Source organism: Mustela erminea, chromosome 5 (genome assembly GCF_009829155.1).
Source record: "Mustela erminea isolate mMusErm1 chromosome 5, mMusErm1.Pri, whole genome shotgun sequence".
NCBI lineage: Eukaryota > Metazoa > Chordata > Mammalia > Carnivora > Mustelidae > Mustela > Mustela erminea.
This window is the reverse complement of record NC_045618.1, coordinates 138,686,402-138,830,580: the sequence shown is the minus strand read 5'-3', so window position 1 is coordinate 138,830,580 and position 144,179 is coordinate 138,686,402. Positions and strand designations below refer to the sequence as shown.

General features: G+C 48.8%; 1 protein-coding gene across 1 annotated transcript; it reads right to left on the bottom strand.

Annotated features, from left to right (window-relative positions):
• Positions 1–36,108: 36,108 nt before the first annotated feature.
• Positions 36,109–82,197, bottom strand: C5H14orf132 (chromosome 5 C14orf132 homolog). Its single transcript, XM_032345185.1, has 2 exons — positions 81,933–82,197; positions 36,109–38,427 (listed from the first exon to the last, which is right to left on the bottom strand). The coding sequence occupies exons 1-2, from the start codon at positions 81,957–81,959 to the stop codon at positions 38,203–38,205; spliced, it is 252 nt and encodes an 83-aa protein (XP_032201076.1). The 5' UTR covers positions 81,960–82,197; the 3' UTR covers positions 36,109–38,202.
• Positions 82,198–144,179: the final 61,982 nt, after the last annotated feature.

The window sequence follows — 144,179 nt, the reverse complement described above, 5'->3', positions numbered from 1 at the left end:
GACACTAAGCCTTGATAAGCAACCATGAGCTGTCTTCATCTAGATCTTGTCTTTCTTTCAGCAAACACGAAGTAAACACCTATTATTGGTAGGCTGAGCAAGAGCAAGTCCAAAAAGAGATGTTCTTTTGGCATTCTGCACCCAGTTCCAACACGTGGGGCTCTTTTCCGCACCACCAACCCATTATCCAACACCAGTTGGGTGTCGTACAATTTGATTCCATTGGGACACTGTTTACCTGGAGGTAGCACCAGATCCCACAGGTTAAGGGCTCAGTCCTACAGAACTGTCCGCTCTTCCCCACCTCAGACACTGACCAGAAGTCCAGACGGTCGCCTGTGCTTGTGGCCCACCAGTTATAGATGAGAGATGCCAACGACCCCCTCCTTGGGTTGGATTCATCTTCTGGAGAAGCTTACAGAACTCAGAGAAACATTTTACTAACTAGATCACCAGTTTGCTATAACAGGATATAATTCAGGAACAGCCACATGGAAGAGATGTATAGGGTCAGGCATGGGGGAAAGGCATGGAGTTTCATGCCCCATCTAGGCACACCACTCTCCCATGCCTCTACTTGCCCACCAACCCAGAAGTTCTCCCTACCTGTCCTTTTTGGGTTTTATGGAGGCTTCATTACATAGTCGTGATTAATGAGTCATTGGCCATTGGTGACTGATCCGACCTCCAACCCTTCTCCCCTCCCCAGAGGCCTTGGGGGCGGGACTGAAACTTCCAGCTCCCATCCCTAAAGTCACCTCATTCACACCATGAAAGATACCTTTAGCTTCTCTTCACTTAGGACATTCCAGGGGTTTTAGGAGCTCGGTGGCAGAAATGGGGATGAAGACTAAATATATATTTATTTCTTATTATAAATCACAATATCAGCTATTTTTACAAAGAAATGTTTTCTTTCCTAATTCTTTGAAATAAGCTTCCCTTATTTCTCCGAACTTCTGGGGCTCCTGGCCTACGCACTGAACCCTCCCATTTAGAGACTGAACCATCTGGAGCCGACTCATCTTGTTCTTGTCATTGCTGTGTTGCTCTGTAGCATCACTGTTTATGGAGAGCTTATTGTGCATTTTATTTGACACGGATTTTTTTTTTTTTGCACAAATTTGGCTTTTTTAAAATACTGCCTTGAATAATATCTATCTTGACTGCTGCAGCTATTTCTTTTGGCACCCCTGAAGTTTTGTACCAAGATTAGTGCATTACTTGCCTTACCAGATCCTGGCCCCACAGGTAGGTCTCTCAAGTGCTTGAAACTGTGTGAACATCTGTTATTCTCTTTATGAATGTTCTGAAACCTTCTATGGCATTTTTCAAACATCTGGACAGAAGCAGGACAAAGAGGATTGGTCCTCCTAGTGGAACCTTGGGTGGCACTGGAGACCTACAGTTCTCCCCAGATCCTCTCCTCATTGTCTTACTTACATTGCAGTTTGATGGCTGAGAAGATGAGAAAGGAGGAGGGCAGGAGGTTCTCTTTCTAGAAGTCAAGGCCTTTCTATGGCTCCAGTGGGGCTCTTTGTTGCTGATCCTTCAGCAGGCCACTGTTTCTTTCCATAGACTCCAGGACTCCTCCTCTGCTTCAGGACGCCATCTTCTCTCTCCTCATGTATCAAGACATTGGGACCTCAAATTTGGCTGGCAATGTCCCTGGGTGCAGCAGGAGGCATCACACACCACCCTCCCCAGAATCACTATGGTCATTCCCAATTGTGTCCTCAGCTCCTGTCAGCAACTTGTCCTTCTGGGGCTTCATGGTAGATTCTTAGCAGTCACGAATCCTACAGGCTGCCTACAGACTCTGTGTGGACTGGCATTTCTCCCTGCTTATTTTCCTTTTTTAAAAAAATTGAACAAAGAATCACTCTTGGGTGTTTCAGAGTTGATATTGCCAACTCTCTATCTCTCACACATCGACCATTTCACTTAGGGCAGAGGGAAACCCACATCCATATGGCTTAAGCTAGAAACAATCTCAATTGTTTGAAATGGAGGCCATGTTGGTTTGGGGCTTATTTTTCCAAAAGATGTAAAGACAAACAGAAGGTGACCATGCAGCACACTCTGGCTTTTAATAAGACAGAATTGAAGGAGAACGGTATATGCCACACCATACTATGCCATTTTGGCATATTGATTATTTTGAATTAAAGGAACTTGAGGGGATGCCTGGGTGGCTCAGTCGGTTAAGTGCCTGCCTTTGGCTTGGGTTGTGGTCCCGGGCTCCTGGGATTTAGGCCCATGTCAGGCTCCCTGTTCCACAGAGGCATGCATCTCCTTCTTCCTCTGCTCCTCCCCACTGCTGATGTGCTCACTCTCTTTCTCTCTGTTAAATAAGTAAACAAAATCTTTAAAACAACAAAACAAAAAAAACCTTGAGAAACAACCAGCACAAGAAGGACACCTTGACACTTTCCTTTGTCCCCTGAAAACAGGAGATGAATCCCTCTGTGAGAAGATTCTCCACATCTTCTCTTCTCCACATACCAGGACGGTAGAAGGCACCCTTATCACCAGGGGTAGGGAATTTAAGAGCTGAAAAATAAAGCTTATCACTTCACCAATTTACTACCTCTAGGCGCAAACCTTTTTCTTGTCAATATTCCACAGATTCATGGTTTTTTTTTTTTTTTTTTGGTCTAAAAGGCATAAAAGCTTACTGCTTTGGTCACTTCTTTGAGCCTCAGAGTAACTGTGTGTATGAAATTAGATTTGTTTTCTCCTATGTCTTATGTCCATTCAATTATTAGACCAGCCAAAGAACTTAAAAGGGAGAAGGGAAAAAAATTTCCACCCCTATACTGACATCCCTACTAGGGAGTTATTTCTCTAAGATGTTCTTGAATTAATAATGTCCATGATTCTCCTGAGAGAAAACCTCTCACAGGGGCCTATGATTTGATTCTTGGGCCCCTGTGAAAGGAGCCCATATCAGTAATGCTGGGGATGTGCCTATAGATTTCTGGTACCATAGCCTCTGCTGGGTCTGAAATGAGGAAAGGGAAGAAAGAAGGCTTGAGCATTAGTTAAACTATTGATACCATGCTTAACACATAGTAGGCACTCAATAAATATCAACTGGGTGGATGAACCAGCATTAAGACATCACCCAAGAATATGTGACCCAATTTCTTTCTTTTTTAAATATTTTATTTATTTATTTATTACCAGTGGGAAGCTGAGCAGAGGGAGGGCGAGAGAGAGACTCCCAAGCAGAGTCCACACTGAACATGGGGAGCTGAACTTGGGGCTCTATCCGACAACCCTGAGATCACGTCCTGAGCCAAACCCAAGAGTAAGACACTCAGCCAACTGAGTTACTCGGGTGCTCCCTGTGTGATCCAATTTCTAGAGATTTTGTGAAAGGTCCACTCCCCACTCACAAACTTCCTATTATTGTCAGTGGTAAGCCTAGAATTCCTCCATAATTGCTTGTGGCTTAAAACCTTGCTCCTTATTGTATGTTACCAACACTCAAAATGAAGGACGTCTCCAGAGGACAGGTGGGAGGTAGGAGTAATTTTTCTGGGCTTATTGTGTTTCTTGAAGTCTGCGTTTGGACCAGCGAAGTCCTTTGGGAATAAGAACCAGGTATTTCATCTTTGTGTCCTCTGGGTCTTGCACAGAATATGCTACCCCAAAATATGCCTCGTTGACACATGGATTATTTTGAGAGACAGCAGTTAAAGGCTGTTGAGAGACAGCAGTTAGAGGCTCTGAAAATAGTTAGTTGTAAGGGAACTTACAACTAAGAAAAGAAATCCTCATTTGCAAGCCTGTCTCCCTCTCTGTACCAAGAAGAGAAAGGTCATTCTAAATCACAGGAGACTCGTTACTAGAGAAGGCTTGGCTTCAATGTGCGTAACACCCTCACCCTTGTTCACCATGCTTTTTCTGGTAACTTTCCATACCTGGCCTCTCCAAAGCCCCTCACCACAAACATGCTTTCCTCTGTCTTTAGTGCCCATGTAATATTTAAGCTGGTGGAGTAGGCCACCTCAAAGGAATGGCTCATTCTTCTGTGAGTTCTCCTATGTCTTTATGAGGTATATGTTAATTATCTTATATTTATTTTCCTCTTGTTAGTTTGTCTTATTGCAGGGGGGTGGTCTCAGTTGAGGGCTCAGAAGGATAGAAAGAAAATTATTTTAATAGGCAGTCAAGAAATGTCCTTTGGTCCATTGAATAAGTGACAGGGAGAAGGCACTCTTGTCTTGTTAGTGGTTAGCATAAGGATTCATGCACGGTGGGTGGTCACTGAAGGCTTACTCAGTGCAAGGCCAAACAAATGATTTTTCAGAACCCTGGGAAGTGAGAAATATTTTGGCCTGGAAAAGTACAGATTCAGGCTGGCTTTTAAACATATTCCAATCACACTCAACTGTTGACGAACTTGCTTCAAAAATGTTAATTTCCTCCCTTTAACTCCGTGCCTCTCTGAGCAGATTAAGATGTTTATCAGTGAATCCTTAGAGGGACCCTGAAGCCAGCACTCAGGGCCTTGGGAGAGAACCAAGGAGTTGTGAAATGTTTGGAACAGGGCAGCTGGAGGCCCTGTGACTCTTGGCCCCTTCTCCCACCTTCTTCATCCCATCAGGGAAAAGGACATTAGACTTTGTTGAGCATTTACTCCACAAGGAATATTCCCCCGTAGTATCAAACTTAAACCACACAACCACCCTAGACAGTAGGTATGATTTTCACTTTACAGATGGAAACTAACCATTATGAAGGTTAAATAACTGGTCCCAACTCGTGTGTGTGTGGGAGAGTAGACGGCAAAGCTGGAGTGCAAACAGGGTCCCAAAGCTTGTGCCTTGCTGCCATGCTGCTTCCTTCAAAGCTGCGGGATGTCAGCCCCACCTACCCCTGTTGCTTAAGCTGCTTTTCTGAGTCCCAGATCTGACCATGCCAGTGCCCATACCAAGCCCTATGGCAGCAGCAGCCACTTCTGGAATATATGCTCTTTCCCAAGAGCAAACACAACCAGGAAAGCCATTTACCTTCAAAAGACTTCCCATAGAGGTGAATCATGAGACACTATGGACTCTGAAAAACAACTGAGGGGTTTGAAGTGGCGGGGCGGTGGGAGGTTGGGGAAATAGGTGGTGGGTATTAGAGAGGGCATGGATTGCATGGAGCACTGGGTGTGGTGAAAAAATAATGAATACTGTTTTTCTGAAAATAAATAAATTAATTTAATTTAAAAAAAAAAGACTTCCCATAAATACCTACTTTAAAATTTTTTTTTCCTTTTTAAAAAAATTATTATCTTTTTAATTTCTTTTTTTTTTTTAAATTCTGCTGTTCCAGAATTCATTGTTTATGCACCACACCCAGTGCTCCACGCAATATGTGCCCTCCATAATACCCACCACCAGCTCACCCAACCTCCTACCACACATCCCCTCCAAAACCCTCAGTTTGTTTCTCAGAGCCCACAGTCTCTCATGGTTCATCTCCCCCTCCTATTTCCCCCAACCCTCAAATACCTACTTTTAAGTAAAATGGACTCTTTTAAAAAATGTAATAAGCACTATTAAAAAATGAAATTCAACCGAGTAAATTTTAAAGATCTTCGTGACTTTGTTCGACCATTCATGAATCAGACAGCATCCCATCAAGAGGATGGTTGTTAGCTCCAAGGACTGTACAATCAGAAGACTCTCAGAGGCAGAAGAGGGCAGGACAAGGAAGTAGCCAGCAAGGACTGGATTATTTCAACAAGATCACCTTCCTCAGACAGATGACCTCTGGGTGCTGACCAGGTAATTCCAGGTTGATGGGTTAAGATTACATTCCTGGGGGTGGGGGTGGGGCTGAAACTCCAGTTTGGTGACATGGGCTTAGCACAAGTGACTCCATTTTAGGCCTATTATCTCTTTGTAACAAGTCCCCCTTTGGATTAGACTCACAGTTTAACTAGAGGTGTGGTCAAAGTGTAAGGCATTAGCACCATGCATAGCTACAGTTCTGAAGTTCTTGTTGTTTTTGCTGATCCTTGGTGGTATCCATAGGTCATAAGATCTTTTTGCAGAATCTCTATGAACCTCACAGGTCATGACCTCGGGCTCACTTTTTTTTTTTTTAAAGATGGTCTTTCTCTGTTCCTTTTTTGACATTCCAGTCCTGGGGAGATCATTATCTTGGTTGTTAGCAGCTGCAAACATGCATCAAAAACTTCTGGGAGAACACAGTTCAACAGGGAGACGATTGTGATTATTATAAGGAGTATCATTCCCAATCTCTGGAGTACACTTTGGAAACACAGTCTCCAACACCCAAACCAATCAAAATCAAATAGTCATAAAAATATTCCATTGAAAGAGTCACTTTTTCTTTTAAAGATTTTATTTATTTATTTGTCAGAGAGAGAGAGAGAGAGCAAGTACTGGCGGAAGGAGGCAGAGGGAGAAGCAGGCTCCCTGCTGAGCAAGGAGCACGATGTGGGACTTGATCCCAGGACGCTGGGATCATGACCTGAGCCGAAGGCAGCTGCCCAACCAACTGAGCCACCCAAGCATCCCAAAAGAGTCACTTTCTTAAGCCAAATGTCTTGTTCAGTAATATGGTAGAACTGAGTTTAACTCTCCCCAAAGTGTTAACCCAGGTGCAGCAAGTGGTATTGGCCACAACACAGATGTCTCCTTACTCAGCGAAAAGATAATTAAAGGCTATCATATTATTAAAATCAACCATGGCTAGGGAGTCCAAGGAATTTTGTTGGGCATCTACTGCTTTAGCAGAAGACTGTAATATCTTAGGAGTTATGGAGAAGTTCCTCACTATAGCTTCATTTGCACTCACTCCTAGATGGGGGGTGGGGAAAGCCAAAGGAAGGGAATCCTGGATCAAAGCTTATTCATAGGTCCCTTCTAACTCAATGATGTAAGTGCAGGGGAGCTGACTAATGAGGTATTTCAGTTTAATTTTGGACAGTTAGGAGCACAGATAAGTGAAGCTGCCTGGTTGTATGCTAGCTGTCAAGACATTCATGGGTTTAAGAAGAATAATAACCAGCACAGGCAGAGATTAATCCTGTTGGGGCATGAACCACTCCTGCTAAGGGGGCACTGTTTTGCATCTACCCATCCAAGCCAGGGGTCATTCAGGTTTCTAGCACTGTCAGGAGGTAAATCTCCTAGGCTGAAATAAAAAGGTGATCTAAATTCTTTGCAAAGATGGGTACTGCTGGTGAGATATTTTTGTGACTAGGGGCAGACCTGGTGTAGATAATCATAAGAATTTGGGGGTGCAAATGTACTATAGTCTACATAAGTATGTGTGTCTAGTTGGGTACAGGTGTAATTAGAGAAAGGTAAAAATGAGGCACTCGGATGTTCTAGTCATAAAAGATTCTGTAAATGGCTTCTGGCACAAGGGTCAACAGTCGTTTACAGTGACATTGGGAATAGAAGAGAAATTGATCATAAGAAGGGCCAGGAGATCTTTAGCACCATGGACAGATTTGGATGGCAAATTCAGCAACCTGAAGGTTACCCTCATTGACAATGGCCTGGGATTTAGGGATGATGGCATTATCTTTCCAGGCCAATGCCAGAGTTAAGGAAAGAAAGAGAAGAAGAGAGGGTCTTGTGTTTAGTTCAAGTGTAAAGTTTTGGTATCTTAGGAGGAAGCAGTTTACCTCCACGTCAGCTGCTTGTCTTCCTCATGGATTTGACTTGGAGGTCTCCAGTGTTTGCACAGGATCAGGTAAGAGGTGGAAACTTCTTCAACTGTGAGTTGTGAACCCAAGATTCAATGCCTTCTAATTCTGCTATAATATCAGTGGTCAGGAGCGCTTGGTAAAATCCCTTCCAACACAGCTCTAGGGCTGTCTTCCTCTGGTGATGTTTCCAGAATGCCAAGCTACTAGGATCTAGACCGTGACCAACAGGATTTCTTTTTAAAAGATTTTATTTATTTATTGACAGAGAGAGAGAGAGAGTGCATACAAGCAGGGGAACAACAGAGGGAGACGAGGAAGCAGACTCCCCTCTGAGCAAGGAGCCCAATGCAGGGCTCTATCCCAGGACCTCAGCTTCATGACCTGAGTTGAATGAAAACAGACACTTAACCGACTGAGCCACCCAAGCACCACAACAGAATTTTTTGAATAGGGTTCTGGGGAGGCTTCTTCAATCTGTTGATATAGACTTTAGCATAAGACATTAAGGACATACAGTAGCAGGTCACATTTGCAGACAACAGATGTTGGTCTACCAGTGATTATCTCATGAGGAGTGAGCTTATGTTTCCTAAAGGGGGTATCTCAAACACTCAGCAAGACCAAAGGCAACACTTTAAACCAACGGAGTCCAATAGTTTCAGCCAGTTTAGGGATTTTGAGTCTGAGGATCCCATCAGTTCTCTTGGCCTTGCCTGAATTTGGAGGGTACCAGGGAGGGTAACAGGAACAAGTTTGCAAGGCTTTCCTTTAGGCTTATAGGATTCGCAATGAGGTGAGTGCCCCCATCACTGGTCGTGGTGGTAGGTATACCCCAAGTGGGAATCACATTTTCCAAGAGCTTATTTGCCACTGTGAGGGCATCAACCTTGGGACAGGGGAGTTTCAACTCATTCAGAAAACACACGTCCAATAACTGGAACATACTGATAACCCATAGGAAGAACAGTTGAATAAAGTTTGGTTGCAGGCGCTCAAAGGGTCCAGAGGGAGGAGGTTGGAGGGCTCTGGGAATGCATAATAGTCTTTCCAAGATTATGAGCCTGATAGGTCAGACATTGGTGGCACACTGTCTTGGCGCTTTTAGAGAAGTTTCCCCACCAGAGCGTGTTCATAGTTTGAGTGATCTTAAATGCACTGTGGTGGGGGAAGGACACAAAACCCTAAAGATAGCATCTGCCAGGGAGCCAGGAAGAGGCAAGCAGCTGCCCTGGGTTTCCAATAGCCCTGACTGTTCATTGATTTTATAGCCATTGTTTGCCCATCATGGTTTCTCTGAGGCGGGAGCAGAATGCTGCCATGTGACAAGGACCAGGGGATGGCCAAAGTCTGGCAATTGGGGATCATTCTCCTGAAGAAGCAGAATGAACTTCATCCACATGCACCACAGTTTTTGGAGATCCTGTGGTTTCCACCTTTGCCCAATAGTCAGCCAGGGCATTTCCCTGACATTCAGGCTCAGTTCTTTCAGTGGGAGCCTCAATTTTGATAACAGCAGCTTCAGAAGATAAGAGAACAGCTGTGAGAAGCTGGTTTAGTGGTCCACTTACAACGGGGGTCCCGGTTGTTTCCACAACATCCCCAAATCATGGACAACCCCAAAGGCAAACGAGCCATCAAGATAAATATTAATTCATCCCTCTGATAAGTGGTTTGCTCCAGGGAGGGCACGGGGCTCTCCTGGGGGTCGACTTAACTTGTGGAAGGTGTCCGCTCTCAGGTTGTTCACACGAGGCAACAGCTAAGGCAGCTCGGTAATTTCCTTTTCTGTCTTTACCATCTGACCTACCAACAAGCAAAATTAGATCGGGATTAGTCAAAGGGATGCCTTGTAAATCAGGACTCAGTGTCACGAACGGGATGTTATTCACCATCATGGGGCTCGCCTTCATCAGGCGGGGGTAGGAGAGCCCCAGGATTAAGAATGTTGCAACGTCTAAGATAAAATTAGGTGGTGACAGCAGAAGGATCTCAGAGGAGGTCCCTCTGCTTGCCGTGAGATGTTGGGTCCTTTCAGAATTGAGGAAACTTTGGGCAGCCAAGTGTGTAAAACAATGTCACTTCCTAGGGTTAAATCAGCAGAAACTTCTGTTAACTTTGCAGCTGTGGCTCTAGCCAGTTCAGATAGGCTGGAGGGACGGAATCAAGGCCCGTGCCCTAGAAAGTGATAAGCAGATGTTCCAGCTGTTGTATGAGCATCCCCAGGGCCTGCTTGTCTCTTTCCTGCATAAACTAGGTGAAGCGTTTTGAGGAGTTCGGTAGCCCCAGGGCAAGTGGCTCTCATAGCCCTTATTCTAGTTGTGTTAAGACCGGCTCACCTTCACCTTCCTAAGGAGGGGGCCCAGGGACTGAAAATTTTAGTAAGTTCCCCTAGAGTAGGGAAGCCAGTAGAGAAGCAATGGGAACCTAGAGCTACGATGCCAGCCAGGCCTAGGAATCTGTGAAGCTGCTGTTCAGTAGGGCACCTACAGAATTCTTGCATTAGCTTCGTTCTCTTTGGAGATACCTGGATTCTTTCAGCCCCGAGATTATGACCTAGGTAATGAACGGTATCTAGAAGTCTTTGGAATTTTTATAGCTTATAGATGTTCTGCCCTTTTCAGTAACTTGCAGCAAATGAAGAGAATCTTTTATGGACGCCTCTTGGGTAACAGAACACAGAAAGAGGTCATCTATAGATTGTAAAAGGGTCGATTTCCCAGAGAACGGGATGTGCTTTGAACTTGGAGGGGCACTTGGGGGAAATAAGAAGGGGCCTCAGGGAACCCTCGAGGCATGGCTATCCTGGTAGACTGTAAATTGTTCCAAGTCAGGGTGAATTGGTACTGGCTGTTGGGTCAACAGGGATGCTGGAGAAGGCTGAACACAGGTCCACAGAGTGAACCTCTATGAGCTGGTGGAACTCATGACGAAAGGGTGTCCAGGTTTGGGACAACTGGGAAATGCGGAGCCACTCTCTTGTGAATAGCCCTTAAGTCCTGCACAAATCGTCATCATGCCCATTAGGTTTCTGGACTGGCCAGTTCGGTGTGTTGGGGGACTGGCTCAGGGGATGATTAGCCCATGGGTGGTAAGGTCTTCCACGATTGGTGTGCACCTTTTGCAGTCTTGGGCTTTAACGGATATTCAGGCAATCTGAGACAAGGTTTGGTTATGCCTCCCAGAATCTTTAGAGGCTCTGCACTTTTTCTTCTTCCGAAGTCAGTGTTAGAAGTGGCCCACAGATTTGAGGTCATCTTGATTCAATTAGAGGACTTCCGCTGGAATTTGTCCTCTTCTACATCAAGGACAGATTGTAAAGCAGATAAAAGATCAGGTTGTTGTTGGTCAGGAAATTCGGAGGTGGGGCTTCCATCAGAGGTAAAACATATTAGTGCTTTTAATTTAGAAAGAAGATCTCAACCTAATCGGGAGCCGAATCATAGCAGAAAGGAAGGTTTTTCAGTGAAAGATACCAGAGTCATTTGTCCTGGTTGAGATAGAAAGTCTCTCTGAATTTTATGAGATACCCCCACTATGGAAACATCATTTTTCACTTCAAGTGATCTGTTGTCCTATCACAGTGGGTTGGTAGTGGAGAATACAGCTGTGGTATCTACAAGAACTGGAAAGGTTTCCCATTAATTTAAATTTTAGTTTCTTCTTGACTACTTAAGGGAATTACTGGTAGGACTTTACTGGTGGATCCTTCAGGATCCCATCAACTCTGGGGGGGGCCCTGTGGGTGTTAACTTTGGGGGCAGATGGAGGGCATCTGAGTTGATGTATAAGGATTTGCCCAAACCTTTGCAGACAATCGTTTTCCAGCGTCCTAATTGACTACAAAGAGACCATTGACCCTTGGATCAGCATTTCTTAAAATTGAAGTATAATTGTCTCATGAAATCCTTTTAGGCTCAGACATACGTCACAGTGTTTGATATTTTTATACACTGCAAAATGATCCCCTTGGCAAGTCTGGTCGCTGTGTGTGGCCATGCAAATTTATTACTACTGACTATATTCCTTATGCTGTACACTTCATCCCCATGCCTTGTTTATTCTAGAACTGGGACCTTGCACCCCTAATCCCTTTTTCCTCCTCTGCCTGCCCCCAGCCCCTCCCCACTGGTAGCCAACAGTTTGTTTCCTGAATCTATACGTCTGTTTCTGCTTTTTCTTTATTCATTTGTTTTATTGTTTAGATTTCACATATTGGTGGGATCATATGGTATTTATCTTTCTCTCTCTGACTTCTTTCACTTTGGGTAATATCTGTACGTCTGTTTCTGCTTTTTCTTTATTCATTTGTTTTACTGTTTAGATTTCACATATTGGTGGGATCATATGGTATTTATCTTTCTCTCTCTGACTTCTTTCACATTGGTTAATATCCGTGAGGTCCATCCATGCTGTCACATATGGCAAGATCTCATTCTTTTTTTATGACTGAGTAATATTCCATTGTACGTATATCACATATTCTTTATCCATTTTTCCTTCAATGGACACTTAGATGGCTTCCCCAGGACAGAAGTTTGATGATGGATCCCTAGAAGGGTGCCATGAAGGGTGCTCAGGTATTATTTGAGGTTTCTTGACTTGCAGCTGTTCCAGTTGTAAGGCTAATAGGTTGGTGAACGTTTGTTTACGATCTAGTTCCCAAGTCTTTCTACATGCTTGGATATGGTCCTGGGTTCAGCCAGACTGATGCCTCCCATGCTATTTTCTTCCTTGTTATCAATCCCCTGATCTCAGGAGATATTCCATGTACAAACAGGGCAGCTAGAACATGTAGGATGACTTCATTTATTGTATGAATCCCAGAATGCCACAGGAAGAGAGATTTCCAGACAGGCTTGAAAACCTGCCTCAGATTCATCTTCCGCGCTGCAGGTTTGAATAACAGACTGATCCCTGTGGGCACAGAACTCTAGGAATGGCTTTTGAAAGCTCGATCACTATTCGCTATTTTATGAGCTTTTTCTGGTCCCTGAAGGCCATAATCTTGAATATCATCTTCAGGGTTACGCTATTCTGCTTCCCACATCCATTTTGGGGCTTCATGGGGTCCTACTACCAGGTGCACAGATGATAAAGATCTGGAAACCTGGGGTGACTGACCTCAATAAGGACTCTAAGTTCTCCAGAAAACTTCTGGGGATTCTCCCTGACTTTAGGAAATGCTTTAACTATTCCCTTAGTTTGTTCAGTCTTTGACCACCGTGTGAAAATTCCCCGAGGAGGATCTCCTGAAACCTTGGGTGGATTTATTGGAAGAGGTAACAGTTTCATAGTCTCTTCAGAGTGGAAGCAGTTCTGATAGAGAATTAGTAGATCATGAGTACTTCCACGGAGTACTCCCATGGAGGGGAGGGGAGGGGTCACACCAGCCGTACTGTCTTTTGTTTTAGGTACCTCTTGTGTCTTTTTCATTAGTCCTTTGCAATAAGTCTTTTAATGAAGCAATTTTGGAATTTTAAAATTTGGAAGCTTCCACCTGCTAATTAAAATGGGCATCCCATTCTGTCTATCTGATTTGGGAAAGCTTTATCTCAAGTGAACTTCTTAGACCGATGATTTTGTCCAGTTGAAACATTTCCTATAATGACCACTGCAATTTTAGGTTGCTTCTAGTAAGCACTTGTCCTTTTTGTAGATGGCAGTAGCTTCTGGAATTATAGTTCTTGGCCATAAAATAAGTGGGTATGCTTGGAAGGTGGCATACCCTACTTTTTGGAATTTAAAGATCTCCCTATCCCTTGCTTTTTTGTGCTCTAACAGTTTTTAAGTACTGGACCATGCCCACTAACATTTGTGGCTTTTGGCCTTTGCATTTTCCATCAACAATAACATTTACTTCCCATGCTCCGTAACACGTTGGCAGTAAAGGAAGAGATGTTAAGGCAGCTTGGCTGAAAGAAGCCCTCGTGCACCACCAGCAGCTTTCAAGGTGGAAGTGGAGACTGGGGTTCCCCAAAATGGCTGAGCCACCAACCATTCCACAGTGTGGGATCTGGGGACTAAACCAAGGGTCAGAGTTTCCAGTCAAATGGGGGGTGTGGAGAGCCAATTGGATCAGGATCTTGAAGCAGGGAGAGTGGAGCTCAGAACCAAGGGGACTCCGAAATAGCAAGAAGACAGAGAACTCCAGGGATGTGTGGGTACCATGCCTATGTTTCTTGTTGTCCCTGAAACCATCAGGGACCATCTGAAGTCTCCTTCAGATCCCACTGCTGCCACAGAATCTGTTAAAAACAAACTTCAGCTGAGTACGTTTTCCAGATCTTGCTGGCTTTATTCATGATTCATGGATTAGGCAGCTTCCGACCTTGCGTAGAAAGTAGCTCCAAGGAACGATGCAAAATGGAACACTCTGAGAGGTCTAAGAGGGCAGGACCAGGAGGTTACCAGCAGAATGGTTTGTTTCAGGCAAGGTCACCTTCCTTTAAGGGAAGGCGGGGCCTGTTAGGTGGATGATCTCTCTGGTGCTGACCTGGTAATTCCAGTTCCCTGGGAGACTGAAACTACAATTAGGTTCACTACCAGGTCTTGGTCTGGTGATGTGGGCTTAGCACAAGTGACTCCATCTGGGGCCTCTTGTCCGTTTTTAACAGCATTTACTGAAAGCCCAGCACTGTAGGGAGTGTTGGCACCTGCAATGGCCCACACTGGGAACGTCAGTGACCTCACAGACATTGCTCAGTCTGCAGAGGAGGGACTGAATGTTTTCAAAGGCGGGTCTGTCCCCTTTTTCTTGTGGTGCGCCCCAGGAAGGGGCTTGTATGAAGGAAGGAGTTGGGGTGGGCTGAACAGGGCTGAGACTAGTTCCAAATGGGAAGTATGGTCAGCTGACTCTGGGAGACACTCCAGGATCCATTTGCCTCATCCAACGTGTGATAAAGATTCCTGGAATCAGAAACAGAGTGGGGAATCCCATCAGTCAAGCTGCCTTCAAACCCTTTCTCTTCCTATCGAGACGTTGTCTGTTGACTCAAGACCTACCTGTTGGATCAAGAAGTCATCGCCAAACCTGTGTCCTCCAAGTGGAGAAATAACAATAACAATAACAATAACAACAACAACAATAACAGTAACAATAACAGTACCAATACCAATACCAATACCAATAACAGTAATAACAAAAGGCAGAGATAAGTGGGACTTGAGACCGGCTCTCCGCAGAAATGTGGTGTTGAGGGAACTTCACCTTGAAGTCTGGCTCCCCGGGAAGGAGACTCACAAAGTGAATGACAGGTGCGTGCTGAGAAGTTAGGAAAGGAGGGTCACCATCAGCTCCGGGGATATTGCATTTTATGTTTCTACTTATACATCTATTTATTTATTAAAAAATTTTTTTATTTAAATCTTGTTAGGTACATGCGTTGCAATATTGGTTTCTGGAGTAGAATTCAGTGACTCATCCTTTCCATGCAATACCCCCGGCTCATCCCAACAAGGCAGCACTGCACCTTAAAAGGGACCAGAGAGGTGTCCTAGTCTGCTTGGGCTGCCGTCACAAAATAGCACAGGCTGGGGGGCTTAGACAGCACATGTGTATTTCCCACAGTCCTGGAGTCTCGGAGGTCCTAGATCAAGGTGTGGGCCAGTTCAGTTCTGGTCGTCTTCTTGGTGGGCAGACAATCATATTGTGTCCTCACGTGGCAGGGAGACAGCGAGCTCTCTGGGGTCTCCTTTTATGAGGAGACAAAGCAGGGCTCCGTCATCAACCTCCTTTAACCTTCATTATTCCCTTGTTCCCCACGCTGCCCCTTGGGGGCTACAGCCCCACTGTATGGATCCCGGGATGGGGGTAGGGAGTGGCGTGGGGGGACATAATTCATCCCGTAGCAGGACATAATCAGCAGTAGTGACATTTCAGACATCTGTACATGGGTTAAAGTCTTGGAGTCCACAGGAGAGTTTCCCCTCTTTGACCCTGCCCCCCACCAGGGTGCCTCAGTTTCTCCTTCCCTAAAGTGAGATTATGCACCGTTTTCACAGGCTTTCTATGAGAACCTAATGAGAACACACACCTAAAATGCTTAGCACAGAACCTGGCACATAGGTGTTAGTATTGTTAGCTGGAGAGGGTCCAGTTCCCAGCACTGGCACGTGGGCTGGTCTCGGCACTTGCTTTTACCATGGAATGTGGTACAAGTGACAAAGTGTGAATTTTCGAGCCTGCACCTTGACAGGTGTTGCGTCTTTCACCATGATGCTCTTGGAACTCTGACCACCCGCCCATCCCCTGCCATGAGAAGGAGCCCCGTTGCAGGAGGAGAGCCAGACCGAGAACAAGATGTCACATTCCCGACGCGTGAGTTCCATTCTTCAGGACTTTCTGGCTGCCAGCTGACCACAGACAAATCCAGCAAAGGTCAGCCCAGCCGGCCCAGACCAGAAAAGTCACCCAGCTGACTCCCAGAGCTGTGAGCTAAATCAAATGGCTATGGTTTCAAGCCACATTTTGGAGGGTGCGTGTGTGTGCGTGTGTACCCAATAAAATAAAAGCTAAGCGATAGGGCTCTCGGGCCATCGGAGCCACACAGGGGTGGGTGTGTACCCTGTAAATGGCAGGGATCTTGGCCGATATTTGGGCTTTTGTCTTTATTGTCAAAGTAGACAATGATATCTGAGCTGGACTGTACAAATTGGGGATTGTTCTGTCACCTGGGTTTGTTTTCTGTTTTCTTTTCCTTCTAATGTTTAATTATACCGACATAATAATTATGCAGATAAGCCATGTGTAATTGTGTAGAAACTGGAACATCTGAGTCAGGCTGGGGCCTCTGATGGGGCCCTCTCTGCCGGTCTCCTTTCCAGGGGTCCATGGTTCCAGTCCTGTGTCCGTGCCTTAAGTCATGTCTACGGACTCGGGGAGACTGGGGTGTGGGGTTTCCCACCTTCTGAATAAGACCATATCACACCTACTTTTCTCCACCTTGCTCTTTTACCCAATGACCCCCTCCTGGAAAATCTTCCGGGCAACTAGACCTCCTTCTTCCTTTTATTTTATTTTTTAAAAGTTTAAAAAAAAATATTGGTGGTGGGTATTATGGAGGGCGTGTACGGCATGGAGCACTGGGTGTGGTGCATAGACAATGAATTCTGGAATGCTGAAAAGAAATTTAAAAAAATAAATAAATTTTTTTAAAAAGATTGATGTATTTACTTATTTATTAAGAGAAAGCACCAACAGGAGGGGCAGAGGGAGAGGGAGAGAATCTTCCAGGAGACTCTGAGCTGAGCAGGGAGCCGGGTGCGGGGCTCATTCTCACGACCCTGAGATCATGACATGAGCTGAAACCCAAGAGTCCGTTACTCCACTGATGGTGCCCCCAGGCGCCCTCCTTCCTCCTTGTAAACTGTTAGTCCATATTTCAGGGATCGATAGACAGTTTACTGCTCTTTCCAATGATGTGGTCATTAAAATGTTGGTCCATGTTTTCTCTGTGTAACTGTAGAGCTTTTGCCAGAGGGGTGACTTGAGTTGGAAGCTCTGGGTGATAGGGCTGGGCACATATTTAAGTTTGATAGCTCTTTCAAAGCTGCCCTCAAAGGGGACTGTCTAATTATACTTGCCTCCCATTTTCCTATCCCGTTTTTAGTATATGACACTATATCTGATCTTTGATTATGTATGCCTTGGGGCCATCTCTTCCCGGCATGGGAGGAGTCTTGGGAAATGGACTCATGGGCAAAAGTGTACCAGTCCGGATTTTCTCCTCGTCATACCTACAGCTGGTGAGCTAGTTTATGTGATTATTGTCCTTCCTGCCCAGTGAGTGGCACCCAGCACACACACTCGGGACGTCTTTGCAAAGGGGACTCGAACAGAGAATGGACATGACATTGTGATCCTAGTCTGCATAGCCCCTGTTCAGGCCCAGCTATCTCCCAGGTGCACACAGCCACAGCCACATGGGGAGCCCCAGCAGCCACCCACGCCCAGGAGCTCCTGAGAGGATCCCCCATGCACAGCCTGGCATTCCATGGGAGAATGGACAGAGGACTTGGAAGCTCACAGTCCTTCCAAGAACCCCAGCATTAATGCGCTTGCAGGTTGGGGAACTGGAAGGATAATTTTCAGGACTTGGGGCAGGGGTATCTGGAGGGTCAAAGCTGGTGTGCACTGGCCTTTACAAGTGCACCCCGGAGCCTCGTCTGGGTCTGGACTGGGGGCTTCTCAGCTGTTCCGTCCGGTTCATGTCCACGCACAGTTGTGGCCTGGTGTGAAATCTCAGTAGAGATCATTTCTGAGGACGGGTCTGTGTCTAGGTGACCTGAAAAACAGGCAGCCGATGCTCCCTTGAGCTTCTGCTGCGTCCTTCAGCAGCTAGATCAGTGCACCAAATGGGGGCCTGTCTCCGTGCACCCCTGGTAAATGTCATCTGCCCAGAGTCACATGGAGGGCTGTGATGATGATGGACCCAGACGCCGTGGCTTCTCCCTCTTTCCCTCTCTCTTCCCTCCCTCTCTCCTTCCTCCCTTCCTCCCCCCCCATCCTTCAAAAAATATTTAGGGGTGCCTGGAGGGCTCAGTGGGTGAAGCGTCTGCCTTTGACACAGGTCGTGATCCCGGGATTCCGGGATCGAGCGGGTGTCGGGCTTCGCGCTCAGCGAGGAGTCTCCTTCTCCCTCTGCCTCTGCCCCTCTCCCTCAGTCGGGCTCTCTCTCTCCCTTAAATGATAAAATACAAAAAATAAAATCTTAAAAAAAATTTACTGAGTGCCAACTATGTGTCAGGCACTTTGGTGGGTACTGAGGGTTCGCGGTGACTAAAGCAGAAATCTAGGAAGGGAGACACACGGATGGAATTGCGAGGTGGCTTAAGGCCTAGGACGGAAAGACACAGAAGCAGTGACAGTCGCCAGGTGGGCTTTGTCCCAGACAAGGTGGTCAGGGCCCCTGAACCGGCTCAGCTGTGACGAATGAGTGGAAGAGGGTTGTGGGCAGAGGGTCAGCCACTGCACTCACGGGGCCCAGAGGGACCCCCCAGTGCAGCAGGAGCCCCTGTGGGGGACACAGAGTTGGGCTGAGTCAGGACCACCTGTCCCAGTTTGCAGCGTTCTGGGGACTTCCCTGGCCATGGGACCTTCAGCACTGGAACCTGGAAAGTCCCTGGCTGACGGGGGGGGCGGGGGGGAATTGGTTGCTCTGCGGGGGTGCGGGGGAGGCAGGGACCAGGCAAAGCCAGGGCAGCAGGGAGGGCTGGTGCAGTGCCGGAAGGGGTGGGGGCCAGCCTGCTGAGGGAAAGTGTATATAGGGTGACTTTGTTCCTGTGTGGTTTGTTTTTGGAGGGAACGGTCTGGCCTGCCGGTCACCGATGACCAGTCTGAAAATAACTCTTGTTTTTCCCCCGCCTTCTCTCCTTGAAACCTCTTTCGCAAGCCAAGCCTGTAAGTGATGACTTCACGGCCGTCCTGCCTCCCGTGGTCCGGCAGCTCTGGAAGGGGCCAGGGGTGCACTTACTGTAATCCCCACCATCTGGCCGTCTTGGCCTCCTGCCCTTCCTCGTGTGGTCAGAGGCCACCCCTTATCTTCCCCCGGGGGCCTCCTGGGACAGCAGCTATCTCTGGGACCAGGAGCGGTGGCAGGGAGGGCACGGTAGAGTAAGGAGGCTTGGTGACCCTGCGGCAGCTCCCCTTAGCCCCATGAGGTACACGGGGAGGAATGTTCAGAGGCACCATCTCTGCTCTTAAAACCAGCCTCTTCTGGCTGCCAGAACAGGTGAACGCGTGTAGGGGCTGCGGCCAGCACAGGTCTGGAACGAGAAGTCCAGAAGCAGTCTCACTGGGCTGAAGTCAAGTTGTCAGCAGGGCTGGCTCCTTCTGGAAGCTCCAGGGGGAAGCACCCTTCTCCCTGCCTTCTCCAGCCCCTAGGGGTGCCCACGTGCCTTGGCTGGGGACCCCTTCCTGCATCACCCCAACCGTTTGCTTCCAGCTTTCCCTCTTACTGCTCGCCCCGACTCTCTGCTCCTCTGAGGACCCCTGTGATGACCTTGGGCTCACCTGGATGGTGCAGGTTCCTCTCCCCGGCTCAGGATCTTTAACCCAATCATGGTGCAACATCCCGTTTGCCACACAGGTGACCCAGTCGGGGTCCTCGGGCCGAGGATCACACATCTCTGAAAGGCCTCTACTCAGCTCGTCCCAGCACTTGCTCTCTCTCTCCCTCTTATTTATTTATTTTTTTTTAAAGATCTTATTTATTTATTTATTTATTGAGAGAGCGACAGAGAGAGTGAGCAGAGGAGAGAGCACCATCAGGGAGAGTGGCGGAGAGAGAGGGAGAAGCAGGCTCCCGACTGAGCAGCGAGCCTGATATGGGGCTCCATCCCAGGACCCTGGGATCCTGACCTGAGCCAAAGACAGAACGTTTCACCAACTGGGCTCCCCAGGTGCCCCTTAGCACTGCTCTTGTTGCCATTTTACAGGTGAGGGGACTGAGGCTCGGAGGATTTGTGTCTCTTGTCCAAGGTCAAAAGCCAGTCCCTCCACGCCGGCTCGTGCAGGTCGTAGGCACCTTTATGAGAATTCAGAGGTGCCCTTTCCCCTGGGAAGGTGTAGCCCACGCCAGACACAGAGCCTGCTGAGTGGCACATTTGGATATCAGACTCCGGATGCCTCGAGGCCAGACCCCTCTGTGTGGTGACAACCCACACAGCCGCAGGTGGCCGCCAAGCCTGTCTCCATGTCTGCTCCCTCTTATCCCGAGGGCGGATGGGTGGGCTCCTCGGGGGAAAGCTGGAAGCGGTGGCAGCAAGTGGATGGGAGGCTGCCCCAGGCACTCCTTCCTCCTGAGCTCCATGGAGGGGTTGCTGTTCCCAAAGACGACTAAGAGGAGTGCCAGGAGGAGGGGGCCTCCTGTTTGGCTGGCCAGGTGGACCTACCAGGTCCTTAGGAAGGGCTAACTCGGCCTTACCTTTTAAGGCGGGGTTGGCAAACTTTTTCTGAAAAAGGCCAGAGAGTCGATGTTTCCCACTCCACCAGCCACGTCGTATCCGTGGCAATGCTCACCTGTTCTGGTGGTGCTTGAACAGCTGTAGACAAGATGGACACAGATGGGCATGCTCTGTCTCAATAAAACTTTATTTATAAAAACCAGCAGGGGCTGCTGTTGGCCCCCTCTCCTAGGGCATTTTCTGCTCTCTTGCCTCCCCTGCGACACTAGCCAAAGTTCCCTGATGAACTTTAAGGCAGAACAACCCCTGCCCCAACCCTTCTTATCAAGAGAGAACAGTTTTAAAGGGAGGCTGGGCTGAGCTGTTGAGCCTGGAGTCCTCAGAACGGTAGCGGCAGCTAGTGTCCGTGAATGTGGACCTCATATGAAGCCTGCTGTTGACATCGTCTAAGGAAATCCATGGGACACTCCCGCAACCTATTCCCCAGAAATGGAGCCGTGAACAACCTCGCTGCCCCAGCCTCCACACCCGACACAATGGGAAGGGAGCAGGGCCTTGATGGCGGCTTATCCATGGTCACAGGGTGAGGGCCGGTCTGACAGCAGGATGCACGCTGCTAATTCCATCCTCCCCTACCCCTTTCCAAACTGATGTGTCTTCAATCGAGGGTTGCAAACCCAATGCCTGGAGGGGTCAGTGGGTAAAGTGAGACTGAAGTCGGCTGCTGTGAGACAATCTGGAGTGGTGGGCAGATTGCCCTTAACACAGGCACACCAGACCAAAACATTTATACCAACAAAGCCCATGTGCCGTGTCCAAGTATGTAAAAGCTATAAGCCAGCTAGTTAACTGTTGAATAAAATCTTTCTGATTCTTCTCTCTTGACAACTACACCTTCACAACAACCCAGAAGGATCTGGATACAGACTTGAATACAGACTTCTTGGACCCTATTATGGTTAATTTTACATGTCCATTTGGTTAGGTTATGGTGACCCAGTTGTGTGGATGAACAGTGGTCTTGATGTTGCTGTGAAGGTATTTTGTAGATGTGCCTAACATTCAAATCAATAGACTTTGAATAAAGCAGATTGCCCTCTGAACTATGGGTGGGTCTCGTCCAATCAGTTGAAGGCCACAAGGACAAGGACTGGGGTAGACTCTTCTCTGAAAAGGAAGGAATCCTTCAGACTACAGCCTAGAAACCCTGCCTGAGTGTCCAGCCTGCTGCCCTGCAGAATATGAAGTCAAGATGACGACATCGAGGCTTTTACCTGAATTTCCAGATCAACAGCCTACTTGGCAGAGGGTAGACCTGCCAGCCTGCATAATGGCATGAGCGAATTCCTCTAAATAAATCCTTTTTCTCTATATGTGTATATCCTATTTGCTCTGTTTCTCTGGAGAGCCCTGCCTAGTATGGACTCTGTGGGGTTCTCTGCTGAAATGTAGTTCCCTTGAGAGAACTGGTTCTGACTTAGGGCCTGTCACCATGTTCTGCCCCCACTAACTGCATATCTGAGCTCCATTCAAAGCCCTCTTTCCCATCACGGAAACAGCTGCCCCTTGGCCTGTCTGGGGCCTAAAAGTCAGTTCTCAAAACCTACAAACGGCCTAGGCCTTGGGGAGGGCAAGAATTCTGGTGTTTTGAGTAGTGCAGTCTGGCTCGAGGGAAGAGTGAAGGGTCCTTCTGGACACACGGCCTCTGGTGTCCCCCGCCCTACAGGAAAGTGCCTGCAGAGGATGGGGAGGTGCCCTTTAAAATGTGTGGCCAAGGACCCTTCTGGCCTGGGTCTGACGCGGACTAACAAGTCCACACTTCCCGTAGTGCCTGCAGCCAACCTCCCCTCCCCTCACTGCTGCAGGCAGACAGCCCCACGTTGGTCTTTCCATTTGGTCTGGACATCCAGATTTTTCTACTGCCATTCTTGGCAATGAATAGAAAGGAATCTTGCAACATTGTACAGGCTGAAGGGGTTTTCTAGATGAGCTGAGGACATGTGGTCATGGACCTGAGTCCTTGGTTCATGGGTGTCATGATCTGGGAAAAATTCATGCAACCATACACATATGGTATGTGGGTTCTCCTGTCTGTACATAGTACTTTAATAAGAAGGTTTATTGACACGAGACAGAGCCAGGCCCAGGCCCAGGCCCATGGGAAGGGATGAGGGCTGAGCTTGGGCCGTGGCCCACCAGTTCGGACCCTGACTTTCACTCTGTAAGGCGGGATCTGGGTGCATATACCACGGAGTTCTGCTCAATTTCCTCTGCAGTTTAGGGCTCCTCCCTGTTTGGGAACATAAACTCCTGATAACAATCGGCTAGTCATGGTGCCCTCTGGGGGCAGTTTTGGGGAATGAATTAATGCTCAGGAGTTTTCTGGGCAAAGCAGGAGTTTGATTGTGGGCTTTAAAGGGGTTGAAAAGTGTTAGCATAGGTGCAGACACACACAGGTCCTCCTTTCCTGCGGGAGGGGACCGCCCGTGGGGGTGGGGGTGTGGAGAGGCAGTCGTGCCTCTTGCCAAACACTCCGGGGAAGGAGACTCACATTCAGTGACAAGGCTCATCCAGGTCCGCATGCCCGGAACCGACCATCGGCAATCATCTTCATCTTCACCTTCACCAAATAATGCTCCTGCCTCCTGTCCCCTCCCTGGCTAGAAGCAGCGTAAACTGAAACAGGAGGGGCAGGAGGAGAAGACTTGAGTGGACACAAGGAAATCTCCTAAGTGGCTTTGTAACAAGAATGTTTTCACCCCCTAAGTTAATGGAAACAAGTTTTCATTACGCAGCTTTTAAATACAGAAAATTAAATCTCTTCTTATTCTCCGTACAGCAAATACATAATATTTGTGCTTTGTCCATCTTCAATGCCCTTTGTCATAGAACATATGGTTTTTTAACTCTACGCAAATGGAATTCTTAATCCCTTGGACCTTCCTGTGTCTGCATAACAGACAAGTGCAGTAAGACTGGCAAATCCTAAACTTCCCTCGGCTTCTAAATCACACGGGTTTGAACTGCGCAGTGTGCGAGACAGAGTTTTTCCAATAAATACAGCCCAGCTCTGCAAATGTCCTTTCTCTTCCTTATGGTTTTCTTAATAACATTTTCTCCTCCCTGGCTTACTTCATTGTAAGAATCCAGAACCCAATACACACGACACACAAAATACACATCAGTTGATGGTTTATGTTATCGGTTGGGCTCAGTCGATGGTAGGCTATCAGGAGTTAAATCTGGGGGGAGTCAGAAGGTGTATGCAGATTTCCAGCTGTGGGTGGGGTTGGTGCCCCTCATCACTGTGGTGTTCAAAGGGCACCTGAATATTGATGATTTAGCATTCCTTTTTTTTTCCTTTTAGTTACTTATTTTAGTTTGTGGTTTTTAGAAATAACACATTCACCTAAGACATGTGGATCGCTTGGCTTTGACTCGACATGCATGATGCCACAAAATGGACACTTCGTGAACGTTGGTTCATATCGACAAGATGGTTCAGATCCACAGGCTGAAGATTCGACTTCAACGCTGACGCCTGTGGCCAGCATCTCTCTGCCTGGGAAGCAGTCACAGCTGCGCCCGTGTCCCGGGACAGCTGCTGTGTATCGGTGCCCTTCAGGGGTCTAGAAAGGGACGGATGAGGGTGTCCATCTCAGGAGCCACACTACTGACTCATGAAACAAGGAATAGGATGCGGGGCTATGGCCGCTGATGGTAGAGATCCACAACGAATCGGGGTCGCAGAGAGCTCCCTGAGGCTCTGGCCATGAACGTGAGGCTGGGGGGGGGTCCATAGTGCCTGCAGACCACTGTGACACGCACCGTTATGTGACAGGACAGAACATGCCGAAGTCTAGCTTATGGGGACTAACCGCTGGTGGCAGCTTCGAGTGCCTCATTGATCCATGCAGGAAGAGGCTGCTTAGGTTGTGGGGTCCAGAAGAAGTGGGTTTGAGCTGGCTGTGTGACATTGGACAAGTCTCCTAACCTCTCTGAGCTGCAACTTTCCCATCTGTACGATGGAAGTGAATGGATCTAGCTCTCAGAGAAGTTAGGGTGGGGCTTAAGATGTGTTCCCCAGAAACAGACCCGAGACAAGCCTCATGTGCAAGTGATTTAGGAAGGAAGTTCTTCTGGGCACGTTGGGAGACTTGGGAGGAAGACTGGAAGTGCAGAAAGCAAAGCCAATGTAGCAGTTTCAGGCAATGCCCTGCAGAGGGCAGTCTCGGCCAGATCCTGCAGGGAGCTTGGAGATGTAATTTCTCTCTCTGGTTAGAGGGGAAGGAGCAGCACCTGCCAGTCACAGGTTAAGGGTCACCCCAGGGGTGGGCAGCGGGGACCCCTGCTGGTAATAAGGTGCTTGCAGATGCTCAAGCAGAGGCTTGATTTTGGGGGTGCTGGGGGATGGGAACTGGGGCATGTCTCTGAGTAGGACTTCAGAACCTTCAGTGAGGGCCCTGGCGGCCCCTTGGGGGACGTAAGTAGTCTGGCGTGTCTAGCTCAGCTTGGAGGCTTGCTGAACGCTTGTGGAATGAATGGAGGAAGGGTGTCATTTCCGAGGCCCTTCTGGGACCAGACCGTACTTTGTCAGAACTGAGTCCCAAACCCTTCTCCCCCAGGCCCCCAGGGTGGTGGGCACCTCGGGTCGCTGGTTGGAGCCAGCCCCACACTTCTCCCCTGCAAGCAGGAGTTTTGAGAACAGCAAACAGCTCTCTTGGCTCTGGCTGGCTCTGTTCAAAGCCCCACCCCGAGAGACTTTGCATGGTCTCCAGCAGCCAAAGGCCGGTCCCCAGGGTCCTTCAGCTCCTTTGGATTCCTATCTGGAAAAGCTCGGGGCTGCCCGAAGAACTTTCTACCCAACACCTGACACGGGCCCCTCATCTCCTTTTCTTAAAAGCATTTACTAAAAAGGTGGGGGGGACTTACACCATGAACCTCCCTGTGTCTCTGTACGACCTACAATTTCAGAGAGCCTTTCTCAAGTCTTAAAGCCATTTCCCCAGAAATGTCAACGCGGGGAAGGACGGGGCCTCTGTTGCGGGGTCTCTGCGGGAGGGGGGACTTTGGAGAGTCGCCGGCTGGCAGACACAGCTGGCCTCCCGGCATGTCCACGGACCCTGGCTTTGCACTTGGTCACTCCTGACTCTACTTGCGTCCCGGCCCCTGCGGCACCTGCCCCCTCCCCATCTCCTCCATGTTCCCTCCTGTCACGCTCGCACAAGTGGGGTGCGCCCAGGGCTGCCCTGTTGACGGTGGTGACCCGGGGCGCTAGCCTCACACTTGAACTTCTGCTGGGCCTTCCCCGGGTTCCTGACAACCCTCCCCCAAACCAGGCGCCCCCTTCCCGCCTCTTTGCTGTGGTCCAAACATTCGTCACCACTTGACGTTATAGAATGAAAACGGTTGCTCTGTGTACACTACTTCTGACGCAGAACATGTGGACGTGTGTGGGGTTCTTCGACTCTCGGATGTCTGCGGGGTGGGGGGGCCTGGGCTTTCATTCCATTCTGAGGCGAACTACCTGGAGGCTTCCGGGCTCAGACCCACCAGACTGCCCCAATGTCGGATGGTCCCCAGGATCCCCACACTTGTGTCTGACCTGCTGTTCACACACCACCTTTGTCAGTTCTGATGATTTGCTACAACAGCTCACGGAACGCAGGGAAATACTTGCCCGTGTGTACGGGTGTGTGATAAAGGATGCCGTGTCACAGGGGATACAGGACAGGGCTGGAAAGGGTCCTGGGGCAGGAGCCTCCCTCCCCAGGGAGTTTGGGGTGCACCACCCCTGGCCTGTGGAGGAGTTCCCCCACTTGGAGTTCTCCCAACCCTCTAGTTGAGGGATTCTGTGGTGTGTCTTGGAGCAGGCAGGATGGATTCCTTATCTCTAGCCCCTGAGCTTCCCTCAGAGGATGGGGGTGGGGCTGAAAGTTCCAAGGTCAAGGGCTTTCTGGTGACCAGCCCCCACCCAGGAGGTAGGGGGAGCGCCCCTGGAGTCACCTTATTAGTATAAAGGCGCTGCTATCACCCAGGAAATTGCAAGGGAGAGGGGGGTCCTGCCTTGTTCCCTGGGCCTGTCAGTGCCCCGCCCAGACCGAGGTGTGGCCGAAGCAGGTGGATGTTGGATGGGAGGGGCCCAGCACTGGAGCGGCAACCCCCCCTTTCCGCCTGAAGATCAATGCTGGGTGGGAAAGAGCTTTGCAAATCCCCAGAGCAGCTCCTGGCAAGTGCGGTTACCATGGTGGTTAATGGGATTTGTGTCCTTTGCAGAAAAGGCCCCCGCAGCCTAACTTGTATGAATATTCATCATCAGCCATTTCTGCTGCCCGGGTCAGGCTAGCGCTCCGCAGGACCCGACTTTAGAGGCCAACTCTGGCCAAACGGAAAATCACCAGGGAGGGCAGGCTTCGGAGCTAGGCGACAGGAACAGGCAGGGCTGCAGCCAGAACCCCCGGGGAGGGGCCCTACCACCATCCCGGGGATTGTCCCTCCCCAACTCCGCTTCTCCCTCCTCCCCGCTCAGCTCAGACAGCTCCAGGGTGATGCTGGCACCCAAGGGCGATGTGTTTCTTCATCCCATCTGCTCTGGTTTATTTATTCACCCGCTGGTGTGAAGTGTGACACGGTGCCATGTCAGGGCTGGGCACTGGGGGGGGGGGGGACACGAGGGTAAGCCAAAGGGGACAGGCTGGCTTACCCAGGAGAAGGGAGCACGCCTCCCCCCCCAACTCCGCGACCGACTGGCTCCTGGATGGGAGAGCCGGGCCCGCTGGAACGTTAATTTCTTCGCAGGCTGGATGTTGGCTATGTTCACATTCAGAGCCAGCAAACCCATTTCAAACCATCAAAATCCCAAGACCGATTGGGAGCCGTCAAGTAGAATGCAAACCTATGTATTTACAAACCAAATTTGTAAAACCAAAACTTTAGTATAAACGCTAAAGCGTGGCAGCGGTGGGGGCGGGGAGCAGGGCCCATTTTCCCTGGGGGCGCGTTTGGCAGTGGACTCCTGAAACAGAAATGCAGCCGTGCTGGGCTGTGGCTGCCACCTTCTTTTCATTAGAAACCTTGCTGTGGCTTTCTTAGTGGTTCCTAAGTGATGCACCTCGTCAGTTCTTGAGAACGGGGTCGCTGGGCTGCGGGAAGGCCTGCGCCATCTTTGCCATCTTTGCATGCTGTTTGATGGGGACAAAGACTCAAGGCTTTGGCCAGAGGCAAGAAGGCAGGGTTCGGGGTGTGTGGGGGGCTGATACCAGGAAGACAGCTGGAGGAGCTGGTTTGAGACAGAATCAAGAGTCACTTCTCAGCTCCTTGCTGCCTTCCTCTTCCAGACACTGTGTCCCCTCCACTCCGAGGACCAGCCCTGCATGGGACAGTTGATGGCAGCCCACTGCCTACCATGACTCCCCAACCCTGACATTCAGGGCCCCTTCAAGCTGGCTTTATCTGCCTATCAGCCTTATCCTCATTATTGCTTTGACCTCCAGGCTCCATCCTGACCTCCCAACCCCCCCCCAACACCCATGTACCCCTCTGCTGTGCACCTGCTTCTTCTTGTGATGAGGGAACAGAAGGCCAGCGGAAGACAACGCAGAAGCTGACACAACCCCTCCCCATGGCATCTAGGTGACATTCCTCATGCACCCTGAGTGCCCTGAAGCTAAGGAAAGGAAAAACAAATAGTTAAACTTACAGAGATGACAATCCTGCAAGACAGGAGTCCTTCGGTTTACAAATGTCTTAGCGATGCACAAGAACAAAGCATTGTACCAGTAACCCAGCTTCCAGAAGGAAATGTAGATACAATTAAAGCCTTTATAACCTACAGTCACTGACAGACAATTGCAGCGGGCAAAGGGCAAAGCTGGACAGAGGGCAAAGTTCCTCCAGGACGCGTCCAACTATCTCAGTGTTAATGCCTTACTTACTAGCTGGGTAAACAACCTGAACTTGGCAATGGCAAGGCCTCCAGTATCTGGCAGGTCCGCTCTAGCATATGAAAGTTTTTTTGAAAACCTCCCTTTTTCCTTACCTCCCCCAACCCCGTGGTGTATAATCAGCCACCCCTCACAACTCCTGGGCCACAGCTCTTTCTGCCCACGGGTCCTGTCCCTGTGCTTTAATAAACCACCGTTTTGCACCAAGGGTGTCTCCTGGACCCCGGCGCCTGCCCCACCGAACCTCTCCAATATTCCAAAACCACAGCACACTCGAGGTTGCATCTTATCTCCTCCTGGCATCCTTCAGTGATCTACTTGACTTACTTGCTGCCTAGGGAACCCCTGTAGCACCTTCTTTTCCTTGAACCTCTCCCCTCCACTGGCTCACTTCCCCTTTCTAGCAGGCTAGCCTTGGCTAGACCTGGCCCAGGATTTCAAAGTCATCAAGACAGGAAACAAAGGGCACCTGGGTGGCTCGGTCGGTTAGGCGTCTGCCTTTGGCTCAGGTCATGATCCTGGGGTCCTGGGATCAAGTCCTGCCTCGGGCTCCCTGCTACATGGGGAACCTGCTTCTCCCTCTGCCTCTCAGTCTCTCTCTCATGAGGAAATAAATCAAATCTTAAAAAAAAAAAAAAGACAAGAAATGGCAAGCCTTCTCTCTCTCTCTCTCTCTCTTTAAAGCAGGTTCCATGCCCAACCAGCATGGAGCCCAACATGGGGCCTGAACTCACAACCCTGGGATCGACACCTGAGCTGAGATCAAGAGCTGGAAACATCACTGAAGGAGCCCCCCGGGCGCCCCAGCAACCTGTCAGCCTTCCCGAGGCTTACACCCAGGACTGAATCAATGTCAGTCCTGCCCAAACCTCTTGGTCGACACAGGTCACAAGACCATTCCCAAGAGACAGATGTCAGGAGACAGGTTCCACCTCCACATGGGGAACCTCAAAGCCACAGTGCCAAAGGAGCCGGCATGCAGGAATGGGAACGTTTTCTGGTCCTTTCTGCTTCTTCCCCAGCAGCCGGCATGAATTCTCTGGAAAAGCGCGTTGGGAGAGAACACGGCACCACGCGGCATGGAGCGTGTCGCCCTGCCCCTCTCCTCCCCTGGCTGCATGGCTCCGAGCGGTGGCAGCTAGGGCTGCTTTGTGGGCCTGTGACCTGTCCTGTCGCAGGGGTCCCTGCATTCAGAAGAGCCCGAGGCTGGGTTTGATACCCTGCGGTCACCATCTTGAAATTCTTCAGAACGTTGAATGACAGCTCCGCGTTCTCGTTTTATCCTGGGTCCCACAGATTAGGGTGGCAGGGACTGAAGACACGCCCGGCACAGGAAGCCCCCTGCTCTGGGAGCCCTAACAATGTCCCTGACAGAAGGGACTACAAGCGCTGGAACCGGTCTGAGACCACAGTTAGGGGTGGGAGGTGTGCGTATGTCGGGGGCACAGGGTCGGCAGCCCAAGATTTCATGGTCATAAAGCCCTCGACACCTGACCCATGGATGTTTTCACCGGCACACCCCCTCCTGCACCTGCCTCCTACTTTTGAGGATGACCAGACTTTAAGTTGACCAGGGCGTGGGATATAAGCTCCCATCAGCCGTCAGCAATTGTCTGAGTCACGGATCCAATCAGTTCCTTGCAGGGCTCCTACCTCCGTGGGACCAGGGTGCACCTCCTCTGGGGCCTGAGATGGATCCTTTATTTTTTAAAGATTTTTATTTATTTATTTGTCAGAGAGAGAGCGAGAGACCACAGGCAGGGGGAGCGGTGGGCAGAGGGAGAAGCAGGTTCCCAGCCAAGCAGAGAGTCTGATGTGGGGTTTGAACCCACAACCCTGGGATCGCGACTGAGCCAAAGGCAGCCGCGTAAGCAGCTGAGCCCCCCTGGTGCCCTGCTCTGGATCCCTTGGTGGGGGCCCTGCTGCAGAGCCAGCACATGGTCCCTTATCACTGTGGCATGCGACCCTGACAGTGACCGTCTTTGAGCCTCTCGCCCCCTCAAGCATGGGTTTGAGGACGGAGGCTGCTCGCTGGCCCGGCATCCCTGCTCCTGGCACAAGGAGCCCACAGTCGGTGCTCAACAAATGGGGGGCATTTGCAGCCGTTAGAATGTGGACTCGGAGCCCAGCCTGGATTCTGGTCCCGGTCCTGCCACCTGCCAGCTATACTACATGGGGCCAGGAAATGCCTCCTGCCTCCTGTTTCCCCTTTTGTAAAAACAGAAACAGGATAACAATAGTACCTACTTCATACCGTTGCTGTGGAGGCTACGTATGGAGCCTACGTATGGAGCTACGGAACTACGTGTGGAGGCTCAGCTGATTCCGCGGCTGCCTTTGGCTCAGTCGTGATCCCAGGGTTGTGGGTTTGAACCCCACATCAGACAGAGGTAAAGAGCTCAGACCTGCGCAGAAGCCTGTTTCTGTTGGCTTTCTGTTTGCTCTTACCCGTGAATGAATGAACCTGTTAAGTGCAGGCTCACCGTCTGCTGTTGTGTGGAAATGTATTAGGCTGGTCTTCTGGATATCATTCATTCATCCCCTGAATGTCGGGTGTTTACCGCGAGCCAGACACAGGGCTAGGTGCGGGGGAATTAAAAACTTGAGTAAGATACCCCTTGCTCTGGGAGGACATACCTGGGGAGGGCTCCTGATGGGAGGTAAATGGACGCAGCTCCGGGGATCTGCTCCCCGCTGCCCCCTGTAGGGGTGAGGCTGGGGAGGAGTGTGGGGAAGAGGGGGGTCATCCTGCCTCCAGTGGGGGCAGGAGCACCAGGATGGAGGTGCCCTAGAGCTGGGCGTCGCTGCGAGGAGCAGACAGCATCCTTGCTGGGATGTAAAGCACAGGCTGGATTCAAACACTTAGACGTTCAAGTTTTGTTTTTAATGATCATCGTAGAAAAGGACAGAATCGAACAGTGCTGACAGAGGGACACGATCGCACAGCCACAGTTTTACGTCCATCAAGGTCAGAGACTTCTCGAAGAGCACACTGCAGGCCTACATGAAGAAATCGCCTTTTCACTGTAGTAAAAGTTAGTGATCTCATCGTGAAACCAGGGGGCTTGAGTAGCAAAGAATTACAAGAATAGATAAATACCTTTTATTATCATTATTATTAAGTAAACTACTTACAAGTTGATTATGAAAACGTTCGCCAGACCCAGAAACATCTCTGATTCTCTCTGCAGGAAGAACGGGTCTGTGGAAAGCAGTTTGTTATCAGAATAAGGTTCCCGTAAAACTTTAAATAGTAGAAAGTGTGAATATGCCTTCAAGCGGGTGGAAGGGGGGGCAGGGGACAGGGTGGGATAGTGGAAAAGAGTCACAAACAAGGTTAAGATGCAGGTTTGCCCAAAGAGAGTGAGGCAGACCCTCCCATCCTCATCCCGTCTAAGCTCCCCTCCGCCCCCGACCCCAGCCCACTCCCCCATCCCAACAGTGCTGCTCAGATGCCTGGTGGAGGTCAGGTCCCTCCAGGTCCCAGAGACCAAGTTACCGGGACAAGGTCAAGTTCAGCCTTGCCTTCCCATTCCCTTTGTAGGGCTTCCTCCACCCAGGCTGTGTCTCCCCTTGAAAGCCCAAGACGGTGGGGATGGAGGGTCCATGGGTGCCCAAAGGACTCGGCAGGCGGTCTACTGCCCTCCGATGGGATTACGGGGACTCGGGGCCACAGCCATGATCACTGCTGTTGCCCAGAGGAGCTCTGGTTTATTCCAGGACTCACAAACGGGGAAAAGCGGAACTCTGGAGAACTCCTATATTTTTGGATTCAGAGACAGCATTGCCTGGTGCCAGGTTTCCCCACCTCGGTGCTGTTGGTGCCTGGGGCCACATCATAAATTCTTTGTTGCTGGGGGAGCTTGGCGGCATCGTGGCTTCTATCCACCAGATGCCAGTAGAATATCAACCCCCAACAAGTCGTGAAAATCAAAATTGTCTCCACACATCGTTGAAGGTCCCCCGGACAGAATTTTCCCAGGTTGAGAACCACTGGCCTAATTGTTCAGACACGTTGCTACACAGATGCTCTGGGTTCAGGACTCCACTCTCCTGCCGACCAGCCTGAGCTGGCAAACTCTCCCGAACCCCTCGGACACTCTGTCCCCTCAAGCATGAAAGTCTGGGACACCCTTCCGACCAGTTCACAGGGCCATGGTCGGAATCCCCTGGGTTGCTTGATTCTCTCGTTCCTGAAGCCCCCTGTGGGACACACACTGGGGGCATGGGTGGCTGCTTACCCACATGGGGGGGCTCCATGAAGAATAAGGCTCTGGATTTCCCCAACTGTTGTGTGTACAAGTTCCCTGCAAATACACCTCGTGTATCTGTCAGGATTTAATCCCAAGGCAGGAAGGGCCTCAGCCCTCCTGAAGGTGAAGGCCGGAGCCTCATTAAAGCATCTTGACAGATACCGGCAGGTGCAAGCCTGGACCGTGGCCGAAGGATGGGCGCGGCGTACGTCCTAAGTACTGGGCACCCTGTCCCCCCTCTCCAAAGGCTTCCTCTGATTTTATTCTCTTTTGATTAAAAAAATATATACGACTTTCCCAGTGACTCAGAAGAACAGCACAGACGTACATTCCAAAATTGCTGCAGCCAATTTCCCAAACTTTCGATTACGTTCCTGGCAGCTGCCCTCTTTTCACTCTAGGGGAACTTCCTCCTCTCTTCAGTCCCTGTGGTTTGCACTGTTTTGTCCCCAGCAGGCTCCCCCACCCCCGAAAGGGGAAAGAAACTGTCCAATGTCTAATCTTAGAAGTGACTTTCTGGAGACATCTGACTGCTGCTCGATGCTGATGACCTGGGTTCCTCAGAGAGCCTCCTTTTCCCACTTGGAGACGATGAGCTCCGTTCCTCTGGGCTCTCAGCGCTCAGCTCAGCCAGCCTGTCCCTTGTCCCTGTCCCTGAATGATGGACGGGGTGGGAGAGGTAGGCCAGGCCACTACAGAACATTCTGGCTCCGACTGCTCCGTTTGGCTCTCTGAGCACAGCCCCTTGGTCGTCCCATCAGGGCATCCCAGCCCACCTGGGGCCCGCTCGAGGGATGCTCAAAGGGCAGGTACCAGGACATGGCAGAGGGGGCCGGGTGACAGCTGGCAGAGAGCACGGTGCCTCTCCCGGGGCTGGCGCTGGTAATCCAGGGCCATCCCTGCTCTCCGGTGAATGCGCAGCAGGCTGGGAGATGATGTCCTGGACCAGGCAGCCAGAGACTCGCCAGGTCTCCCCTCCTTTCCCGTGTGGCCCCATTGGCTCTCCCTAATATTACAGGTCCTGATTGGAAGCTCCTAACACCTCCTACTGCTGTGAGACTCTCAGACTGCTAAACACGTGGGCACCACTCCTGCCCCCCTTCCAGGACCTACCGTGATCCGAGACCCAAAAAGCCCCAGCCTCGGAGTCCCCATTCCCGGGATGGCCCATTCCATAGGGCTCACGGTGCAGAGCAGGGAGACACAGGGCAGCCGTCCAGCCTGCAGAGCCTGGAGAGCAGGTGGATCGGAATCCCAGCTCTGTAGATGTGAGTTCTCAGTTTTCTCATCAGAAAAATGGGATCAGAATAACACGCACTTCTCCGCACCTCTCTTCTGCCTCCGAGGGGTGAGTTGACAAGTAAACGGCATAGGAACAGAGCACAACACAAGGAAGATGCACGACAAGTAGATGGTCATTATCAGTGATTTCTCTGCTAATGATGAACAGGGTCATGCTCTGGGAAGGAGGAGAGGAGCATCTGTCTGGAAGGAATCGGGCGGCCCAGCAGACGACAGCCGAGTGTCCGCAGTCTCCAGGGAGGGATTCTGACATATGTTAGTGGTCTGGCTGGCATCCAGGCCTTCCCTTTAGAACAAGCTGGACAATGGCCTATCGCCTCTCCAGCCAGGGGTACTGGCCTGCTCCCCCTTTCTCCCTCGGATCCCAGGGATCTCCCGAAAGGAGATGAACCGTCTCTCTCTGAAGGGTATGGGGGAGTTAGGGGAATCTCATCTGCCCCCTTGACCCAGATCTCAGGAGGAGGGAGGGACAGCAGAGCAATGATGTCGCCCAGGCCCACGCAAGAGCCGGAATCCGCTCGGAACATGGCAGGCTACCGTGTCCTCCGGCCTCTCCCCCAGAGCTCGGGGGACATGATCCAGCCTCCTAAATCAGGTGTCGTTCTGTGCGGTGCAGTGTCCCACATGCAGACGAACGGTATGGGACCCCTACGGCTTGCGGAGGGAAGACGGGGAGGCATGTGGAGGGCCAGGCATGGAGAACTTTCCGGCAAACGCAGGACCCTTCTCTGAAGAGCAGCTATGGAAGCAGCTTCTTCCTCAGCACCGGCCCATTATGTCCGGGTGGGCTCTGGGCCAACCTCACCCAGGAGAAGCCGGATGGGAGCCTCAGGCTGGGGTCTGCGAGAGGAACACTGTCCTGCCTGCTTGGGAGAGTCCGGGCTCAACAGGACGCCTGAGCCTGGGCTGGAGCCTCACCCACCGGACGGACCGTCCCGACTGTCCTCGGCAATCCGGCTACATGAGCCTCACTCCTCGTGTGGGCCCCTTTGTTGGGCTCCGGGTTGGAGGGGGGGGTCTTCTGCACGTGTCCCAAGAAATCTGCTTTCTGGTTACGTCTCTGGCCACAAAAAAACCACTTGTGCTCAGCTTTAAAGAGAGGGGCAGGTGACAGGGACCACCATCCCTGAAACTTGGACAGAGACGGGGCAACTGGCAGGGGGACGAGCGTGCCGCATTCTGAGGACGGTTAGACTTCTGCCTGTGGAGGAAGCCAGAGCTGGCCCCGGGTCACACCATGACATGGGACCTTGGGGAAATGGCCTCTGTAGACCCAGAGCCTGGCCTAAATGAGGCCTGGAGGTGCCACCCCAGCCACTGAAGGTGGCACGTTGTGGCGGAAAGAGGCTGCCTCTAGAGGCGGAGGGTCCAGCCTCAAGTCCCAGCTTGTCACATTCACACTGTGCGGCCCTGGGCAAGTTCCTCTGCTCCTCTGAGCTTCTGGTTCTCCATGTATTGGAGCAACGATGCTGTAAGGTAATCCTACGGATTAACCGTGCGCGTGGGGGTCTAGCACGGCGCCTGGACGCAAGGCTCAGACAGCGCCTCCTGCCGGTCACCTAACGTCCGCCACAGAGCTCAGCTGAGGAAGGCAGGACGGACAGCACAGCGCCCCCTCTGGCTGGAAGCCGGTCCTGAGCGGGTCGCTAGAATTGCCCAATGCCGAGTTTGGACAAGCTGGGCCCTAAGCTCCAGGCTGTGTGTCTGCGGCCCTGACCCAAGAGCGAGAATCCTTGAGAGTTGAATTTAACTGGCCTTTATGCCAGGGGAAAAGAAAGCCTTCATGGGGGAGACCCCCTGCGCCCAGAATTTCCCAGAGAACCCCTGGCCCGCTGGGGCTGTCCTGGCTGCTCTCAGCCGGGACCACAGGCTCCACCCCTCCCCGGTCACAGCGCACGGAAGCCCCAGAGCCCTGATGGCCATCACCGCAGGCCATTTGCAGAGCAGAGAGCAGTCACCCCCCTCTCTACAGGGCTCTGTTGGGGATGTAGGGTCGGAAGGTAAGGACTCAGAATATCTGGGTTGCACTGACCCCCACAAAGATGCCAAGCATCACCTTGGTCCCTTCCACCCCAGCTCTGGACTTTCTCCTTGGGTTCTCATGAGGACACCTGTCTCAGAAAGCCCTCGCTCATGGGGCACACGTGGGGAGCTTGAGACAGGGAAGGGTTTGCTCGAGAAGCATCTGGGATGACCGGCACGCAATGGCTGACCACCCAGCCCAGCCCAGCCCCTGTCCCTGCCACCCTGACCTTGTCCTGCCGAGAGCACGGCCCTGTCAGTGATTCCAGAAGGAGCCCAGGCCGAAGGGCCCCCATCCCTTCTCCCTCTCTGCAAAGGTCACGCCAGCTCTGCACTCATGGCTTCCACTGGAGCTGAAGCCTTCGTGGGTGGATGTGTGCACGGCTGCAGGGACAGACGCGACTACTAGGAGGTGGCGGCCGTCTGCGGGCGTGGTCTGGAGGTTGGGCTGCTAATCCTGTTTTCACAGCAGCTCAGCACCAAGCCCGCAGACGAGTGGCTGCCTCAGAACAATTAAGATGTCCCTTTGCCTGTCATGAGGAACAGCCCTGTCTCCCGAGACCACAGGGACACAGGACACCTTTTTGCAATTGTCCCAGACAGCACCAGGGCTTCCCATCCAGTCTTTTAAGTTTCCCCACCACTGAGGGGAAGTTTGGACCATTTATTCTCTTTTGCACAGCACAGGGAGAAAGCAAGGGCAGTATTGCTCCTGGCCCGCCGGCGAGGGAGGCTGCGTGTAAGCTTCCCCCACTCTGCTCGGCACAGGGCAGCTATCTGGGGAAGGGGGCTACCGGGCGGAAGCCTTTCCTAAGGACAGAAGTAGAGCAAGTCCTTCCCCATGCTGCCCCATCCCCTAGGGTATGCCATCCTGGGCTGGTCTGCACGGGAGTCTTCCTTGCTGGCCAGAGACCACCCCCACTCCCCCAACACCGCCCCCCCCCCATAGCCACTGACTTGGAGGAAGGTTAAGGAGGCTGACTCGGACAGAGCACATCCAGGTCTGCAAGAGAATGTGGGAGCCAGACCCAGTGTAAAATGCAGGTGTCTGAGCACCCTGTGCACCCCCTGACCCCAAACAGCTTCCAGACCTTCTGGACATTCTCCCCGAGGGCAGCTGAGAAGCAGGGATTTGCTTAACGGAGTGCTTCACTGGGGCCCATCCCCCTGCTCTGACAGTGCCAGTCACGTGCCCTGTGATCCCTGGCAAATCGGGCAAATCGTGCCTCTCCCTCCCACTGTCAGAAGATCAGGTGGGCGTGAGGCCACCATCTCTAAAATCCCTAAGTTCTCAGAGAGGAAAGAGCATCTGCTGGCAGCTGGTCTGAACTCGACCGCTCTGCCCAACTATAGTCTGAAGGTCCTTCTTCCTTTTTGAAAAAGAAGAGTAGGTCTGTTCGGCCGAGAACCCCCCACCCCTGGAAATCCTACCCCATCACCAGTCACCCCCCTGTCCTTGGATTTCCTGATCCATCTGGGTCTCAAAAGGGGCCAAGTGTCTGGTGACAAAGGTGCCCTGTCCAAGTCAAACAAAGAACATTCTATGGCCCAGGTCACACCACCCATATTCCAAAGGGCTGAGTAGGAGACCACGGCTGGGCTGGAAACACTCCAGTTCTGAGGGCAGCTCCTGCTGGGCACCCCACACACCAGGTGCAGCAACTTGGCATAAAAACAAGACACATACGTGAGTATTTACTGCCAGCAAGCGATCGTCCCACCATGTCCATATTTCACACCTAACCGGCTATTTCCTCTGGTCTTACGTTCTTGGAATATAGGTTCAAAAATTCCCCACTTGGCTCCTTGCAAAGGCTTTGCCCCATTGTGCCTCCAGGGGCTGGAGGCCACACGCCCCTGTCTTCTGGATCAGCTTGATGACAGCCCAGAACACTGGAAATCGGGGCTGCTTGGGGGAACTCCTGATGCACGGTCGCTGCCCCCGGAGAGGCCATGCGCGTGGTCAGAACTCCTGGTTCCAGAAGGTGGGACCAGCCAAAGGCCAACAGCACCAGTGTCCCCAGCAAAGCCTGGCCCTGCTGTGAGCCCAGCACGCGCTGAGCCGGCTCGGAGCTGGTGGGTGCCCCGAACCTCAGAAGGTGAAGGCGTACACCACCCCAACCACCACAATGTTCCCCAGGGTCGCTATGATGGCAATCCAGAGCAGGACTGCGTCGTTGGAGGACCGCGGAGACTCCTCCGGCTGGCCCTGGCCACTGGAGGCCGCGTGGACGTTGGTGGAGGAGTTAAAGAGGGAGTACTCCGTGCTGAAGTCTTCGTTGGGCGAGTCCATGAAGGCGCCTCCCATCATGGGCAGCTGCGGAGAGGGAAAGAGAGAATTAATCTGGGCATATGGGGCTGGAGAGGAGCCTGGTCTGGTCTGGTCTGGTCAAGCCACCGGGTGCTGGGACACAGCATCTCACGGGCTCTTCTCCTGTTTGTTATCATGGATGGTGCTGCTACAAAAGGTCATAGAGATGGTAATGCTTGGAGGAAGACGCCCTCATGCCCATTTTGCAGATGGAAACGTTAAGGCACACAGCTCGCCCACAGCTGTAGGCAGTCCCTCCACACCAGCGTGGGTTATAAAACGCTTCCTTCCTCTTCTCTTTGCAAAGTCGTGATACTCAGCACAGACCATTAAGGAAAGATAAAAGAGGAAAAAGAAAAAGTGAGAATCAGCCTCACTGTTTTAGGATAATGGCTGCTAACACGGTGATATTTTTCTTTCGCACTTTTTTCAGTGTGAGTCCGTATGTGTGTGTGAGAGAGACAGAGAGAAAACATGTTCAAACACGTGGTTTTATATTAAGTTCTGTATAAAAATTCCATCAGAACACCATTTTACCCATTGTATACTATTCAGCCAGTCCAGGGCGCCTGGGTGGCTCAGTCGTTAAGCACCTGCCTTCGGCTCAGGTCATGATCCCGAGGTCCTGTGATCGAGCCCCGCATCGGGCTCCCTGCTTGGCAGGAAGCCTGCTTCTCCCTCTCCCACTGCCTCTGTTTGTGTTTCCTCTCTCGCTGTGTCTCTTTCTGTCAAATCAATAAATAAAATCTTGAAAAAATTAAATAAGTAAGTAAGGAAGTAATAAATAAATAAATAAAGCAGTCAGAATGGCTAAAATCAACAAGTCAGGAAATGGCAGATGCTGGCGAGGATGCGGAGAAAGGGGAACCCTCCTACCCTGTTGGTGGGAATGCAAGCTGGTGCAGCCACTCTGGAAAACAGCATGGACTTTCCTCAAAAAGTTGAAAATAGAGCTACCCTATGACCCAGCAATCGCACTACTGGTTATTTACCCCCAAAGATACAAATGTAGTGAAAAAAGGGGCCCGTGCACCCAAATATTTATAGCAGCAATGTCCACAATAACCAAACTGCGGAAAGAACTTAAATGTCCATCAACAGATGAATGGATAAAGAAGATGTGGTGTATATACACACAGTGGAATACTATGCAGCCATCAAAAGGAATGAAATCTTGCCATTTGCAATGACGTGGATGGAATTACAGGGTATTTTGCCGAGAGAAAGACAATTATCATATGATCTCCCTGATAGGTGAAATTTAAGAAATAAGACAGAGGATCACAGGGGAAGAGAGGAAAAAATGAAGCAAGATGGAACCAGAGAGGGAGACAAACCATGAGACTCTTAATCTCAGGAAACAAACTGTGGGCTGCTGGAGGGGAGATGGGCGGGAGGGAGGGGGTGGCTGGGTTATGGACATTGGGGAGGGTCTGTGCTATGGTGAGTGCTATGAATTGTGTAAGACTGATGATTCACAGACTGTACCCCTGAAGCAAATAATACATTGTATGTTAATAATAAAAAAATTAAAAAAAATAATGCACTGATTGAGACCCTAGCTATCCCTGCACTTGGGCGTACATATGTGCTTCTACGTGCATTTGTCTTTATTGCCGCAGACTCCCGGGCAGGGAGCTTCTGAGTCAATGGGTATGAGCACTTCAGAGCTTCTGGGGCACAGGGACACGCTCCGCAGAAGAGTGATTCTCACTCCCAAGCCTCACATACAAGGGTGGCCACATGTTCGCTCTCCAGAAGTTGGAGTAAAGGCTCCAGGCTGGGGGTGGGGACGTGGGCAGCTCAAAGGAGGGGGTGACCCTCCATACAGCCACAAGGAGACCTTTCCTGCTCTAGGTCTTCTGGGCCCTTCCAGAACGCCCCGGAGGCTGGTGTCTCCAGGGCTGGCCCCTGCATCTGTTAGGCCCATGGTGTGTGTTTTGGATGGCACCGGGGAGAATGAACAGTGAACAGTTACGCTCTCCTTCTGCACACTTCCCGAGCCCTTACTACCACCGACACGGAGGCCCGGCCACACCCAGGGGGTGTGCAAGAGATTTCAAGACTCACCACTTAGTTCTCCTGTTGGAGGGCCCACTTTCACAGGTCGGTAGGCAGAGGTCAAGGCTACATGGTGAATTCATGGTGGAGTCAGGGTTGAGAGCTTCTCGCTCTGGGCTCGGACTCCATGTTGGGGCTTGGAGATGTCAAGATCACTGTCCCCAGGAAGTCTTGGACCCCAGGGGAGCAAATCGGGTGCCACTTCACTCCCCCATTCCTCTGACAAATAAGTTTGAAGGGTGCATGGATTAGGTTCCCGGTTTCCAGACTCTGGATACAGCGGCGAGCAAGACAGATGGGTCCACACTCCAGTAAGGGGATGAGAGCAGGGAGGAAAAAGAGAGACCAGAGGGGAGCAGGGAGGGATCAAGACAGGGAGCACATGTGTGGGGAACGTGAACCATCGGGCAGCTCTGTGCTTGGCCACCCACATCCCAGCAGCCTCTGCAGAGCACCTGCTCGGCCGAGAAGCGCAGCCTCTCTGGGCTCGCTCAGAGAAGCCCGACATTTCGTCCACGACACGGCTCTGCCCTTTATCTGGTGGGGACCGGCCAGCTATTACAACCCTGGGGGTGTAGGGACAGCAGGGCCCCTGGGGATCTCGGGACCGGCCGAGGTCCAGCCTGGGGGGCCGCAGCCCACGGGGCATGCTCACGGCGTGAAGATCTGGCCGGCGCTGCATGTGTATGTGTGTCCCTTCTTACATGTCTATCACGGTTTAGCCGTATATTAAATTAAGACGTTGAGTTCAATGAACATGTTTAGTGCGTGGGAGTAGCTATCAGGACGAACACAGGTGAGAAGACCAATTGACATGCATCCTACGAGAAGTGCAATTAAGAGTTTAAAGAAGCGAGCCAGGACCCCCTCTTGGCCCCAAGCTGGTGACGCAGATGGGATGGGTCACAGCCTCCTCAGGCACAGGCAGCCTGAGCGGGGCTGAGGGACTGGCATGGCTGGGCGGGCGGTGGAGCCTCTGAGTCCAGGGCCTTCCCATGAAACCCATTCCTGCTTTGGGTCTCAGCCCATGGTCCTCTGCCCGGGACCCCTTCCTCCCATGTGCCCCATCTTCACCTCGCGGCCTCCCGTTCGGAGACACATCTCCTCCTGTCTGCTTCCCCAGTGGCCTGGAAGTTCCGGGAGGTGGGACCAGATCCGCTTATTCTCCTCATGGGGTTCCAAGAGCATTGCACAGGTATGGCATACAGTGGTGCCTAATAAAAACCTGGCTGCTGCTGATGAATGATGGCCTCTCTCAACTCAAGGGCTGTCACTCCTATGTTGGCTAACGGCCTCTCTGGCCTCTCCCGATGGTCCACATGTCCACCTGCCACCTGCAGGGTTCACGGAGGGCAGTGGGTTCCTCTCCTCAGCCCCCACCACAGCCGGCGCTCCAGGCACTCCACAGCCTGCCCTTCTCTAGGGTCTTCCTCTGGCAGCCCACGGCGGAAGCAGGACTGTGGTGAGGCCCCAGAAACTCTGCTGGTAGCATCTTAGTGGGGGACTCAGGCCAGGACTCCCCATGCACCTGGACTTGGTCTGCCGCTGCCTCCCCTGGGCCTGCTGGACCCCCCAGAGTGAACCCACGTTCCAGTCCCTCTGCCCGTGGCCGCCTCTCCGTCCCTCTCCCCCAGCCAGGGCCCTGCTGGGTTTCTGGGCAGAGGCCCTCCTTCCACTCCACTGTGTGGGGGACCCGCTGCGGCCTGGGGCGAGACCTGTGCCCCCCTCACCTCTCTCTGGGGTAGGGCCGGTCTCTCTGGGTATTTGCATCAAATCACTGGGGTAAAGGAGGACACTGGGCAGAGCTTCTTGGCAGGGAAGAAAGCGCAACCCCAGAGAGCAGAGCACATGGCCCTGCCGCCACCACCCTGCGCAGGGCCGCTGCCGCCCACCGGCTCTGCCCCAGCACCCGTCCACCCTGCGCTGCTTCCCGTGCTCTGCTCCCCTGCACGTAGTTGGTGTCCCCGTGTTAGTATCCTGTGGTGGCCTTAGCGAGTTGCCACGAATGATGACACACATTTATTCTCTTCCAGACCCAGAGGTCGGAGGTCTGACATGGGTCTCCAGGGGCTGCCACCCAGGTGTTCACTGTGCTGCTGCCTCCTCTGGCTTCCAAAGGCGCCCGCATTGGCCTGTGGCTCCTTCCTCTGTCTCGCAAGCCCGCACTGTGCTATCTTCCAGCCTCTCTCAGACCCTCCCTCTGCCCCAGTATGGGGACCCTGGTGAGTCCCCTGGGCTCACTTGGATAATCCAAGATCATCTCTGATCTCAAGATTGTTTTTTTTTTTTAAGATGTATTTATTTGAGAGAGGGAGAGAGAGCACATGGTGGGGGAGGGCAGAGGCCGTGGGAGAGAGAGAGAATCTCAAGCAGACTCCCCGCGGGGCATGGAGCCCGAGGTGGGGCTCAATCTCTCCACCCTGAGATCATGACCTGAGCCAAAACCAAGAGTCAGGTGCTTAACCTACCACACCACCCAGTCGCCCCTGATCTCAAGATCCTTAACCTTAATCATACCTGCACAGTCTCTTTGCCCCATCAGGTAACCTATCCAGAGGCTCACCTAATTGGAGGTTGGTCTCCGCTACACAAGGAACTCTCTGGAAAGTAAGCCTTGTGACCTACACACCTCAAGCTCTCTCGGCCCCACTGTTAATGTAAAAAAGGTGACAAACCTGACCCTGTGGAACTAATGACCTGAAGTCAGCAGAAGGGCTTCCCACAAGCTCTGCTCCATCAACCCAGTCCCACAGACCCCCTTGGGGGCACAGTGCGTTCTCCAGACAGCGAGCTCCCCTCTGCCCTGCATCTGCCACAACAAAGAGCTCGGCACTGTGCCAGGGACCACGGCTGTTGTCAGATCAATACTGCCCCTCTGAGGGTGGGGACAAGGGTGGGTTCCAGTTCAAGACTTGGGGGTGAATCTGTATAGTAAAGCTGGTGGGTCCTGCAACTGACTTGCCTATAAGTAGTGAAGATAATTCATTGTCTTCAGTGGAACCAGCAGGATTCTTGCAAGGAGGAGATAAAACCATAGGTGATAAAATGTGGTCCAAGACAGTCACTCAGTAATTTCTCACATTTTCTCCTTTTATCAGTCTTTGCAGAAATTCAAAACCAGGAGCTTGCATGCATCTCTTATCCAACTGCTTAAGTCGAAGGGAGGGAAGGGGGACCCTGGCGTTTCCAGATGTGCATTTTATGCGATCCATTAATCAGGCACTCTCTTGCAGGTGCAACAGACCGCCCCCCTGCTCCCCAACTTATGTTCAGGCTGAGAGAAGCTCCAAGTTTGGCCAGTGCTGTCATTTGATCCATCTGTCTAAGATGTTTGGTTGTTCTGATTTTTTTTTTTTCCCTTGGTAAAACAGAGTCCACATTCAAAGTGTCCATAGATGTGAAAACAAGTTGAAATGGTGAAATCTCATGAATAGAAACCAACAAACAAAAAGATCAGCCTCAATTGCATTCTTGGAGAATTGGAAACGGCTGACCAGGAGGACTCATGGTCAGAGCGACGGGCAGTAGCTGGAGTCACCCCAGAGACAGATGGTGAGAGAAGCATCTGGAAGGTCTCTTAGAGATGCCCCTCCTCCCCTACTGGGTGACAACCGGGCCTTCTCATGCCAGTGGGCAGATGCGGTCACTGGCCCCCTGGGAGTGGAACCCTTGGATGAGGTTTCAACTCAGAGCAGATCTGGGGGTGAAGACTTCTCACTTCCCACCTCGTAGAAGCGAGAGGCCCATGGAGGCAGAACCAGATCCTGGGCATTTGAGGCTGAGTCACAGCGTGGGGCGTTGGCAGGAGGAGCGGGGAGCTCGTTTCCCCAGCAGAGGAGGTGGTTACAGCCAGCCGGCCTGGTCAGAAAGAAGCCCGTTGGCTTGTTAAAGAGGGGACACCAGCACAGGTCAACATTTAAGGTCCTTGCTGTTGATCAAGGCTGCGCTTCCTGACGGTACCTTTCAGGAGAGCAGGAGCCCTCCTGGTTTCCCGCAGCATCCCCAGGGCCCAGAACAGAGCTGGTGCTCAGAAGTCAGAGGGGAGCAAAGGAACTCCAGGTCCATCAGCCAAGAATTCCAAAGGCGCGCTGAGCCAGCGCTTCCCAGCTGGGTGATCCGGGCCCGCTTCCTAACCTGTCCAAGCTCAGGTTTCCCCCGGAAACCCAAGGGCAAATACCAGACACTGTCTCCTGGATGAGGGCTGCCAGGAGTGGCAAAACGCTGTCTGCGGTGGGAGGTGGGGAAGCGGGAGTCGCCAAAGAAACTCAGAGAGCATCCCCGACACTAAAAGCGAAGTCAAGGATGGTAATGTGGGGGCCAGACTCCGCGGTGCACCTGTCCCGGAGGAAAAGGGCGGGGGCAAAGGAGACTGGTTTTGCCCATAACATTTTACTCTAAGAAAAGATGAGCAAACAGGATGAACTCTTGGAAAGAGTCTCTTCCGGTCACTGGGCACTCTTCAGTATTTTCAACCTCTAATGTGAAGAGCAAGGCTTAAACAACAGGAGTGGGTCACAGACAGGGTGGGTTCTGATCACCACTGCGGGCTGGCGGCTCCCCTGGGGGACCCTGGCCCTCGGTGCTGAAGACCAGAACGGTGTGGAGGGGTTTCAGGAAAGTGTAGATGTGTGGACCCCAAGGTTCCAACCGTGGCAATTCACATGGTTTCCACCCCAACCCCCTCTCCCTGCACACAGCAGAGCTGCTGGGAGGAGGCTCGCCTCCGGGGGCCCATCTGTTCCTGCCGAGAAGAGGGAGGTAAGATAAATCTCCCCTAGGCTGGGCCTCTCCAGAGGAAGGAACAGAAGATGCTTTCAAAGGAAAATCTTCAAAGAGATGGCTCTGGCAAAAGTTCCCCAAATAATGCCCACACTTCAGGGGAGGGGACACCGGAGACAATGGGTGTTTGTTGTTGGAGGCTCTGGGAAGTGGGCTTGCTAGCCTCGTGCTGGCTCCCACCAGACCCTTCTCCCCCCAAGGGCCGTCCATCCACAGGGTGCCTGCAGTATCTCAGCCACACATAGGAGCTGATCCTCTCCTGGACTGTGGATTTCAAAGCTAAACTTAGACGAGGATAGAAACATCCATACTGTCCCCCTCTCCAGTGGGTGGGGACACTCTGGTGCCTCTTAACGGCTGACACACCTGGCCCTGCTTCCCTCTCTGAGCCTCGCTTACCAAGGAGCTGCTCAGAGGAGTGACGGCCAAGGCCAAGCTTGGGGCTCAGAAGCCCTCGCCAGACTCTAAGAAAGCCAGGGTCAGGTGTAGACGGTCCTCAAGTGAGGGTTGCATGGTGAGGGCCCTTGGGTAAGAAACGCACCCCCTCCCAGTGCAATCTGAATTTCAGAGAAACAATAACAAAACCACTTTTTGATGTAAGTATATTCCAAGTATTTCACTGGACCTACTTAGAGGAAAAAAATCTTACTGAAAAATGATCTGACATTTAAATTTAACTGGGCCTCCTGCATTTTTATTTGCTAAATCTGGCAACTCTGTGTGCGGCCTCTCTGAGAAAAAGCTGCAATTTCAGAATTTGTGCGAGGGGCCACGCCCTCGGGTCTGTCTCTCCAGAGCCCGCCATCTGCAGCCAGGCCTCTCTGGGTGACCTCGTTCCCTGGAAAATTCAGGAGGCCTCCGGCTGGCCTGCAAACATTATAAAGCCAATTTCTTCCCTTACTATCTTCTTGCGGGATCTCTGTGGTCCAAATATAAAGGCTGGACAGCCTGGGAGCGCCATCCATCCATTTATTAGTCATTCAACAAACACCGAGGGCCTACTGGGCACCTGGAGGCGCTGGACTGACCCTAGGGGTTCCCAGGGGAGACCCTGAAGGGCTTAACATTTAAAAGGAATACAGATAAGCTCTCAGCCATAAAACGGCTTTTAGCGCACTTTAACAGAGATGAGAACCAAGCACGGGGTTCTCACAGCACGAAAGAGGGCAGGCTCTTTTTAATCCCTTGAACCAAAGAATCAGGCACAAGGCTGAGCCCTGGTTCTGTTCCTTTCTGGCTGTGCGCCTTGAGCCAGTGACTGACCCTCTCTAGGCCTCTGTTTCCTTTCTGGCCAAGGAGGATGATCGCAGGGACCACTCTGTAGGGTGCCGTGGGGGTGGAGTACCACGTCCCGGCTCTAAGAAGCCAGCACCCGGGGCCCCTGTTGTTAGTATCATCCCCGCTGTCATTGCTGGAGGGCACAGAGCCAGGCCTGCTCCCCTCTCATGGCCTCACCATCGTGGGGCTTTTGTGATTTTCTCCATTTCCCACCTTGAAGACGCAGGCGCGGTGAGCTTCCCGGCGTCCTCCCTCTGTCTCCCAGTGTGGACAGCTAAAGCCCTAGAGACCCCCCCTCTTTGTAGACAGAGGGCAGGGAAGAGGGGCTCCCGGGACCCAGAGAATCTGGGGGAATCCCTAATTTCTTTCTCTTTTCTCTCTCTGGCTGCCCTGGGGCCAGCCCCGGTTGCTGGGTGCTCTTCTGTGGCAGTGGTGGGCAGTGGCAGGGACAGGGGACCTAAAGTGTAAGGCAAAACCCTTCTCTCTGGCTGGAGGAACTGAAGAAAGGGCTCTTGCAGTCGGAGATGTGTCGGGGAGTTAGTTCTTATCCCTCCTCTCTCACTCGCTTGCTCTCTCGTCTCCTGCTTTGCCCTGCGGGCAGCTTGACGGTTCAGGCCCAGTGGCACACAAAGGGCAATAAAGTCAACAGACTCCCAGTTGGAGGGTTAGGGAAGAAGGTCCCTGGGAGCCAAGGAGTATCCCAGGGGGAGAGAGCGCAGAAAGGATCCTCTAGTTCTGCACAGAACCTGTGCACATTCTGGGCTCGCTCTGTGCCATATAGGCATGTGAGCGACCCAAAGAAGCCTCAGGAAACCCTGGATAAGTCCAGACGCACCCCTGAGAGAGGCCCGTGCTGGACAGAGTCGGACAGCATCGCTGTGCCGTTACCAACAGACCCACGCTGGGACCACCACTTGCAGAAGGCAGGGCAAAAATCTCCTGAACAAAAGATATATCCAAATGGTCTCACTGACTCATTCTACCAGACCCACAAGGAAGAATAATACCAACTCCTCACAATCTCTTCCAGAAAATAGAAGGAGGAAGGTCACTTTTTAACTCTTTTTGTGGAATGTTTTCCAAATCAGGTTAATAAAGCCAGCGCAACCCTGTTACCAAAATCAGAGATATGACAAGAAAAGAAAATGGAAGATCAATATCCTAATTAAACGTAGACAAAAAATAAAATGAGAGATACAAGTGAACCGAATCCAGCAATACATAAAAAGATACTGTATTTTTTGTTGCCTGGGTCAACATTCAAAGATCTGTTAATGTAATTCATTATCCTCACAGAAGTAAAAAGAAACAAAACATAATTGTATCCATAGACACAGAAAAATCATTTGACAAAATTAAACATTGACTCATGGTAAAAATTCTTGGCAAGCTACAAATAGAAGGGAACTCCCTAAATCTGATCAAGACCATCTACAAAAACCAAAAACCATCACCAAAAAACAGCTTAAAGCTAACAGCATACCTAGACTATTAAACAAATCAATTGGTTGTCTACAGTCAAACAATCAACAATTGGAAGGTGAAGACAGTGTAGCATTTGCACAAGAGATACACAGATCGATGAGAGAGAACACAGCATCCAGAGCTAGATTCACATAAATATGGTCAATTGAATTTAAAAAAAAATCTCAGAAGAAATTCAGTGAAGAAAGGGTAGACTTTTCAACTAATGATGCTAGAACACTTGGTTACCGATGTGCCAAAAAGATAAATAAATAAAAATGTCCCTGGAACCTGATCTCTTATATAAAAATTACCCCCCAATACCCCCGCTCATGCTTTACACAAAAATTAACTCAAAATGGATTACAGACCTAAATGAAAATGAAAAAGTATAATACTTATAGGAAAATACAGAGAAGAATGTCCGTGACCTTGAGTTAGGTAAGCAAAGAATTCTCAAATCCAACACCGAAAGTGCAATACATACAAGAAAGCATTGGTAACCGAGATTTCATCAAAATTAGAAACATCTCCTCTGCAAAAGGCACTGATAAGAGAATGAAAAGACAAACCATCTACTGGAAGAATATATTTACAAATCATGTATCTGACAAGGGACTTGTAACCAGAATATATAAAGAACTCTGAAAAATCAACAATAGGAAAACAGTTTGAGAAATGAGCAAAATTTTGAATGGTCACTGCACAGAAGATACGCAGAAGGCAGAACAACACATGAAAAGTTGTTCAACGTCATCAATTATTAGGGAAATACAAGATAAAACCATCACGAGATACCACTGTACACCTATTATAATGGTTAGTTTTTCTTTTTCTTTTTTTTCTTTCTTTCTTTCTTTCTTTTCTTTTTCTTTCTCACTTTTTTTTTTTTTTTTTTTTTTTTTAAAGATCATTACTTAGTTCTGGTGAGAATGTGGACCAGATGGATCTCAAATATAAGGCAGGTGGGAAAGTAAAATGGTACAGTCGTTCTGGAAAATTTCGCAGTTTCTCATAAGCATAGATTTGCCGAACGACTTGGAAATCTTGGTCCCATGTATTTGCTCCCCCAAAAAATGAAAACGTACACTCACAGAAAAATCTGGGCAAATGTTTACAATAGCTTTATTCATAACTACCCCGAACTGGAAGCAATGCAGATTGTCTTTCAGCAGCACAGAATAAAACAAAACCAAAAAACGGCGATAGGATCACGCAGTAAAATACTAGTCAGCACGCAAAACAGATCAGCTCCTGCCAGACAGCAGCGCGGGGGACTCTCCAGCATGTGAATAAGTGAGACAGAACAGGCTTCGCGCTGTGTGATTCCATCCCCGTGCGATCTGGAGGAGGGAGAAATGACAGGGTGACGGCGGGAGCGGGCGTGGGTGCGGGGTGAACAGGAGGGCAGCGGCAGGAAGTGTTTGGGGTGAGGGAGGGGACTGTGGTTGCGGTCCCAGGACTCTGCATTTGTGGGAACTTACAGAGCTGTATGTGCGGCCTGGAGAGGATGTATGTTGGAAAGGAAATTACAGCACACCTCGAAGGCCACCGCTGTCTCTGCAGCCCATGGGAGCCATGCAGTGTTCTCCACGCCCTGGGAGGTGGGGGGAGGTGGGAGGGGCGGGAAACACCGGCATTCCCACTGTACCAGCAGGCCAGAGCTGAGGCTCCCCCTGCAGAACTGGGCTGGGGACGCTGGGGAGGCTGGTTCTAACCTGCATAGGGCCCTGAAGCCTGGACTCTTTCCACAGCCCCCGGATTTTCCTGCATGTATGGCCAAGGCAGGTAGGGAAACTGAGCCACGTGGTCCATGGCAGAAGTCACTGTGATATCTCCATGGGCTGGCTGAGGGCTTAGGACCCTGACCTGAGGAAGTACTAAGCACCCTGCCTGTTTGGCCTCCTGGTGGCCGCTCACACCTTTCCCAGACCAGGAAGCCCATCCCAGACCTCCGCGTACCAAAATGCCACCCAACTTTCCAGGTCCAGCTACTATTTCTGGAACCTTCCCTTGAAGTTTCAACTTCCTTTGGTTCTCAGAGCATTTTATTTGTGGCTCTCCTGCCATCTCCCCACTGCCAGAACACTGCGAAATGCGTTCATAAGATGCGGGGTGTGTATCCACACGCACGCACGCGTGCTACCATCCATCATCTGACCCCTGGGGCTAGTCTCCCTCTGGATGCTTGGGGCTTTCATTCCCACAGGCATGGAGCACAGCTCCCCAAATATGAGGGGTGCCACCTCCCAGGCCTGGCTACAGGGCAGGGTCCACAGGCTTCCCCCTCCCCCCATCCCCAGCCCCACCTGGAGGCAGGGCACGGGCTGTGGCCAGTTGGTCAAAGGCTGGGGGTCCCCACGGGGCTGTGTGGGGAGTGTCAATGACTTCAGCGGAGTGACGGCAGCAGATGGTGGAGCTTGGGACACTGAGGTTTATGCCGCCAGGTCCAGGGGAGGCCGAAGGGGTTGGTGAGGAAGCCCCTTTAGGAGGCAGGCACGGAGGCCAGTGGCCACTGGAGGGAAAGGAAGCAAAAGAGCTCACAAAGCAGATTGCACACCCAACACACGTGCAAATACGTGTTCACCAAAACACGTGTGCACACCTGTCCGTACAGCATCACTCCGAAGAGCCCCAAACCGGAAACAGCACAGTTGCCCATCAGCTGGAGAATGGGTATGTCGACTGTGGCGTATTCACACAATGGAATCCTACACAACGAGAACCATGAACCACAAACGGAACGACCCGAAAAACCCAGACTCAAATAAGAACGTACTCTGTGGTCCCGTTTATTTCAGCGGGTCTCAACTGGGAGTAATTCTGCACCCCTGGGGACTTCCGGCGATGTCTGGAGACCGTTTTGATTGTCACACCCGAGGGGGAGGGCGCATTACGGACTACCTAGTGGGTGGAGGCCAGGGCTGCGGCTGACCATCCCACAGTGCCCGGGACATCCCTCCACAGCACAGAGTGATCCAGTCCAATATCAACAGCATGTCGACTGAGAAATCCTGATTTTTATAAAGGTCATGACCAGGCAACGCTAGTATCTGGTGTCCGATTCAGCCATTGGCTGCTGCTGGAAGGGGTGAATCCTGGGAAGAGGGACAAGGGTGTTTCCGGGCAGAAGGCTGGCTGTTCTGATCGGGGCGCTGGTTATGGGCGCTCCCGTAAAAAACACCCATCAAGCTGTACACGGTCCTGTGTGTCTGTCCTACTTCAAAAGTTGTCCTTTAAGACGATGGAGGGAACAACTAAGCTTGCCCAGGAATCTCGGATTTGATTTCAATGACGTTTGAGATGGAACCTCTACTCGGAGTAGCCACAGCTTATGGGGTGTTCTTCCCTTTCCCGGCACACGAGGCAGGGCTCAGAGTGAGCTCGCCCGTCTGCAACGTGCAGACAAGAGCCTCCTGATGTGGCCATCATCACCCCACACTTGTGGGGCTGCCAGCAGGGATGGAGGGGAGATATGGTGACCCAGGGGCATCCTGAGGGGGGCGTCACAGCAGGATATAGGGCAGGCAGCTTAGTCCCCGGCACGGCTTCAGGTTGGACCTTCAGAACGGCCAATGGCCCAGCTGGGGCGCTTGCCTTCCTGACCCCTTCCAAAAAGGACGCAGAATCTGCCTGTGGGAAGAGGGAAGGACTTTGCCCAGGGTCAGTTCCTCAGCTGGCCAAGGACAGGAATTGGAAGGTGAGCGTGAGCACGTGAGCTTGGAAGTACATGTGTGAGAGAGAGGAGGGGGAGGGAATGTACGAACAAGAGAATCCACGCGCACAGGGGCATGAAACTTTGTGATCCACACACCAGTTCAGACTTGGAACCCGGGTTACTGGTTCCCGGTTACTCGTCACCAGTAACAAGCCCTGGATGTCTCCTCCTCCCAGAGTCCTGGCATTTCTGCAAATATGGTTTCCAGTTTATGTGCCCAAGACTTCCCCAGGGGGAGAGACAAAAGAGGCTGCGGTGGTGCAGAGAGCCGAGTGAGGATGGCCCCAGAAGGACAAGGTGGGCTGGGTTCCTCTCCAGGGACCCAAAAAAACAGCAGCTGTCCGTGCTTCGTGGGACACAAACAGGGAAACCAGTTATTTTAAAAATAAATGACCAGGTGAAGAGTGTAGGGTTCTGGGCACTGAGAGTTAATCACCAAGGTAAATGGACAATCCTCGAAGGACTCCCAGAGCGCCCTCCACATGAAAAACCCTTCTTTGGTCAAAGGGCCCATGCCTCATGGGCTCCCAGCCCAGCTTGGGTGCCAGGTGGCCTGTGGGCCAATCGTCCTGGCTCAGTACTGAAGTCGACTCCCATCCTGAGAGCGGGGCTCTGGGGCATGGGGTCTTAAGTGGAAGCAGGACTCCATCTGGCTCTGTGAGATTCCTCCCTGGGACCTGGGAATGTGCTGGAAGAAATGCTAATGAGCACAGGTGTGAAGACTTCTCCTCAATGAGGGGTTTGTGCCAAGGACCCCATATCAACTCCAGGTTGTGAGAACACAGATCAGCATGGCACAAGACGGCCTCCCAAATAAAGAGAGCCTTTCCCTCTAAACGATTAACATTTACACCTCCTACAACGTAAGAGAGGCAGCATTTCACAGAGCTCAGCTCAACATCCTTAGTGCCCTTGACCTCCACCTCGCGCCTGATTCACGAAGCCGTGGTCAGTCATCAGCCTCTGAGCCCCGGGACTTTGAGGACAGTGAAGGGGGCTGAAACCTTCAAAGGCCACCCACCTCCCCAGGCAAGTTGCCCTGGCCCCATGGGGGACACCACGTGTCCCTCTCATGTTACCTTGCTCCTTGACTGTCCCATACTTGCCCTAGTTAGACAGACTGCCTCTCAGGGAGGTGGGATTTCCCCATCTTAGAGACGGTAAAACCAAGGCTTCGATAGGTTAGACATTCCCGACGTTGAATTCAAAATGCCTATTACAGGGTTCCTGGCAACATTCCAGGATGATTCTTATGGAAATCAATAGTCTGAGTATCAGGGGGTTCACAGCAGTATTACAGGATGATTCTTATGGAAACTGTGTCCCCGTGCTCAGCGGCTGGAACAGAAGGTGTAAAGGCAGCAAGGTGTCAGTGGACAGAAACCTTGCACAGAAGCCCGACGGATGGGCTCTGCTGAGGAACGCGCCTGCGTCCTGCTCACCCTCTCCACGAGCCGTGCCAGCCGGCTGTGCTCCGGCCACCAGCCGCACGCTTGCTCCCCTGGAGGCAGAAATGGAGAGTGCAATCGGATCCTGCTTCGGTCTCTTTCAGAAGTGGGAATTCCATTTCTCCTCCCCAAGAGGGTATCAGCAAGGGGCTCTGCCTCCTTCTACAGATGTTGAGGCTACAGACCCAAGTCCACACCAGCCTCGGCAGTGAGGCCCCCGACCCCGACCGCTGGCCGCAAGCTTCAGGCATCCTGCCTACGAACACTCCCCTGGGCATCCCGCCTACACCCCAACCCCCCAAGAGCCCTGTCACGAAGTCACCAGCCCCAAGCTACTCTGGGATGCTGTCCTACAGAGAACTGGCCTCCAACTTGGCTAATCTGTTGGAAGAGCACAAGGAAAAAGGCAGTTCTGCTCTTTCATCAAATCGACCCCACACAGCCAGTCACCCACCTGGCTCTGTCTTCCTTCTTGTCGGCTCTGGTCAAGGGCAATGCAGCCACCCGATGCCAACACTTGCCATTCGAGTTGGCTCCTGTTCACGTGCTGAAGAGTTGCTAATGAAAAACAGCTTAGGAAATAAAAATAAAAGCTAATATTTATGGAGAGCCTGCTCTGCACCCGGGACGTGTTGGGTCCTTTTAGGACACAATCGCATTTTGTCACCAACAGCTCCATGAGCTGGGTACTGTCCCCATGCCTGCGGGCAGGGGAAGAAAGGGAGGCACAGAGCGAAAGGAGATGGGGAGGTTATTGGACACCTCCATGAGCCAGTGGATACTTCCTTCTCTTGTGGGGTGTCTAAATAGGCCAGGAAGGCAGAGGTGACACTGGGGACTCACCAAGGTGACAGGGCACCGTGACATCAGGACTAGCACTGAGCACACACAGGGAGCTTCTAGAGTGACATCTGTGTTCATTTCAGTGCCTCCTTGAGGAGCACTGTGACATCAATCTCCTTCAGCAGCCAGGGGTGGCGATGGGTCGGATCCCACACCCTCAGGGACCACACTGCCTGCCCCCCACCCCCCGACCGGATGTGCTGGGTGTTTCCACCCAGCCCCCTCGCTGCTCAGGCGGCCGCCTCTGCTTCATGCTGGACTGGACTGCTGTCCACTGCCTGCGGGTCCTCTCCTGAGCCTCTCCTGAGCCTCTCCGGAGCCGATCAGAGGGAATGAGCAGGAATTCACCAAAAGGGGCTGCTCTGGATGCTGTCACTCTATGGTACAGCCTCCATCTCGCCCCAGCCCAGCAGGAGGTGGGTGACTGGGGGCTCAGAGGGATGTAGTCATTTCCCTGAGCTTGCACAGTTCCAAGTGACCGACCAGGAATCAAAACCCACACGTGCCAATGCCTCACTCTTGTCGTTGCTCTAGGCTGCATTACGGCTTTCTCTGCTGGGTTCCCATAAAACTTTGTTCCTACAACCGATAGATCTTTCAATACATCGTCTTAGATTTATGACTTTACATGATATTTATTATATCATTGTACTCTGTTACATTAGGTGATGTTATGTTGTATTACATTGTTATAGCTCGCAGTGCACTAACATGTTATGTCACTTTATATTATGGTTAGCTGTGCACTTGAATGATGTGACATTACATAATGTTACATTATATTCCAGTCGGCTGTATCCTAACATTATGTTAGTTTGTTGCAGTGTGTGATGTTATCTTAGATTACATTGTATATAGCTGTGAACTAAGATTACATCATAGTACATCGTTAAGTCACATTATAGTAAATTGTATTACAATTAGCTGAGTTCTGATCTATCTTTCTTAGGGAATATGAGCTTCCTCAGAATAAGAACAGAGTCTAATCTCCCTTTGGATTCCCAGTGTCTAGCATGTCAACTCGCACAGAACATTTTATTTAAAAGAACCTGCTTGATCGGTGGCTGTACCTTGTGCTATTTGAGACGATATCTGTAGGATGCATAAGGTTCTACTTGTAACTAAACACGTATAGACCCAGGAAAAACCTAGGACCCAGGAAAACAAGGATATTTTTGGCAAGGCTCAGAGCACTACTGAATTAAAAGGAAAAAGCAAATTCACCACTTTTGAAACCGTTGCCATAGAAACTCAGTACAACACAGCAGGAGAAAATGCTGGCTTGGTCAGAACACACATCAACTCCGATTACCAGTAATGGAGGGAACGCTTGCCTTGGGGGACAGAAATGTCAGGCGGCGGGGCTCCAGGGCTCCCAGGACCCTGTCCTCCATGGTGCGTCCATGGTCCTCCGTGAGAATCAGGGGGGCAATGCTTATTTTGAAGACACTGGCTGAGAACCTGGGGGAGAAGCAGCCAAGACCTGGTGGGGATGCTGCTGTCCTCCCTGGTGGCACCTACTAGCCTTTCTACGGCCCGGGCTTCCTGGGGTGGCAGGGCCATCCCGCCTCTGTTGGTTCAGCTTCGAAAAGCTCCTGTCACTATCACTGGGTGTGAACAGTTGAGCACAACCAAAACAATAAGGAGTTTTAAAGTTTTCCCCCTAGGAAATAGTGGGCCAAAGATGTCTTAGGTTAGTACTTATTCTGTCCCAACTCATTCACGAATATGTTTGGGATGATTCAATAGTGGGACTAGTCCCCTGTGTGCGCCCACGTCCTCCTGACCATACTAAACTCCCTTTCCCTGGCGCAGTGGACTATCAAGGCCTTGGGGCGAAGGCTGGGAAATTTGTTAGTTCAACTGGTCATTCATTCACCGGCCGGACAAAGCAGCTACTACGTGCCAGGGGGACTGGCTGGAAGCCAGAAGTGTAAGGAGAGAAACCATGTGCTCTTTACTTTGGAGGAAGAGGGAGAAAGGAAGGAAAAGAGAGGGGGAGGAGCGGGAGAGAGGGTAGAGAACAGAACTAACAAATGAAATTAATTGGAACAGAGCATCACTCGAGTCTGCGAGGGCAAATGCCCTAGAGGGAAGGGAGGCAGGGCCAGGACCTACCCGTGATTACCTCCCTACCCCGAGGCTTTGGGATCTTTTTTCTTTTCTTTTCTTTTCTTTTCTTTTCTTTTCTTTTCTTTTCTTCCTTCCTTCCTTCCTTCCTTCCTTTCTTTCTTTCTTTCTTTCTCTCTCTCTCTCTCTCTCTCTCTTTCTTTCTTTCTTTCTTTCTTTCTTTCTTTCTTTCCTTCCTTCTTTCCTTCCTTCCTTCCTTCCTTCCTTCCTTCCTTCCTTCCTTTTAAAGGTGAGGAAAGACATCATTTGAAAGTATTCTTGCCATTAAGTGGAAGATGACTATCGCCATAAGAAAAATATCTGGGTCATTTTTTTTTTATCTCCCTTCCTCTGCACCACAAAATCATTTTCAGTAGTCACTGTGGCAGGAGACAAAGGACAAGAACAGAAGCCCAGGCACTCTCCACTGGGAGGACTATCGGGACCTCCAGGGGAATGTTTTTAGTACACTGGTCTCCTCCCAGTGATGATGGTCCTGGTGAATGGGCCGTGCCCCTCCTCCACAGGGACACCTGTGTCAACAGGAGAAGAGACGGGACACAAGTGTCCTAGGAAGCTTCCAGAAGGTCTCCATGCAGGGGTGTCCCTTGAGGTAGGTCCTAATAGATGTACAGAAAACCCGTGGGCAGACGGGGTCATTGTTCGCCCACTACTTGCTGACACGGGGAGCGGGAGCTGGTGAGACGCAATCTCTCCCCATCTTTTGCTGCCCGCAGTTACCGTGTCAGGAAGCTGGCCATTGTTGATCCAAGCTGGCTCAGAACACGTGATGTACACTCACTGGTGTTTCTTTTTTTTTCATTTGTTCATTTAAGATTTAGGTACTTTAGTGGCTCAGTCAGTTAAGCCTCAGCCTTCAGCTCAGGTCACCATCCCAGGGTCCTGGGATCGAGCTCTGCATGGGGCTCCCTGCTCAGCGGGGAGCCTGCTTCTCTCCAGCCTGCCATTCCCCTGCTTATGCTTGCTCTCACTCTCTCCCTCTCCCTTGCTCTGTGTCAAATAAATAAATAAATAAATAAAATCTTAAAAAAAAATTTATTAAAAAAAAAGATTTATTTGAGAGAGAAAGAGAGAGAGAGAGAGCAGGGGGAGGGCCAGAGGGACGGGGAAAGGGAAAGAATCCCAAGCAGACTCCGTGCTGAGCAAGGAACCTGATGCAGGGCTCCATCCCAGGACCCTGAGATCATGACCTGAGCCAAAATCAGAAGTCGGACACTTAAAATGACTGAGCTCTCCAGGCATCCCTGCACTCACAGGTGCTTCTGCAAACCCTGCTGGGTTGGAAGCTAGAAAAAGAATCTCCCCCATCCGTGTTCATGAAGCCACGTCACAGCCCCCTGCATGTCCATGGGCGAGAAATCCAGCCCATGTGTCGTAAAGAAAACAGGGCCCGAGAAATAAAGGAGGCTGGAGCCCTGGGCAATCCCTGCCAGAGAGAAAGGCTGGTCCTCGGAGCTGGCACGGAAGCAGGGTCCCAGCGTGGAAAAAGCCAAGTGCCAGAAAAGCAAAGAGAGACTGGGCTAGGACTCTCGTGATTCCTCGAGAGGACCTCAGAGTCCTGCTCCTCAGGTCAAGAGTGCTTTTAAAGAGCAGGATTCCTCTGCCGCTGACATTACCCTTCACAGCCTGGTCCTGAGCGCAGCCATCCGCCAGCGGGGGCTTGGCCAGGGCCGAGGAGAGTGGAGAGTTAACTCACAGCTGCAAATCAGCAGGGGCCTAAACAAAATAACCTTCCTGGTCTCAGCCTCCAAACCCCAAACAGACACACCATGAACCTGGCCTCCTCCGCCTTCCAGAGATTTTGCAAGGGTCTGATGAAATGATTTTTTCTGCAATGGGATGAAAGTCACAGTCTTACCATTTTACCATGTACTGATGTTTGTTTTATGACTCAGGACTGGGAAGACCCGAGTTGTCACCTTTGATCCCGAGTGCACACAGTAGGTCCTCACTATATGCTCCCAGGCTTGTCTGGGCTAAATCAAGTCTGTATTATGCTCCGCAGGAAACCTGCCTGTTGGAGAGAAATCGTCTCAGAAACAAGGCTATATTCTCCTCAAGAGTATTTAGGGCTAACAAGGCTCCGGGCGCCCCAGGAAGGATGTGCTTGAACAGCCCAGGAACAAAGAAAGTGCTTCGATCCTCTGTTGAAAAACCCCGCTCCAGTTTCAGCTGGAAAGTTTGGAAAAGGGATGTGGGCCTCCCCTCTGGGTGGTCTGGCAAGGAAACCACTCAGAAAAGCGGTCTTGAGGATACCCGATCGTTACCAGCGGCGGGCAGGGCACTGGGGAGGAGGCATTTTCTCCTAGAAGACTTGGAAAAATGCCTCCTTTCTAAGTGATAATGACAGTCCCAGTGTTGCAAAGGATTAGCGTAGAGATGCACGCGGGGGGCTATAAAATCAATGTCTGCTTTTGCGAAAGGCAGCGAAGAAAGAAGAGGAAAAAAGGAGAGATCTTTAATAGAGACCCACTAGTCCTTTGGGTTTTCTTCCTTCCTCTTTCCCTCCCTGCTTCCCTTCTTCCCTCCGTCCTCCCTTCCTGGCTGGGAGCAGTCAGCAGCTGTGATGCTCGTGGCACCGTCGCTGTGGGCTCAGGCCACTGCCCCTGCGGCCACGGACCCCTACTTCATCCGGAGCCCACCCTCTTCCTCTGCGCCAGGGGACATCAGCCCAGCTGCCGGACTGGGCTGGGGGAGGGCAGCTTCAGAGACCGTGGGCGCCTCCTGCGGGCACGTGATAAGCACAGTGACTTTCTGAGAAAAGCTGAGAGCAGATAACAGAGTTGACGGCAAGGGCTTCGACTTCAAAACATGCCAAGGCTCGGGGCCGGTGGCTAGAGGATTTCTCCCCACAGACGTGGATTAACTCCTTATTAGGGTGGGACGTGGTTACCAAGAGAGAAAACCGAGCATCAGAATAACATCCCCTTGAGGATGATGCTGATGTGTTTATTTCTTTAAACCCTGCTCAGCCAGGGGCACCTGGGGGGCTCAGGTCGTGATCTCAGGGTCCTGGGATGGAGCCCCACACTGAGCTCCCGCCCCACACAACTCTCCCTCTGCCTTTCCCTCTGCTCCTCCCCCCAACTCCTGCTCTCTCTCTCTCTCTCAAATAAATAAAATCTTTACAGAAATAAATATCTCTCAGCCAAAGGCATCATCTCTTATGTACTGGTCTTAGGGTCACTAGCGTGTTCTACCAGAAAGAAAATACAGTAAACTCAACACACGCACACACCCGGACCCTACTTCCTGCTGTTAGCAGGTGTCCCCCACACCCAGCCCCAGCAATCGCACGGGGCTCTCCTGGTGGCGCCTTTGCTGCTCAGCAAACACCTGAATAAGGGCAGGTGGCTCCCCGAGTGAGCTTATGGACGGTAACACAGGGTGACAACACTTAGGCCCGGTGACAACAAGTCATACCACACCCCTGCTACTCCCACGGGGAGAAGCGCAGTTTTGGGAGCTGGGCCATCCCTGTCTGTCCACTGTCTGATGTGGCCACCAGGGAGCTGTGTGACCGGGGACCCATCGCTCACCCTCCCTAAGCCTTCCTCTTCACATCTGCACAGAGACTAACGAGAACACCCTCACTGGGGAGCCGTGAGCACTTCCTGGGACAACAGGTGTAAAGCTCTTAAGCTCAGTGCCCAGCACATGGTGTTAAGGTGGGTAATAATTTAATAAGCTACCTTATTCCTTAATGTTACTAGTCGTAATAGTAGTTGGAGGTCATGGTGACAGTGTCTTTATTTTTATTACTTTAAGGTGATGCATGCTCTGTAACGAACATTTGCAAACTCTGGAGTTCGAGCTCAATGTTTCTGGCAACTCAAGAGTCTGCAGCAAGTAAGCCACGAAGGGAAGGGTCAGGAGGGGACTCAAGGCACCCACCCGGTCAGAGGCGCAGTGGTCTAGGAGAGATGGGTTGGTGACACTGTAGGAATTTGCAGACAGGTGTGTGTGTGTGTGTGTGTGTGTGTGTGTGTGTGTGTGTCTGTTTAAGATTTTATTTATTTGAAAGAGAGAGAGAGAGAGATCACAAGTAGGCAGAGAGGTAGGCAAAGAGAGGGGGAGAAGCAGGCTCTCTGCTGAGCAGAGAGCCCGATGTGGGTCTCGATCTCAGGACCCTGAGACCATGACCTGAGCTGAAAGCAGAGGCTTAACTCACTGAGCCACCCTGATACCCCAGGTGTTTGTGTGTTAAGAAACACCCGATCCCATTAGGGGCTCCCAGGTTAAGCAATATCTTGCACTTCCTTCTGCATCTGACAGGTGGGCTTGGCATGGCAGTGGGAGATGAGTAAGCTACCAGTTGCCCTCGGCCTGGCCACCAGCAGCCAGCTGTGTCCCAGAGCCTCCCCTCCCCCACATAATAGATGTTGGGCCACAGCATGGAACTCCGTGAAGGCCAGTCTTCCTGGCCCCCCGTTAACATCTGTCCTGTCGATGCAAAGTGTGTCCCATTGTTCTCTTGCTTTCAAATGTCATTTATAAATAACAGATATGTACACATACAGTTTAACCCAGTGTGCTGCACTGGCTCCCCTGTGTGCCCAGTATTTACCCACGGCCTCTACATGCAGGGAGAGGTGGCCAAGGACAGAAGGCTTTGGCATGAACCCCGCCCACCTCCCTCTGGCTTCCAGGAGGGAAACTCTGGAGGGACCTCGAGTCTGGCACCAAAAATACGTGGTAAGAAAGATGGATCCTATTTATCCACAAACAAATGTGAACAGGAACTGATCAGGGTATTTCATTCCATCAAACTGGGCTCTGGAGTCTGCACGGCTCTGTGTTGATTTCAGGAGCCTCATTCTCACATCACTGGAAATACATGGGTCTCTGGAGAGTTTCCATGAAAATGAATTACACAGGAGAAAAGAGTTAAAAATACTTCATTGCATCAATGCAAGATCCATCGGTATTTCAGAATCCTGTTGTTTCAAGGGATTAAATTGTTTTAACCCTATTACCGCTATTTGCAGATTTTGACTTTTTGCTACTATTCCTGGTCAACATGGTGGGTGCAAACCGAGCCCTTTCTGTAGCTCCTTCAGCTAGAACTATGGAAAGCCTGTCACTCCCCGAGAGGACCTTGATCCCTCTGGGGAGGACTTGAGCCCTCCAAGCTCTCTGCTTGAGAGAACAGACTCTGTGAAGGGTTTCCCTGAGTCAGCCGTCAAGCTCTACCATACGTTCGAGGTGTGGCCGTGCGGGAAAACCCACCACGTTAGTCTCCATTCAACATTGTTCAGATGAACAATATCCATGAGAAAAAATGTTCTCAGATCCGGGGTTGGAATCGGAGCTTATTAAAAGTCTCCGGCAAGAAAGTAGACTATGAACCCCCCCAGGAACATTCTAATAACAGACATCATTATAATAAGCCACTATTCACAAGATTTTTTAAAGTAGAACAGAGAGGAAAGTGCTGGGGGTCAGGGAACAGGCTCAGAGGCTCAGAAATGATGTCATTAAGGAACATTCCGGTGGATAAAACTCTGCTGGGTCAGAAGCAGCTATTTTCAGGAGACAAAAAGATGCATTTGTGAGTAAGCTGTGTGCAAAAAAAGGGAGAAAACAATTCTTCTGTGTGCCACCAGAGCTGCCTCCGGAGGAGTGGCCGGGGAAGATGCTCCCCAAGGCCTGGCAGGGGTGGGGGAGCAGGGAGAGTGAGATGAGGGGCAGGTGTGGGCTGCAGGAGGGCGTCTTTGGGGGGAAGACGATCTACTTCCGGACCCAGATGGCAGTCACAGGGGCGCTCACTTGGTAGGTTGGGTCCCGAGCCTACCCCAGGTTCGACGATGCCCTGGGCAGACTCATGGCTCCCATGTGTCATAGCACAGGACGCAAAGCAAGATCAGCAAAGGGAAAATGTGCAAAAAGGAGGAAGCCCACAGGAAACTAGGCACCAGTTTGCAAGGATCTCCTCCTGGTATGGTCACGCAGGACGCACCCAACTCCCCAACAACAAGTTGTGACAAAATGTCCCCACTGCAGCCAACTAAGGATACACAGCACCAGAATTTTTACTGGGGGCTGGCCACACAGGAACCCCCGGCCGGCACACACCCACATTCCAGACCCCCGGGAAGGAAAGCAAGAGTTCTGCACGAGCCCTACTGTTTGCACGAAACTTACTGTTGGCACAAGCAGCGTCGGCACGGTGAGCCACGCTTCGCAATGAGGAGGGGGACCCTCCAGCCAAGCGCCAACTTTGTAAGTAGCAATTTCACCCGATGGCAGCCAGGCCTGGTATGTCCACAGTTTTTGGCACAATACGTAGATTCATCAGGCCGCACGGTTAAGAGTCTTGCTCTATCTCCTGTAAATTACACGTCACCAGAAGCAAACAAGAAACCAGAATCCAGACAGGTTTGCTTGAAATTTGAGAGACCATGAAGCTGTTGATACGGGGTCTTACCTTCGCTTGGGCAGATAAGAGGAAAGATGAGGAAATATTTACATCACCGTTACCCGTTTAAGTTAAAGCCAAATGGATTCTGCAGCTCATCCTCCAAAGGTCAAGCTGGATTCTGCTTACGGAGAAGAGCTCCCAGCTTTGATATTATAATGAATGCTGTTTCAACGGCTCTAAAGGCTATGGACTTACCAAGCTGAATTGTTATCATTTGTTAGAATATTTGCTGTAGAAAACTATTTGGTCAGCCAAGGATTTTCTCCACCAACCTGGCTGTAAGTGACCCTTTGACCGCAGAGCCCGTGATCTGGCCAGAATCAGTTCAACATGCTGATTGTGTTAAAATGAGGAATATAGTGGGCACCTGGGGGGGCTCAGTGGGTTAAAGCTTCTGCTTTCGGCTCAGGTCATGATCCCAGGGTCCTGGGATCAAGGCCCGCATCGGCTCTCTGCTCAGCAGGGAGCCTGCTTCCCTCTCTCTCTCCGCCTGCCTCTCTGCCTACTTGTGATCTCTCTCTGTCAAATAAATAAAATCTTTTTTAAAAAATGAGGAATATAGCTAAAGGCTCTTGCTTCCTTGCATGTAATTCTCCTGCAAGTCAATCACTGTGAGTGATAGCCGAGCTTCCAAAAGCAACACCTGCAATCTCACCCTGTCATGTAGCACCAACCTTGACCCATAATGGAGCTAAAAAAATGGGGAAAGAACCATCAGATTTGAGATGAGGTTCTGGGAGAAGGGACTGGTCTGAGTCAGGAGCCTTTGCCAGCTGGAGCCAGGCGTCATGACTGATGTCCCGTCCCCCTTCCTGGGCCCCCCTTCCCTCCATCTAGACAATGCTCAGCGCCAGGCCTGTGCCCTTGGTCTTCCCAGTCCCCACCGAATCCTTCCAGCCTAATGTCACTTGTCAATCTCACAGGCCACGGAGCAGGTCTAGAGCTGCTAAGTGACTGGTTCAAGTCATACAGGAGCCTGGACGGCAGAGCACGAATTTGAAGGCAGCTGTGTCCTCCAAACGCCCACCCACAGCTGGAGTAGGTGACCCAGAGGAGCTGCCTGTGACCCCCAAAGAGACTTGTTAGGGTCGTAGAAGGACGGATCAGTTATTACGACTGATAAGAAGGCAGAGGAAGAGCAAGGGGTCTAAGAGGACTTCTGCTTTTCTTTTTAAAGATTTTATTTTTTTATTCGACAGAGATAGCGAGAGAGAGAGAGAGAGAGAGAGAGCACGCGAGAGCGCACAGGCAGGGCAAGAGGGAGAAGGAGACTCCGCATGGGGCAAGGAGACCGACATAGGGCTCCACCCCAGGACTGTGAGATCAGGACCTGAGCTGAAGGCAGATGCCTAACCTGCAGGGCCACCCAGGTGCCCCTAAGAGGACATCTTTCCTAGAGGCCAGCTCCAACCACCAATGCAAGCCCTGCCCCAGGCGCATTCCCAGGCCCTCGACACTGTCCCACACGGGACCGACGCCAGCTCTGTGTGAAGAGGGCTTCGATGCCAGGTCCCTTCCTGCTCCTGCAAGATGCAAGTCTGTGGTTGGCGGTCTGAGCCTCGGGCGCTCTCCCGGCCCAAACGGGAAGCCGGGTCTCCCAGGTGAACAAATGTCCCAGGGCCAACACCCAGAAACTGAACACCCACGTGGAAGGGGTCTCGGGCAGGAGCCTGGGCCTGGTCTAGAGTGAGTGTGGCGGGCAGGAAGCCCCTGGGCTCTGGGCATGCCGGGGCCAGTGGGCCTTGGGCATTACAGGTGTGATGAGGACAGGGACACGGGATGGGGGTCTGAGCCTCAGTGGGTGGGGGGAGAGGGTAAGAGGGCGCCTGGGCTTCACTCCTGTCCTGGCCCCCCCTCCTTCCTGAGGGACCTCACTGCCCCAAGGTCAAGATCACTCCTGTCCTGGCCCCCCTCCTTCCTGAGGGACCTCACTGCCCCAAGGTCAAGATCACTCCTGTCCCGGCCCCCCTCCTTCCTGAGGGACCTCACTGCCCCAAGGTCAAGATCACTCCTGTCCTGGCCCCTCTTCCTTCCTGAGGGACCTCACTGCCCCAAGGTCAAGCTTTGCAAGCCCCCAAATAGACAGAACGTGGTGCTGGCTGGAGCCCAGGATTACAGAGTCCAGGACCTGCCAGCCTGTTCCCTCCAGAGCCTGTGGCCACCCCAGAGCTGCTGCAGCCTCCAAGCAAGCTGCAGGCACAGAAGCATAACCACAGGGCCTGAGACGCCACCTCCTCGAGGAAGCCCTCCCAGAGAGCCGGCCCTAGCAGGCTGCTGGAGGTGCCTGCCCCACCCTCCCCTGAGTATCACCCGTTCTCTGGGCTCTGCCGCTCTCCCACCAGATGGCTGGGCCCTTGGACCTGGGACAAGTACCTGGTACCCAGCACGGAGCCAGACCCAGGCGAGTGGCCCAGAGGACAGCTGTCCAACGAATTAAGTGGACAAAGGAAGGAACATGAGACTTGGCCCGAGGGCCCGAGGGGTAGCATCAGTCTGCTCGTGCTGCAGTCTGGGCACCTCTGCGTTCCAGGGCCGAGGGGTTCACCCCCAGTGGGCACCGAAGCTAGAGGACCTGGCATCTGGCTACCATTCTGTCTCTTGGTGCATTGCCCTCCCCAGTCCCAAGCATGGCCCCTCCTGCAAGCAGAGCACTTTCCAGATGCGGCCCTGGGCTGCCCTGTTCAGGAACCTTCTCGGACCACTCACCAGCTGCTTCCTCAGCCTTCTGCCGGGCTGCCCTTTCCCCCCGGGAGCTGCTTCTGGCCCCCTGGCCACACCCTGCGGCAGGGCTGGGATCCAGCCTGGGGTAGGGTTACCCACTTCTGCTCTCTGCACCTGGGGTTCCGGTTTTGGAAGCAGAGGTGCTGACCCGCGCTCCCGTATCAGAGCCGACTCTGAGGCTTATGGCAAATCTAAAAGCACCGTGGCAACGTGAGGGATGCCCATCACTGCCGGTCTTCTGAGTCCCTGCTTGGGCTGAGCTCAGATCTAGCAACGCGTCCACCACACGGCAAGGCCACTGCACCCAGGGAGGGCGGTTAGGACATGGTGGGCACTGCACAGTGACCCCAGGGACCGATGGCAGCTGGAGGCCACTTGTCCACCACTGTGACATGAATCAAGCCAGAAGGGGCCCTGGGATCTTCACGTTCCTCTCCCCGATGGATCCCGGGCATGGAGGCCTGCAGATTCCTCCCTAGAATATCCCTTCGCACCACGGAACTTTCCCGACCGAAAGTATAGAGAATGGGCTCCACCTCGGAGCGCCCAGCAGATATCACCTGCCAGGAGGCAGCTGAGCAGACTTTCCTTTTGCAGAAGGCATTGTTCCTTCCTGTCCACCCAGGGGAGAGTCCACTCTGCTTACCACAGGGGTACAATGAGCTGGGGGGGATGCATGGGGGTCCATCAGCCCAAGCTGCTCCAGAGGATGTCCTGAGGACTAAGCCTTGGTTTGGGATGAAATGATGGGTGCTCCAGCCACTGGGACCGCATGCAGCCCACTTGGAGACTCCTACCTGCTCTGGCCCCAAGGAGGACTCCAAGTCTCATACCTTCCTCCTGGCGATGGCCCCCGATAGAGCAGTGCTCTCTGGGACCAGCAGCCCTGCTGACGAACAAGCTCAGAGCTGAGAGACCCCCTGACCACCGACCCAGCTCCCTCCCGGGCCAGGTGTGGTGACCAGCACTTTCGTCATACGTGGAAAAGGAGGTGGGATCCGCCACTGCTACGGAGGGTGCGCAGGGAAGGGACAGGACCTGTCCATGTCACACAAAACCAGGAAGAAGCTGAGGAACATCTGGACCAAGGTTTGCTCACCTCGACTCCGGGAGTCTTTCCATGTCCCCATGCAGTAAGAGGTCCCGTGGTCCACTCCCGTCGGCCCGTTTTAGAGACCCAGACCCAGAAAATGCAGCATCACAACAGGCACCCTTAAGTGGCTGGGCTCTGCTCACATCTGCTCACATCTGGCCTCTGCTCACAACAGCTCCATAAGGCAGGAAAAGTCATCATCCCCACTTTACAGATAAGGACACCGAGGCCGAGGAAGATACACTGCCTTGTTTGAAACCCCCAGCCAGTTCCCAATTCAGGATTTGAGCCCCATCTGTCCAACTCCTGGTCTCCAGCCCTCAACCACCATGCTACGTGGAGGCCCTAAATGGAACCTAAGGAGGGGAACATTGTCACCCACGGTCACAAAGAGCGCAAGCAGCATTGCAGAGACCAGACAGCAGGTGTCAGGGGCCCGAGGTACCCCGGCTTCTCGAGCCCATGGGACGACAGCTGGGTCAGTTCTGTGTTCCGTACACAGGAGACTCATGGGGGCCCTGCCACGCAGATGCCCCACACGCGGAGCGGTCTGCAAGGTTTGCAAAACCAGCTCACGCGCCGCAGCCCCCTTGGAGGTGGTTCTCTTCCGCATCAGTTCTCTCCAGGGAGCTGCTGGCATGGCCACCTTTCCCAGCAGGTAGGGAACGTGCGTTTTCACCCTCATACTGTGTTCCGGGGAGCTCAGACCCCAGGAACAGCCCCGTCACGGCCCTGCTGAGCACTTGTCTCACGCGGGAATGCTCCAAACGCGCTTACCCCCTCCTTTCATTTGTTCCTAAACCCCAGGAGGCAGGTTCTGTGACATGGATGAAGAGGTGGAGACTTGGAAAAGCTGGGCAGGAGCCAGGCTCTGTGCATTCTGCTTGGAGCCTCCGGAGCCCAGCTTTTAGGCGCTCACCCTGGCCGTGAGGCTCAGGGCCAGGATGGAGACTGGGCCCATCTGACAGGAGAGAAGGGGCAGGAGCACGAGCACCAGGTCAGAGAGGGATGGCGGAGAACAGGGGTGAGAATCAAGCTATGGAAAGATGAGCTTCCTATCATGGTGGCGGCGGCTCCGCTGCCTCCTCTCATTGGCCCACTGGGTACCCGCACAGCCAGCATGACGCTTCTACAAGGGGATTCCTAAGGACGCCTCACAGCACTTCTACTTCAGGGTGCAGAAACAGAGGACCAGAGAGGCTAGTGCTTTGCCTGAAGTGACACAGCTCAGGAATAGCCAAGGGAGGGTGCACGGCGGTGCGCGGGAGAAGCCGGAACACCATTCTCCACCCATCTCTCATGCGCCTTCTTGGCAAAGGAATCGGTGGCTTTTTGTCTCAGACTGTCTTTTTTGTTTGTTTTAAGACTTATTTATTTTACAGAGAAAGAGAATGAGCTGGGGAGGGGCAGAGGGAGAGAAGAGAGAGAATCTGAAGCAGACTCCCTGCTGAGCGTGGAGCCCATCATGGGGCCTGAACCCACAACCCTGGGACCATGACCTGAGCTAACATCAAGAGTCAGACGCCTAACCGACTGAGCCACCCAAGCACCCCGCTTCAGACTATCTTTTAAGGATGTTTGCAGAGCAAACTGCCCCGAACAAAGATGATGTTCCCTGTGCAGCTGAGGGCACATCTGTCTCCTGACCGGGGTGACTCCCTCGGAGACAAAGGTGGGGCAGGTTTGCCAGCAGCTCCCTTGAAAAGAGCAGGTTTTCCTAAGCATGGGGTTTCTCGGCTGTCCCACAAACCCAGGGAGCACGCAGAGAGAGTGTCCCCAGGGCAGCTCGGCATCACCCCCCTGGGGCCCGTGCAGTAGGGTGTACTGATGAGAACATGAAGCTCACACTGCTGGCTGCGCTCTGAGTCATAGAGTTCTCATCCAGGAGCCTCATGTCTTCTGCCAGGATCATTTAAATTACAGCAGGCAAACTTACACACAGGGTAGAATTTCAGACGCCTCGCAGCTCTTGACATATCTGTGCTAAGGTTCAAAAAGATCAATTGTACACATTCTGGAAAGCAGAACTGGCTACAAAGCACTCGGAAAAGAAATGCCTCTCATCAGTAGGAGTCAAAGGTACAGCATCACGGGAGGCAAGATATGACTCTCAATGGCCACATTAACGGGTGTATCAGGGTTAGATCCGAGGAGGTGATGGATTCTTCTGGGACATCATGTCATATTTTAAGAAAATGGATTTACAAGAACACTGCCTGACCTGGTGAAGACTTCAGAGAGAGTAATCATTTGGGAAGACAGTTGAGGGAGAGAAATAGCTACACTTAGTCTGAAAAAGGAACGGTACCAAGGGAGAATAAAGGAGGATGGCCCAAATGGAGTGATACTTACTGGGATTCGTGCACTAAGGTACTTTTACAACCATCATCTCATTTCATTCTCCTGCCCACATCCCGAGCTAGGTATAAAATGGGCTACCCATTTTACAGAGACACGGAAGCTACAAGTTAAAGTATCTTACTCCAAATCATTCGTGGCAGAGCCAGCCCTGGGACTCAGGCCTTCTGCCCCCCATCCCAGGGTGCTCTCTGTGGTCCCCCAGTGCAGTCACAGAAGAGCCCATCACGTGCAAGCAGGATTAGACTCGGTGCCAGGGATGAAGGGCAGATGATTTTTGACTCAAGGGAGGAAGTGTGTTGTGAATAATTCCCATTCACTGACACTTAGTAGGAGCCACATTCCTGCTGGTAAGCCTCAAAATCTTGAGCTTGATCATAACTTATCACAACTACCATGACCCCACTGCACCCTGAGCATGCAGAGGCTTGGAGAGAAGAAGTGATCTCCCTGCTGCACAGTGAAGTCATGGTCTTGCCAGGTGGTGAGTTCCCTGCCCATGCAGATGCACAGGCCACTTCACAAGGCATGCTGGGAGGGGTTTCTGGCATTACAGTAGGTCTTCCTGGGGATCTGGTCCTAGAGTAAGGCAAACATGGGAATCAGAGTTCCCTCTCCAGTTTCCCGACTCAGGGGGTCACTGTGTCCATTCCATGGGCTACTAAGAACCTATGGTAGGCCAGGTCCCGGGGTTAGGGACCAAGGGCTCCCCTTGGGGGAAGAAAGCTGTGACCCAGACCCCAACAGGAAGTGATGCAAGGGGACACAAGACATGGTTTTCTATCCAGCTTTTCTTGTGCTTCTTGGGATTCCTGGCCCTCTCAATTCACTGATTCAGTATTTTCCCCATCTGGCCCTGGGCTGGGCAGTGGTGATCCCAGCATAAAGGAGACAGGAACCCCGAACTCAGGGAACACCAGGATTCTCTGATGTTCTGATGGAGGAGGAGGGAGTGGAGCTCTTCCAGAGCAGCATCCCCTGCTGCAGCCCTGCACTCCGCCCCCCCCCCCCCCCCTTTAGCCTTCTGTGGGCCTCTGGCCAGCCTCTGGCGCCAGCCTGTCTGGGCTCTGGAACAACTCCCTGCAGCTATGGTCCCCTGTGCACACACAGGCTCTAGAGAGGGAGACCGGCTAACAGAAGGCTGTGACAAAGAAGCATGCTGGTCCGGGGCTTGGGGCGCCTTGGAGGCCCGCTGTGGCACAGCAACCCATTAGCTGCTCCCCACCTGGCACCTGGGCCCTGGCTCAGACCCAGCCCCATCTTACCCCTTCCTGCCTGGGTGACTTTGGGCCAGAAACTGAGGCTCTCAGAGCCTCGGTCTCCCCGTGTGTGACATGGGCGTGCAGTGGAATTGTCCTCACTGGGTAGTTGTGCAGCATGGAGCCCATCCTCAAGGAGCTCAAGATTCATCCACACTATCCGCCCCCTCTCCCACTGGGGGGGCTCTGTGTGGCATGTTGCCCGCAAGTCCACCCTGCCTGCTAGGTTACTGGGATGTATGGCGAGGCCGCAGCAGGATCTCCATGGGAGAAAGAAGAGCTGGCAGGACCTCAGAGAGGAGGCAGGACATGCCAACAACACTGCCAGGCTTGGGAGAGGCGGGGGTGCAGGGGTCTGGGAGAGCAATTAGTCACCTCCCTGAGGTTCCCCCTCCCCCGCAAAGCTGCTGGAGGCCAAGTTAACTGCATTTGTAACCAGCTCCCACAGCTCCGTGCTGAGGGGATGGATGAGGGGAGGTTGCAGGGTCCGGCGAGGACACAGGGAGTCCCAGCTGCCGCCTACCAGCCTGCTCCACCCTTCACTTCCATCCCTCTGGGGACTGAGCCTCCCCACGGTGCAGGGGCGTGGAGGGAGGCCTCAGGGAACCCATCCTTGCTCACTAAGCCACCTGACACCTGTGGCACAGCACTGGCTCTCTCGATGTCCCCTACGCCCTGTCCCAGGGCACCTGAAAAAAAAAAAACCTCACATGGCAAGGTAGCATGGAAAGGAACTTGCCCAGCCTGTGCAGTTTGGCTTCCTAACCCTGGCATCTGAGAGTCACCTGTGAGATTAAGTGCGTACCCCACCCACATTTTATAACATTCAGAAGATTCTGAGATGTGCCAGACCAAGCAAGGGTCCAGGGCTGGGAGTTGGCGGGGGGAGACAGTTGGCCAGAGTCAGACTCAGGTCTTGGGTCCCCTTCCCCATAATGCAGGAAGGAGGAAGGTGGGAACATAGTTGTTGAAAACACCTATGAAAATTCTGCTTCCAGCCAAGTAACAGGGACTAGATCTACCCTTCCAAATGAAACAACAATAAAAATGTACAAAATACATGAAAATGGATTGCAAGACATTGGACATCAGGCAGCAAAGAGTACTGACTTTTGAGAGACAGGAAACAAACTAGGTGATCCCTCCAAGTGACTCAGTTGCCTACCTGAGGAGAGTTTCCAGGTTGTGGAACAGGACAGGGAAACCTGGCAGAGACCAGTAGGTTCCTTGATGGAAAATATGGGACTAAAGTCTGGGGAGACCAGTGCAGCTGGAGACAATGAGGCAGAGCATGGAGGGGAGAGAGCTATACACAAAGAGAACCCTGGGGGTCTGCAGAAGGACCCTTCAGATATCTAGGAGAGGACTGATGGGTGCAGGTGTGTCAGGGAAGCAATGGAGGCAGGAATCACCCAAAAGGATGACAGGGAATAGTGCCCAACATCCACACAGGCTGGAAACAGTTCCTGTTTCCAACAGTCACTTTGAAAATTTTGCAATCCACAGGCACTGTGTAAATTACTCAGAACTGCCTGCCTCACCAGCAGGAAAGAATGGCTCTTTGACTAAAGATGGTTCCAGTCTGACCTCACAAACCTTAAAAGCAAGACCCCAAAGGATCAAACTGTTTCCAAGTAACATCACTGCATCCCAGAACAAAGCTCAAGAATATTTATAGGAATAAGAGGATATTGAGCATCCCACAATGTAAAATTCACAATGTTTGGCATCTAATCAAAAATTATCAGGCATACCAAGCAGCAGCAAATATGACTCATAATGAGGAGAAAGCAGTCAATCAAAATCAGCCAGAACCGAGGCAGAATTAAGAGTAGCCAATGAGGGCTAAGGGGGCAGTTGTTCTAACTACTCCACAAGCTCAGAAAGCTAAAGAAACACTGAGCATGCTAAGACAATAGACACAAATCAAGCTTGTAGACATAAAAACTACCATGCCTGAGATAAAAAATACACCACATGGGATTCACAGAGATTAATGTTCAAGAAAAACACTGGTGAACTTGAAGACACATCCATACTAGTTACCCTAAATGAAACACAATCAGAAAAGGAGACTCATCAAAAATGAATAAACACCAGGGAGCTGGGAGACACCTGTAGGCAGCTGGATGTATGTGTAAATGGAGTCTCCAAAGGAGAGGAAAGGTGGGAACAAAAAAGCTATGTAAAGAAATAATGTAAAGCTTATGTGATGCAAGAAAAAAACCCCAAAGAACCCAGATAGAAAGTGGGCAGAGGATGCGAATTGGAGTTTTTCCAAAGAAGACGTTCAGAAGATCTAACAGGTGCATGAAAAGGTGCTTGACATGACTTATCATCAGGGAAATGCAAAACAAAACCTGCAATGAGCTGTCACCTCACACCTGTCCTAGGGGCCAGCATCAAGAAGAAAGAAGACCAAAAAAAACTATGGTTGGTGAGAATACGGATGGAAGGCAAGACTTGTGCACTGCTGGTGGGAGTGTAAATTGGTGCAACTACTGTGGAAAGTGGTGTGGAGGTTCAAAAACTCAATTAAAAATTAAAAAATATAGAACTACCATGTGATCTAGCAATTTCAGTTCTGGGTATATAGCCAAAGAAAATGGAATCGCTGTCCGAAGAGTGATCTGTACCCTTATGCTCACTGCAGCATTACTTAGAACAGCCAGGACACTGAGACAACTTAGTGTGTATCAGTGGATGAATGGATAAAGATGTGATATGCACACACACACACACACACACCAGAATACTATTCACCAGAAGAATAAAAGAAATCTTGCCATGTGCACCACCATGGATGGGCCTTGAGGGCTTAATGCTAAGTGAAATAAGTCAGAAAGAAAAACAAATACTGTATGATCTCATTTATATGCAGAATCTAAAAAAATCCAGATTCATAGAAACAAAGACCACATGGGTGGTTGCCAGGGGCAGGGGCTGGAGGAATTGGGTGAAGATAATCAAAAGGTACAAATTTCCAGTGACAAGATAAAAAATGTTCTAGGGATATAATGTACAGGACAGTGACTATAGTTAAAAAGTACTGTACTGTATATTTGAAAGTTATTCAGAGAATAGATCTTAACAAGTTCTTACTACAAGAAAAAAAGAATTGTAACTATATGAGGTAAGGATATGGTAATCATTTTGTGATAAACACACACACCAAATCACTGTGTTGTAGACCTTAAACTTACAAACCCACAGATGGGAAAGCTCCCAGATCCTAAGCACAAGAAACATGGGAAAAACAAACAAAACAAAACAAAACACTGCACTAAACCACATTATAAGCAAAGTTCCCAAAATCAATAAGGAGAAAGCTGTTAAAGCAGCCAAAGGAAAAAAGACACATTATGTTTAGAGGGCCAAAATCCAATGGCAGCAGATTTCTCAGTGGAAACACTGCAAGCTAGAAGTTGGAGGAACAATATCTTCACTGAAAAACAAACTGTCGACCTAGAGTTCCATGCCGAGTAAAAATTAACTTTCAAAAATGATAGTTAGAAAAAAGGAGAGAGAGACTCTTCCCAGCCAGACATATAAAAGTTGGAAGAATTCATTGCCAGCACTTGTGCACACTAAAAATGTTAAAGTCCTTCAGGCAGAATGAAAATGATACCACATTTGTGATCTACACAAAGGAATAAAGAACACTTGAAGAAATAATCCTATGAGAAAATATATAAGACTTTTTTCTTACTATTTAAATTGCTCTAAAATATCCTTGAATTTTAACAAAAAAAATAATGTGGCGTGAGGCTTATAGCACACAGAAGCAAAATGTGTAACAATAATAGCACAACAGCAGAGAGGGGAGAATAGTGTGAAGTGGTATAATATCATTGCAGCTCGGCTGTGATAACTTAATGGTCCATACTAGAAATCCTAAGCAACTGCTAAATAACAAAACAGTTAGAGCTAGTAAACCAACAAAGGAGATCATATGGAATAACAAAAGTTTCCTTATCCAAAGTAAGGCAGAAAAAGAGGGGAAAGAGAACAAAGTACAGATGGGACCAACAGGCAACAATGAGATAGTAGATATAAACCCAACCACATCAAGAAATCACACTAAACACGAACGACTTAAAGACTCTAAGCAGAAGGCAGAGATTGTGAGATTGCATTAAAAAACAAACAAACAAACAAAAAAACCAAAAAAAAAAAAAAAAAAAAAACAAGCCGACATGGCAGAGAGATCTGGGTTTGAATCTCAGTTGTGTGTGCCCTAAGCCTCAGTTTCTTCATCTGTAAAATGGATCTTAAAATTGCCTATTCCACAGACCTGTCATAAAGGATTTAGTGAGATTCTGTGTGTTGCACAACACAGGGCGCGCCTGGTGCCCCCCTAAGAATTTGATAAATGGCAGTTATAATGGGAAAGTACAGGGACATCTTGAGGGGACAGAATGAGGGGACAGTGAAGAGGTGAGTCTCCATCATCTCAGAAGAGAAGGAACTGGGGTTCAGTTCCTAAAAGCAGAGTGAGGAGAGTTCAGCACACAGGAGCTGCTCCATAAACACTCAAGTATTTGATTGGAGACTTGCAACTCAGCTCTGGATGCCCCAGTTCTCTTAGCTCTGTGACATGGAGTGTCTTGACTCCCAAAATGCTGTCTAGAAATCTGGTCTACAAAAAGTACCCTGAATTTTGAGTCTTCCTTAACCGCTCATTATGCCCCTGCAAAAACGTAGCATTATATTCTCTCTTGAAGCAGGTCTAATTACAAAGATAAAATATTTAAATCTTTTAAATGAAAATTGGAAGTATAACAAGACAGGCCCTACAGTTAAAAACATTTGAGATAAATAGACAATTTGTATTTTAATGATAAATCTCGCTTTAAGAAAAGAGAGCAGTTGCTGGCTGGGGAAAACATTCTCTAAGTAGGAGGTTAACAGACTCCCTAGAATTCTATTTTTCTGGGCAGTGCTGCGTTCTTCTGGGGAGAGAAAATTTCTGCTGGTGTCTTGCAGATCTTTTGGAATCATCCCACAAGCCCATGCCTGTAGGGACAGCCATTTCCAGAGATAACAGAATAACCTCTTCAGCACTACTGGATTCTTTGTGGATTTTTCCTTCTCCATGAAAAATGATTTAAAAAATGCAAATTAACTATGCTCTCCCCAAGGTCTAGGGGGAGGAAAGGGCAGGGGATTAGGGATGGTGGCTGATGCATCTCAGCTATGATTAGACCACACAGGCTGTCTTCCGGAAAGACTGCCCACTACCAACACAATGTTCCAGGAGTGACTGTGTCCTCCCACCAGCAAGGTCAAGGTTCTGAAAGCTCAGCTGAGGGGAGAAGTGTGTGTGTGTGTGTGTGTGTGTGTGTGTGTGTGTGTGTGTCTTGGGGTTGTGGTGGGGAGATGCCCTCTCTTCAAACACAGGAAGCCCCCTCAGGTCTCCCCAGCAGGTGCTGATCTCCCTTCCCGCGTCTCCTCCCCTCCTTCCCTCCATAACTCAAGAACTTACTGTTTCACCAGCTAGCACCAATTAGGCTGAACTATATGAAATTGTCAGATAAAAATGGCCACGGATCCGCAACTTGATGCAGTTCAGCCTAATGATGTCATGGCCTACCTCCTTAGCAGTAATTTATTTTTCTCTTGGAGTTGGCAGTTCACAGGTTTTGCCAAGTTCTACACACATCCCACTCGTCTAGGGCACACGCGTGGGCGGCCCCAGGACCAATCCCGCACCTGCCGGGTTTGGCCCCTGGAGCAGCCAGTCCCCAAAGATATCCATTCCTTCTGTCCCTCCTGGATGTGCACGCTGTTCCCCACACTGAGAGGTGGAACCTGATCCCTTGCTCGGAAACTGGGTCTGGCCTTTGGGCTTTCTTGGCCAAATGAACAGAGTTACTGACATTCTGGGACTTCCGAGCCTCATTTATAGGAAACCTCGCAGCTTCTACCCAGGAATGCCCGTTCAGGGGGAAGGCAGTGCAGCACAAGGAGACCACCGCACTGGGAGAAAACCCCAGCTGCCTGAAGAAAAACAGGCAAGACGAAAGGCCAAGTGGTGAGAATGGTCAAGTTGAACAGAGTCACCAGACATGTGTACGATGCTGGATGTCTTGACTCCAGGCCCTGCTGCCACTGAGCAGAGACAAATGGCCAAGCCATATCCTTTCCAAATTCTGGTCCCACAAAATCGTGAGCAAAGTAAATGATTGCTTTAGGCCATTAAGTAGCTGAAATAAAAAGCATTAAGTAACTGAAACAGTTCACATCATGGGTGGCTGGCTTACCAAAAATTTTTAATGAGTGGCCAAATTTAAAAATCCAGACTGCATGTAAAAATCCAAATTTTCAGTTTTCTTGAGAACCTGGAAGAACCAAGGAAGAACCAAGAACACAGCCCTGGACCTGTGTGTCTGTAGGGCACAAGTTAGGGGCTAGAGATGCCTGTGCCTTCTTCTAGGCCAGCCCTCTGCCCTGTGGGTCACCCCACCCCATTGTCCTCCACTGCTATCTGGCCCTAGTCTCCCACGCCCTCCCCACCTGTCTCCCCCCCAGCCAAATGCCCTAACTTGCAAACTCCACACCGAACAGGAGACACTATTTCAAGCCCTATTCCATTCAACTCCTGTGCATGCTAATCCCTCTGCCTAAATGTCCTCCCTCCTTCTCTGTCTACATAACAGCTAGGCTTCCCTCGGACAGCTGAAACCAAACTTCCAGAATCCTTCCCTGACCTGTGGGTTAGGTACCTCGTCTGGCCCTTTACCCACACCATGTCACATATCATACAGCAGGCCCGTGGCCTTCTCCTCCCTAGAGCTCTGGGTCCAGCCCATGGGAAGCTGAAGGACTACATGAACAGTTCCACTGGGAAGGCGATTTTGTGCCCATTTCACAGATGATGAAACTAAGGTGTAGAGAAGTGATCTGCCCCCTGCCTCTCGAAGACCGGTGGCCACTAGCCCACGAATCAAGATTTGGATTCTTTGTGGGTGTTCAGATGTTACTATGGGGGTAAACTGTGTCTCCCCACCAAAACATGCTCCTGAAACCCTAACTCCTGGTCCTTGTGAGTATGACCTCCTTTCAAACTAGGTTCTCTGCAGGTATAGTCAAGTTAAATGGAGGTCATCAGAGTGGACCCTAACCCAGTATGCCGGTGTCTTTCTAAGCAGAGGAGAAGAGACACAGAGACACACAGGGTAGGTGCCAGGTTTGCTGAGGGAGAGATCAGAGAGATGCAGCCACAGGCAAGGGGCACCAAGGGCCACAGGCAAATCTAAGGCTAAGAGAGGCCTGGAATGGATTCTCCCCTGGGGCCAAGCCACTCTGTGCCCCTTTGTTAAGGGCAGTCCCAGGAAACTAATAGAGTCCTCCTTAGGAACATGTTTAAAAATGGACACAGGGGTGCCTGCGTGGCTCAGTTGGTTAAGCCACTGCCTTCGCTCAGGTTGTGATCCCAGAGTCCCAGATCTAGTCTCGCATCGGGGGTCCCAGCTCCACAGGGAGTCTGCTTCTCCCTCTGACCTTCCTCCCTCTCCTGCTCTTTCTCTCTCTCTTAGATAAATAAATAAAATCTTAAAAAAAATAAAAATGGACATAAACACAGGGTGCTTGGGTGGCTCGGTCAGTTAAGTGTCTGACTTGGGCTCAGGTCAAGATTTCAGGGTCCCGGCACTGAGTCCCGTGTTGGGGTCCCCGCTAGGTGGGGAGTCCACTTGTCCCTCTCCTTCTGCCCCTCCCCCTGCTCATGCTCTCTCTCTCTCAAATAAACAGATCTTTTAAAAAAATGGACATAAGCACAACACTCTGTGTTCAGGGACTTAGGATCCCCTGGGGCTGCTCCACGGCGGGGCCCTGGGTTCCCCCCACACCCCCGCACCCCCTGGGTTCCCCCCCCACCCCCACACCCTGGCACTGGGTCTGCTCTGAGAGCTGGTGAACCCACATGCAGGACAGCCATGGGGTTTGGACTCCACGCCTGGTCCTCCGCTTGCTGGCTGAGCCATCCTGGTGCTCCCCTTCTTCCCTGTCTGCATGACGGGACTCGCAGAGCCACCTCCCCGACTATGGGTCTCCCACATGTGGCAGGTGTGGGCAGGAGGAAGGGGGAACCTCAATTCTGGAGCAAGTCTCCACGTTATCATTCTGGGTCTCGCTTTTTAAGTTGCTGAATCCATACTCAGTTGACTTCTGGAGACCACAGGACCTTTTGTGACCTGAAAGGGACCAGGGAGCCAAGGACCTGTTCCATCCAGAGGAGGGGAGGGAGACGGCCCTAAGTGCGGTTTCAGCTTTGAGTCTCCAACCAGACCACACACTGGAATCTTCTGGAGAACGGCAGAAAATACTGATGTCCGATTCCAGCTGAGACTCTGAGGGGAGCACTGGGGGTGGGGTGGGGGCACAGGTCATCCAAGCTCCCAGGGGATCCTCGTGGCAGTAATGTCGGGAACTCCTGAGTTTAGACTAGTCACTGTAGGGGTGGCACAGGACAAACACAAGACTGAGCTCGTGTGTCCTGTGTGTGCTCGTTCAACTTGGCCTTAACAGCCTCGAGCACGCCTCACCCTCTTTTTCATTTCTGCCCACACAGCAGGTCCCTTAAATGTTCACTCTCTCGTCTCATTGCAGAGGTCTTAGGCTCTCTGCATTTCCCCTAGAGCAAGCATTCTAGGACTCATCAGTGGACGCTGCAGTCTCCTTAAAAGCTAATCTCGGAGATTCCAGAATGCCACTCACACTGCCTTCTCCTGGTCAAGAAAGTCACTGATGTCAACCCAGATTTAAAGGCAGAGGAACCATGATGGGGAGGGAGGGAACAGGGCCATCTTTGGAGTAAGAGCCACCCCACCAATGACACAGGGATTTGGGGCTCAGTCCTCAATGTCTGTGCTGTCCTCCTGGTCCCCAGCTCCCTGGGCATCCGCACAGCCCTGCCCTTCTGGTCACCGCTGACCATAGAGAAACAGGTGCTCAACGTGCCAGGGGGTCTGGGGACCCAGGAACTGTGCAGAGAGGGGCGAGGGTGTGTCCAGGGTGGAGGAAAGGGTGGCTGAGCACCTCCGGGGCTCAGGGGTGAGGTTGGGTCCACAGCTTCTTCCACACCCCCTCACACAGCCCCACGCACCCACACAGTGAGGGCAGATCTGCGGCTGCGGAGTTGCGGGAGAACTGGTGTCCACTCCCTCCATCCATAAAGCATGTCTTTGTAAAGCTTAGCGTTTGAGAGGCCACTCTGTCTGAAACGGCTTATATCCTCTGGACCCTTTAAAGCCAGGGGCAGGAATCACAGTCCACAACCCTGAGGAGGGGGAGGAGCTCTTGGAGTCCCAGGGAGCTGGCTTCATTCCCTCAATTAATCAAGCAGGTGGGTGCTTCTGGCTCCACTAATGCCTCCAGCCTCTCTGCTCCACTGGGGCTGGGATCTTCCCAAAGTACCCAGTTTCAATCACAAACCATTCCCTGCTCAACGACCTGCAATGTCTCCCACGGCCCACTGATTCACGTGAACTTCCCACTCAATGGTTGGCGCCTCTGTGACCTGGCCCAGCCCCCTCTCCCAGATGTCCCCTGCTTCTACCTTCCCCCTTCCTGAAGGAGGCTGTGACTATATTCTGGGCCTCCCTCCTCCTGCCTCTCTGCCTAGAGCCCACCAGGGGAGACCTGCCTGAAGTTCTACTCCGTCCAAGTTCGAGTCCTCCAAGTCCTGATGGTGACAGGTGTTCGGGGGGAAGGGACATCCAACACAACAAAGGCACTGTTTTCCTGTTCTCGCCTTTTCACAATACACATCCATCTGGTCTCACCCCCGTCCAATCACCTAACAGAAACTTGCCGAAGGCCTACTATGTGCCAAGCGTCTTGGTTGGCTCTGATCCCGATCCATTCCCCCTGCTGGGGATGGCCTGGCCCATCACGTCTCCAGTCCTCTGGAAGTACCAGAAAGAAAACCTACATACATCCCCCTTCACTTTGTCGCCAGCACCCCAGTCCCACCCCATACGCCCAAGCACGGAGCCTGGCATGAGCTTTTCGGCACTTTTGCCAAACAAGTAGATGGAGGCATTAATATTTCCCTGTCACACTGTCCACTGCTGGTGTGCGGGGACATGCTCCGTGCTGGCAAATTATTTAATCTTATTCAAGTTTCATATCCTGATCTGTGAAAGAGGGAATAACAGTGCCCATGTCACAGACTTGTCCGGATTTACTATAATACAGTGTGCAAATGGTGGGCACACAGCAGGTGCTCCATAAACCTCGGGCTTTCTTCCTAGGATGGCTCGTTGTGTTTCTGTTCCTTGCAACTGATTCGGGACTGAGCATGTCACCAATGCCCAAATATCTGTTGGCAGGAATACACTGAGCACACAAAACTTGAGAGTAAACAAAAAAGAGAGACAGAAAAAAGAACCCAATCTCTGTGCGGGCTCTGCCTGCAGATGGTGGAAAGTCCTATGTTTATTTTGTCGGGTTACCATAGCAACCTCCAATGCTCCAGCCAGCCCCAGGGTTAGCCCCAATCAATTTATCTCATCTCGTAACCATGGATGCAAGCTGTTTGGTGGGATCCTGAGGAGGCAGGCAGAGACAGGTGTGTGTCAACTCCCGTCTCCCCTAGACATAAATCTGGTGAGGCCACTCCAGTTAACCTGTAGCTAAAGTCACCACTGTCTAAAATGATGCCCACATGACAACATTTATAAACAAGGGTTTAGAAACAGGAGATGGAAAATTAGGCAAAGACCAGTGTTGCTGACTGGAGCAAGGCACGTTTTGGAAAACTAAACAAGAGGTTGCCTAGAGCTGGGATCTGGAACCATCCTGGGGATCCTGCATCCTTCCATGACTGGGTTCGGGATCTCGTTGTCCATACAACCTGGATTTTGCTATTACTTTTTCAAGAGGCTTCCACTTGGGGTGGGGGGTGGGGATTTTAGGGAGTGAGAAAGGAAAGTGTTCTCTTCAAATCCATCCCCTGAAAAATTAAACAGCAGCAGGGCCCCTGCTCCCTATGCAGGGGACAGAGGGACCCCCGGTGGCCTTCCTTCCTCTGGGCTCCCAACATAAGCAACTCATAGAAGGGGCAAGGTCCGAACGTGGTGCACTGGGATTTACTCGTCCATACCCAATGCGGTCTTCCCTGGAGCCAGACTGTCCTCGGCACTGGGTCTCGGGAGAGGCCACGCAGCTCTGCAAAGGGGGTGTCTGCCTGTCTTTGTTCTAGCTCAGGAGAGCTGAGCACGAAAACATAAAGACCCAACGCTCAGAACTCCAGGGGACTCTCTTTCAGCAGGGATCAAGTGACGAGAGGTCATCTGTTTTTTTCCTGACATTGGCAACCTGTTTTGTGTCAAGGGAAGAGTTACGGTCGCGTTGGGCACTGATGCCTACAGACTCCCTACAAAGGAAAAAGAAGGATAAAAGGATAGCGGCGCTCTGGCGCTTGGTTGGTCACAGAGCGGGTCTCACCTCCTTCCTCAGGCTGCGGGGGCTGTAGTCTCCACTTAATGGAGGAAACTGAGTGGGGGGCGCCCGAGGTCTCCCGCGTCTCGGGAGGACAGGGAATGGAAAGCAGCGAGGGTGCCCGCCACCCGGGTTTGCACGGATCTGGGCTGCACGGCCCTGAGGGAAAGGCCCGGGTCCTGGAGAGGGGACGGCAGGGAGGGGTCGCCTCGCAACGCCCAGGCCCCTAGCAGTCTGGGAAGAGCTCGGCCCTGCGCTCTCAGGGCGCACGGCGGGCCCCACCCCCCGGGAGCCGCGCTCTGTGCCTCGGACGCGAGAAATCAGGTCGGGGATGCCCGGCTCCGGACAAAGGACTGGGACGTAGATCCCCGGCGGGCGCCACCGCCCGGCTCGAAGCCTCCCGGCGCGGCCAGAGGTGCAGGCAGGGCGAGCCCGTGGCCCCGAACCTCCCCAAACTTGCAGCCCAGGGAGCGCGGGGAAGGCGCCCCGTTACCTGCGCGGCCATAAAGGACAGATCCATGGTGTCGCCGCTGCCGCCCGCGCTCGAGTCCTCGCTGCTGCTGCTGCTGCTGCTGGTCCAGCCGCCTGCACAGCTGGCCGGGAACGGGCGGAGCAGCGAGCAGACACCTCGGATCCTGCGGCCCCGCGGACCTCAGCAGCCTCGGCGTGGCGGCCTCGGTGGGCTCTGCGCGCTCGGCTCCGGACCCAGACCCGGCAGAGGCGGGGAGCGGGGCGGGGCTCGGGGGCCCCGGAGCCCCTCCACGTGACCGCCCCCAGCCCCACCCCAAGGGCGGGGCCCGGCGGAACCCCCTGCGCGTCCCACATCCTCTCCTGCGTGGGGGGCCAAGTGGGGAAACTGAGGCCGGGGTCGCCCAGCTGATGGGAGTAAGAACTTGGGCCTGGACCCCAAGTACAACGCTGCTGGTGCCCCGTAGGGGCTGGCGTGTCTTGCTTGAGGGTCAGAGTCAGGGTGACCCAGCTTTCCTTGCCCGCTCTGTGCCCAGAGTTCAGTGTGCCTCAGGCCCTGGAGCTGGGCGCAAGGAGGTTTAAGAACTAGCTTGGCTTGTTCTTTTTTTCCTTGCCTTGCCTCACTTTCGGAGCAGAACTAACTCTAGGTTCCGTAGGAGTAGTGAGAGCCGACGGCCATGGTCATGGCTTCTCCCCGAGCCCCTGGAGGGGAGGTGGGCAATGATGGAGGTGCAGAGACCTGCCCAAGGTGGTCCTCTCTGCTTGCTGAAGACTGTACCCTGGGGTGGGGGGACTGGGCGGACCACGGGCATCTCACCCAGAAGGCGCTCTGCAATTGGGCAATTGCCCGCGTGGCGGGCCGGGCCTTGCTGGGGTGGTGGAGGGTGGGAGGCATCCTGACCTCACCCCAGACTCAGTTGTGAAGGAAAACAGACAGGACAAGAGGTGACGGATTGATGGACCGACATCTGCCTCTGCTTGTTTAGGTTTTTCTAAAACCCAAAACTCCCCTGAGCAACACCTTGTAGTCCATACGAGTACGGGGCTGTGTATCCTTGGACAAGTGTCTCCCCTCTCTCTGGGCCCCACTTCCCTCATGCACTGCAAGTTCCTGAGTCCATTCTTGTTTTCTTTTCTTTTTTTTTTTCTTTTTTTTTAAGATTTTATTTTATTTGAGAGAGAGTGAGAGCAAGAGAGATCACAGAGGCAGAGGCAGAGGGAGAAGCAGACTCTCCTCTGAGCAGGGAGCCCAGTGTGGGGCTCCATCCCAGGACCCTAGGATCATGACCTGAGCTGAAGGCAGACGCTTAGTAGACTGAGCCACCCAGGCACCCCCCCCTGAAGTCCATTTTTAATGCTCATTATGTCCTTGCCCTGAACCAAACTCTTTAACTACAATGTCCTTGAACAGAAGAAACATTCTAATGTTACCACACTGGCTGAGTAACAAGGAGGACCAGAGGATTTAAAAGGCTGTCCACAAAAGCTTGAATGGAGGTATTTAACTCACCCTATTGATGTATAATTTACATAAATGTATCTATTTTACAGGTCCATGTCAATGAGTCTTGATACATATATACACCCCTGTAACCAGAACTATAATCAAGATATAGAACATTCCACTCATCCCTCCAAGTTTCTTCTTATTCCCTTAGGGTCAATACCCACCATCTATCGCCAGCCTCAGTCAAACATTGATCAGGTTTCTAGCACTACAGTAAGATTTATCTTTTCTAGATTTCTGTATAGATGGGATCATACCAATTGTTGTTTTTCTTTTTCTGGCTTTGGGGTTCAGCCATGGAGACTCATTCATGGTGCGGCATATGTAGGTAGTTACACTGTGATTGCTGAATACAGACCCTGTGTATGTGGACCAGTCTTGTTTGAATCTTTTCTCCTGCTGATGGACACTGGAGTTGTCTCCAAGGTTTTGGCCATCATGACTAAAACACTGAACATTGGCTACAAGTCTTTGTTTCCATTTTCAAAGGGCAATGGCTTAGTTTTGTGTTGGTAATAGGTTGCCAAACTGTTACAAAGTGTTCGTACATTTTATATACCCACCAGCAGTGTAGGAGAATTTCGGTTGCTTTGCGTTCTCACGGAACACTTGGCATTGTTATTAACAGAAGCTATTCTAGTGGGTGGAAAGTAGTACTTCATTATGGTTTCCATTTGCATTTTCCTGATGACAATGATCTTGAACATCACTTTAACTTACTCTTGGATGCTCGTATATTTTCTTTTGCAAAGGGTTGGATCCAGTCTTTTACCCACTGAAAAAAAACATTGGATCAATTGTCCTTTTATTAGTGAGTTGTAAGAGTTCCTTACGTGTTTCGGAAACAAATTCTATGTCAGATATATATACCGTACACAGTTTCTCTGGGCCTCTGGTGTTTTAATCTTCTTAATGGTGTTTTTGTTGTTGTTGCTTTGTTTTTCCCTGAAGAAAAATTCTTAGTTTTGACGAAATCCAATTGATTTTTTTTCTCTTTTATGGTACATGCTTTCTGTAGCCTAAGCAATCTTTGCCTACCCCAAGGTCATGAAGGTTTTCTCTGTTTTTTTCCTGCCTAAAGTTTCATACTTCTAGCTTTTATGTTTAGGTCTCTGACCTATTTTTGTTTTTATATACAGTGTGAAGGGAAGTGTGAGGTTCTTTTCTTTTTCTGGTTCTTTTCTTTTTCTTTACCAAATGAGTGTCCAAGTGGGCCAGCACCATTAGTTGTTAGACTACCTTTTCTCCATTGAATTACACAAGATGGAACTAGATTTAAGAAGACACAAATTTTAAGGTGGTACTCACTCTCAAGTGCCAGCTCTGCACTTATGTGATCCTGGGAAGGAGTATCTTCTCAAATTTTGATTTCTGAGCACCATGTTGACGTCTCCCATGGACTCCTAAGCACCTCACAGGCAGACCTGGCTGTCCCCGGACTGCCTTATCCAAGTGTGTGATGATCCAGTGAGGACACCCAGACCTCTGCCCTGAGTTCCAGGTGGGTATATCCATCTGTCTACTCAGCAACTTCCCCTGGTGGTTAATGGTATCTCGAATTTAACCTGGCCAGCACTGAGCTATGATTTCCCTCTTCTGTCCAGCTCCATCACAAACAACTAATGGCACTCCCCAGGTCCTCCATGTACAGTTCTGCATGTTGCACACTGCACAAAGGTGCCTGGCAGACAGGCAAGTAGGGGTTAAAATTCAGCTATGTTCCTCTCATGGAATCTTGTGTATGGATAAGGGGTTATGTCTATCCAGAAAGAGGCTCAAAAGTTTGCTCTTTTCCCCAGAGGCCTCATGAGGGCCAGTAGATCCAGTCTTCTGTCTCCCTTAGACCCCTCTAACCCTCTCATTCACTGTGATCTGGCCGCACTGAGTTTCTTTCTGTCCTAGGAACACACCAAGTATGATTCCCTGCAGGCAGACAGTCTTTTTTATTCCTTCTGTTTGCAGCTGTCTTTCTCCAGATCTTTCTTTTGATGGTTTGGGTTTCATTTCAAAAGCTACCTCCTCCAGGAAGCATTCCCTAGCTTAAGTAATCTGTCCTTAAAATAAAACAAACGGGGGGGGGGGGGAACCTTTGTTTTTTTCCATAACATTTCTCCATTTAAAAAATATACTTACTTGTTGGGAGAGGCAATCTGCCAGGGCCTTGAGCATCCCAAGTTTATTTGTTTATTTATTTGACAGATAGAGATCACAAGTAGGCAGAGAGGCAGACAGAGAGAGAGGGGGAAGCAGGCTCCCCACTGAGCAGAGAGTCCGATGCAGGGCTTGATCCCAGGACCCTGGGATCATGACCTGAGCTGAAGGCAAAGGCTTAACCCACTGAGCCACTCAGGCACCCCAAGCACTCCAAGTTTTAAGCCACCTGCATGCTCTGGGTCCTGGCAGTTTAGCCTGGGGGAAGGGAACATATCTATGCATGTTCCTCTTAGAGGATCTGGGTCCTGGGGACAGTCTCCAGATTGCCCTTACGCCAATTACTGGTGTAGAATCCATGTGCGAAGAGAACTGGGGATCCTGCGAGGGGAAATATTCCATTCCTTAAAAAGCTGTGAGTGTGAAGGCCACTCAGGGGGGCCTGACCCTGACATTTGCTTTATCCAGGACCTAGATGGAGAGACCGCAGGGCCACAGAGACCCTGGAGGGGATGCCCTCCTTTCCCGGGAGGCCCTTAAAAGAGTTTAAGAATTCATGAGATTCTCACTTAGTGGCTTATCAATTATTCAAGGCCCTTCACAGGAGCAGAGATTGCCCAGGACCCACCTGTCCTTTAGCAGGCAGAGAGAATCCAGGGCAGTGGTGGAGACAGTGAAATGCACAGGAAATCCTTCTGTCCTTTGAGGTCTGGCTCACTCTCTCTCCTCTGCAACCTTTGCTGTGAGACTCATTTCTTCTGATCATTCGAATGCTCCAAGGTGATCACTTTCAAAAAGTAATTCCTCAGCATCTCACCCCCGTCCCCCATGACTGGCTCATGAGCCAGATTCCTCCTGAATCTCATTCTCAGGAAGACGGGCTGCAGTTGGAATTGTACATGCTTCCTGAACGACTCTGATGCCCGCTTCTTTTATCTTTATCTTAAGCTTTCTCTTCCCCAGCCTCCCCTAGATGCTTATCAAATTGCAATTCAATGCCATTCCATTTAACAGGTGTTTTCTGAGTACCTACACTTTGCTAGGCATACACTCTCTCATACATTGCTCCCAAACCTCAGAAAACATAGCTCTAGAGAGGTTAAGAACCTCGCTTGGGTCTCTCAGCAAATGTGGGCCAAGGCAGGATTTGAACCCAGATCCAGCTGATTGCAGAGTCCATGTGCCTTCTGTTCCCATCAGGAACCTATATTTTAATCATACCAGCATAAAAACAAATCGTCACAAAGTGATGAAGAAGTCATTCATTCATTCTCTAATTCAACGAGTATCCCGTTGATCCATTCAGTCTGCCTTTCCAGAGCACCTGCCATGTTCTGGGCCCTATAGCCAGGCAGAGCTTCAATAACAAAGACAAGGAACTGCCATAGGGTCCCAAGCCCTGCATTTAGGAAGGCTGAAGAGTCAGGCTTGCCTCTGGGCTCAGCCTCTTGCTAGCTGGAAGCCATCAGGCAAGCTACCTACATTTTCTGACCCAGAGTTTACTCACCCCTAAAAATGGAAGGATTGAATGAGATGATGGAAAGATGGTCTAGCACTATACCTGGCACACAGTAGGTGTGTTGTCAATGGAAGGGGAGAAGGGAGTTTAGTTTAAGTCCACATGCGGGCCTGGCTGGCTCAGTCGGAGGAACATGCAGCTCTTGATCTTGGGGTTGTGAGTTTCAGCCTGTGCTGGATGGAGAGATCATTTAAATAAATAACACTTTAAAAAAAAGTCCACAGGGGAAAGGGAAGGTGTTAGCCTTATACAAGTGTTGCTCGTTTGCTTGTTTATTCCAGTTTAAACATGGATTCTGCTAGAACAAGTTCACCAGAGGATTACAGAGCAAGAGAGAGGATGGTTTCTTATTTATTCATGAAACGCACCAGCACCTAGCAAAAGCCTAGCTTAAATGAAGTATGCTGGGAACATTCCCTAAATGAACAAACTAATGAGCTAATAAGCATTTATGGTTGAATAAACAAAGGGATGAAATGAAGTTGGGGGCTTTAGGAAGTAAAGTGTCTCGCTCTAGGCCCCCTCTCCCCTCCTTGGACTTACCTGCTTTCCTTTGCTGATCCACACACATCAGGTCTGATTTTTAAAATGAGTGAGTGCCAGATGTTGGACCTTTACTTGTTGCGGCACTCTTTCCTCTTTGATGCAGGGCTCCCAGATCATGGGAAAGAAAAGGGAACTTGGGGCAGGATTCCTGGACCATTGCCATGCCCACATCTCCTAGCGCCATATCATATTATGGGCAGAGAGACCGTCCCTCATAAAGAATCTTTCATTTACTCCAAAACAATGACGAAGGTCCTACCAAGAGCTAGGCACTGTGCTGGGCTCTCTAGAGGGTGAATACATCCACCCTGGGTCCTAGTTCCATAGGAGGGAGTTTACCCTGTTGATAAATGAAGATGACTATTTCCTCAATGTAAGCACAAGACAGACCTGCACTGTCCAACACAGTAGCCACTGGCCACGTGCGGCCACTGAGCCCATGAAATATGTCAGTCAGCACAGCGATCAGACAAGAAAAGTAAAGAAAAGGAGAAGTTTAGCTGGCCTTATTTGCAGCTGACATAATACTGTACCTTAAAAAACTCCTAAGGACTCCCCCCCAATAATTAGAAGTAATAAATGAAATCCATAAAGTTGCAGGATACGCAATTAATGCCCAGAAATCAGTTGTATTTCTATACATTAATAACAAAATAGTAGAAAGAGAAATTAAGAAAGCAATCTCATTTACAGTTGGACCAGAAAGAATAAAATAGTTAGAAATTAATTTAACCAAAGAGGTGAAACCACACCTGTACTGTGAACGCTTAAAACACAGATGAAAGAAATTGAAGAGGACATAAACAAACGGAAGACGGAAGAATATTCTACGCTCATGGCCTGGGAGAATGAGTATGGTTCAGATGTCCGTACTCACCAAAGCAGTCTTCAAATTCATGCAATCCTTATAAAAAGACCAACAGCATTTTTCATAAAACTAGAACTAATAATTCTAAAACTTGTATGGAACCACAAAAGACCCCGAATAGCCAAAGCAATCTTGAGAAAGAAGAGCAAAGCTGGAGGCATCACAATCCTGGTATCGTAATCAAAACAGTATGGTAGTATGGTTCTGGCACAAAAATAGACACATATATCAGTGGAACAGAATGGAGAGCCAAGAAGTAAACCCCAAATTATATGGCCAATTAATCTTCAACAAAAGAGCCAAGAATATATGATGGGGAAAAGCACAGTCTCTTTGATAAATGGTGCTGGGAAAACTGGACAGCTACATGCGAGAGAATGGAGCTGGACTATTTACCATATACAAAAGTAAATTAAAAACAGACTAAAGACCTAAACATGAGTCCTAAAACCAGAAAACTCCTAGAAAAGAGCATAGTAATTTCTCTGCCATCAGAGATAACAACATTTTTCTAAATATGTCTCCTAAGACAGGGGAAACAAAAACAAAAATAAACACTTGGGACTACTTCAAAATAAAAAGCCTCTGTACAGTGAAGGAAACCACAAACAAAACCAAAAGGCAACCTACTGAATGGGAGAAGACATTTGTAAATGATACATCTGATAAGGGGATAATATCCAAAATACATAAAGAACTTGTACCCCTCAATGCTAACAAACTAATCTGATAAAATACAGGCAGAGGACCTGAAGACGTCTTTCCAAAGGAGATATACAAGTAGCCAACAGACACATAAAAACATGCTCAATGTCATAAATCAAATCACACATCAAATCCCAGTGAACTATCACTTTACACCTGTTGGAATGGCTAGAAACAAGAAGACAAGAAATAACAATTATTAGGGAGGATGTGGAGAGAAGGGAACCTGATGCACTGTTGGTGGGAATGAAAACTGGAGCAGCCACTGTGGAAAAGAATGTGGAGCTCCCTCAAAAAAAAAAAAAAAAAAAAAGAAAAGAAAAGAAAAGAAATACCGTATAATCCAGCAATTCCACTACCAAAGAAAATGAGAACACTAATTCAGAAAGATATATTTCCCCTTATGTTTATTGCAACATAATTTACAAGGGCCAAGATATGGAAACAACCCAAATGCCCATCAATAGATGAATGGATAAAGAACATGTGGTGTGTATGTATACAATGGAATATTACTCAGCCATAAAGAAGAATGAGATCTTGCCACTTGTGATAATCTGGATGGATTTAAGAGAGTATTCTGTTAAGTGAAATAAGTCAGACAGAGAAGGACAAAGACCATATGATTTCACTTATACATGGGATCTAAAAGTCAAGACAAGTGAATAAACAAAGAGCAGAATCAGACCTATAATTACAGAGAACGAACTGATGGTTTCCAGGGGCACGGGGACAGAAACATGGGTGAAGGGAGCTGGGAGAGGCAGGCTTCTGGTGAGGGAATGACTAAGTCCCAGAAATGAAAGACACAGCATAGGGAACATAGTCCACGACACTGTAATAGCGACAGACGGCAGTTATACTTGTGGGAGTGTAGCGTAACGTATCGACATGTTGAATCACCACGTTGTACACCTGACACTAACACAACATTGTGCGTCAACCACCCTCAAAAAGAAAAAAGAAAGAAAAGGAAATAGGGCAAGTCTGAATTGAGACAGAAGTATAAAATACGGGATTTTGGAGACTTAGTATAAACAAGTAATGATTTTCACTATTGATTTCATGTTGCAATGACATTTTTTTGGATCCACTGGGCCAAATAAAATGTATGATTAAGATTGATTTCACTTGTTCCTTTTTGCCTGTGTATGGGGCTGCTAGAAAGTGTAAAGTTGTATATGGGTCTTGCGTTCTGTTTCTGGGAACGGAGCTCGTCTGCAGTGCTGGGGTGGGATGCAGGAGGGTGAAGGCGTCTGAGACAGCTCTGTGGCCTTTAAAGGAGGGCTGGCTGAGCAGAGAGGACAAGACCACCTTGCCACCAAGTCCCAGTTCTTTCCTTGACTGGGGAAGATGGCCACCGGTCCCACCCCAGCATCTCCATCCTCTGCAGGGAGCTGGGGTGCCGAATGCTTAATCAGAAACCCATGCATGGCTGCCTGTGTCTCTCACACACAGAGAGGAAAGTGTCTGCCTCTCCCCAAGCCCCCAGCTCAGTCTGGCCGAGATACCCCCACCTGCTTCCCTTCACAGGAAACTTGCCCAGCTCCGGGCACCGCCTCCAGAAGGTAAATGCTGTTTCTGCTTCCACTGTTGGCTGCGCCTCCGGAGGCTGATGAACTGATTTTAATTAAAGCACTGATTGCATTGGGAGGAAATGGTGGGGGACAGTGTGGGTCTGCTGGGGAGGGTGGCAGGGCTGTGACGTCACAGGAGGACGCTTCCTCGACCAGCTCTGTCTGCCCCGGGTGGCTGCTTCCCATCCTCTCCCCCAGGAAGTCACATGGACGGAAGATGTTGATTGGTATCACGCAGCCACCAGGCTGCCCCCATTTTCCCGGGCATCCATTGCCCAAGCCCTTTTGTGTCCACTCCTTGGCCACTCCAGGCAGAAGCCCTGCCAGGCCAAGGTGTCTGCATCTGGGAGGCACCGTTCAGGGAGCAGAGCAACTTGCCCGAAGCTAAGAAGCAGAGCGGCGGGACTTGAACTCAGCACCTGGCCTGGTGCTCTGCTGTCTGGCCCCGCTTCATAGCCCAACCCCCAGGGGAGTAAGATGTGTCCCTCAGGGACTTCCAGGGTCAGAGACTAGCCACATTTGGCCTCTGATTCTACCTAGACACAGCTGTGATCTCTGGGAGCCTCAATTTCTCCATTGTGCCAAATGGGGCTAACATCACCGACTCTGCAGGACAGTGAGAATTGGATGGAAACCAGCACCTCTAGCAGAGCCAGCGCATGCCCTTATGTGTGTGGCTCATCCTGGCCAGTCTCTGAGCTCCTGGGCATGGCTTTCCCACCCTCCTGGGTCTGCCCCTGCCAGCCTATAAACATTCCTCTTTGCACTTCCTTCTGATCTCTCCGATCTGGTCCCGAGGAACTGTTTTGACGAAAGAGCCCAGTTCCCTCTCCCTCCCAACCTTTGTCCTGTTCCCTTCTGCCTGGAACCTGTTCCTCCCTCCTGTCCCTGCCCTCTCCCGCCCGCACCCTGCTTACTCCTCGTGGCTCCCTGCAGACATCCCTCCTCTAGGAACCTGCCAGGGACTGGGTGATGCCGTTTCTGGTTCCACCCTCATCAGAGCACTCATTCCTTACCTCGTGTCTCTCCCTACACCACAAAAGCCCCTCGAGGGTCCACACCGGGCTTCTTCGCCTCTGGGATCCCAGCAGCTATCTCCCAGATCTGAGACCAGAGGGAATAGATGACTCTGGGACCTGGCCTGGCTTGGATGCTGTGGGTTGAATTATGTCCCTCCGAAAGATATACTGAAGTCCTAAACCCCAGTACCCGTGCAAGGGCCCTGACTCCAAAGGAGGGTCTTGCTAGATGTAATTAAGCTAAAACATGGTCATTAGGGTGGGCCTTAATCCCGTGTGGCTGTCCTTGTAAGAAGATATGGAGCCATGGTCACGTGATGATGGGGCAGAGACAGAGACACCCAGCTGCAAGTCAAGGAAGCTCAAGGACAGCCAGCTGCCACCAGCAACTGGGAAGAGAAAGAGGGGTGTCCGCCTAGAGTCTCAGAAGGAGTCTGATTCTGCTGACACCCTGATTTCAGGCTTCCAGCCTCCAAGACTGTCAGAGACTCTATTTCTGTTGTTTGAAGCCACGCGGTTTGTGGTTCTTGGTTACAGCAGCACTGGGGACCTAATAGGGATGCCCAGCTCTGCCGCTGATGGGAGGGTGATATACTCATTGCTCAAGTTTCTTACAGTCATTATGGGACTCACCCTGCGGAGCTGGGAGCCGTGTAAACGAACAAACAGTGTGAAGCCTGGGAAACACGAGGTACTGTAGAACGCTTAGCTGCTCTTACGCTCTGTAATAACAGGAGCCCAAACATTTATGTTGAAAAAATAAGCTGATAAAAGCCACACCGTGGGTGATGCAGAATTGTTCATTCTCTTTTTCTTGCCGCTCCCCTGGGGCAGCGGCCATTGAAGTTTGGAATCTGAGAGGGGAGGTATATTGTTTGTGCCTGTTCAGCAGACATTCTCTCTCTTCTGATGACAACATCCCGTTTCCTTGGGTCATCCCTGTCCTTGGCTCTCTGTCCATGTGGTCCCTCCAGGACTGACGCCACCCCCAAGTAGCCACAGGAATTTGATTCAGGAGTGAACACGCCATCCCAGGTTGGTCTGATAAGAAACACTTAGCCCTAGTGTTTCACCTGGAAAGAGAAGCTGTCTCTCTGTGAAGTTGCTAAGCTGGTAGAATGCAGATCTGGAGGGGCTAGTGGTCATCTTCCTACCCAAACCCACCCACAGGGAAGCAGAGCCGAGAGATGAAGGAAGAAAGTTCCCAGGGCCATCATCTGAGTGCCTGGATCCTGTGGTGCCTGAAGGTGCCTCTACCTCTGTACTTCTCCGCTCCTGGAGAAAATAAATTTGAGTTTTGTGCTCTGAAACCAAAACATCTGGCTCAATATTGAAATTCGTAGCAGAAGTGGTGTATTGCAGAACCTAAAATGAGGAGTCTGCTGAATGGGAACTGGTGTGAAGCAGAGATAATCTTCAATCTACAGCGGGGAAGTTATTTGGAGCCAGCCAGCTGGTTGAGAGTCACTTGCCTCTCCTGGGATAAGGGCCGTGTACTTGCTGGTACTTGCTTTAAGAGGAATGGTGGAGAAAGGATATTGGAGCAAGCTTGTCGTGGACTTCAGTAAGTTCTTACAAGAAAGAGATGAGCTTTGCTGGAAGCTGGCCGCCCCAGACCTGATGGGGGAATAAAAGCTGCCTTTCCTGAGAGAGTTTTTCTGCCCATGGTTAATAATACAAGTTGACTGAGAGACAGATAAGAGAACAGGGGGAAGCCCGTTTCCCATCTGCAGAATTTGCAAGCCATGGCCTGGATGCCAAGACCCCCAGCACAAGCAGAATTCTAACTTTGGGTGCTGATCTGAGGACTTTCCCTGAAACAAAGAGACCAGACTCTTAATGAACTTTTCAGGTCATTGGGCTTCTAGAGAAATCCCAGTAGTGGACAACAGAAAGCCTGAGTTGCTTGTCCCTGGAGGCAATCAGGGGGCCTTGAACCTCCTTGATCAGAAATTGGATTGCCAGAGACATACAACATTCAAAGGAGCATCCTTCTTGACCCAACAATGACGGTCAGCACATGAGGAGGATCTCCTCAGAGAGCAGATGAGGGACAGCCAGAAGTGACAGCCAAGGACTTGTTCATTGCCAGGAGGGAGTCCCTGTGACCATCCCTAGGGGAAACAATAGGAACAAGTAGTAGTCTTATGTTGCTTCTCCTTGTCTTCTTTTCCCAAAGGGAGTTTTGTTGTAACTTTTCTTTTTCTGTCTCTACTGTTGTACAAGAGATGTGTTAGAAGAGAGATTCAATGTATCATTCAGCTGTACGGTAGCTGGGCATCTGGAGATCATAATCAGATCTAATCGAGATTCCTGAAATTCACTCAAGAGTCGTGGATTTGGATCTGGATCTGGACGTGGCTTTAGGTTGTCTCAGGCTGGGGGAAAGGTCAGTGTTGGATTATACGTGATTTCGTCGAATCCTGTTGGGTGACACTGTGAAGGTGTGGGAAAGCTGTGGTATGTGCAGGTTGGGGACTCAAAGGGCAAGGTGGAGTTGACATGTCGTTTTGACCCTCCCCCATCCATCCTTGCCTTTTCTGCTCTCGGAACCCTGTTTCTCCTGTGGGGAAAAGACCTTCCCAGCCTCCCACAGAGTGTCTGATCGGAATGACAGCTTCTCTGCCACCTTCTTAGCCTTTGGGCTCGCTCCATGATCCAAAACGTAGACAATCTGTGATTACATCGCAGAGTCCTTCAGGGGTAGACATATTAATTCCAACCAAAGTCAAGAGAGTACTTACTTACTCTGAAACTACTAGTGAAAAGATGTTCCATTTTCCCGAGGTCATGAAGGGGATATAAGGCAGGTCTAGAGCAGCTGATAGCTTCTTCCTCCTACGATGGGAGAACCTTCCTGAAGGCAGAGGTCATCAGAATACAAAGACAGAGTAAGACCGACAGGACAGCAGTCTCTGAGCCCCCGGCACTCTGGAATCCTGGAACCTGACGCAAAGTGAGCCTGTAAATCTTCTCTTTTGCTAGCCAGCTTGAATTGAGTTTTTGCCGTTACAGTTGAAAGAATCTTGACACAGAAGAACTCAAGCTCATTCTTGAGGTGAGGGCATTTGGGATAAAAGACCCCTGGGAATTTCTCTAGGGTTTAGATCTTCAGTGTTCTCCCCCCTCTGACCCGTGTGGATGACTCAGAAAACTCCCCATCACTAACGGCAGTATTTCCACAGCTGTGTGAACCCAACAGAAATGTGGACCTAGTTAGCCACTGAGGTGTAGAAATCATCACTGTTGGACTGAATTTAGCCCCCCCCCCAATACGGGGTGTATATGAGTGAATATAAGTATCTCTGAGCTCTAGAGGGTTGTTTTTTATTTTGACATCATTTCAAATACCCAAGGGCCATGAGAATACCACGAATCACTCCAATATACCACCCAGATTCAACAATGATTAACATTTGGCTGCATTAGCTTTATTATTCCCTCTCTCTAGATATCCAAATCACTAATTTTTTTTTGAACTATCTGACATGAAGGTTTCAGATATTGGGCATCTCTAATCCACAAATAGGTATGGTGTGTTTTTAAGGACAAGACAATTTCTTTTAGTATGATGCTCAAAACCAGACAATTTAACATTGATACAATATTATTATTTAATCCATAGGATTTATTCAAATTTCATCAATTGTCTTAATGTCCTATGGGGTCATTCTTATTCTAATCCAGAATCCCACTTTGGGATTAAGCATTGCTTTTAATTTTCATTGCTTTTTCTTCTCCTTTAGACTGGAATGTTTCATGAGTTTATCTTTATTTCTCTGGACACTAGCATTTTTGTTTTGTAAAATGTTCCTTACTTTGCTGGTGTCTTGGTCTGCTTGAGTTGCTGTAACAAAATACCATAGACCCGGTGGCTTAAATGTCAGAAAATTATTTTTCACAGTTATGGAGGCTGGAAGTCCCAGATAGAGGTGTCATCTGATTCCGTCTCTGGCAAGGCCCTGCTTTCTGGGTCCCAGATAACTACCTTCTTGGTGTGTCCCCACATGCAGAGAGAGACAGAGAGCGTACTTGGTGTATCCTCCTATAAGAGCATTGATCCCATCATGAAGGCCCATCCTCATGACCTCATCTAAGCCTGATTAGCTCTGAAGTCTCCATCTTCTTGGTTTAGGGCCCCAATATATACACTTGAAGGGACATAATATACTTCAGAGTAACTACATTATTTTGATGTTCACATTGTCTCAGATTTCTCCTTTGGAAACCCTTTCAAGTTGGTTTACTTTGGTTTCTGTGTCCTTTTTACATTTTCTTTCTTTCTTTCTTTCTTTCTTTCTTTCTAGCACTTATATATTTTTAAGACACAATTTGATGTTATAGACTCACGTCCTACTTTTTTTGTCCCAGCTTGAAGACAGACATTTTTCAAAGAAGCTTTAGTTTCCTTCAGTGTGATTGGTGTTTAGAAATTAAGATCTAGCAATCTTTGGGCTTCTGAACCCAGAGTGGAGCACCTTTTGAGACTCTGATAAGCTTTCTAGAAGCGCAGAGACCTTGGGGAAGCTCTTAGTCTCTCATCTATAAAATGCAAATGTTTTCCAGTGTTTCAACCATTTTATTGTTAGCGGCTGGGTGCTCTATTCAAAGAAGCCCAAAGGAGAAAACGGATGTGACCGGGTGAGTCTTTGAGAAATTAGTTGGTTTCTGTTTTTTTTGGGGTTGCAGGAGATATCTCAATAAGAGCAAAGAGGGACTTGTCCCCTTCCCTGTCCCAGTAGGATGGGCAGTCAGGCTTTGAGTTCTAAAGGGGGGACTCTCTTGGCTCAAAGAGGATTTCATGGCTTTTGTGTTTCATAATTAAATTGGTTCTTCTCACAGTGGGAGGGGTTGTTTATTTCTGAGCTTTGAGGAAGGGTATGAAGTGGCCATGAGATTGGAAAGGGGCAGATTTTGCATGTTCCCAGAGTGGAGATGCCTGAGCTCTGTTCCTAAAAACAGCCTCCATTCATGGGGTTGGTGAATACAGGTGCCACAAAGCAGGAAGCTAGGTCTCTCCCCAGATTTTATGGTTTAAGTAAGCCTTGGGTTTTCTGGTATAACTGAAGGGAGAAGGAAGGAGTCCTCCAGTGTTAGATATCAGATGCATCTTAAGAACTTTACTGAGAAGAACTCAGAGCTGGATCTGATCTGATTTGATTTGATTTGTTAAATGTGGAATCTTGTGTTTATATGTGTTGGTTGAGAGTCATCAATACTTAGCATGTAGATGCAAGGAGAGTTCTCCTGTCGAAGAAGGTTAGCCAAGGGCGTATGGGATTTTCCATATTCTGTAAACGCTCTGCTGAGTTCTGACATGTGGCATCACCATGCCCACTCCTGGGTGAAGCAGTGGAGACATCTCAGGACCTGGAATCCAAAGTTTTATTTGTAAAGTGAGAATAATGACAGTACATCAGAGGGTTTTTTTTTTTTTTTTAAAGATTTTATTTATTTATCAGAGAGAGAGAGGGGGAGGGAGCGAGCACAGGCAGACAGAATGGCAGGCAGAGGCAGAGGGAGAAGCAGGCTCCCTGCTGAGCAAGGAGCCCGATGTGGGACTCGATCCCAGGACGCTGGGATCATGACCTGAGCCGAAGGCAGCTGCTTAACCAACTGAGCCACCCAGGCGTCCCCATCAGAGGGTTTTTTAAATGAATGTTAAATAAGAGGATCCATGAAATATGCTGCCCATAGAATGTGCTCAATAATAATAAATCTTAGTTTACTAGTTAATTGACTTCTTTTTTATTCATTCATGGGGCTCCAGGTGCTTGCTCTTCTCTGTGTTCTTAAAGCACTGGCCTGCTTGATTCACTCCCTGGTCTTTGGCTCAAAGTGTCCTGTAGACAAGGGTCCCAAGTAAATGCCAAGGCCGTCATAAATTGGCCATCTTCAGTTTTTCTGTAGGGAGTTCTTATCTCATCCTCCACACATTTCAACCAACCTTGACATCAACAAGGTGGGGGTGGGCTTGGACATGAGTAGTTCAACCTTGACATCAATAAGGTGGGGGCTTGGACATGAGTAGTTCAGCCTCGGGCTCCACCTTGCCTTATTGGCCAGAAAGGTGCCATCTTGCATTGTTCTAGAAAGAGTTCTCTGCCACCTGATGGGGCACAGCTGGGTATTGTTGGCATCCTGCCTTCTCTTGGGGAGGAAGGAGAGGAGGGAGAAGGGAAAAACAGGCATTCGAAGCAGAAGAGATGTCAAGGACCATGACCTTGATTCGCAGTACTGGATATTAAGCTAACTAGGTAATTGTTTTTCAGGTGGAAAAATCATCACTTTGGGTATCTGCTGATGCATTCAATCCAAGTGAGCCTGCATTATCACCATGGATGCCTTCATGGACCTGCTGACTGAGGCAGCACATCTGTCCAGTCCACACTAGGTGGGAGTTGTAAGTTTTTAAGATGAGGCCCTGGGGAAGGTTTTGCTGCTAATGAACTGGAAGATAGTGATGTGAGGGTCTGTGTCCACATCACGCCATTGGGACTCAATCCAAAACTGTTTTTCAATTGCCACAGTGGTGACCTAAGCCTCAGAAGCAGCGTGTGGGCAAGAAAAGCAGCTGACATCACAACACCTTTCCAGGTGTTTTCTCTAGACACCCTCAGAGGAGGCTGGTGTGGTAGAAAGATCACCAGCCAGACAAGAGGCTTAAGGCCTCACCCTGCTGTATAGCAGCTGGTCGAGAGACCCCAGACTTCCTCTTTCTAGTAAGGCTGGGTTAGCAGTCAGTGAGCCTTTCAGAGGCAGTACAGAGCCGAGGTCAGGAGTGCCTGAGGTCAGCTCAGCTGGTCACTGTCTTCTGCCTCTCTGCACTGTACTTTTCTCTCTTGTAAATGGGGATGATCACAGTACCTGTGTCATTGGTAATTTGAAAATAAAATGAGATGATGAATTAAAGCAAATTGCTCATACATAATTTTTATGAGCTTTTTCTGCTTTATTTCCTATGTTATTAACTTGGACTCCACAAATGGTCTACATTTTCTGCAGAGAGAGTCTGAGGCTATTCTGGAGTTGCTTACCATGCCCTTCTTTTCCATATTACCTCCATGGAGATCCTGTTCCATCCCCAGCTCCGGCACCAGGAGTCCTTGTGATCCTGCCCATAGCTTAATGAATATCTAACTGCAAGTATGCCCAGTAGATGCTCCCTCTCTTAAGAATTTGGCATTGTGGCGAAGACTGGGTTTTCAGTCATGGGCGGCTAGGCAGAGTTAGTCCTGAGGGAGAACACAGATGGCAAGTGGAGAGCAGGTTATGAGAAGCCACACAGGCTGGGAGAGATAAATGTAGAGATTGGGTTGAGTTCGATGTAGAAGGGATAGGGAGCACAAAATTAGGATGTAAGTTCAGCTGCCATGGTGGAAAACCAAAATAACACTGAGTTAAACAAGACTGAAGCATATTTTCTCTCACAAAGTAGTTCAAGTTGGTTGATTTACCTTTACTCACAAAGTTACTTGGGTGTAGGCTCCTTCCATCTTGTTATTATACCATCTCTTGGTGTTGCCCTTGACCCCATGGTCCAAGACCCCTACCCCCCCCCCCCCCCCATGTCTGCCTTCTAACTATCCAGTTGCAAAGAGGAGGTTGACACGTTTCCAGTATCCAAGTACTCTCTACCTTTGTTATCCATGACCTTTCCTTTGACTTTAGACCCATATGTATTTTGCCTCTTCTGAATATGTTTCTATTCCTTGTAGTCAATATGTCTCTAACACATCCTAAATCTTAGAAAAAAAAATAAGTCAATGGATCAAATGTTACTTTGTTTAAGTTTCCTCTTTACAATTCAGAATCAGAAATGTATATGCTCTTGTTAAGACTCTCACGGGAACTAAGCACCTTAGCTCAGACATCAGGCTTATTCTGTCCATTACAAGACTGTGAAAACTGACATTATTTATCTTTATACTGTCAAAAGTATGGCAGATAACATTTATACATATATATATATATACACACATATATATGTGTATATATATATTTGAAACATTTGAAATATATATATATTTTCATTGTAGGTAATTCCTTTTTACCCTACAATCTTTCTACCCCTAAAAGTAGACTAGGTGGTTGAGGCTTATGGCCTCAAAGGAAATTATTGATCTCTGAGAGAACAAAGTTGTCAATGGAATTTATTATTTTTATACTCAACGGAGTACATTATTTTTATACTCATAGCTAAGGCAACAATCACAAAAGCCAAGGTTTCAATTGATTATAAAAGCGAGTATCTTGTTGAAGTTCCAAAGGCATCTTTTAAAAGATAACTCTGTTTGGCAATTGGAAAATGGCATGAAGGAAGGCACAGAAGTTGAGAAAGAAGCTGGGAGCAAGTTACAGCCATTTGGGAACACAGCCTGGAGATAGCTGTGATGACATGATGGATAGAATCAGTTCCAAAGGCATTTCTGAAAGATGGTTAGGAGGTGGAGCCAACAGGACTGGGAACAGATAGGGTATGGGAGACCGACCTAAAAAGACTATGGTGGGTTTCTGGTATGGCCAACCAAGTGGATTGTTTTGCCATTTTTGAGGTGAGGACCCTGGGAGAGGAGAAGGGAAGAAGGTGAGATTCCATTGTTAAGCATGATGTTGTTGAGGGGTTGATGCACCATCCCAGTGACGATGTCTGGTAGGCAGGCAGACCTGCAATTCTAGGGCTCAGAAAAAAATCCCAGAATGGAGAAAGAGAGGTTGAAGTAGAGCTCCAGTAGATAGATGCCTGATTCCAAAGCTCATGAGCATAGATGCTCATAGACTGGTGAGATGAGACTGAGTTACCTGGGGGGATTATGTATATATAACATCTACTGCACAAGTCCGGGCATGCCATACACTGTGCTAGATACTGAGTATTCCACAGTCAGTAACTTCATCCATGGTCCTTCCCAATGGGTGTAGTGGGTCTTGCCTACTTTCAAGACTCAAGAATCTATGGCTAAATATGTGTTAAACATATATGTATGTATTTCTGTCATCTTGAGAAATTAATCCTTCCTAGGGATTTCCAATAGGACAGAAAAAGCCTGCATGAATCATCTGTGCATAGCAAATAAAGCCACCAATTGTGGTAACAGGCTCTCCAGCATGGCTTAAAACATAACAATGTTGCTGCTCAAAAAAATCCCATGTAGCTTTGCAATCAAATCTATCACGACCTTATGAAAGACAGGATGGTTGGAAACAAGATAAAGCAACAATGCTGAAGACAAGTGTTTGAGTAAAAAAGTAACCAACCTGGGGCGCCTGGGTGGCTCAGTTCCTTAAGACTCTGCCTTTGGCTCAGGTCATGATTTCAGGGTCTGGGATCAAGCCCTGCGTTAGGATCCCTGCTCAGTGGGAGTCTACTTGTCCCTCTCCTTCTGCTCCTCCACCCACTTGTGCTAGCTCTCTCTTTCTCTGTCTCTCACATAAATAAAATCTTAAAAAAATTAGTAACCAATCCTTAGACAATGCTGAGCAGCAGTGCTCAGTATTCAGTCCCATACTTGACCGTAGAGGAGACTTTCTAGGCCTCCACTGGGAAGAAGAACTCCTGAGGGTTGTTGATACTCAGCAGAGCACTAAGGGTAAGATGTGACACAGGAATTCCATTCGTATGTGTGTATCTTTGGAAAATGGAAAATAAAAATATGACATAAGGAGGCAAGTGCAGAAATACTGATGGAAGCAATGCTAGAATAGGAAAGAAAAGGAAACACACCCAGCGCTTACCAGTTAAGGAAATGTATAAAATAAACTAGGATATATCCATAGTGCGGTATGTCTGCAGCCCTTTGAAAACGAGGTGGTGTTCCAAACACTGACACGTAAGATTTCTAAGACATTAAAGAAAAATTACTCACATTCTGTATTGTTATAAGGCACAGAAAGTCAAATTTATCCTTTTCAGCATACACGTCTGTGAGTTTTGACACATGTAGGCAGTCGTGGAAACCCCACCACTGTCAAGATCTAGAAGAGTTCCATCATCTCCCCAAAGTACCTCTCACCATGTTCCTTTGTAGACAGCCACTCCCACATCCCCAGTCATAAGCACCCACAGACCTGTTATCGATCCATACAGTTTTGTCTTTGCAGGAAGGTCCTAGAAATGGAATTCTAGAGTATGCAGCCCTTTGTGTCTGGATCCTTTCGCTTCACCTAATGACTCTGATGTATAACCATGGTGCTGTGTTTCAGCAGTCCTTCTGTTTTTAATGGTTGAGAAAAACATTCCACTGCATGCATGTACCAGATTGTTTATGAATTGTCCACCTAAGTAACTTGAAGTGACTGTCCGTCCTTCCTTCCTTCCTTCCTTCCTTCCTTCCTTCCTTCTTCCTTCTGTCTTTCCCCTCACCCTCCCTCTGTCCCTCCTTCTCTCTCTCTCTCTCTTTCCTCCTCCTCCCTCTGCTTGGCAATTACCAATAAGCCACTATAAACATTCGTGTACAGATTTTTAAAATTGAGCTATAACTCATGTCTCTTAAAATTCACCATATTAAAGCATTCAATTCTGGGGTTTCTTGTGTATTCATAGAATTGTGCAGTCATCATCACTGTCTAATTCCAGAACACTTTTATCACAGCCATATGAATTCATTAACATTCATTATTCATTATTCATTATTCATTATTCAATAGCATTTGCTCCCAATTTCTTCCTTCTTTCAGCTGTGGCAACCATTAATCTGTTTTATCTTTCTATGGATTTTCCTATTTAAAACATTTCATATGAACAGAATCATACACTATATGGCCTTTTGTGTCTGGCTTCCTTCACTTACTGTTTTCAAGGGTCATCATTGTTGTAGTGTGTATCACTATGACGTTTCTTTTTATGGCTAAAAATACTCCATTGTATGAATAGACCACATTTTGTTTACCTATTCATCAATTGATGAGTATTTGATGTTTTCATTTTGGGGCTATTGTGAGTAATTCTGCTATGAACACTTATGTGTAAATTTTTGTATAGATATATCTTTTCATTTCTCTTAGGGTAGGATTGTTGGCTATAATGGTAACTCTGTATTTCAATTTTTAGAACTGGCAAACTGTTTTCCAAAGTGGCCGCATCATGGAACATCTCTATCACAGATCACATATTAGGCCACAGAACAAGTCTGTACAGATTAAGAAAGACTAAAGTCATTCCATGCTTCTTTCTGAACACAATGCTATGAACCTGAAAGTGAACCACAAGAAAAAATCTGGAAGGAGCATAAAGACAGAAGTTGAATAACATCCTACTAAACAATGAATGGATCAACCAGGCAATCAAAGAAGAAATTAAAAAAAAAATCACAAGGAACAAATGAAAGTGAAAACAGAACAGTTCAAAAAGTGAATCACAGTTCAAAAAGTGATTCTAAGAGGGAAGTTTACAGCAATACAGGCCTAGCTTAAGAATCAAGAAAAATATTTTATTTTTCTGCTTATTTTAAAAAAGCAGAAACAAATGATAGAGAAATGAAAACAAACAAACAAACACACACACACAATAGGACAGATCAGTGAAACCAGGAGCTGGTTCTTTGGAAAGATCAACAAAACTGATAAACCTCTAAGTCAGACTCATAGGGGAAAAAAAGAAAAAAGGAAAAAAAAGAAAAGAGAGAGAGAGAGAAGACTCAAATAAACAAAATCACGAATGAAAGAGGAGAAATAAAACCCAACACCACAGAAATACAAACAATTTTAAGATAATATTATGAAAAATTATATGCTAATAAAATGGAAAACCTAGGAAAAAATGGATAAATTCCTAGAAACATATAACCTACCAAAACCAAATCAGGGAGAAATAGAAAATTTGAACAGACTGATTACCAGCATGAAATTGAATCAGTAATTAAAAAAAAAAACTCCCAATAAATAAAACTCCCGAACCAGATAGCTTCACAGGCAAATTCTACCAAACACTTAAAGAAAAGTTAATACTTATTCTTCTTACACTATTCTGAAAAATAGAAGAGGAAGGAAAACTTCTAAGTCATTCTGTGAGTACCACATTATCCTGTTGCCAAACCAGATAAAGATATCACCAAAAAAGAATATAGGCCAATATCTCTATGATGAACATAGATACAAAAATCCTAGCAAGTTGAATCCAACAGTACATTAAAAAAATCATTCACCACAATCAAGTGGGATTTATTCCTGGGATGCAAGGGTGGTTCAATATTTGCAAATCAGTCAATGTGCTACATCACATCAATAAGAGAAAGGACAAAAACACACATATGGCTATTTCAATAGAGATAGGAAAAACATTTGACTAAGTATAACATCCATTCATAATAAAAGCTCTCAACAAAGTGGGTTTAGTGGAACATACTTCAACATAATAAAGCCCATCTTTGAAAACCCCACACTGGGCATCATACTCAATGGGAAAAAATAGAGCTTTTCCTCTAAGGTCAGGAACAAGACAAAGATGTCCAGTCTCATCACTTTTATTCAACATAGAACTGGAAGTCCTAGCCACAGCAATCAGATGCAAAGAAATAAAAGACATCTAAATTGTTAAGATAGAAGTAAAACTTTCACTATTTACAGATGATATGAGACTTTATATAGGAGACCCTGAAAACTCCACCCAAATACTCCACTAAAACACTGGTAAATGAATTCAGTCAAGTTTCAAGATACAAAAATCAATGCACAGAAATCTGTTGCATTTCTATGCACTAATAATGAAGCACCAGAAAGAGAAATTAAGAAAAAAAATCCCATCTACAATTGCACCAAAAATGACTAAATATCTAAGAATTAACTTAACCAAATAGGTGAAAGACCTGTATTCTGAAAAGTATAAAGCATTGATGAAAGAAATTGAAAACAAAGCAAAGAAATGGAAAGATATTACATGCTTATGGATTAGAAGAACAAATATTGTTAAAATGTCTACAAAGCAAAGCAATCAACAGATTTAATGCAGTCTTTATCCAAACACCCAACATTTTCCACAGAACTAGAACAAGCAATCCTAAAATTTTTATGGAACCACAAATAGCCAAAGCAATCCTGAAAAACAAAACAAAACAAAACAAAACTCAAGGTATCACAATTCCAGACTTCAAATTATATCACAAAGCTATAGTAATCAAAACGGTATAGTACTGACATAAAAGTAGACACATAGATCAATGGAACAGAATAGAAAACATAGAAATAAACTCAAAATTATATGGTCAATTACTCTCCCACAAAGGAGGAAGGAATATACAATGGGAAAAAGGCAGTCTCTTCAAAAGTGGTCTTGGGGAAACTGAACAACTACATACAAAAAAATGGAACTGGACCACCTTTTTACACCATAATGCAAAAATCCTTAGGTACATTTATGTTTACAATTGTCTTCTTGATGGATTCAGTCTATTCTCATCATATAATGTCTTTCTTTGTCTTAATCACACTTTTTTTTTTGTCTTAAGGTCCATTTTGTTTGGTATTAGAAGAGACACTCTAGATGTCTTTTGGTTCCACTTTGCATAGCAGATTGCTTTCTATTCTTTTATTGTCAACTTATTTGTGTCTTTGTATCTAAAGTATGTCTCTTGTAGATAAAATATACTTGGATGGTGGTTTTTAAATTCATTTTGCCAATCTCTGCCTATTAATTGGAGTGTTTGAGGCATTTACATTTAATGTTACTGATAGGGTAGAATTATGTCTGCTATTTTGGTATTTGCTTTGTCTGTGTCTTAGATCTTTCTTATTCCTTTATTCCTCCATTATTTTGTATTAAATAGATATTTTCTAATCCCATTTTATTTCCCTTCTTGATATCTATTGATATATGTTAGTACTATATATATGGTAATCCAGTTCAAATTAATACAAATTTAATTTTTATAGTCCACAAAGTCTTTGCTCCTATATAGCTCTGCTCATTTTCCTCCTCCCTTGTGCTATTTTTTCCCTCATGCTATTATTATTCTACACATTGCATCTTTATATATTTTATGTCCATAAACAGAGATGTATAATTTTTGCTTTATGCAGTTTTTAAAATCAGATAGAAGGGGGAGAACGTGACATAAAAAAATACATGTTTGTCATCTTTTATGCTTACCGTAGAGTTATGTTTACCAGTGCTCTTTATTTCTTCATGTGGACGTTTGGACTGGGGTTATTGTCTTGTGTCCTTTCCTTTCAGCCAGTGAGATTCTCTTAATATTTCTTGTAGGAAAGGTCTGGTAGCAACCAATTATCTAAGTTATTTTATTATCTGAGAATATCTTAATTTCCATATCTATAGTTTGGGATTTTATAGCAAGCTATACCCATAGTTTTGCTGGATACAGAGTTCTTATTTGATAGGTTTTTACTTTCATCACTTTGAATATATCATCCTACTGCCTTTAGGGCTCCATGGTTAATCTGAGAAATCATTGATTATTCTTACTGAAAATTACTTGTATTTTTGCTGCTTTCAAGATTCCCTCTTTGTCTTTGGATATTGAAAGTTGGGTTATGATATATATGTGTAGGCATGGAAAGTTTTGAATTTATCCCCTTGGAGTTTGTTAGGTTTCTTAAATGTACATATTAATGTTTTTCATCAAAATTTACCAAGTATTAAGCCATTCTGTCTTATATATACTTTATATACTTATATATACTTTCTGTTCTTTTCTTTATTTTCTCTTCTTCTGCTCCCATTATGTGTATGTTACCACATTTGATGGTGTTCCACAGTTTTCTGAAGCTTTGTTCATTCACCTTACCTTACTCTCCTTTTAAACTCTTTTTGGGGCACCTGGGTGCAGTCTGGTAAGCATCTGTCTTCAGCTCAGGTCATGATCCCAGGGTCCTGGGATTGAATCCTGTGTCAGGCTCCTTGTTCAGTGGGGATCCTGCTTCTCCCTCTCCCACTCCTCCTGCTTGTGCTCTTTCGCTGTAAAATAAATAGGTAAAATCTTTAAAAAAATAAACTTTTTAAAATTTCTGTTCTTCAGAATAGATAATCTCAATAAAATGATCTAGAAGTTTCCTGTTTCTTTCTTCCATCAGTTATTTGTTACTTGACACTTGTTAGCCTGGTGGCAGGATTAACTATGCAACTAGAAGTGAAAAATGAAAATTTGGGGCACTCCAGTTAAAAAAGTTATTGAATATTTTAAGCTGGTGACATCAGAGTGTTAAACCAACTACAGGAACCTTTAGAACATGTGTCCTTTGTGATGCACACGTCACATGCCCACAGTATCATTCCTGCCTCTGGTGGGGTTTGAGAGACTTTTTTTTTTTTTTTTTTTCATTTTGACTAAGCCTTAGTTTTAGGCAAAAGCTCTGTCCCTAGGTCTTGGGTGTGGGGCTTCTCAGTGATCTTGCCTACCTCCAACTGGGTTTGGTCAGTGGACAGTGATCATGCACCTTCCCCAAAAGCAAAGGACGTTTTTCCCCCCTTTTTCTCTAGCTATAATGGATTTTCACCAGTGCCCCAAAGGTGACGAGGTTTATTGTCCTATGGCAATAATTGGTTGCAAGAAAAGTTATGAATTTACAGATTGCCTGATGTTTTTGATGTTGTGAAGATGGAAGCAGTGTTCTTTCCATTTTCCTGTGTCTTACTTGGAGACTGGAAGTCAAGAGTGTCTAAAAAACTTTTAAGTATGGCAAGTTGCAGTTCAATGAGCCTTATCATGCAGCTACAGCACCTGTCAGTCCCAGAATTCTTGTTTCATCTCAATTCTTCCTACCCCAGTAGAATTATTTTGCATCAAATCCTATACCTTATCAAATTTAAAACATAATGTCATTATAAGATATTTTGTCAATAAATATTTAACAGCAATGACATAATAACTCAGTGTGAGCAAATTCTCTCTCTTTCTCTCTCTCTCAAATAAATAAATAAAATCTTTAAAAATAATCAGAGGGAAGGGATTAGATGGGAGTCTAGGGTGACATAAGTTTTATCTTGAATGTCTTTATTAACAATGAGAATATAGTCTTGTATTGTGTAATCTAAAAAGTATGAAAAGGAAACAGGAAATGAAAAGAATAAAACAGGCTTTGAGATTTGACGTGGGCTTGAATCTTAACTCCACTGCTGACCATATATGTATGACCTTGGGCATGTCACATCACCTCTGGGGCTAAGATGTGGGGTGGAGGATAGAGATGGGGAATTTTGTGGGTCAGACAAGAATCTCTCACAAGATTTAGAGGATTTACTGATCCACCCTATGTAATCTTTCTGACATACAACAGGCACTCAATAAATGTGAGGAACCTAATTTCCTTCTGTGTCCCACCCAATGTAGAATTATGAACAGGTACAAATGCACTGAAGAATAAGAAATCCTAGTTCTAATGGGCTTCTTCTGCCCCTGTGTGGTGTGTTTAAGTTATTGCTAGGATTTTTCTAACCCTTGGAAAAATGAAAATGAACACTCTTTTCTTTCTTTTTTTTTTTTCTCGCACATATTATATTTTTATTTTTATTTTATTTATTTATTTATTTTAATTTTCAGCATAAAAGTATTCATTATTTTTTCACCACACCCAGTGCTCCATGCAACACTCTTCATATTCATCTTAAACTGGACTTCAACTCTTTTACCTCTTGGATTCCAAGACCAATTCTGCAGTGCCTTATTTGGGTTTCTGTTGCTGACAAGGGCTTACAATATCTCTGTTTCCTCCAGTAGCTTGTAGACCTCTTGAGGTAGGAACTTATTTAATTCTCTTTCTTTTATTTCCACCAAAAAATGGGATAAAACAATACCAAGCCTGCATGGCTTTAGTGATGTGATGCATTGCCTGAAGCCTGTGAAAACATTTTGTAAATTACAAAACACTTCCCAGATCTCTTCATCTGCTCTTTCACAAACTTTTAAAGAAATTTTTTAGAAAGATTTTATTTATTATATTTGAGAGAAAGAGTGAGAGAGAGCATGAGAGGGGAGAAGGGCAATGGGAGAAGCAGACTCCCCATGGAGCTGGGAGCCTGGTACGGGACTCCGGGATCATGACCTGACCTGAAGGCAGTCACTTAACTAACTGAGCCACCCAGGCGCCCCTCACAAATTTTGCTAATGATGCACACTGTACAATTAGGAGGGCACAGCTCATTTCCTGAAAGAATTGGTGGCCTCATAGGTGACACAAGAGAACAACCGTTGGAAACCATAGAGACCGTAGTCCAGCTTGTGCAAAGTGCTGCAGGCACCTGGAGGAGGAAGGGAGACTGGTGTTGGGGACAGAGCGCAAGTGAGAAGCTTACACAGCAGATAGATCTGAGCTGTGTGGAGGCCATAGCAGCAGTTCACTGTGACAAATATGATCAGAGAGGGAGTGTCCACAAATACATGGGGGTAGGAGCCAGGGAGGCATGCCAGGGTCCTGTATGGGGGCACCTTGAGGACCATGCTGGATGTGGCTGGAGAAGGGTCTGAATGGTAAGAGCTAAGCAAGTACATGAAGAACCTTGAACTGTATTGAGAAATACAGACATAGATCTTCAAGCTTAGCCTGCTGCCTTCCAGGAGGTAGATAATCAACAGTTACCCATGCAATTGGATTAGATGGACGTGAAGGTAGGAAGCTTCATTGTTTCTAACTTGAACTGTCAGTTGTCTTCCCAGGGGCAATTTTCAAAGTTTCAGCTTCACCATGTCTGTTTTAATGACAGCATTGCCCCCAACACATTTCCTAGACTAATGTGTGAAATGGATACTCATTATAAAGAAAAACCTCATGTCTTAGGAATCCATCAAAATCCTGGAAGAGAACACAGGCAGCCAAGTCTTTGACCTTGGCCACAGCAACTTCTTGCTAGACACAAAGGCAAGGGAAACAAAGGAAAATATAAACTATTGGGACTTCATCAAGATAAAAAGCTTTTGGACATCAAAGGAAACAGTTAGCAAAATCAAAAGACAATTGACAGAATGGGAGAAGATATTTGCAAATGTTATATCAGATAAAGGGCTAGTATCCAAAATCTATAAAGAACTTACCAAACTCAAGGAAAAAATAACCTGATCAAGAAATGGACAGAAGACATGAACAGATGTTTCTTCAAAGAAGACATCCAAATGGCCAAGAGATGCATGAAAAGGTGTTCAACCATCATTCAGCATCAGGGAAATACAAATCAAAACCACAAAGAGATACCACTTCACACCAGTCAGAATGGCTAAAATTAACAAGTTGAGAAGAAACAGGTGTTGGCAAAGATGCAGAGAAAGGGGAACCCTCCTACTTTGTTGGTGGGAATGCAAGCTGGTACAGCCATTCTCGAAAACAGTATGGAGATTCCTCAAAAAGTCAAAAATAGAGAGCTACCCTATGACCCAGCAATTGCTTACTAGGTATTCATCCTAAAGATACAAATGTAGTGATTTGAAGGGGCATGTGCACCCCATTGTTGATAGTAGCAATGTCCACAATAGCCAAACTATGGAAAGAGCCCAGATGTTCATTGACAGATGAATGGATAAAGAAGACGTGGTGTGTATATAGAATGGAATACTACCCAGCCATCAAAAATATTGCCATTTGCAATGACATGGAAAATACTAGAGGATATTTTTCTAAGCAAAATAAATCAATCAGAGAAAGGCAATTATCATATAATTTCACTGACACGTGGAATTTAAGAAACAAAACAGAGGATCATAGGGGAAGAGAGGAAAAAAATAAAAGAGAAAACCAGAGAGGGAGACAAACCATAAAAGACTTTTAATCATAGGAAACAAACTGAGGGTTGCTGGAAGGGATGGGCATGGTGGGAAGGATGGGGTGGCTGGGTGATGGACATTAAGAAGGACACATGATGTACTGAGAACTGGGCATTATGTAAGACTGATGGATCGCAGACCTGTACCTCTGAAATGGATAATACATTATACGTTAATTAATTAAATTTAAATTAAAAAAAGAAAAAGAAAAAAAAGAGAAGTCTCATATCTTGACAATGTGATTTTTTTTTCTCAGAAAGTGATCCTTCAAAAAATATGGCTTTTTAAAGAGGCTACTACACATGTGTACTTCTTGGTTCACATTCAGATTCAGAGGTCATACCTAGATTTCTCAACATCTAAAAGCGGAGCTGAATGCCTTTATGCTAGAAGCTAGGTTTCTCTCAGAAGAACTTAGAGTATTATTTTAGAAGTCGATAGTCAGCTTTCACCAGATTTGTTGCCTTGAGGCTTTTAAGAAAAAGGAAGAGGATGGAATCCAAGGGAAACACCGCAAGTTGGAATGGAAAGTAAGAATAAATTAGGATGTAAAATACATTTGGTGGGTGGCATAGTCAGTGGCACATCCAATTTGGCTCAGGTCATGATCTCATGGTCATGAGATCAAGCCCCACATCAGGCTCCATGCTCAGCGCAGAGCCTGCTTGAGATGCTCTCTCTCTCTCTCTCTCTGCCTCTGCAGCTTGTATTGGCTCTCAGAAATAAATAAATGACTCTCAAAAGAAAAGCACATTTAAAGTTTTATGAGTGTGATGGTAGAAGACAGGCTTCCAACTGGCTCCCAAGCTTGGTTTTTATCCAAACGCCCACTTGAGGGAGAAGCCAAGTTTAGTTAGTAGAAAAAGGAGCAAGGAAACTAACATGAGGGGGAATCAGCAAATATATAAACAAAAAGGTGCCCTGATAGTTTAAAACAATATACAATTTTAACCTGTGATATGGGCAGAGATTTAAAAATATCAGTCATCTTATTTGTGGAGCATAACAAATAGCATGGAGGACATGGGGACTTAAAGTGGAGAAGGGAGTTGGGGGAAACTGGAAGGGGAGGTGAACCATGAGAGACTATGGACTCTGAAAAACAATCTGAGGGTTTTGAAGGGACGGGGGGTGGGAGGTTGGGGTACCAGGTGGTGGGTATTATAGAGGGCACGGATTGCATGGAGCACGGGGTGTGGTGCAAAAATAATGAATACTGTTATGCTGGAAATAAAATAAAAAAAAATATCAGCCATCAGTGTGGCCCAGGTAAAGGAAAGGGCACAGAAGATGGGGTAGGGGATGGGAGAGCATGCCATCTGGTTTCCATGGAAGGATGGACGCACTCACTGCCCAGCTGCTAGGACAGTTGGCTGCTGGCAAAAAGCTCACAACCTAATCCCTCCCTCAGCTGTGTTCCCTAGGACTTCTCACAGCCCATGACTGTTTCACACAGGGACACAAAAGCCAGAGCCCTTTGCCTGGATTCAGGACAGCTGGAGGCACTGTCCAGTTCTAGAACTACCTGTGAGGTCTGTTCATCCCACCTCTCTCCAGTCTTGCTTCTCCCACTGCCTCCCCTTGTGAGAGCCCTTCCAGTAAAATCTCCATCCGTGTCTGTTTCCATCTAAGGCGACTGCCTAGGGAAAATGCACATGTTTCCCTTGTCAAGCCTACTTGACTTGATTAATACTTTCCCTTATGAGATCTTCTTTTGGTTCTATATGTATAAAATGCTTTCCACCAGGAATCAAATTAATGTGCACCCTATTTTCTTAGTTTTAGTAATTCATACTTCTATATGCAGCTCTAGAATTCTCATCAGGTTTATCTGTGTAGTGGGATCTAATGAAATCTCCCACGGTTGACCACCAGCTCTCATGATCAAATAAGCCACCTTAGTTTTCCAATGTTTGAATGATATGTGATCTGATTTCACAAATAAGAAGTCTGAACATCTTCAGTTGGGAGCTTTCCCATTTTAGGAGGTCAGTGAAGACGGGACCATCGCTAGCCATATACAGGCAGCAGGGGGCTCTAGTGCATAAGAAATGGGCCTCTGCCTATGGGCTAAATTCCCCCAATAAATAGTTTGCTTTCTCTGAACAGAATGAACACTAGACTCTCCCCAGCTCGTGGCTGGGGCCCCCGGAGGAGAGGCTTCTGTCTGCTACCAATGGTGTAGACAGCCTCAAGTCTGGGGGAGAAGGATTTGAACTCCACCCCGCAGCATCCCCACACAAGATAGTCTTAAATAGGCATTTCCCATGCTGGAGGGCTCAGACCAAGGCTCCAGGAACGTTTCTATGAGCCTTCCAGACACCCGAAGTCTGATCATCCACCTGCTTGAGGATGCCCTTACGTAAATGATTGTACTTGACCTTAAAAAGTGCAAAGTACCTAATGATATTCTTTGATGACATTTTCTCAGCAGTGACCCAGTCACTATTTTGTAATAATTCAAGGCTTGGCAGAAGCACCTCACCTGCCCCCAGCTCTCTCTTGTCCCAGCCTCTGTGCTGACGTCACCACAGACGGATTCTGCTCGCTCCCAAGTGCGCTTTATTTGGTGACTATGCTCTATAGGAAGAACAGCAGGGCCCCTCAGCAGACTAGTCCTGGGCCCTGATAGTCAGTCGATAGCCAGAGATACTTCTTTTCCATCACAGTTTTGTGGAGGTGTGGCCAGGGCCGTGGCAGTGAGAACAGGGTCAGAACATGGCTGCTGCTGCTGCTGCTTCTATTTCTTCTCCTTCTATTTCTTCTCCTTCTTCTCCTTCTTCTCCTTCTCCTTCTCCTTCTCCTTCTCCTTCTCCTTCTTTTTCTTCTTCTTCTTCATGTTCAGTTAGCCACTCTATAGTGGCTAATTAGTCCTTGATGTAGTGTTCAGTGATTCATTAGTTAAGTATAACACCCAGTGCTCATCACAGCACGTGCCCTCCTCAATACCCATCATCCTGTCTCCCGCTCTCTTCATCCTCCTCCCCTCTGAAACCCGCAGATTATTTCTCAGGGTCCATAGTCTCTCATGGTTCATCTTCCTCTCTGATTTCTCCCCCTTTGGATTTCCCACCTCTCCCCTATGGTCCTCCGTGCTATTGCTTATGTTCCACATATGAATGAAACAATATGATATTTGTCTTTCTCTATTGGACTTTCTTCACTTAGTGTAATCCCCTCTAGTTCCATCTACGTCGATACAAATGGTGGGTATTCATCCTTTTTGATGACTGAGTAATATCCCATTGTATGTATGGACCACATCTTTATCCATTTGTCTGTTGGATGTCTCGGCTCCTTCCACAGTCTGGCTATTGTGGACATTGCTGCTCTGGACACTGGGGGGCACGTGCCCCTTCTTTTCACCATATCTGTATCTTTGGGGTAAATACTGACAAATGCAATTGCTGGATCATAGGGTAGATCTTTTCTTAACTTCTTGAGGAGCCTCCATGCTATTCTCCAGGGTGGTTATATCAGCTTGCATTCCCACCAACAGCGCAAGAGTGTTCCCCTTTCTCCACATCCTCACCAACACTTGTTGTTTCCGTTTATCCAATGGAAAAAAGATAGTGTCTTCAATAAGTTGCTGGGAAAATTGGGTGGCTACATACAGAAGAATGAAACTGACCACTCTTTTACACCATACACAAATATAAACTCAAAGTGGATGAAAGACCTCAGGGTGAGATAGGAATCCATCAGAACCCTACAGAAGAACATAGGCAATTACCTATGAAGAGACATTGGCTATAGTAACTTTTTCAAGACACGTCTCCAAGGGAAGTGAAACAAAAGCGAAAATGAACTTTTTGGGACTTCATCAAGATAAAAAGCTTCTGCACAGCAAATGAAATAGTCAACAAGACTAAAAGGCAGCCCACGGAATGGGAGAAGATATTTGCAAATGACAGTACAGACAAAGGGCCGATATCCAAGATCTATAAAGAACTTCTCAAACTCAACACTCAAAAAACAAATAATGCAGTCAAAAAATGGGCAGAAGACATGAAAAGACACCTCAAAAAAGACATGCAAATGGCTAACACACACATGAAAAATATGTTCAACATCACATCATAGCCATCAGAGAAGTACAAATCAAAACCACAATGAGATACCACCTCACTCCAGTTAGAATGGCAAAAATCAACAAAGCAGAACATGGCTTCTAACTCCAGCTTGGCCCTTGGCAGACTCAGGCTCCAGCTGCAGGGAAACTCCTCCGTCTCTGAACCTCATCTCATAGCATAAGCCGAGCCCTCGTTTCCTTGGAGGCTCTAAATCTGGATTCTATGAGATGATGGCATGAACACCACCAAACAACACTGAAACTCTGTGGTGCAGTTGGCTTTTGTCTTTCCAAGCGGGAGAATGGGGTCAAGGTGCTGTCTACAGGCTCCGTCTCTTTCAGAGCAGGCAGGGCTCCCAGGACCCCATGCACAGGGCTCACCCAGCTGCCTGTCACTCATGCAGATTCCCTGCCCCCTGCCCAGCCTGGCCAAGCCAGCACTGCTGGTATGGGCCCTGTGCCCTGCACATAATTGACCCCTGGGGGATTCTGATGCTCGGTAAAATGTGAGACTGCTGCCCACAGGATAGAGCTCTTTCTCTCTCTGGCTCGGCTCACCAGCCTTGCAGAATCGGGCCTCTACCCAGCACACCACCCTGGGTACACTTCTTCCAACAACATGCACACCGCACCCACCCCCACACCCCCATCCCCAGCTGGAACCTGGAACCTGGCCATATCCAGCTGCCTGAACTCTGGAGAACACACCTGAATGATTCATAGAGCTGTGATTTTGCTGATGTTGTTTCCTTCTCCACGCCAGCCCACCTCTCCTGGAAACATAAGATCAGCTGCTTATGCTTCATGTTTAATTTGAGCTGTTCCTGAAGCCTCTCTGGAAATAGTGGCCCTCAGAATACATGGACTCCCCCCTCTTTTATAACCTTGTGTCACATCCAGCCTCCTTCACCTCACCTGTCATCCTTATGGTGCCTTGGTGTGTCCACCTCCCTGTTCCTGGCCTACATTCCATGAAGGCAATACCAGTAGTATTATCTATCATTATAGCCCTAGGGCCTACACAATGGCACCCAGCTTTTTAAGTGTCTGCTGGATGAATGAATGGATAAGTTGTTGTCTACAGAGCTCCTAAGAAGAAGGAGCACAGGATACAGTCAGCTGAGTTCTGGGAGCTGGCCTTGGTCAGCTTTGATGAGGAGAAGCAAGAGCCGTACTGGAGAGTGGTGGAGAATCCTGTGGCGCACCTTGAATACACTGATATCAGAGAACAGCTTGAGAAGTTTGCAAAAAAAAAAAAGGAATGTTTGTAGCTGAAGTGGGAAGGGGACATTGACCATATGGGCTTTTGTCTTACATTGAATGGAGATTGCCTTGATGATTTAAATGGTGCAAATTTCAGGAAGCTGATTATCTTGCTTTTATTGCATACTTCTTTGTCATCCCGGACTCTCACTAGCTAGCACAGTCCTCAGTACATGGTTGCAGAGGGAATGAAATTGAGAATGGTGCAGAGTTGACTTCTAACAGGGAAGGGACAGAACAGCAGGTGCAAAAATAAACTGGAGGTAGAAACAGCAGGGCCTTTGAAATCTAACAAATCTGGTTTCCAATCCCAGTTCTGCTATTTGCTGTGGATCTTGGGCCAGTCACCTAACTTCTCTGAGCTTCAGATTCCTCCTGTATAAATGGAGGTAGAAACTTCAACCTAAATTGCTGTTGAGATGATAGGAGACAAGTTTATGAAGTCCTGGGCAAAGTGGGTACTTGTAAGCAGTAACTGTTGCTTTTTGAAGTTCCTGTGGATGCCCATTGAAACAAGGAACAGAAGCTCCCCAAAGAGCTCTGAGTCTCAGAAAGGGTAAGACTCTTCTGGCCTAGGTGCCCTGGAACAAAGCTATAGTGGTGTGGAGAGAAACGTTCCAAGAAAGCTGGCTTTGGTTGGAGCTGGGAACCCAAGGAGTAAGCGGTTACCCAAGCTGGCTGGGCTGATAAAGGGTAAGGATCATTTGCTGGGTACCCATCACTCTTTCCTGGTGGGATGAGCAGTGAAAGAGGAGTCTTCCTAGAAGAGTCTGGGCCACACAGCTTACTGAAGGGCTAGAGTCAACAAGAGGAGGGAGGACATTGGTGAGGCCTCCAGCCTCTCCCTCATCCCTCAGAAATAACAGCAGAAAAATGAGTCTAATCAAAAGAGTTTCCAGAAGTCCAAGGAGCAGTAGCATTAGAATTCGATAAGATTTTGGAATCTTTGTAACAACCTAATTGTGTTACTTTGTTATCCAATGTCTGTTTCTACTCATTGGCTAGAGGAAAGTAACACATAGTAGGAATATTAGTCAGGACAGGCTAGGCCGTGCTGCAAAAACAAACATAATTCTCTGTGATGTAATACAATAAAGTGTGAAATTCAAGGAATTTTGTGTAAAGGTCAATGTGTTCAGGAGGCCCTCCTGTACCTTGTAGCTATGTCACTTGGTGCATACTCCCTCTGCAAGAGAGAAAGACAAATGTGATGTCATTCACAGGCTATTGGTCAGAACTGGTCACATAGCCCCAGCCTAACTGCAAGGGAGGCTGAGAAATGTAGGGAAGCACACAGAATACCAGGTGAGTACTATCTCTACCAAGGGCTCCAAATGTCCCTTTGATGTCTTCTCCCATTCCCCCTTCTCCCCAGCTCATTTAACCCCTCCTCCAAAATCTCTTCCAGTTGCTGCATGCAGTTTCAAACTTAGGATTTCCAAATGTTCAACCATCTTTACCATCAGGTTTACATGGTTCCTCTTGGTCTAGAAATCTCTGAACAGAAAACACAAGTCACTTGCTTGAACACACTCTCCATATATACTGGTAGAACTGGAAAAATAGAACCTCAATACATTGCCTCAATGACATTACTCCCTGGGAGATGCTCCTCGTTAATTGTTCTCTGTTAGTCCTGGTTCCATCCTCTGGGTGTTTTTATTATTATTATTATTATTTTTATTTTGTTTTTGTTTAATGAGGCTTCTTGGTAGCATGGAAGTTGGTCACTGAGAATAATCCCTCTCTGGGGGACTGCTTGGTTCTCTGTCCCACTGGGTGTTCTAGAAGATTGGCACAAGGATTGTCTTAAGATTTGAACTGTGAAAGGCTTGCTCTGTCTGGCTGTGTGGTTCCTTTGGTAATATGACCCTCACAAACAGCACATTTCTGATAGATTAGCTTCCAGCTGGGTCCATGCATCAGTAACTGCACCTAAACTTAGTTCTGAAACTAGTTCCCAGTCTGATTCTTTCTTTGCTCCCTTGCCCCATGTCCCTCTCTATTTAATGGAGGTCCCATTAAGGTTATCTGGAGCTGTAGGTTGGCAACCCACACCCTTACTCTGATCTTGGCTGTTAATTTGATCTTTACTGGGAAGTTTGGCTGGACTTTGTACCTTAAAGCCTCTTTTGATTCCATTTCTTCCTGTTTTGGATCTAAAGAGAGTCGGCTTTTTTTTTTTTCCCCCATCCATACAAAGCCCCAAATTTCAGGACTCTCTATTTTCCCATTTTTCGTCTGAGTCCATCTCTTCTTATAATATCTTATCAAATCCAGCCAACAGCAGTGAGCACACATCACTAATGATATTTTTCCAACCCCTGCCCTAGAACTGCCAATTCAGTGAGCCCGTGGTCTGCCTCCCCAATAACTGCAGGCAAGAGTTTCACCATATGCTGTGCTATTTTATAATAAGCTGAATTGACATATTTCCATCCTGACTTAATTTTCCTCAATTCCCATCCCCCGACCACTAAGGAAGCATCACATATATCAGGTTTGTGGCTCTGGCAGAATTCCACTTCCAGTCCCAATTTCTGTTATGATAATTAGCGCAGGCAAATTGGTTTGCTACAGCAAACCAACCCTGAAGGTCCTTGGCTTACGTGACTATTGGAGGGGCTTGGGCAGCGAAGACCAGAGTCTTAAGCTGAGTTTTCTGGAAACAGGCTCTGAGGATTTGTGTGTGGAAATTTATTGGAGAGTGTTCTTGGAAGATACACCTGTGAGGAAACAAGGAAGGGAGGACTGGGTAGAGGGAGAAGTTGACTTACAATGTGTTGCCTGGAGATCTCAGCCAGTCTGGTGGGGAGCTCTGGATTTGGGATGGCCCTTCATTGTTTTCCCCAACGGGAGCCAGAGAGATAGGCCTTTGTATCCAGGCATCAAGTCAGTTGCTGGTAGTGGCCATACCCTTGGAGAGGATATAGCATTGAGTGTGGATTTACCTCTCTCAGATAGCAATTCCCAGTGAGACACCTAATTGTGAGCTCTCTGTCAGCAGTTGGGAATGTGTATATCATCGCTGAAGACAGGGCTTGGGAGGGGACTCTGTGGTGCCCATCAGAGGTAAAACAAAGGTCTAGGTGTTCCAGGGAAGGAACCATCATGGATCCCACTACCCACAGCACTAGAGCATCCTGACTCCAGTGGACACTGAGGAGAAGGGTATTTGGTACCAATAAACCCAGCCACCTATCTCCAATGTCCCTCAAGTAATAATGGCTTCTTCCCATTTCCCTTCCATTGTCAGTGGAGTCTCTCATTTGTAAAAAACTAAATAGGAACCATATTGGAAGGGGATTCTGGGAAATTACGCCCTGTGCATTTTCCCCGCAATGAAGGTAGAAGGAGGTGGGGATGCTGCCAAGCTGGACAAGACCCCTGATTGTGTAGAGATGTTCCATAGATGGTCAAAGACATGAACGGTCCAAAAACTGGGAAAAGCTTTATGCCCAAAGATATCAATTCTGGAATCATTTACAAAAGGAGAAATCCGGACCAACCCAAACATGCAGTAATGGAATATTTGAGTGAGTGTGGGCATGAAATCATGCAGTCAGGCTGCAGGCTCTTTGGAAGCCAAGACAGACCCAGCAGGGTGCCCAGCTCTGACACACAGTCAGTGCGTGATGGGCGATCTCATGGCCCACTTGCTGGGCCCTTGTGGGTATCAAAAGTAACTAGCAGCCATTAAATACAACTGATGATATTGAGTGGGCATGGTATTGAACGGGAAAGCAGGATTCAATATCTTAAGATCACAGTGATTAAGATAATTGAAGTTTATATGCAGGGAAAGCAGGCAGGCAGTGAAATGGGAAGGAGAGCCACTCCAAAGGCTCTGGGCAGTGTCTTTGGAGGCTGAGGGGCTGGAGGAATCATAGAAAGAGTGGGGGGTGGCCTTCCAGAGGGAGGGGGCTGAGGGAGGTTCAGAGGAACAAAGCAGTGAGCCCCAACACAAATGGTCAGCCTGAGGGATACCTTAGCTCATGGCCAATCAAGCCAGCTTAGCACAGGAAAGGAGCACACTGTGCGTGGATGGGTGTCCTTGCCTTCTTCATGGGTCCCAGCTGGTTATAAAGGCTTCTCTGGGCCCAGATTTTCCCCCACAGACCTTATGGTGAGTCAGAGGCAGAAATGGACTATCTTTTGGTTCTTAGGATACATATCGTCTATGTCTCTTGGATGAATAGGGCTCAGGTGGGTGAAACTACTCACTATAACATGAGAGGGGCAGGATAAGTCGGATGTGATGACATCAGGTCTATGTCCTTGTCACTGCACATCTTTGTCTCTCTCCCAACTGAGTATTGTCAGGACAGCAGCTGTGGGCATGCCCTGCCTTCATCATGCCATCCCCATGGCATCAGTATCCTCCTCCCACCTCTTCATTCTCATCCCATCAATATCATCATATCATGGTCATCCCATCGTCATCATAATCACCACCATCAGCATCATCCCACCACCACCACCACTACCACCATCTTCATGACCTTCATCATCCCATCATCATCATCATCATCCTGGTCTCTCCATCTTCATCATTCCTTCATCGTCATCATCTCACCACTACCACCAGCATCAGCATCCCACCCTCCCCATCATCCAGTCCTCTTCGTCATCATGACCCCGTCATCATATAATCACCCCCACCATCATCATCCCACCATCCCATTCACCACCACCATCCCATCACGTCCATCATACCATCCAGTCTGTCAAAGGCATTAAGAGTAAAAATCTGAAGTTTCTCAGCGAAGGAAATTCTGCCATCAGACTGCAGCACCAACTCCTGCCTGAGTCTCTAACCTGCTGGCCTGCCCTACAGATTTCAGCATCCACACCATTCCTTAAAATAAATCTCTTTATATATCTATATAGATGGATGATAAAGATATATATAAGGAAATAGATATATGGATATGTGTATGGATATATATAGATAGATAAGGATTTATAGATATATAAAGATATATAGGGATATATGATATCTATACGTAGATATAAAAGATATATATGAGGGTATATATATAAAATATATAAACATACATTCATATAGAGAGAAGTAAATTTTATATATATGTCATCTTATTGGTTTTGTTTCTTCAGTGAACCCTGACTAGTCTAATGCCTTCATGTGACACATGAGAGACTAATCAGAGAAGGGAAGTGATATACCCAAGGTCACACTGTGAGGTGGTAGCTGGATTCTGCACATCTTGGCCCACAGAGGCTCTTTCTCGCCCTCAGAGGACCGTTCGGGAGCTCTGCAGTGGTGAGAAAGCCGAGCCTCCCGTTGCTCTGTCTCATCTCCTTTCAGATAAACCCTTTCATTATGTGCAGAAGCCATGGGGTTTGGGTTAAAGTGGATTGGTTTTCATGTCTCAGAACCTTAGCACGAGAGGGCAGGTGGGTAGTGCGGAGTGAGGGACATTTTCCCGGATTCTCATTTCCTTGAGATTTTGCATAATTTTGGTCATTAACTTTGGGGAGTGTTGTCAGACCGTTCAGTCCCCTGGGGGGTAGTAATGATGTCTGTGGTGTGTGAAATGCTGTTCCAGGTAGAAAATTCCAGGCAAAGAGGGCGTTCAGCATTGTGAGTTGACCCAGTTTTTCAAAGAACCCGAGAGGTTTGCTGTGCTTAAAATCCCGCAGTTCCATTGTCCCTTGTCAAAGAAATTTCACCTCATTGTCACTTCTGCCATCCTTGCTCCAGACGGCACATCATGTCCCTGGAAGTCTCACAGCTCTGCTCCCACCCCGCACAAGAGCAAAGAGCCGGGGGCCGTCCTTTGCTGAGGCGGGAGCACTAGACTGGGAGTCAAGGCACCTGATGTCAGACCCTGCTCTATCCTGCCTTGGCTGTGCAATTTTGCTGGAACCCTTACCCTCTCTAGTCCTGCCCAACTCAACCTCTTCTTCCTGAGGATCTCACAGGCCATGGTTTATGTGGAAGGGTGGTTGCCGGGTCACACAGTGGAGAGCTCACACTCTGGGCAGAGAGATTTGGTCCGAGTCCCACATGGCACTTATTAGCCCGTGATCTCTAACTTGTTACTAAGCCTCAATCTTCTCATCTGTAAAATGGGGTTATCACAAGTCATGCCCCGGAAGGCTCTTGTGAGAAATGAGATAATGCCCTGGTGACTCACGAGTTTTTTGACCCATGATCAGTATTCGGATGTCTCTCTCTCCTACTAAATCATTGGCTCTATAGAGCAGGGGCTAGCTATTTACATTTTTACCTTTGATCCCTAGCCCAGCACATATGGAATCTTCAAAATGTGTGGGATGAGTGCTGAGATAAAATGAAAATACCCATTTGTGGATTAGTAAATGAATGAAAATAGGCATTCGTGAACAAATGGAGCTGGATAGGAATATTCTTAGCAACCCCTGTTTTCCAAAGGCAAGTTCAGCAGTGCCACTCTGTTGAAATGGAATTGTTTTCAGGAATCTAGCACATCAGAAGGAAGAGTCAGGTCCTGAATGAGGGGAGGCGGGGCTTCCTGGATGCTCCCAGCTCAGCCTCCCCCTCTACTCTCACTCTCCCAGGAGCAACAGCGAGCACCACCTCTGGGTTTCTCCCTGAGGACCCCAGAAAGAGGATGCTTATAAAACCCAGCTTTAGCCCAGCCTCTCCCACCCACGCACCCAGTGACCCATCCATCCATCCTTAGGAAATACTCCTCAAGTAGCAGAACCCCTCTTCATGAAAGTGTTCTCTGTGCTGTTATTTATGGTGGCAGAAATCTGCAAACAACTAAAAAGAAACAGCAGTAGGGATATTTACACCACAAAGTAAATTAGGAAATTCCACTCCGTGGGATAAGCCCCAGCTGTAACAACCATAACTCTGAAAATAATCTGCAACACAGGAGAAGACAAAGTGAAAAGTGATTGGGGCTTTGTAAAAATATGTCTCCATCTGAATAAAGGATGCAGGGGAACGTGGGGGAGTGAAGAGAGAGTTGTGCTGGACTGGAGGGGTTCTGGCTGAATGTTTTCCCTTCTCTCTCATTTCCTTTATTGCCAGCATAAAGCTGTGTGTGCAGTATATACAAATCAGAAGTGAAAGAAAAAAAGACTTTTTTTTTTTTAACTACAGAAGCATTCACTAGGAAGTTCTGATCGTTTCCTCCTATGTTAAAGCTGTTTCATGAGTCCAGCATACACTCAAATGGGGAAAGGTATTAAAATGTGCATTGTATTTGTGTGTGCATGTGGTGTATACATTGTATGTATGTGTGTGCATATTTGCACACATGTACATTTCATGTATGTGTATGCAAGTCTGTGTGTACTTATGTGCACTGTATATGTGCTTCCATGTGTCCACGTAAAGCCACGTGTATGTAGCAGGCTGTGTGCACATTGTGCATGCACACATGTGTGTGTGTGTACATGTGTGTAGGCCTGTGTGCAAGTGTCTATGTGTGCATTGTGTGTGCGCATGACTGTCTAATGTCTCTCAGAGGCCAGCCCAGGTGATTTCCAGTCCTGCCTCAGCAGAGAGACCACGGGCCTCTCTCTGCCTCCCCTCCCCTGTCTCATCCCATGGACTGGGGAAGCTTCACCAGACTGGTGTTTCCAGTTCCGAGTGTCATACACAGATGGTCCCTAGCCTATTCTTAGTTCGAGCAGATTCTAGGGGAAGAAAATAAATTCCTCCCTGCTCAGGAACAGCAAGTTCCTTCCAAGTCGTGTCACCACGGGGAGAAGCAAATGCTATAAAGCCTCATAAAATAACCAGACACTCCTGGACAGAATGGATTGTTGTGGGTTTTTTTTCTTAAGAAAAAAAAATTTCAAGAATATCTGTGTTCAGCACGGTGTAGTACAAAGACTATGACCCTTGGAATAAAGGAGTCCTCATCTTTGTCACTTCTGGCTGTTGGACTTTGAGCAAAGTGTTTAATGCCCTCAAGTGTCTCTTCTATAACTGCTTTCTCATCTGTGTTTGGGGTGACGGACTTAATGTTTGTGTTCCAGACCCCAAATTCATACATTGAAACTATACTCCAATTCTGATGGCATGTGAAGGTGGAGCCTTTGGGGGGTAATCAGTCTTAGATAAGGTCATGAGGGTAGAGCCCCTGCAGTGACTGGTGCCCTTGTAAGAAGAGTAAGAGACACCGGAGTTCCCTCTCTCTGCCATGTGAGGACACGGTGAGAAGACAACCATCTGTAAGCCATGGAGAGAGCTCTCTCCAGGAGTTCATCAGCTGGCACCTTGGTCTTGGACTTCCCAGCCCAAGAATGTGTGAACCAAACATCCATTACTTAAGGCACTCAGTCTGTAGTGTTATAACAGTGGGAGCTAAGACAATTGAGGATAACTATATCTAATTCTAAGGTTGATGGGAGGATAAAATGACATAATATATAAAAGCATTGATGTCTGCCTTTAGGCAGATGGTAGAAGCTCAGTTAATATCCATCCCAAGTTGCTTCATATCTTGATATGTTTCAAAATACCTTTCCTTTCTTCTCACCTCCCTGTGCCATCCTCCTTTCTTCTAATATTTAATAAATGATGATAAGGAGGGAGAATTTGGAAATACATGAACTGAAGAGGTCCCTGTCTCTCCCTCCTCCATTCTGTTGGCCACATCTGTGGGGCTCAGGGACAGCTGTGCTGTGGTGGAGCCCTGGGTTTTGTGGCAATTATAAGTGTTTCTCCTGTGGGATGGAGCAAGGACCCAGAGACCAGCTTCTGGGAGTTCCAGGGTGAGGGCCGAGCATTTTGAGAGGCTTAGTGGGAAGAACTTGGCCTTCAGAGATATCAAGACATTGGGGGGATAAAGGAGAGGCAGGCATGAGTGGACCTAGTCCCATTGGCCATTAAGTGCTGATGAATTCATGAAACAACGGACTATTTCCCCACCGCCCTTGATGCCAAGGCAGGACAGGGTTATTTGTGGGCAGGGTGGCTCCTCCAGCTGAGATTCTTAGCAGGGCTCTGAGTGTTGGTCTGCCACCAGCTCTACTTTCTTACCTGCAATACTTCTATTCCTTTGAGCATGTTAATAGTCAAATTAAACCAGAGTCCTAAAGAAGGGACAATAACCAATCTTGAAGGCTTTGGGGCCAGAAAGAGGGAGGTAAGTCAGGATACAGAAAGCAAATGTCTCTAACAGAGACATTTTGAATTTTAAGATAAAAGAATAACATAAAATTATTCAGGAACTAGGATGATTCTGGTACTGAGATGCATTGTTTCTGAGCTAAAAGAAGTGAGCAGGAGATGGTCATGGTAGAGACCCAAGCTAATGGTCTCGAGGGACAAGTGTATGAAATAACTGAAATCTCAGAACAAAATCAGAGAGACTAAGGATCATGAAAGAAAAGACAAGAGACTAAAAGTAGACACAGGGAAGTTAACATGTGAGCAACATGACTTCCAGAAGAAGAGGGAGTTGGAGGAAAGACGATTAACAAACAAATAGAAGACAATTTTTATGAGCCAAAGAAAAAAACAGTTTGTGAATTGAAAGGGTTCACCAAGTTTCAGGCTAGATGAGTAAGAAAAGACACAGAATTAGGCCTATCTTGCAGGAATCCCCAAACTCTAAACATAAAAAGAAGCTCTTACAAACTTCCCAGCAGAAATAACAAATTACCTATAAAAGAGAAAGAATCTGACTGACATTGGACTTTTCCTCTACATTGACTAAAAAACTGGAGATGGTGACAATCCACAGACAGCTGGGTGAAAATAATGAAGATACTGATTCCTAGATTCCACCAAAGGTATTCTTTAGCAAGTGTATCCTGCCAACAGTGTGCATTAAATGAAGAAGCTTGAAGAGGGAATTCAAGATGGGGGAGATAAGGAGCCAGGAAGCAATGGTGAGCAGTGCTGTGTAATAAAATGTATTATATAAAAATACGTGTATGCAGTGAAATATACATGAATGAGGTTAGGCTGTCTAGGGTCATGTAATATGTTTGTTCAATAAAGACTTTTAAAGTAAAAAGGAACAGACTATGCCACATGGTTCAAAATCGAAAGTATGTGTGTATTTATTTATTTATTTATTTTTGAGAGAGAGAGAGAGAGAGAGAGAGAGAGAGAACCAGTGTGTGCATGCAGGGGGAGAGGCAGAGGGAGATGGAGGGAAGTAGACTCCCCACTGAGCACAGAGCCTGACTTGGGACTTGATCTCATGACCCTGTGATGGTGACCTGAGCTAAATGTTGACCAGACACCCGCAAAGTGAAAGTATATTAAACCATCTCAATGAAAACTCAGAGTTCACAGTAGTGGGGCTGGGGGGAAAAGTAAAAACATCCACACAGCCTTATCCACCGTGGAAGGAAAAGGAGCAAAAAGGAAGAGGAAAGCCTCTCCAGCAGTCATCTTCCCAGACAAGGAAGAAATTTGGGCAATATAGAGTGTCTCAGTGAGGATGCAATACCTCTTTGGTGGGAAAAATCATAGTTAACATCTCTACTCCAAATATTTCTAACAAAATATATCCCCGATGAAGACAGCAGACTGAAGATAAGTAGAACTGATGGAGTGGAAAATGCTAAGAGAGTTTCCAAATTAACAAAGGGAGAAGAGGAAATGAATAATAGCTTCTTGGTCACGTGACCCCAAACCAAGACGGAGAAAAGACACAGAGTGAAACAAGTAATAAACGTGAAACAAATGATAAGGAATAGAATAAAGTCAATGAGTATTTACACTAAATATGAATGACTACATTTTCCCCCTCAAAGACAGAGACTTTCATATTAGATTAAAAAAAATTACATAAAACCTGGAGATTCACAGACCTGTACCCCTGGGGATAAAAATACATTATATGTTTATTAAAAAATAAATTAAAAATTAAAAAAAAATTACACAGTCACAAATGTTTAAAATGAAGAGGTTGGCAGAGATACATTGGTCACAAGGTAAAAATACAAGAATCAGTAGTCTTGAGGGGAGGGGTGTGGGAGGAATGGGGTGGCTGGGTGATGGACACTGGGAGGGTATGTGCTATAGTGAGTGCTACAAATTGTGTAAAAATGATGATTCACTTCACGAACCTGTATCCCTGAAGCAAATAATACATTATAAGTTAATAAAAGAAATACAAAATAAAAGAAGAAAAAAGAAAAAAAAGAAAGAAAGAGAAAAAAGAATCATTAGGTTTTGTCTCTTTCAAAAGTAAACAGAAATAGAAATGGAAATAGGGAGAAATATTTTGTTTGTGTAATGACAAAAACTCTAGAATATTTAAATATAACTATAATAAGAAAAGACAGAGTCTGTGTGAAGATCATTAGAAAAATCTCATAGAGGAATATAAAAGCAAGAGCTGATCAAAAGAAGGAACATAGTGGGTTAGAGAAAGAGATGCCTTATGAAAGTGTCAGTTCACCTAAAAGAAGTACGTAAATAAAATAAAATTTTAATCAGAAATTCAAAGTCTTTTGTGTGTGTGGGGGTAGATTATTGAAAAATATCATATGTAAAGTTATAAGGAAAAATAAATACCTGGTGGTTTTCCCTCCATATATGCCAGGTGGGTTTGGGTCTGGAAGGAGGCCATCCACCAGATACCCAAAATGTATAGAAGAAGAATGAATGAATATCCTTATATAGTATCAGAATATCTTGCAAAGCCATTGCAGTCAAGTCAGACTGGTACTGGGTTAGGACCAGAGAAATAGATCAGGTGGACTGAATCATGCAGGACCCACTTAGCCTGAGAAAATATGGGGGCTTTGCTAGGGCGGGAAAGTTGATTGTTGAAGAAATGATGTTGTATAACTGTCTATCCATGTGGAAGGAAATAGGAGTGAGTTTTAGATCATACCAAAAGAGGTAGATGGATTACTGACTGTTAAAAAAAGACAAATTTAAAATTTTGCAAGATATGCTGTGTTTATTATCTGAGGATGGGAGAAACTTCCTGAACCTGGACTCCCTAAAAGAAAAGGTAGACATATTTGTGTCTATACAACTTTAAAACATATGTGGCAAAAAGCTCTCGTGAACAAAGTAACCAAACACATGGTAGATTTGGAAACAAAATTTGTGGCAGAGATGACAGTCAACATTTATACAATTTAAACATGTGGTTTAAAATTTGATAAGATAAACAACACAGTAGAAACAGGGCTGCTTAGGGATGACTGGGTGGCTCAGTTAGTTAAGGGTCTGCCTTTGGCTCAGGTCATGATCCCAGGATCCTGGGATCAAGTCCGGCATCAGGTTCCCTGCTCAGTGGGAAGTCTGCATCTCCCTCTGCCTGCCACTCCTCCTGCTTGTGTGCTTCTTCTCTCTGACAAATTAAATCTTAAAAAAAGAGAGAGAGAGAGAGAGAGAGAGAGAGAGAGAGAGAGAGAAAGGAACAGGGCTGCTTATATGAGGAAGCAGTGTATAGAGCAGCAAATCCAAATGGCCAAAGATTATATGGAAATTCACTAGCAGTCAAAAATATGCAAATCACAGTTACGATGACGTATCACTCTATTCCCCAAAGCCCAGCAAAATTTAAGAGTGATAACAGTTGCAGGAAAGCATGTGGGAAAAAAGGCTCTCTCCTCCATCACGGGTAGGAGTGTGAGTTGTTAACAACCTTCCAGGAAAGCCATCTGCCAACATCTGTGAAAATTAAAAGTTAATACAAACCTTCCCTTAGCAATCCTGTTCCTGAGAATATAGCCCACAGAAATGAAGCCACTACATGGTAGCTCATGTGGACCAAGGTGTCTGTTGCTGCATCAGTCTGGGGGGTGAAACCAACTGGAATTAAATAGGTGCCTTTTCTCCTGTAATTGGTCAGCTGCACGGTCCTAATACTCATAAAATCAGGTAACACTCTGTGTGACATTTGGGCCAGCTGTGACCATTTTCTTTTTCTGGGGCATTTGCCCTTTGCATGGGGTGGCAGAGACAGAGGGAGAGCATCTCTGGGACCAGGGCTCTCCCCCAGGAAAGCTGCATGGAGGTGGGTGTTGGCTCGGGGTCTCTGGGCTGGCAGGGTCTTATAAGCAGAGCTGAGGGTGGGACTCTGTCTGCTGGCATGAGTCCCGACATCCTTGTGATAAGAGCCACACTCCTGGAAAAAAGGGAGGAAGAAAGAAGGGCTGGACGCAGGGTGACCACATGCCCTGGTGTTTTGTTCTCCACTTTCCAAGCCAGTCCTAATGGGCGTACCACGACGGCCCACAGCCATTCCTTATGTATGGTTGTAGCGTGTGTGTCAGCATGTGTGTTTTCCTGAGGACACGGTTACTGCTTTCATTGGAGTCTCAGAAGAGTGTGTACCCCCAGAATGTTAGGCATCACTATGTTAAGGTAACATTTTTTCCTTTGGAAAAATTAATCCACGGTTGTGGGTTAATGACCTGCCCTGTGTTGGGATGCTCTGCCCCAACATTAGAGGCTTTCTGTTTTAACGGAGGACATTGGGGCCACCCCATGCACGGTCCAGTCCTCCTGGTATGGGAGCAACCTGCCTGCTAACATGGGAGTGCCCACTCAAAGAAGCAGCTGGAAGCCATCTTAGCCCCCTCCTGGGGGTTTGCAGACCAGTTTTCTTGTCTTTTTTTTTTTTCATTGTATTTAAATTCAATGAATTAATATATAATGTATTATTAGTTTCAGAGGTAGAGGTCCGGGATTCGTCGGTTGCATAGAACACCCAGTGCTCCTCATATTACGTGCCCTCCTTGTTGTCTATCACCCAAGAGAGTTTCTGAATTAACAAAGGGTGAAGAGAAAATGAATAATAGCTTCTTGGTCACGTGACCCCAAGCCAAGAAGATGGAGAAATGACACAGAGTGAAACAAGTAATAAACGTGAAACAAATGATAAGGAATAGAATAAAGTCAATCAGTGTTTACACTAAATGTGAATGACTACATTTCCTCCCTGCCTCCCCTCCAGCAATCCTTGGTTTGTTCGCTATGATTAAGAGTCTCTCATAGTTTGTCTCCCTCTCTGGTTTTGTCTTGTTTATTTTTCCCTTCCTTCCTCTATGAGCCTCCATTTTGTTTCTTATGCTCCACAAATGAGTGAAATCATATGATAATTGTCTTTCTCTCATTGACTTATTTCATTTAGCACAATACCCTCTAGCTCCATCCAGGATGTTGCAAGTGGTAAGATTTCACCCTTTCTGATGGCTGCATAGTAGTCCATTGTATATATGGACCACATCTCTTTTATCCATTCATCAGCCAATGGACATCTGGGCTCTTTCCACAGTTTGGCTATTATGGGCATTGCTGCTATGAACACTGGGGTACAGGTGACCCTTTGGATCACTATGTTTTTATCTTTGGGGTAAATACCCAGTAGTGCAATTGCTGGGTCATAGAGTTGCTCTATTTCTGAGGAACCTCCATGCTGTTTTCCCAAGTAGCTGCACCAACTTGCATTCCCACCAACAGTGTAGGAGGGTTCCCCTTTCTCCGCATCCTTACCAACACCTGTCGTTTCCAGACTTGTTCATTTTAGCCATTCTGACTGGTGTGAGGTGGTATCTCATTGTGCTTTTGATATGTATTTCCCTGATGCCGAGTGATGTTCAGTATGCAGACTGTTTTTCAAACTTCAGGTGTACAGGTTTCCCTGAGGGCACATCCACATACAGGTCCTACTTGCTGAAAGTCTGGGATAGGAAATCAGGGCCAAGGCAAGAGGATTTGTCTTGTTAGCCAACACACAGAAGGTTCTGATGAAGAAGGTCTGCAGACCAGGTTTTGAGAGACAGTGTCCTCAAGTCTAGGTGGACATCCAAAGAGCTTCTCGCTCTGGACTGTCTTGTAGCATGAGGCTAGACTCAGAGTTCTCCTGCTGCCCTTGCTATAAATATCAATGGCGTGCACTCTCACATTCACCGCTGCGCTGCTCCCAACAGCCAATATTTCTGGTCCACCAACAGAGGGATGGCCAGGTAAAATGTGTATATTTTATATATATTCGAACACATGCTCCATCAGGGTGAACTTTGAGGACATCTGCTGAATGGAAGGGACTAGACACAAAAGGACAGCTATCATATGTGTCCACTGATAAGAGATACCAGGAGCAGCCCAACTCCTAGAGATGGAAAGTAGGTTGGGGTTTCAGGACCTGGGGATGGGGAGTGGGGAGCTGAATGGGGACAGAACTGCATTTGGCCAAGATAAGAACATATAAACAATGATGGTACAACAGTGTGTACGTACATAGCACTTTTGAGTTGTACGCTTCGCTATAGTTAGGATGGCAAATTTCACATTATGTGGATTCTTTTTTTTTAAAAAAAACCAGAGTTTAAAACAATAAAACAAGAATGCTATTTACTGAGCATTGTCTCTGTGCTTGACACTGACTGCCATGTCTGTAACTGCTCTGCTCTTTATAGAAAACCAGACTGGGGCCATTAATTCCATCAGTTCACAGTTCTCAGAAATTATTCATCCATTCCGCACACATGGGAGAAATGTCTTCACTCTCCTGGATGTAGCCTCAAGTAGGAGTGAATAAGGGGACCTCGGGGTCGCCGCCCTCACGGCTTAGGCTGTACGCAGGAATAGGAGTCAGGGGACAGAATGAGGTCAAGATTGGTCTGTGCCCTGGGTGATAGTCTGATGGCATGGCGGCCACTCCGTCTTTTGAGGGAGGGGCCCTCTGTTGAGCTCACTGCCACCCGCATCCCTTCTCTGGGCCTCCGCTTCCACCCACCCTGTGGTGAGGCAGGACCAATGCTGTCCCTGCTGCTGCTGTGTCCCAGGATGGGGAGAGTGTGGGCAGACTTTCATCATGGGGAAGCGGAACAGGGTGTCTGCTGAAAACAACATTCCTCATAGGGTTAGGTGTCCCCTGGGTGCAAGCAGGGGAAGCTCTCTAAAAATTCTTCTTCCAGAAGTCCCATTTTCCCCTCCAGACCTGGGGAGAAATAAAATGTGCAGAATGAGCTGCTTCCCTCTCTCCTAAATACCGAGGAGGTTTGCAATGTTGGTTAAATATCGCAAATGTGGGTAAAAGCCCAGGACTGATGTGATGCAGCACTCCAGGGTCACACAGGGATTTGGGGATGTCTCCTTCGGAGGAGGGTGGCTGGTGGGGAGGGGGGAGCAGCCGGTGGGAAGGGGAGAGCAGGACACCTGGCCTCGGGGAAATGCCATCCTTCCATCCAGGAAGCCTGCCCTTGCCTGGCTTCAACCCCAGCAGCTTGGGAAGTGGCATCTACAGGGGGATTTCTGGTTTGGTTTCATTCCACTTCCTGATCCAATGGCCCCCTCCTTCCATACACACGATGTCACCTGCTGCTTGCCTTTCCAAACGTGTATTTCCCGGTGTGTCTCCAGGAAATCCTATAGCATCGTTGGGGGACTAGATGCGTCTCATTGATAAGATGGATCATAGGTTAGATTTCTCTTTCTTTGCATCTGTCACCCACGTTTGGGTGAGAAATCAAGTTGACAGCTCTGGGGTTGTGCACACGGCATGTCCCTTTCCACCACGCACCCCGCCCCCCATGGGGGTGGTCCAAGCTGCTTTCGGTCCTTTGCTGCTGTGTAAATTACTGTGCAACAAACATCTTTGACTATTGTCTCCTTGAGCGGTGGTAAGAACGTCTCTGCAGCTAGAAGCCCAAGGGGGAGTCGCTGCTCATGAGCAGGAGAGCACCCAGGATGGACACTTCAGGCGCTGCTCTGCAGACTGGCTTCTCCAAGTCCACGCGCATTGGCACCGCAAGGGAGACCCCATCTGCTCTCATCCAGGCTCACACTTGCATGACCTGATCGGGCTCTCACTGTGCCCCTCTGAGGAAGGCAGGTGATTCACGCTTCCTTGAATACTGAACACTAGCTGTCTCACCCAGAGCTGCCTCTTTCTCCCTTTGTGCCTCCGTTTCCCCATCTTGGGAGGTTGTGGAGGTGCACTGAGTGGAAGCCTATAATGCTCACACTACGCTTGGCATAGAGTAAGTGCTCGATTGATGTCGGCTAAGCACAGTCAGTCGAGTGTTTCAGCTTGAATACATCCAGTAATGGGGAGCTCACTACGAAGGTACCATTTACCCAAAGTCAGAGGGCAGCAGGTGGTGGAGTCAGGTTCAAGTCCTGGAGGCCTGCTTTTGAAGGATATGTCCTGCGTTTTGTTCTGATTGAAGAGATGGAAGTCAGCGGGTAGGGTTATAATACATGGCCCCTCCCAACACCCCAAATCTGGCCACAAAGGAGCACAATCCCCTGGAAATTTCAGCCCAGGGGTCACTGATGATGAGCATTGGACCAGAAGGATGGTGTGGATTTGGGGTTTGGTGGAAATGGACACATGTCAAGGGAGAGACAGAGACAGAGAGAAACAGTGAGACAGAAATAGAGACACATGGAGACAGAGAGGCAGACAGAGAGACAGATGGGCAGATAGAGAGAGAGAGAAAGAGAGGGGCTGGGAAGAGGGACAGCCGGAGAGAGACAGACAGACAGACAGATACATAGGGAGAACAAAAAAATGTAAAGAAGGCTCCTAGCTGCTCTCCTGAGACTGGAACCAAGAGACACTTGGTTCCCAAGTATCCCTCTACCCCTACACTAACCCCCCCTTTTATTTAAAGATTCGCTTATTTATTTGAGAGAGAGAGAGAGCATAAGTGGGAGGGTCAGAGGGAGAAGGAGAGAGAATCCCAAGGACTCAGAGCTCAGTGCAGAGCCAGGTGTTCGGCTCAATCTCATCACCCTGAGATCATGACCTTGAGCCAAAATCAAGAGTTGGATGCTTAACTGACTGCACCAACTAGACACCCCTAAACTCCCTTTTTCTTTAGTTCTGCCAGCTCGAGTGAGTTTCAGTCCTTGCAAACAGATGCACCTTGATTGAAACCGATGGGTGGGGGGGACCCAGGATCCCTACTTCTCATTCTTTCCTCTAGCACTTACGAAAGAAAGAACGAACTGTCCAGTTAGCCTCCTGAGTAGATGTTCTATCAGTATGACTGGATTATTCCAGTGAGAAATCAGAGGCGGGCCACACACCCAGCCATCACAGGCTGCAGAGCCAAGCTATCACCACAGCAGAAAGGATGCAGTCCTTTAAGATGATAAAGGTGCTGGTGACAGAGACGAGAAGAGACCTGCCTGTCAATGAAAGAGTTAAGCAGAAGAAATGGAAGAAGCAGGAAGTGATATTGATTACAAAAACATCAGACGATGCTGACATGTTGATAATGATCAGCAGAGGCCTCCGAGAGGCATCACTGGTACTTTTGGCAAGATAACAGAATTTTATATTTTTACATAATGCTGATGCACAAAGCAGGTATGAAATCATATTATCTGGGCCAGTATTAAAATGCACCTTTAAAGCCTTTCTGATAAAACATCTTGCATGTGAAATACATGGTGTGCCCTGATAATGCCCTCCACGGGGTCTGTGCCAACAGGCAGGACGGTCGGTGGAGAAGAGCTGGGGGCTTGGAGCCTGGGAGACCCAGGGTGAGCGCAGGCTCCACGGTTAAGTCTGCCTGAGACCATTGTCATTACCTGCCCTTGGTCCCCCTCAGCCTGGTGGGTGATGGACTCACGGTGCTCAGTTGATGTCCCTTGTCTTCCTCATGCCTTGTTCCTTAATCAGACAGGACTCGAGCAGCCAATGCTGAACTCGCATTTCTGTGCAGCTGTCACATTTCCTGTAGGGAGCTGGCCACGGGGACACAAAGGGGAATACAGTACGGGTTTCAGCCATGAGCGACAGACCCGGATGGACTTAGGACCCCACAGCATAGTCTCATTGGGACACAGTTTGTCTTGTCTCTCTCTTCTGGCAACCTCCAGGTTGGGTCCACTTGGAGGCTGGTTTTCCTCATGGTCAAGGAACCATGGGGCCAGTGTTCTTCCTCACTCATGGCCCGTTGGGGGAAGGACGGAGAGACACAGAGACTGAGAAAGAGAGAAATCTTTCCTGCCACTCTACAGGCAAAGCTCTTGTCTTCCACAGACTGGATCAGACAGAGCTCATGCCTGCTCCTGACTCAGCAACCGTCTCCATGGCGATGCCCTGCGCTGATTGGCTTAGCCCTGGGGTCTGGACCATCACTGCTGAAGAGGATGTGGTGACTTCAATAGCCTGGACTACTACAAGCCCATCCTCAGCCCTGGATCCATTTCTTAATTTTCGTTCTGCTCTACAGTGGGGGGATGGAGTGGGGAAACACTGGGCAGCCGGTGCCCATCGCACAGGCTCTCTGTCCTCAGAACTCACAGCTTGAGGGAGGAAGTAAGCCGATCACCTAATACAGGAGCTGGAGGAGAGACACACGGGGCTCCCCTCTGGGCGGCAGAGGAATAATGGATGACTCAGCCTGGGATCTGAAAGACGCCTGGGGATCCGCAGCTGACTGGGTCAGGGGAGGTTGGAAAGCCCTTCCCTCCCCTTCCCTCCCAATCTTGGCAGCACTTCATGTGGATACTCCACACATCTGTGCCTGATATTATTAAGGATTCAGAGAATATGCGTTCATAATTCCCAGGTTTATTGTGGAGACAGTTTACATAGCTGGAAAGAGTCCACGATAACACACAGAAGATCTGAGATGAGGCCGTCAGCACTAAGTGCCGGCTGCTTGACCAGGGCTGGGCCCGTGGGGTTATGCCCGGGAGGCTTTGGATGGACAGAAGTCAAACCTGTGTCCGCTGAGCACCTCCTCTGTGGCCCGCCCATGCTGGCTTCTGGAGAGATGGATGAGGGCTGTATAGTCCCCTGTCTGCAGGGAACCCAGGGGCTGCGCCGAGGGATAGGTGCCCAGGCGTGGCAGGCAGCGAGAGTGGCCAGAAGCTGCTGGTCCCGAGCATCTGGCCCTAGCTGGACACTGGCAGCCCCGCTCTGTCCCTGGGACGCGGAGTCCTCACGTGCAAGGGACCTCCATGACCTTGCAGACTGTCTCAGATCTAGTTATCTTTGAGTCTCTGATTTCTATTTTCTGGAACCAGAAGTAACTGCCGCTGACCATGCTCTGACGAGTGAAGAACACTGGAAGCGGGATGGGAATTTCTGGGAATTGGGGCCCCAGTGTCTGTCTCAGACACTCTCCATCACGCCCCGCCCTTATCCACCAATCTCTCTTGAGCCGCGCTGGGCTGGGCTAGCCTTGGGGAGGCCCTCCTTGCCTGTCTGAAGAGAAGAGCAGGCCCACGGCTTGGTTCTCCTCTTCACGTGTGGCCTGGGCTCCAGCAGCTGCGGGACCTGGGGGATGGGTCAGGACACGTGACTCCAAGAGACCTGTGGCGGCCTGGGATTTACGGGTCACACGCGTGATGCCTTCTAGAATTTCTCAGCCCACCCTCACCCCCGCTGCGTTTGTGATTTGGGAATTTCAATTTTGCTTCCCTATTATGCACATATTACCCGGAGGAGCATGGAGATGTCACGTGTAATTACTGTGAATTGTTTAGCAAACAATTCGGGGACGAGAACAAACAAGTCCTGTGTTTCCAAACCTTCTTTAATCACTTTGCATAGCCTCAGAACCTGGAGCAAATATTAAGATAATTAATTGCAGCCAGCCTGTCAGTCCTAAGGACGGCACTCCCGATTAATTATGCAGAAGTGCTGCCGAGTCCAGGAGCGGACCGAAGTTTTGTTCAAGGTCACACTCCATTCTGGATCCCTTCTCTGTGGGCAGAGATTCAAGTCAGTTCTGAGGCTCCCTCCAGGATTATCTGTTCCTGGAGTGGCTGTCATCAACGGTGAATTCCGCACAATCTCGCTGCTTTAGCCGAGCACCTTTCATGTGACCTTGTGAAACCTTCCACGCTCAGAGTGGGAGAGAGGGACTTCCCAGACATTTTATGGAGATCGGGTTGGGGTGCTTTTGTTACCCATTGGCCATTGGGAGAATCACATGGGTCTGGGAGAATCAGAGTATCTGGAAGCTGAGTGAGGGAGTATCAGGAGGCGTAAGTGCCTCCTCCGAGTCTGAGGCTGGTCGAAGGCAGGTGAGTGCTCGCTGGGGTGGTTGCAGAGGGCCGAGGGCTCAAGGGCAGGCTGCCAGCTGGAGGGGCATGCTGGAGATTCAGCAGCCCTTGTGTGGGGTCCAGCACATGGTGGGAGATAGTAGATGTTAATTTGGAACAATGGATGAGTACACAAATTCAAACTTGATGCCTCAGTCCTCCGTGCAGAACAGGTGTTAAGTTGAATCAAACTCTTACTTACGCTCCCTTTAGGATTCAGTTTACCTGTTACCTCCTTGGGGAGCTTGCCATGACCGCTTTTTCTGCATTTGAGGTCCTCCCTGAACTTCCCCTTCCCCTCCATCCGGGCTCAGACCACGCTGCACAGAGACTGCTGGGGTCCACTTAGGATGTGGTGCATAATAGGTTTTTGGTCAGTGTGTTTGTTGAGCAAATGGAAGAACCTGAAAATTAGAAACCAGCAAACAAAAAGAGGTAACTGAGTGGAGAGTGGTTGTCCATACAGGGTACATGGGTCTGCAAACAGAAATGTGTCCTAGCAATGCCCCAGGGGGCTGGGTGGGGTCTGTGCATAGGGGAGGGAGCAGCATAGAGAAGCTCCAGAGGCAGAGATAGGCTGGGTACATTCAGTGGCCAGGTGGGCAGGCAAAAGGCTGTGGCTGTTGGGCGTGGTCTCTGCCTGTCAGGGTGGCTGAGATGGCTCACAGGCTGTCAGCACTGGGCGGGGAGGGAAGCCGAGGATTTCCTCCTTGGCCACGAAATCATTGGGGCTCCAGGCCACCACTTCTGGATTGGGTGGCAAGAGCCGAAAGGCTTGACTCTGAGAGAATGAGCACATGGTCACAGGTATTAATTGCCCTGGATCCCTGGGCTTTGGAACCTGCCCACCAGGAGCCCTTGTCTGGCCGTTCTGATCCCAGCTGGCCTGTCTGGGCTCATCCCCTATGGCAGCCGCACACCCCTGACCTTCTGGGCCTGGCTTGGGCTGTCAGGACTCATTCTTAGCTGCGGATCTGGGACCGTGTGGCACAGCGGAGGGAGCCCTGACTTGGTTTTGCATTCCGCCCCTACTGTTTACTGCCACTGCGCTGTGAGATGAGTTTCCTCATCTTTCTTGGTAAAATTTACATCAAAGAATGCCTAGTAAGGTCCAATAGAGTCTGCTGAACAATGACAGATTGAACAGACGTGTTTGGCACTGAAATCCCAACAAAATCACAGTAAAGGCATTTTTAAGAAGTCTTAGCCTCTCAAGGCCAAAGAGGGAAGGAGAGGAGACCGCACATTCACGAACTGGAACCATCAGCTAGAAGCAGGTGGGTGAGGGAGGTGGCTATGCAGCCCGGGGGCACGATATGCTGAGCCATCTGGACCCGGGCAACAACCGGGTCGAAGCCTCGAGGCCTCGAAGCTGAAGCCTCGAAGACCGGAAGTGGTGTGCCAGTTTGGGGCTGGAGACAGGAGAATTGGTTGAAAATTCAAAACAAGGTTAGATTAGTTCCCTCTGCCACTTTGTTGGGCATGTCCACTCCAGCAGAGGATCAGAGCTCTGTTTTCTGGGGAGGTAAAGTGAGGGGGTCTGGACTTAGGATGTACAGGGGGCTATGTTGGAAAACAGGGGGGTTTGCTGGAGAACGCCACCTGCCAGAGGTCCATCAAGTCCAAGGGCAGGCAGTGGAAGGGGACAGGCAGCTTTGGGCACAGGCAAGAAGGTCCACACCGTCTGTAGAGAAAGTCACAAAAATTATAAAGCTGATTAAAAGTCACCTGCTTCACACACATTAGAATGGCTATTATAAAAAACAGAAAATATTAAGTGTTGGCAAGGACCTGGAGAAATTGGAACCCTTACGCCATTATTACCGAAAATAATTTTTCATATGGGGGGGTTGTCAATATGATCTGTCTTGGAAATAGGCTGGGTATGGCTCTGCTAACAGGATTGAAGGAAATGCTTATCTTTCTCCGTTGGCAACCAGAAAGACGTCAGGAGTCTCCCGGAAATGTTACCCGTCTGACCCCAAGATCTGGGATTTCCCAAGGAAAATGCCCAGCCAGATCACCCTATATGAGCACCACAAGAGCTCACCCACCACCTCAACCACACTTCCCATCAGCTTTTTTTTTTTTTTTTAAGATTTTATTTATTTATTTATTTGACAGAGAGAGATCACAAGTAGGCAGAGAGGCAGGCAGAAAGAGAAGGAAGCGGGCTCCCTGCTTAGCAGAGAGCCTGATGCGGGACTCGATCCCAGGACCCTGAGATCATGACCTGAGCCCAAGGCAGCGGCTTAACCCACTGAGCCACCCAGGCACCCCCCCCATCAGCTTTTTAATGACTCCTTGTAAATACCACTAATCAGCCAAGAAAATCCGAGGACACGCTTAATATATAAAAGCTATCAAAACAAATGAACCGAAGTCACTTGAAAGAAACAGACGTGGTGCAGAGAGGAGTCAACTTCAAATAAATTATCCTCACCGGTCTTAACAATTAGTTTCATTAACATCTTCTCTTGCAGGGAAGAATGCTTTCAACGGAAGGAAGTGCTATACGAAGGGCCATTCCGGAGCTGAAAGAGAGCTCTCGGAAATTAAAGGATGTGATTGCAGAAATAAAAGTTCCATTAAGGGGTAGCATGATAAAAAGGTGAGAAATCTGGGAAGCAGAGGAAGAGGCAGAGCTGGAAGGGTAGTTCAATTATAAGAAACGTGAGGACGGTCTAGGAGGTCCGATATCTAGATAAAAGTGGTGGCGAAGAAGGAAAAGGAGAGGAGGAATTCATCCATAAAAAAATTCAGGTTGCTTTCCCAGGTTTGAAGGAACTGGGCTTCTGGTCTTTAGAGACCCACCGAGGCCCAGGCCAACGGAGGGAGATAGGGTCACCCACACCGTGGGCGAGGAGGAATCCCACAAGCTTTCAGAGGGGGAACAATTTCCCATGAAGAACTGGGAATCAGAGTGGCTTCAGGCTTCTTAACACCAGCACTGGATGGGAGGTGACAGGGGAGACACGTGTCCCAAATTCTGCAGGAAGACGCTTCCCGCCTAGAGCGCTGTGCCCAGCCAGACCCGCAGCAAAGGGTGAGCGTGGACGAAAGACAGTTTTTTTTTTTTAAAAGATTTTATTTATTTTATTTGACAGACAGAGATTACAAGTAGGCAGAGAGGCAGGCAGAGAGAGAGAGAGAGAGGAGGAAGCAGGCTCCCTGCTGAGCAGAGAGCCCGATGTGGGACTCGATCCCCGGACCCTGAGATCATGACCTGAGCCGAAGGCAGCGGCTTAACCCACTGAGCCACCCAGGCGCCCCACGAAAGACAGTTTTACAGTTACAGCTCTTGTACCCCTTCTCGAGAAGCTTCTGGAAGACATGCTGCATGCAATGGGACCTATAAGCCAGGGAAGTGGGGAACAGCAAAAGGGAGAGGTAAAGCAGAATCCCCAGGATGCTGGTAAGGGGAGACCCCAAGAAGTCAGCTGGTGGCAGGTGGAGGAAGGTCAAGTTCAGTGGCGGCAGGTCAAAGGTTCCAGGAGAGGCTACTTCCTGCTGAAACCGACAGATCACTTGGTGTGTTGGGACATATCGGGGAGAGCCTGGCCTATTGGAAGAGTCCAGTGTTGAATTAGTGATGAGCACATAAAAAATCTAGACAAACGGTGTGGGGGGAGAAAGAGTGATTGACAGGTCCAGGTTTGGAGGACCCCGAGATAGAATGAGGTGTTCGAGAGATGGTCTGGGAAGACCCTGTGGAGGACAAAGAGGGAGAGGGCGGAGAAGTCGGGAGAGCCCGACCAGGCCATATACAGGGCTGACCCAAGAATCTGGGCTGCATGCATTGCCCTGAGAGAAGGTCTCCAGCCAACGATGTCTATTGGAAGAGCTTTGAGGTTTGTAGGAACAGGCCTGCCCTCAGTCACTGGACTGCAAGGGTGTGGCCTGGAGTGGGCGTGGCAATGGACCCAGAGGAGCAGGCAGCCAGAGCTGCCTGTCAGGCTAAGTCCTGCAGCAGCAAGAGATCCGACAGGTGCATTCTGGGGCCACCACACTCAGGAAAACAAAATGCGCCGCGTGACTCGGCTTGGTTTTGCCTTCCTATAGTCATAATAATGCAGCACCGGCTGTTGATCTAAACAAAAGGATGGATGAACCATGGGAGGGTGAAGAAAGAAAGTGTGTGCATGGTGGGGGTGTGGGAGGTGGTAAGAGAGAGCCACGTTCCATAGCAGAAAGTGAATAGATGATGCCCCAAGCCGCGTGTGTACCTATGGATGTGAACGTGCGATGGACCAGCGAACAAAGTCAGAGGTGGCTGGCCCCCAGGAGCAGGACAGTGGAGAAGGCAGGAGGGGTGCACTGGCAGGTAGCGTGTGTTCTTGGGAGCTCGAACCAGGAAGCTCGATCAAGCCCCGGGCACCCGGGAAGTGCTCACTAAGTCGTGGGCATGACGACAGTGATGTGGTTCATGCATCTAGTGCCAGACCTGTACAGATCTTCACCTAATATTTGTCCCATCCGTCCTTGAAGGGTGAGCAACGAGCAATGGTGCTCGCTTTTAAGCGTTCCTTACTGAGTGTACAGAGCCTTTCAGGATCCGTCTGCCTCTCCAACCAGCCACCTTATGGGGAGCCAGTGCTGATGTTTCACTGCACATTAATTCTGCGAATCTGTGGATGCCCTCTCTCCCTCCCTCCCTTCCTGGAGCAGGTTGGGTCTGTGCTGCTGCGCAAACCTCTTAAGGGTGGAGGAGAGGAGGGTGGCATGTGCGTTTTAATAAGCAGAGAACGCGGGTCAGCGGGGGTGGGGGGGAGTCCCGCAGACTCAGGTGACGTCAGCCCACAGATGGAGCAGGCAGGTAGGTAGAGCAGAGCTGGCTGCACCCACAGCTGCTCCAGCTGCCCCCGTGGTTAGGAGACAGACAGGGTGGGGGTCGCGGGAGAGGCGCCATGCATACCTGGAAGTCTGCTGCCGTGGATGGGACACGGTGGGGATGGCCTGCCTTTGTTGTGCCAAGACGACGTGTCTGAGAAGGTCTGGGTCCTAGCCCCTGCTGGCTGCAGCCGGACACCATGGAACCCTCGGCAGGCTGGCCAGCTCTGCCCTCTCCGTGGCCTCCAGGCTCCCCAGCCTTTGCAGACAGAGAGCCTGGCCATGCATGTGGCTGGGTTGGCGAAGGCTAATGAATGCAAAAACTTAGTACTCACCTGGGTTTTTGGAACCGACTCTGCTGTCATCTAGAGGACCTGGCAGTGTCTGCCCTTTTCTGGGCCTCAGTTTCCCTACTGGTAAAAGGAGGGTTCCCCTTCATGCATTCCGGGGCTGGCAGATTTCTGTCTGTGCCCATGCACAAAGCCTGCCAGCTACACACATCTGCAGAGCAAATGAAGGAAGGCTGTCACCTGCTCTGGGGGTGGTAGGAACTGTCCTTATACCTCTTGAGTGGAAGACACAGAGAAAGCAGGGAGGATGGGGCATGTAAGGACAAACGGGGGAACCCGAAACGTGGCTTTACTGGAGCCTCCCAGGGCGAGACGGAAAGACTGCCGCATACCCAGTGCATAGGCGAGGCATAGTGCAAACAGGCAGGCAGATGCTGAGGGTTACCATGGCAACAGCAGCTGGGGAGGTGTTGTGGGGGGTAGGCAGTCAGAGGATGCCAAGAACGGCTTTTCTCCCTTCTTGTTTTCAATGACCGGCTTTCTTTCTGCAAGGGAGAGAGAAGGCGTGTAACAGGGAACAGGGTCCAAACAGGAGAACTGGCGTGGCAGCAGGTCATCTTGGAACGCGTAAGGAAACTCATCCCTTTTTAAGCAAATCAGCTGAGCCGGCTTTATGACTTGAAGGAAGTCCTACATTTCAACAGCGTCAGGAGCTTCCTGGGCACCTCCGTGTGGGGCAGGGTTGTTGCTTGGCCTTTCACATCCGTGATTCATTTAGGTCTCACCACGGTTGCCATCTAGGTAGAGGATGGGGCCCATTTCACAGGTGGGGAGACTGAGCTTCGGAGAGGGTAAGTGCCTGCACCCAGGCACAACACAACACAGGTATGTCTGGTCCCAGAGGCAGCCACGTTGCCCTGGCATCACCAGCGTAAGGTGGCAGTTAGCCACAGAGACAATTCTCCATGTTTTTTTTTCAGGGTGAGATCCTAAGACCTGTGTGGTGTAGAGACCTGTGTCATGTAAAGACTTCACCTTCCCGCGCCGGAGTGCCCGGAATGTCCTCTTCTCTTGGAGTTCTCAAGGTCAGCCTGCAGTGGAGAGGGCTGGGATCAGCACAGGCTCTGAGGGTCATATCCTGCCCCTCCCGCTTAGCAGTTGCATGACCTGGGACCGTGCCTCAGTTTCCTCTCCTGTCCGTGGGGATGGTCTTGGACCTTTTCACAAGCTATCACAATGACTGAATGTGCTAATGCGTATAGAACCTTCTCAAGCATTTGACCCAGAGCTCATGCTCAACAGACCTCGGGCACTTTACTGAACACACTCATTTTAAGGGAGAGGGAAGAAAAGCTAAGAGGAGGGGGGTTCCCCAAAGTCTCACAGCAAATTAGGGCAGAGCAGGGGTGCCTTGGCCCAGTCTCAGCCTCCTGAGTGGGCAGGTGTGGTGCCCACCACCCCACAGTGGAGCCACTGACCCGCACGTCTGGGGCATGCAGCTCCTCACCCACCGTGAGCCCCACTTCTGGTCACAGGTGTAAGAAGTATGTAAAGAGCACAGCACTGGCTCCGGGAGCTCCCAGCCAGGGATGGGTTCTGAGTGACTGGAGCCATAACCCTGAGAAGCCTTCTTATGGCCCCTACAGAACCACTCTCTTCTAGTTAAGGTTTTGCAATGGGAATTCTAGCAATTCATTGTGTAGATGGATTCACACTGCCATAGTTCTGTCATCTATTTGGGCAGTCCTTTTGGTTCATTTAAACAGGGCACTGCTCTGATTTCAGGTAGGGTGAGGCTTCTGGGGGTCAGAAGACAGGAGTGGGGGACAGCAGGATTCCCAGAAGGCTGGTGCGAGAAGGAACCCTACGGCCTCCAGAAGACGGGTCTAAACGGAGGGAGATCATTTTGGAGGGGATCATTTCAGAGCCCCCTGCGAAGAGTGGGGGATCCAGACAACAAGGGGGCATTGAAGGAAGAAAGAGAACTTACACTCTCTGAGGACCTACTAAGTGCCCAGCACTGGCTAGGAGCTTCTGTACACCTCCACCTGCCAAATCTTTGTGGTGGGTATTTTTGTCCCTGTTGTGTAGACTGGAGACAGAGAATGAGCTCAGAAATGGAGCTACTGGCTTGTCCACAAACAGGCCTTTACCTGCCAACTCCCACATTGGGGGATGATGGTGCTCTAGCCTGCAAGTGGGAACGGTGGTGTGAGTCCTTGTGGTTTACACGTGACATGCTGGGGGATGTGGTCTCCA

What these genes read in the sequence shown, in the direction of transcription:
- C5H14orf132 (XM_032345185.1), bottom strand. Translation starts at nt 81,959, where the DNA reads ATGGATCTGTCCTTTATGGCCGCGCAG. An exon ending in TGTCCTTTATGGCCGCGCAG is followed by an intron (nt 38,428 to 81,932) that starts GTAACGGGGCGC and finishes CCCTCTCCGCAG; the next exon opens with CTGCCCATGATGGGAGGCGC.